The following is a 109,122-nucleotide window of genomic DNA, read 5'->3' as shown; positions in this document are numbered from 1 at the left end:
AGACATGACAGGCATGTACAAGAAGGCGTTTCGCGATGGGTAGATTTTTGCGTCAAAGTGACGTAAAACATAAAACAAAGATCAGTATATGAAGGTTTCTCATCCACCGTGGATTGTCATAAAGCCGAACGGGTTTAAAAAATAACTGCGTTATTTGAACATTAGTTTCCATGAGCATATCAATCAGGGGGAAGCAATGCAATTTTTTTCCGTCCAGGGGGGTGGGGACAAGTGCCCCTCCTGGCTACGTCCACGTTAGTTTCTGCGTTGAATTTAGTTTATGTTGTTTAGTGTGAATGGTGTTAGAATGATATAAAAATTGTAAAAGGGGGATACGTGTAGAACGTATGTGATTCCATCTATCCTCCTTGGGTCTCCATTCGCAGCAACCTCCACGGGGTGAGACCTGGGCAATCATTATTATTTGGGATATAACTGGCAACCATAATCACCTACAAGTTGACGGATTATATAGCAAATAATATGAGCTAATTGGCTGCGACCTTGCTCATTTTGATCAATTGATTCTTGTTGTTAGTTTCTGTACTGACTAGCTGCACCACCACAGACGAGGTATAACTGATAAAAAAATAGAATAAGAAAAATGATCAATTAACGGACTCCAATCACCCGCGCGCTTTTCCCAACGATCGTCCGTTCATTTAAGCGAACACCTTACTATCTCCGTTCTTTTTAGAGGTATGAAAAAAGTTTATTCGCAAACGTTATTGAGTATTGAAACATTTTATTAAAACAATATTATATTCACCGCGCACATTTTGTGCTGAAAAATATGCAAGTTAAGTGCAACACCATATGTATTCCGTTCCTTCCTCGCTGGGCGACAGAGTGGGGTTCGCGCACGTGTTCGAGGAACACGTGCAAGCGGGAGGCGCTCCTAATGATCAATTAACGGACCCGCTATTATTGGGCTTCTACTGTAATTCACGAATTTACCGTTTTCAAAACGTAGAGGGCAGCAGAAAGTCTCAGACTGTTTGGACGATCGTTATTTCAGACATACGACGCAAAGTCCTATAAGATTATAAGTCTATTCTATACCTCGTCTGTGCTAGGATCCTCTGCTAGGATGAAAAATCTAGTTTATAAACATATTCTAACATTTACTTATGTTAAGGATATAAAGCGTAAAATGTACACATGTTTCACGTTATGTCTCATATTATTGTGTATACAAATATAATACATCTATGAATTATAAACGCTAGCATTTGAAAACAGTCTCTTTTATGGTTTAGTAATTTTGAGAAATTTTCTTAAAGCAAGAAAAAATAAAGTATGCGCAAATGTTGAATAAAACATTGGATACAATTAGTACGAGTATTACACGCACATACAGATTTTTATTTATCATAGTAAAAAATTTCGAGCGTACTAATGTTTTCAAGTGAGTATCTGATCTAGTTTATTCGATGTTCAAAAATAGAAACTGTTAATACGGGCGCCGTGGCGCCCACAAGATTACAAAACGAAACGTTGCGAGCGAGAGGAAATTAAATGTATTTTATAAACGTAGGAAAAATAAAATCATATGACAACTTTGTAAGATTGAGTATTGCGTGATTATACTTAGAACTTTTATATGCGCAATACAAACTTTCAGATTTGTAAATTTCCGTAAAGAATTTCACTTTTAAAAAATTGTATTCATTTACATGGATTCGTGTTTGTATTAACGTATATAAGTATTAAAAAATGCGTCAGCTTTAATAGCACGAAATATATAGATGCTGTGTGGGTGTAAAGCGTATACGCCTATCGTTAAAGAGAATGACGTTGTGACAAATTTACCATATGTAAGTATTTTTCTTACCTGAGAAACTTTAACGGAACTTCGATGATAAAAAATTAAGTTTATGAAAAACAATTGAATTATTTAAGCGGCAATCGGTTAAATTGTGCCATAATATGTAATGGTTATGAACTGTTTGTCCTTATTGGCCTTATTTTTATATCTTATTCTTCTATTTTTCAGATGGAGCAGAATTTTTGAAACTATATGCATGTACACTTATATAAACACAATTGTTTTGTAATTGTATACAATGTGGTCATTTTATACATTTTGGAGTATATTTTTAAATATGTTAAATTTTTTATATATTTATACAGAGTAGAACAGTTAGTTACAATTTGTTATAAATTAATTGTATTGCAATATTACATAGATAATATATCTAAGTACCAAATGAACATATAGTATTGATACATTATTTTATAAAAATGCATTTTTCTATACCAGATACGCAAGAATTTCTTGATACAGCTGGTAATACGTATGTGGTAATTAATTTTTCTCTGTACTGTGTGTGTTCCAATGTGTTGCATATTTGTTTTATATATTTAAATTTTCAGGGTTATAACATTCATATAAATGGATTATTTCATTGTACAGTCAGATATAAACAATTACACAATCTTCATGAACAATTGACTAAAGATCTGGACACACTTTTACCATCATTTCCACCAAAAAAGTTTTTTCCTTTAACAACAAATCAACAAGAAGAACGTCGTTTATCATTAGAAAAGTATATTCAGTTAATTGGACAAAATGCAGTTATCAATAATTCAGGAATGCTTAACGCATTTTTATTGAATGCTCAACAAGAAACTATAGGTGGTTTATCCAATAATGAGTGTATGGATGTTTTCCTGATGAATGGATGTAAAATAATAGTAAATGTATCCTTGGGTGATCACTCTGGAGCTGTATTGAAGGTGATAAATATTTAATGAACATTGTATATGAAATTAATCAATCTCTAGTTTAAACTCTTTTGTTTAACAGAAAGTCTATAAGCATCTTAAACTACCAGAAGAATATTATTCATATTTTGCATTGTTTATTGTTGCTCAAGACGAAGGCAATATTGTTTATTGTAAGTATAACTTGGTAGCATCATTTTGTTGCAATAATATTGTATAAAATTTGTAATTATTCTCAATTGATTATTTTCTTCAGTGTTACGAAAATTGCAGAATTTTGAATCTCCTTTTATTACGACCAAACATATGAGTGCCATATGCAGCAAGGTTGTACTTGGAAAAAATTATTGGGATACAGTATATGAACTTGAATTAATGAATAATGCAGTCGCTACGAATTTATTGTATATTCAAGCTGTGGCAGAGGTTCAAAGAGGATGGATTACAGTCAAAGATGAATTAAAAGATTATTTGATCACTTTACAAAATCAGGGACATAAAAAGAAAGTAAGTTTTAATATGTATTATACTATGACAGTAAAAGTGCATTGGTTTAAGCATTTTTCATTTAACTGAAGACTAAGAGATATACTGTTTGTTACTTGCTATACCAAACTATATCTGATAAAAATTCTCATAATTCTAATAATTATATGAAGTGATTTATTTTTAAATATTTTTATTATAGTATTTGGATATAGTGCGTACTTTAAAGTACTATAACTATATTCAGTTTGCTCCATGCTATTGTGATTACCCTAAATCGGATTCAAAAGTATTAGTTGCTATAGGTAGAAATGAATTAAATTTGCGCGTACTATCTGATGGAGAAGAACTTGCAGAAGTCTTTAAGGTTTCTCGAATGCGCTGTTGGCGGATAACCACTGTACAAAATGTGAGTTACTATGAAAAAGACTGTTTTCAGAGTGCTGTGTTAACTTACCGATGCCTTCGGAATTTTAGGGTCTGGAGAGATGTGATGACAATGATGACTTTAGTTTGGAATTGTCTTTTGAATACTTAATCGCTAAGAATCAATTGCAATGGATTACAATCACTTCAGAACAAGCTATTTTAATGTCTGTATGCTTGCAAGCTATGATTGATGAATTACTATTAAAGAATGCTGGTGGTAGTAAGCCTGAGGTTAAAAAAATACTGTTATTCATATTATTATTATCAAAGAATAAAATTTGATTGCTAAAAATTTGTTTATAGGAAGTATCTGGAAAGTCTTGGACATACATTAGGAGAGATGGACAAAGTATCGTGATGGGATCAAGTTCTAATGAACAAGTAAAAGAAAGTAAAAAGGTATGTAATTGTAAATCAACTTATCCTTTCTTGCGTACTGTATATACATTTATTCCATTATATATTTCTTCAGGATCAGTGTATTAAAGAATCTTCCAAGTCAGAACCGATTATAAAGAAATTAGCTAGTGGATTGTTAGTAGTAAAAATGAAAAAGTCAAGTAGTCTAAATAATAAAATTCAAAGAAAATATATATCTGAGTGTGATATGGAAAACAATGCATTTCATATGATAGGTGATGATGATTTATAATTATAAAACATAGTGTGATGAAACAAAATATGTCTTACGAGTATCTAGTTTTCCAAGACTATTAAACTTTCCAGATGATATTATATTTTTGGTAAGTTATAACTATATATTTATAAAATTTTCATATAAAATGTAAAACAAGTAAATATTTCACTTATGTACTAATGCCATGATAATTATATTTACTACATACATATGTTGTAATTAATTTTGTGTAAAAAATAATATAAGAAATGACTACATAAACTTTATTTATTATAATTAAGTTTAACAATTATTTAATTTGCTATATCATTAATGTGAATATGAAATAATTTATGAAAGAAAGTATAATCATTTAGATAATGTGTTTATATCTTACTTGAAATGCTAATAAAACTATGCAATAAAAGAATTAAAAGGAAATGAATTAATCGCAGTATTCAATATTTTATTGTAAAGAAAAAAACAAGTAAAAGACAGCGTACTTTATTAATGAGTGAATATGAAGCTAACTAAAAAAGTCTGTATTTTTGTTACAATGGTTCACAATGTTGAAGATATATGTCAGCCTCTGGGAGGTTAAATATATTTGTGTTTTATCGAATGCTTAACTTTGCAGGAATAAAATTTATTCGTTCTGTTACATTATTAACGCATATATGTTGATGGAGTCGCATGTCGCAGTGAATAGTGCGCTCTATTCTTCATCAAACAGTAGAAATATTACTTTTTAGATTATAACTTAATTATCTGCTCTTCATATTAACAGTGGAACCCAACGCTATTATTATGATAATATTGTGTACCATGGTAGGATCATATAAAGACTGGATTTAATAATTAATATTCGAATCTCCTTCGATTGTAATGTGCATATTTTCTATATCAAAAATATGTTGTAATTCTGTATTGCTATTTTCTAAATAAACAAAAGTCAGTTCTGGCTATAGCATTTAAGTATTTTAAATCTATGTTCGCTACTTTTAAAATAGCCCAACGTCAGCAAAAAATTACTCCACTTATGTTGTAATATTCTCAACAGTACGTATGTACATGCGTTACTGTTCCCCTGACATAATATAGATCAAAATTGACGGAAACTTTTACAGAAAATATAATGATAACATACTTGAAAATTTCAAATATAAAATTGATTAAAAAATGCGATTTAATAAAATACAAATTTATATGAATCTAAAAAAAATTATAAATTTCGCCTTTGCTTTGTAATGATTCAACAATTTAAATACTTAACGAATTATTGAAATACATTCTAATACGGAAGACTAATTTTAGTAAGTTCATTCGTCATATAGATTTGACTTTGAGATACTATCACTTTTATTTGTGATCTCGCATGGTATAAAACAATACCAAACAATTCGTGATATTTTTCTTACAAAATCTTGAACCTAAGTCATCCGAAATAAGAACGAATATTTCGTAACCTAAATGTTAATATCCGTAGGTAAACGCACAATAATATCTATGGCAGTAAAAAAGGAGTAAAAACTTTAATACTTTCTAAAACTTGTTTACTTATCTGAGATTATTTCAGAGGTAAACGATGTGTTAGCGCAAAAATCTATAAATATATTTTCGGGATGATCTCCATTCTTGTATTCCATACGCGTGATGATATTTGTTAACGTTATATTATGGATAAAATAAATGGCATAATAGGTGACTAGCGTAAGAGAAAAACCAAATATCAATTTCATGTCGGCACCTCTCGGTTTCTTTCTCAATAAAAAAAAGAAAAAAAAATGCAAACATGGTATACTGATTCTTCTGCTCCCATTGCATTCGATTTTTTTCAGCTTTTGTTTGTAAAGAATGCTAATGGGATTCCATAATATTTCTGTAAGAATAGCGTTAATAGTACATAGATAAACATAAATGTAAAAAAAATTAAGTATAATGATTGTTCACCTAAATTATGTAAAATAATTTACATTGATGACGTGAGGCTATTGGCTAGTATTAGTTACTCGTATCTGATTCACAAAGAGGAAGACATTGACTCATTAAGAGAGGAAAATACTTTGAATTGCTATTACATTTTTTTTTAGGTAAACATTTAATCGGGCAATCATCTTCTCTTTGGTGAAATTCAGGTCGAGATGAATAAAATCTATTCATTTATACAACTGTACACCCTTTATCTATCGTCATCACACTTATTTGCATAAAAAAAGTAACCAAACTGTTAGAAGTTCTGCTGACGTTTTCGTTTGGTATCCATAGCGTCAAGAATTGGTTGTCTCTTGGTTTGATACCTTCTTCTTAGCTCGTCAATTTCCCGCTCCATCTCTGCGTCCAAATTAGCCATTCGTTGCTGTAGTTCCTCGTATGAGAGAAACTTCAGCTGCAGGAGATGGTTGTTTATCTATATTCAAGTTTCTTTTATATGATGCCTAAAGTGGCATTATGTCGATCGATTTTAAATTAAAAGAAAAAAAGCGTAATACTGGAAACCTGTCTAAACTATTCTTTAACTTTTTTTATTTAGGTATCTAAAATAGTTCGTTACTTACGAAATCGAAGTCGCGTTCCGTAAAGACATTCTGAAACTTCGATATGTTATTATGTGGTTGTTCTTGCACAGGATGAGAAATCTGGTTCAGCTGTAATTGTAGATGACTTTGAAACCTTTGAGATTCTGTGGGGCTTCGTAATTCTAATTTACTTTCATTATCTGGATTATGAGCTCCTCCAAGTATTTGTCCATTACCCTAGAGATTAACAAATCAATTACATACACTCTATATAAAGTAAGACATACGTAGATACATAAAACGTATTGATCTTACCTTTCCTATTTCAGGTGCTTCTTTTTTATCAAAGTGATCCAAAAATAATGGCCGGTACTTCTTGCCGGATTCAACTGACCCTGTATTATGACCTGCAAATAAATTATATTAACTATTATACCTTTTAGCTATTTATATTATTGAAAGAAATTAGTTTTACTAACGTTTCATAGTTGCTTCAGTATCTGTGTCACTGTTAATAACCATTGTCCCTAAGTCCAACATTGCGGAAACAAGTGTCCCTGTATCTGGAAGATCATGACTTGGTACTAAAGTTCCTGTATCCTCTGGCAAAGGTTTCATTGTTCCACTACAATCTTCTTCATCCTACCAGTGAATACGAAATATTTATTATGAATATTAATGCATATCCAATGTTATTTATTATTGATACCAGTTCAAACACACACCGAGTCTTCAGTCTGATTTTGGTTTTTTATTGCAACATTATTGATCACATGAGCACGATGTGCACTCTGCTTCTCTCGTATTTCATGAGCATCTGCAATCATCTGACTCAGAATACTGGGTTGTTTAGCATTACCTGCAATAAGACATTAAATAATATCATTTAATAATATTATGTACAAAATGCAATAATTTAAACATCTCACTGGATTTTACCAATAAATTCGTGATTCAAAAGCTCAGTGGCAGTAGCTCTTTCTTCTGGATTTTTAACAAGGCACCCACTAACAAAATCAATAAACTCAGGACTCCACTGGTCAGGTTCTCTAAAGCTAGGTGGTGGTTTAGTTGGAATCATAAATATTGCTCTCATTGGATGTATGTCACCATAAGGTGGCTTTCCTTCTGCCATTTCTAATGCTGTTATACCAAGAGACCATATGTCTGCAACACAATCATATCCAATTTCTTGAATAACTTCTGGAGCCATCCAGAATGGAGTTCCTATGACTGTGTTACGTTTTGCCATTGTATCCTGCAAAAAAATATTCACAATTGCTTTTTCGTTGATTTGGATGTTATAAAAATAACAAGGCTTACAGTTAGCTGTCCTGCTACTCCAAAATCTGCTAGTTTTGCATGCCCTTCATTGTTGAGCAAGATATTTCCTGCTTTAATATCTCTATGTATTTTTCTCCGCAAATGAAGATACTCTAAACCTTTCAAGGTATCACACAAGATTGTTGCTATTTCATCTTCTTGTAGAGTCTTCTTTCTTAACCTCATAATATCGCTAACAGATCCAGCTCCACAATATTCCATTACAATCTGTGAAATTGTATCATTATGATTGCAAGCAAACATTAGATCAACAGATAGTACTTGTTATTATAGCAATGTTTTAAATTACCCATAAATCAGTGTTTTTAAAGTAGCTTCCATAATATTTAACAACATATGGAGAATCACACTGTTGCATGATAGAAATTTCTTTTATTATTTCCTGCAAGTCTGTATCAACAGGAACTTGTTTAATAGCAAGTACCTGTCCACTTTCTTTGTGCAAAGCTTTATAAACTGATCCATAGGATCTGCATTAAAAAAAGATTGCATCATTTAATAGGTACTATCATATCTTATTTTTGTGAACAAGATCCTTTTGAGAATCCTTTAGAAGATTATGAATTTTTCTTTCCTATGTGATAACTTACCCCTCTCCTAACTTGCATATTATGTCAAAGACTTCTTCTGGTTGTCTTGTTAAACTTTCCTCTGACAACTTTTTTAATTCACTAGAAATAGATTACATGAAATATTTAATGTAACACAATGCAACATTTATAACTACACTGTATATGTAATAATATAAAAAGCAGTATTTACATAAAGTCTTTTTACTCTTACATGACAGAAATTATGTTATGAAAGGTATTTTTATGGTGAGTTTCATGAAGTAGTATATATGTATAAGTTACATATAGTAATGTTTTACTTTGCATTAATATATTACATCTAAGTATGCTTAGCAGATAGCTCTGGTTGGTGTAAAAGGAATTGAAAGGGTTTCCAAGATTCAATGCTTTTTAAATTTATTCGAAAAAGGGTAACTACATGTTTAATAAATAATGTGGCGAAATTGATGGTGCAGGTTAACAAAGAAACAAAGAATCGATACAGTGCAATTGTTTCGTCTAACAGAAGAAACGTGCTTCGAATCGTCGAGCCGATTCCTTCTAGCTACAAATAACTCTCCCGTCCGTGAGTCGGCGAGGTTTTGCCAGTTTAAAAAACACGAAGTAAAAACAATTAAATACCTCTTCGAAGACATTTTCGGTTTTCGCGTGAACGAATTCTTACTTGAATAAAACACCTTCAATATTTACACAAATAACTTAACTTGGATAAAACAGATATCATTCCGGTTGTAAAAACATAGTCAATTTAAAATAGAAGTGTTACATTTTTGTCAATAAATTAAAGTAACCACACAACCGAAATATCGAAAACCATCGACCGTTCAACATTGTAGATGGTCAAGTTGAAAACAGTATCGCTGCGTGTGGTTGTCATCGTTAGGCCTTCTGTGTTGGATAAATAAGGGATGTAGAAATAGACAGAAAATAGAAATGAATTTCTATTTCGATTCAACCAATCGCGTAAGTTTCGGTAAATCTGTCCATAGAAAATCATCGAATGTATATGTGCACTGCAAAAACATCAGTCGTATTTTCAATGATTATGCAGATGACCATTGACCAACCAAGGACAGTTTACTCGATATTGTAGACTACACTTTAAGTATGATATTACAGAATGGTTCAAATGGTTCAAATGGTACACAGCTGAAAATAAATCGCTTACAATCTGCCAATTTTGAAGACGTTCCCCGAACATATAAGTATAACTCTGTATTTTTGTTACCGTTAATGTAACGAACGTGTCGGAAAATTTTATATCGCCTCAATATCCGCGGTTGTTGGATTTTACAACGAACTGAAGCAGTCTTGTACTCTTCCATCAAAAGTCGATGAGTTGCGAATGAAAAACAGCAGTGATTGGCAAAGAAAACTTGGAAAATATTACTACATCGCAAAATCAGCTGTAGGAAAAATGTATGTATTGAAACTGGTACCTCAATGGTAGCGTTTGTTATAAATTTGCGGTTAGAGAGAGGAAGTCCCACAGAATTCTATATATAAGTTTTGTTATTGTTCTGTTACTTATGGTCTTACTTTTCGTTTTTTTGAAAGTTTATTCCAAGAAATGTACGTCTATCGAATAGGCTTCAAAATACCAAACACAGAATGTTATTACGTACGTAAAACCAGTAAAAATCCTTAGTTCAGAAATTCAGATTTCATGCGAGAAATTATTGCGACGTTTCGATCTTAAGACAGAACTCTCTATATTCAGTAATAAAGTATATTACTGCGTCTAGTTTATATTTTCGTTATTTTTTATGCCGAATAGTTTATTCCGGCAAGTATAAAAGCGGGAATGAGTAAAGAAAATATATACCGAGTGTTCATATGTACCGCCATCGTAGTTTAGTGTCAGGCATGACAAGCAGATGACGCTGAAGTTCGAGTAACATTGGGCACACAAGAGTTTCTAGGCCCTGTACGTAATCGCGTGTCCACGCACGGTGAACGCTAGCACTCGTTTGCTAGACGGCCGGCTAGCAAAACGAGTCGATTTCTCCTGGTGCGCGATATCGCGGTGAACGGTGGAGGAGACGTTGCTCGTCGAGGGACCGGAAGGCATCTTTGAGGGCGAGGGCACCGGTATAAAGGGAAGTCCGTAGTGGATCGGAGCGACGGCGGCAGCGGTGACGGCGGCATTGTCCTGCTTGTTTTGTTGTCTCACGCGAAACGCACAGGTGGAACAGAGAAGAAGCCATCTCGGTGTGAGGGCCCGAGGAGTGACGGAGGAGAGCAAGAGACGGTGTGTGTATACGATTGCTTCAGTAGAGAAGAGGACTGGTTGTTCACCGCGTAGAGGAAAGCGCTAACATAATAGGTGTGCATACCGTAAATAATAGAGAGAGACAGGGAGAGTGTGAGAGAAAGAAAGAGACGGAGAGAACGGTTGTTCAGGCAAGAACAGGCTCAGGCGAAAGAGAACGACAGGAACGGAACGGGACGGGACGGAAAGGGACAAGAGATAGATAGATAGAAGAGAGAAAGGTGGCAGAGAAAGAGAAAGAGACGGAAATAAAGAAGAAACGAAAGGTAGCCCAGTGGTAGAACAGGACACGAGAAGGGAAGGAAAGACAGGCACGCGAAGTAAGCGCGTTAGATCGAACTGCGTGATCCAAAATGGCGCTGAACCAGGACGTGGACCAGTTGTCGAAGAGCAATCTCGTAGTGAGGATGGATCAGAACTCTGAATCGGATCTACAGGCATTATTCGACAGCGTCCTGAAGCCAGACTCGAAGCGTCCGCTGCAAGTACCACTGCGCATGCGTAATCTACCAGATTCCTTCTTCAATCCACCGTCAACAGGCAGCAAGAGTCCCTCGATCTCGCATTCCCGGGAGAATTCGGCCGATTCGGCGTTTGGGACAGCACCAGGGGCCGGTGCAGGTGCTGGCGGAAATGCCCCCGGGACCGGTACTCAGGGTACCGGGCCGGCCTCTGGTCAACCGACCAGCGGAAACACCGCTGGTAGCGGAACGAACGCCGCAGGTGCGGCTGCGGCTGCAGTCGCTGCCGCGGCCGCGGCTGGCCTCACCGTCGCTCATCCTCGTGCCCACAGCAGCCCGGCCTCGCTTCAGCAGACGTACGCGTCTGCTCAGCAAGCACCTCAGCACGCGCCCCAGCCACACGCGCGTCACCACCATCACCAGAAGCAACGCAGCTACGACGTCATCAGCACGGTCGACGACCTGGGTCCCCTGCCGCATGGATGGGAACAGGCGCGCACCCCCGAGGGACAGATCTACTTTCTCAAGTGAGTTCCTTATTCTCTTCCTTGTTATATACCTTCGCCTCTATTCTGTATGTATCTCTTGCATTCGCTTCCTTGCGATTCTCGCGTTTCTCTCGCAGCATTATACAACATGTATACAAGGACACGAGGGATTGTTGTTGATTCATACCGATCTTTCTACTGGGAAACAACCATTCGAACTTTCATTCGCCACGGCATTACTCGTAGACGTTGCATAGAATATAGGAGACGTAAACTCATAACGTTTCTAAGTCGCTCCAAGACAGGTGTATGATTTCGAGCGTTCAATTAACGGTTAACCGATTATTTAACGCTTCGATCCAATACGTTCAACAAACGATCCGGATTCGAGCGAGCCATTTTATCGGAGAAGCCACGACACGCTCTTACGACGCGACGAACGTTTTCGTCGTCGTCGTCGTCGCATGAGACGCGTCCGTGTGTTGTTGGGGTCCCACATACCTCAAGGCCGTCACAGTCTTTATCGCCGGCACGGCTCACTGGACGACGTTTCTCCGTTCCTCTTCCATTTCTCGGTCGTGTCTCCCCCCCTCCCACTTGTTCTCAGTCGAGTATCGTTGGTCCCTCTCGACCATTATTCTCCTCTTTCTCCTACGTTGCCTCTCCTTGTCGATCTTCGGACTCCTACTCGATACCGCCTGTCCCTTCCCCGTTCGTCTTCCATCTCTCTGCTCGTCTAACCTGATCCACCTGCGCCGAGACTAGGATTCCCATGTGTCACCTGTCGTGGGAAACGCTCCCCGTGTGCTTTGTCGCCTCCCTCTCCGCGCTCTCCTCCTTCCACCCACCTGTCTTTGACCCGGCTGGGACCTTTCCCTCGACCATCTACTCACGGGGGTGATTACGTATGGGATACCAGGGATTTCACGTTTCTCAACGCTTTGATTATATTACACGAACAAAAGTTAAGAAAATATTTTTATCAACGCGTTCCCTATATGTATACATACTTTTCAAAGTGTTTTCGAGCTTGTCGAAGTGCCCTGAACTCGTATAAATTAGATTATCGTTAACGGCCTCGGAAAACCGTCAATGTTCCAAGTTCTTGTTTAGGGTTTACAGATTAGCTTTAGAGTTTTATTTACAAGAGAATCGGAGTCATTGTAATGACGGTACACACAGGTTTCTTTCTACTTGTTTGCACCGCGATAGCCTGATTACGTTTCCGTTCGGGCTGATGTCACGTAGTGATATATCACCGATAATTGATGTTTCCAACGATAACAAGTATTCCAGGGATACGTGGGTAGGGGGTTCTGGTGTTCATTCAGTTCTTTCGCGAATATTCATCGTCTTGTTGCTCGTTTATAAAAGCCGATTGAACGAGGACTTCCGTTCGTCCCGTGCGTCTCGTGCTCTATTGTTCTTCGCGTTTCCAAGTATTCCTGTCCTTCTCCTTCTCATTCTCTCTCTTTCTCTTTTATTTGTGAACGCCAGAAGAACAGCATATAGAGAAGACGATAAAAACTCGAGAAGCTTCCTCTCTTCGTCTATACACACGCGTCTTCTTTCATGAAGACTTACCTGAGCTTAGCCGCCGGACCATTCGAACCGTCCATTTCGGTTTCACCTGCAAATCCTGTGCTCGTGGCGTCGAGAACCTACCTGCCGTTAAAAATCGTGAGAACGAACACGGGGCCGGTTTGGTTTTCGGGAATACCAGGAACTGTGCGTTTCACCCTTCGTGAGAATCCGAGCTTCGATACATCCCGACAGTACTTGTTCGTATCTTTCCGTTCCCTGGACTTGCCTTCGCGTTAATCGATCGACGAACAACGCGAGACGAGCCAGGGGAAAATTCATTATCCAGCGAATCGTTCGTTTGAGAACAATTTCTCGAAGGGTTTGGGGAGGGGAAATCGACCGGTGACCGAGCTGTCGTGACGACTCAGTTTTCATTCATGCCTGGCTCCGTTGGATGTCCCACGCGACGCTTCGAAATCGTAGCGTGAAACCCGAATGGACGTTACCCGGGGACAAGATAGCATCGCGAAAGCCATAAAACTCGCAGATAGGTAGCGATGTCGTTTAAGTGTAATTTGACGATAATGCATCCTTGACCTTCTTCCAACCTGAACGAGAGGGGGTTCCCGTCAATGGGAATTTAATTAGGCGCGTAAGAATTGTCCGGGAACGTCTTCCGGTTTTACCACGTACTTGGGAAAAATGTTACGTAAAGACGTAATGGGAGCCTTGGGTATCTTTCGATCTCTCGGCGTAAATTACAGGATCGTACAACCTGCAGAGTTAATTTCCTAAATTAATTCACGCAAACATCGCACGAGATACCGTACAGAGCGTGCACCATCGAATTCCCTCGCGATCGCGGCGTACGATCCTCGAAATCGTCGACCACGCAGTTACGTTGCTCGGACTTTTCCACGTGAAACGTTGTTTTTGTATCCAGAGCATCGGGGTTCCGCACCCGTTCATTTGCAGTTGCAGGAAGTTGCGCGAAAAGGTAAACGAAAAGAAAGGAGCGAGCGCCGTCCGCCCGCACCTCCCCGTCTAATGATTGTGTACTCGTGGGCACGTATACATCGACGAGTTTATCGAGTTACATGTTCGCGGTTAAGATTAGTTTATGACTATCTTGCTCGCGGTGTGTGATCCAACGTAAATATTGTTCGATCGTTTTGCCGGCCGCTACGCGTTGAATTATCATCCGCTAGGAAGGAGAAAACGCATAGCGTTCCCGATTGACGGAAACAGAGTCGGGACACTGTGCGCTCTGGGCGATATACTCGATGGAAGAAATATAGCGTGGTCGTGAAATCGGCTGGGGGCTAAAGAACTTGGTTTTTCGGGGATTAGAACAAAAGGATCGACAGAGATATTTGCTACTGAAGGGAGGATCTTCGGCTCAACGCAGGGTCGTACGATCTACTAAACTCTGCTCCAGTTCAATGATCTTTGATAAAACGCGCGGCAATTGATAAGACCATTCTCGTTTAATACGTAAGATGTGTACAGATAAGACGTAACGAAGGACCAATTTTGTTGCTGGTGATGTTGTTGCCAAGTATATCTACATAGTTGGGTAACGGTTACTAAGCAGACGTTTTCATATAGGCCCGAAAAGTTTCCTACATGTCAGCCCCTGCCGCCAGTGTTTATTGCGTCTAATGAGTAATACGGGCGTGAGGCGGCCGAGAGAGTTTCTCGAGGCAGCGAGGCTCTCTCGTTGTAAAAGAAGTGCAGCCAACCGCGAGCGCACGGTTGTGTTGTATTATGCGGTAATGACTGCCCCCCCCCCTGTGTCTTCTCTCTCTTTCTTACTCCTGATTCCTCTTCTCTCGCCCGTTCGTCCAATTACCTCTGGCCGTCTCCCCGGAGCTTTTGGATCTTATCCAGAACCGGGACTTATTAGAATCTAATTTGCGTAATTGAAACGTGATTCGAGCCGCGAACAAACTGACTCTTTGAAATCCTTCTAGGAAGCGTCGCCGTCGCCTTTTGCCCCGTCGAGATTCTATATTCTGCCTGGGAACAAATGCAGAAAAAAAAGAAAAGAAAAGAAACGAAGCAAAACGGCTGAGCGAACATAACAGCGCTCTCGCGGTGCATACATAGGTGACCCGTTGCACGGTCTGTTCGGGTAATATCGTCTAGACTGGGCTATTCTTCGGACGGTGTTACCACCACGAATGTTCCAACTCTGAATTCCATTCGAATCGACCTGGACAGAAAATGTCCGAATCTTGTTACTTCCGAAATCATCTTCGTGCAGTAACGAAAGACATGCGTTTCATGGAAATTATTGTCCTTGATCCAGAACACCAGCCAACGATACTTATCGTTCGTCGACACCGATTTTCCCGCGCGCAGTAGACGGCTTTATCGCCTACGATTCGTGTTTCTTATTTTTTTTTCTTCGATCCCTGGGTTCGCCTGCGCTGGCGCGTTACCTCGCCGTATAATGTTATACGTTGGTCCCGTTATCTAGGTTCACGTATATTACACACCTCGAGGAGGAGAGCCGACTTGTGCTCCGACGAAAGCAAAGTGACTCCGCGCGAACGGGCGCAAACGCCGATTTTTTTCTTCTTTTCATTCACGTTTCATCGGCCGGGGCACGAGTAAACAGCGGTGGCGGCTCGCTGTCGGTCTCTGCTCTCCGCGAGAGAGCCACTTTTCTCGTCGGAAGAGGGACGACGACGCCTCGTCTATCGTAAAGCCGTGTTTACACGTGTGCTGTGATACGGAAAAGACTCGCGAAGAGACTTTAAGGCGTGAATCTCTTCGGGAAACTATCCTATCTATGGTTCTGCCTTTTGTTTCTTCCGTTTCGTCTCTCTAAGCTCGTTCGTAAAGATTAGGAGAATATTTCTATACGACCAAGTCGATGTTATTCGCAACGATATTGTATGTTCGTATCCTATCGTAGCCAGCGAAGAGGCGCACGATCGCGACGAAAGGTCTCTTGGCAGCTCTAGGGAACACGTTTCCCCGCCAGGTGAACACACGAGACGCGATCAGAGCCAGCATGCGTCCAAGGTTTTCCGTCAACTGTATCGTTTGACGAAACATTAGTCACGAGCGGAGAGTCACATTTTCTACGTGGTATTCACGATATATGTGTATATACGGCTGTCCTTTATCGGACCGTTGCGATCAACTTTTTTGGCAGCCACGGATCAGCTGACTTCCCTGACCACCACGAAATTCCTGGAAGCCTAGAAAAACGACGGCGATAGCCCTGGGCTAGCTTATAGATAACGAACCCGATATACAGGCTTGTGTTACGTTGGAACAGTTCGAGGAATACATATCGCACGCGGACAGGTTCGCGGCTAAAAGCTCGAGACCCGTCTTTGTAACTCGGCTACCGGATCGGCGCCGCTTTTTAACGAATATTTTTGTACGTGACTGCTGGATGTGTTTGCGCACCGTCAGTCAATAAGGTAGATGTCCCAATTTCTACTCATTTAAACGTTTACTCGTCATAAATAAGGTTTACAAAATTTGCAAAGTAAGTGATTCATGCCTTGATAATAAATCGACTAATTCAAAAGACGTTTAAAAAAAATATTTCCAGATGTTTAATTATTAGTTGTGACTAGAACACGATCAAAAAATTATATGTTCCTCGTGTAATCATCGTGGTGAACAGGAAGCAGATCCTTAAGATACACGAGTAACTGACCTTCGAAGATACTCCGATTGTTACCCAACGGTTTCCTGTTTCCTGTCGCGACCCACCGAATGATGCGCATTACGGGACGCACCGTAGATCCGATTCCCCGCGAGAAATTGGCGCGAAATGATCGCGGCTGGATTACGTACGGACGCACGTTAGTCATATTCCACCGATCGTTGGTTACTTGGCAAGGATCGGGACGAGGTAAAGAAGATGGATGAGTCGGTTCCGTGTTGAGTCGAGCGTCGTTCGGAAGCTCGAGATGTGGATACATACTTGCATTTGTTGAGATCCATTTTCCCTAGCGACAAGATCGCGAAAGGAGGATCGTTTGTATCGCGATTAATCGTGCCGGAAAAGTTTCGTGCCTCCGAACGGAAAGAAAAACGAACGTTTACCCGATAGCTGATAGAGCCGAGCATGTGGGGATGTATGAGGCGTTTTACTCGTAAATTCATCTCGAGGACGTTTAGTATGCGTTTTCGAATGCAGTGAAAGTCGCGGAGCGCGCGCGACATCGGCATCCTGTTACGTTCAGGGTCAGATCGGCGAACGCGAACACGCGTTTTCCTCTATTTTTCTCCCCCCCCCCCCCCCCGGTCTCGGTCCTATGATTCATTTTGTGCTCGAGAAATCGAAAAACGCGTCCCACGACGAACACGATGCGGATTCTCCGCCGACGATGGAAATCAGGACGTTCAATAGACGTTTTTATGCGGCCGTCGATAATACGCTCAAAGACAACGATCGTGAGAGTCGCTGGTCGTTTCGAAAGAAAGAGAGAGATAGACGTTCTTCTCGATAAACGAAAGGTGGATGCGATAAATAACAGCCGTGTGACGCATGGAGAACTAAAAACGCAAGAGATAAACGGCACACGGCAGACTTTATTTTACCGGTAGCTCACGTTCATCTACGGACGCGGTTAGAGAAGTACGTTCGTCGTCTGGTGACGTTGCTCGGAGTTTTCGCGATTCGGGTAGAGAGGTGAACAAATATATTCGACTGAACTGGATCACTTCCGATGGCTTGGGCAAAAAGTAACCGTGTTAACGACGGAATCAACTAGTTCCGAGTAGCCTAGGCGCTGATGGACGTTTTCTAGACGCGTCGATCGTGTCGGGTCGCTCGTACTCCTTCTTCCCTGTAAAGTATTACAATGCGTCTCTCTATCGGCCGAGGGATCGGCGGTTTTTACCACCGCCACTACCGGAGGCTAAAGACCCCGACACACCTGTACGCGGGACGAGTAGGCAGTCTTTGGCGACGAACGCGTCAGAATGCCAGATAGGAGGACAAATCTCCGGGAATACCACGAATGTATCGAAAGTTCAAGGCAGCCGTGTGTGTCCTCGACTCGCCTCGCCTTCGACTTTACGATTAGCGGATCAACGACGTTCAGATACTGACCGGAGAGTTCGTTCCACGATCTGACTCGATCGAAGGGTTTTCGAAGGGATGCAATCGTTTTCTTACCTACCGAACTGAATTTTCTCGATCGCCCAACGGATCCGTCGTTTTTCGCTTCGACCTTCGCCGACGTTACTCATAGATCTCGTACAGATATAAAAAAGAAACGGATTTCCGGGTAGGAATTGGCTCGGTGGCGCCAAGTCGCGTTTAACTTTGAATTTTGCCTGGCGTTTAGGCGGTTCCGAGGAGTTCCATAAATATCATCCATGTCGCATCTTTGATGTCGATATTCTCGTGGCGGGGGCGAACTTCATCTCGACTCCCGCGTATTTCCAAGTAAATATTTCCGATCGATATACCTGCTGGTTCGTGACTCCGTTTTGGATCGAGGACAATGGGAGACCAATTCTCATGGATTGTCAAGGATAAAAATTGGGAAATAGGGAAGAATTACATATCGAAAACCACGACGGGAATCGTAGCTAATCGGCCATATATCAGACGTTCTTTGGCCTTCGAACCGTAGAAATCTCGACGGAACAGAAGAAGGTTCCCGCTCACGGTGTCTAGGATCGAGCGTCCGGGGATCCGTGGCTCGTGGCGTTTAGCGGCGTTGATCGTAGGCCATTAAAAGATCGTGTTAACGGTACTCGTGCGTTTCGGCGATAGAAGTCGGAGGGCGACGCGCCCGCTTGTCGTCTCGGTCTCTCGAAGTAGATAGGTTTTCGAGGGAGAGAAGGGTGCCAGAGGGAGGCGAATCGACGACCACGACAACCACGACGACGAAGACGACGACGAAGAAGACGAAGACGACCACGACGCCGGGAGAGAAGAGTAGGCAGGCGAAAGAGAGCGTCGGTGCGAGAGTGTCTATTTACGAGTTGTCCGGCGCCGTGATGTCCGGAGTAAAAATACATCGTAGTCCGTATGCCGTGCGCCACACAGAAACCCTCTTGTAATTCTCCAATGCTCTCGAGCTGCCTGCTTGGCTGCCTGGTTGCCTCTTCTGTTCGCCTGCTTGCCTGCTAGCCTGCCTGCCTGCCTGCCTGCCTGCTTGCTTACCTCTCCCTCTTTTCCTCGTTTCTTTTCCTTCTACCCTTGCCTCTCTCTGCCTACCGTCTCTCGTAGTAGTTCTCTCCGCCTCGACTCGACTCTCTTGGAACGCATCCAACCGCTCCCGGAGAGACTCGCGACATGTAGCTTTTGGAACACACCGCCCGTTCTGTATTCTGCTATGCCCACCGATCTCACGCATCCCCTTGGGATAGATTTTCAATTTCCTTCCACCCAGATATCCATGCCTCTCTCTCTCTCCACGCGCGAGGATTTCCCAGCAGCTCGTGTGTACACGCAGAAGTGGAGAAGCTGGGTTCGTAGCAACACACGAGCCATCTACTCGCTTGCGATTAATGTTACCAGGATCTTTGAACCACAGAAAAAAAGATTGTTTGTGATTGCCTCAGTTTCGTAGGCGAATATTTAGGTAATAAAGAATCGTTTGTTACGTAGGGAAAAGGAAGTAACGCTTTGATCGAAACTTTGAAAGGGATCTAGCACAAAGGGTTTCGTAAGCTAGGCTTGTGGTCAACAGGACGCGCACCGAAACCTGTTGGGACCAAGCTCGAAAATCATGCCGGTGATCGATAAGCGAACGTAAACACACCCGTTATCCTGGCGATCGACGAAAGGCAATACGTGCCCGTTGTTCGAATCGTCGCTCGCGGATCTTGGAAAACGCTCGCGGGGCTTAGCACAGTCCGATCGGATAATGCTCTTAATGTTAAAACTACGTCAAACGGTTCTGTTCCGTTGGTATTATTAACCAGGGGTAAGAAGATTTGTGTCACGTACGGGAACACACCGTGAACGGAGTCCGCGTCACGATACGCAGCGATTTAGAGAAGTTGTTTGCGTCCTCGTCGATGACTTAAATGAGACGCGTATTAAGTCATCCGTGCACGGAATACAAACGAGCGACAGAGTTTCGGCGAAACGCGTAACACCGTGGCAAATCATTTCGAGCTTCGTTGAAAACGATTTTCTTTCGGAATACTTTCCGTACGATTACAGTTTCCATTGCGTATCCCTGAACGTGTACAAAGGCTGTTTCGTTACGCTCGATACGGAAGAGATTGTAAATACGCCGTACATACACGGAAGAGATTCGTTCGATTCCCTTGTCTCGAGATGATCACCCGCGAAATCCGCTTCGTTAAGATCGTTGAATCACGATATGAAACCCCTGAAACTGGAAAGTCATTAAAAAAAAAATTAAAAGAAAGAAAAACTGGATGCAACGATTCGTCGTCAGTGGCATCTGGTCGATCTCGTCCAGTCGGAAAATTTGCGATCGTTGTCGCGTTATGCGCCGTATGTTTCACGGGGTGTCTAAAATTTCTTTGGAGTCAGGCAAGGTAGCCGGTTCGCAAAGGTATTCGTTTCAACGAAGGTAAATAAGAGGCGACGTGGAGAAAGAGAGAGAGAGAGAGCCGGTCGTTGCACGCTCGGTCGGGTGTAGTGTTTTCCACTTCCTCCCGACCTGAAAAATGACACGCGAGTAAGGTAAATACGTTATATAGGGACAGAGGGGAAGACACACGGGCGCACACGGGCACCGACGAACCCGCGACAACGAGAGAGAACGAACGAACGAAGTAAGACGACCGGGGGGATCGGCAATCACCAGCCATTAGCCGCTATTTTTGTCGAGACCGAGAAACGTAGTGTTTTCGTGCAACTAAAGCCGTTTCGGATTCGAAACGACTTCATCTTCGGGCCGCCGCCGCGCGCGGGACACGTTTGCTTTGGGGGATTTAATTAACGCCGGGGGATCTCCTCGCAGCCGCAACGACGATCGAAGCTAGCGATCGGCGATGAATCACGATGGTACCTCGAATACCTGAGAATTACCAAACTATATTTTCTACGTATTCTGCGGTGGAATTGAGTAAAGCTTCTAGTAATTATCGCTATTCCCCGCATATATCCCACACGTATGATATAACGTCGCCCGCAATTTGTTTCTTCGAAGAGCTTTTAAAATACAAGACGACCTCTTCGGGCCTCCCGCGTCCCGTGGATCTTTATTTCTCGCGACGTTTCGAAACAAATCCGACGAACAAATAAATAAGACCGAGAAATATCGTTTCCCCGAAGAAACGAGTAGGCGCGGATGGAATTATTCGCGGGAAAATTTCTCAATCGTGGAGTTGTCCCGACACGTCGTGGAACACATCCAGTTGCGGGGCCTAGAAAATTCTCTGTACTGATCCTCGGCCCACGGGAAATCGGTGAAATATACGCGTTTTATTCGGACGGTCTGGTGGCTCTGAAAACGTACGTGGCCGCCGTCGACGACGACGACGAAGACGACGAAGACGACGACGACGACGACGATTACACCGCTAGGCGCCCGCTGTTACTCCTTCGCATCGTCTTTTGAATGGAACTATTTTTAGAATGCGCCTACTATATGTGGATAACTGTACGCGCCCGTGGCGTATTCAGTTTCTGTACGGGGGCCGCACGTATATACGCACAAAATAGCGCGCGCACGCATGTACGCACACGTCTGAGCCGTGTTATAATTTTATTTTCCAGCCACCTGACGCGGACCACGACATGGGAGGATCCGCGAAAAACAGCGGCCGCCGCGAACGTGGCGGCCGTAGCCGCTGCCGTCGACAATGGAAAAACAACCAGCGCCGCCACCAATTCCCTGGGCCCGTTGCCGGACGGATGGGAACAGGCCCGTACCCCCGAAGGAGAGATCTACTTCATTAATCATCAGACGCGCACCACCTCGTGGTTCGACCCGAGAATACGTAAGTTTCACACGTTGCTTTGGAATCGTTGACTATGCCCGATTGGGAGTCTTCTGTTTTGGGTTTTATAAATCTGTATTCACGGGTGATATGATTCTTTCAGCTACACATCTTCAAAGGGCCCCAACATCAGGCGCCATGCTGCCGCAGAACTGGCTACAGCAACCCACAGGTGGTGGTATTCAGAGCAATCAAACGTTGCAGGCGTGTCAACAGAAGCTTCGTCTCCAATCGCTACAAATGGAACGGGAACGTCTCAAGCAACGGCAACAGGAAATCATGCGCCAGGTCTGTAGATTTGGTGTTTTGTCCCCTAATCTTTCGTGGTTTCGATGGTCACGATTAATGAGAGATCGTTTCGTTTCCGACAGCAAGAGTTGATGCTTCGACAGAGCACCACCGATGCTGCCATGGATCCGTTCTTATCGGGGATCAACGAGCAACACGCGCGCCAAGAAAGCGCGGACAGTGGACTGGGTCTTGGTTCTGCTTACTCCCTTCCTCACACGCCGGAAGACTTCCTCGCGAACATTGACGACAACATGGATGGTACAAGCGGTGAGATATCCTCGCAGGTGTAGAAATATATCGTAAAGAAAGCACTGATCGAAAGACAACGGTTGTTTTTCCATCAGTTTCAGACTCGTTTCGTAACGGTACTAATACTAAAAGACACACTTGTTTCTTTTTTCTCTTGTAGATGGAGGCGCACCCATGGAGACACCAGACCTTTCTACTCTGAGCGATAACATCGACTCGACCGATGATCTCGTCCCATCGTTACAGGTGCTTATTAACATCAAATAACTGTACACACAGAAAACACTCGCGGGACGGTCGCGAATGTAACGTTGTATGTCACACCTTCAATTCTCTTTGCAGTTGAGCGAAGACTTCAGTAGCGATATTCTGGACGACGTGCAATCGCTCATAAATCCCAATACGACGAAACCTGAAAACGTGCTGACGTGGCTGTAGTGTGCGGTGATGAGAATTGTCTATGACAGGCAAGCAACTTATGAAATCGACTCGAAACAAAAAATTGCAATTTCAATACGTCTAAACTGAATGGAAGGATTCTAGAGGATCACACCAGTAAAGTAACGACTATTCCATACAATAGAAACAAAAAAAAAAAAAAAAAAAAAAAAAAAAGAAACGGTTAAAAGAAAAACGCACGTGAACGGGGGAAAAAGTTTTAAATGTTTAAGTAGAAAGGAGCCTTAATTACAACGTGCTGTGCTCAACTTGTACATGTATACAGAGACGTGTATACAGAAACATTCACAGGGTGTCCCAGAAATATTGACGCTGACTCGTTGAATCGTGCTTCTTATTGGGTTCCAAACCTGGTATAAATGGTAAAGTTCGAAGCCTTGAAATCTAGTGTTCATGGCAAGCTTGTTGAGTCTTCCTGGAGGAGGTCGTTAAGAATTTTGAGCAGGCCGCAATTACCGCTGAGGCTTCGTTTGAAACTCTACAGTTTTGTTACCATTTCTACCTCTCGTTACGTAGAATAATGGATGCTCTTGGAATCGAATAAAGGGGTGTGATTTTCTTTTTTCTATAGAACTTCGAGGTTTTTGGGACATCGTGTATATGTAAAGAATCGTATTCGGGTCTTTCTCTTTCTCTCTTACTGTTAGAGTATGTTTGTATGTTTGTATGTTTGTATGTGTGTACGAGTGCATTTCTCCCCGAACATTTTGTATATAAGTTTGTATTTCTATATTGAAGCAATGTACGCGAGGGGGAGACAGAGAGAGGACTGAATATTTTGATAATAATATTTAAAATATGCGCGAGCGCTCGGTCATTGATAAAGGAGGGAAGCGCGGTGAGCGAGGAAAGCTCGATATACTTCCCGATAGTTACGAGTAGACAAGTAAATTGTTGGTTAATTATATTTATATCACGTTGGTTTACAAATGGAAATCTGATATCATGACATATCAGATTATAACGATCATAGATCTCGCGTGTGATTTAAATTTTAAAAAGGAAAAAGAGAAAACACCATACCTGATGTGTTCACGGGATTTCGATCGTGAAACGAAACGCAAAATAAGTGCAATTATTTACGAAGAAATGATCCGCGTTGAGAAAGAGAGTAGGAAGATGGTATGATGTTCGATAAACGATATTTTATTTGATATTCATCGATTCATATAGCAGTGATCTTTATATGATGTTTACGAAAACAACGGCGAGGAGCAATGTCTAAAAGTATCGAAGCATTTTTAACGCACGGACACTTGTCTATATTTTGAAGTTGGCATACGGAGCAAATCGTGTTACGTGTATGATTCAGATTCGAAACAGATTTCTTCGAATCGCGTGTCCAAAGTATATACATATATATGTATATATATGCATATACATATACATATACATATACACTGCAATCGAGTGTCAATAATGCTCAGACTATTTTACAAGCGATATATGCTTAAACGAAGTGCCTTTTCTTTGCAATCGATTTATAACGACGATATTTATTATATGTAATTATCGTCATTCTTTCAAAGCAATAACCGTCCATACGAGATGTTTATGTGAACATGTGGTAATTGTTAAAATAGGCAAACACGTTTTTTAGACCCTTTTAAATACTTCGAAGAGGGGAACACAAAATGAATATATATATTTTTTTTATATATAAAGTCTATACTTGTTACGAATTGCAGTTATATTGGTATTTTGAAAACACTGTTAGATTGTAAAATTCTCATAAGTTTTATACTACATACAGTTATATAATGGAGATTACAAAAGGAGAGTATATGATATTTATAGATTATCTTTAAATACCTTTAGCCTTAAGGGTTTTTTTTTCTCTCGCGTTGTTCGTTTGCTCCACCTTTTGGGGGACGGGAACGTACGAAAAGGAAAAAAGAGGCCGTTAATCTTGTACTTGTCTGTTTCGCGTGAAACAACGTATATAGTGTAATGGTTTAATTACCGAACAATCAAATCGACTCGGTAAAAACAGAGACAACGTGCGTACGCATATATATTTTTTAGTTACATGGCAGCTTAAGTGTATACATACGTCGTAAAATAACAAAAAAGAAACGGAGGTTGACGTAACTTCTTTCGTTGGTCTGAAAAAAAAAAGGCGGCGATAACGATTGATAAGTGGTACCAGTGATAACAATCGCGCAATCATGAATTTTATCCGACTGATCTGTTCCACGCTTTCAAATTTCATTTTTTATCCAGAGAAACGAAAAAGGGAGAAACGATTTTATTTTTCTGAACGATCAAAGCCATTATCTTGTTGAAGTTTATTTGTTGATCGTCAAATTTTGATTGTTATTGAATCGTCGTAGTTACGTCTGCCCACCGAGGCCGTTTATCGAGAATTATGTAATTTCGTTGATTAATACAAAGAAAAAAAGGGTATATAATCGTTGAACCGCTGAGAAAAGCTCTCCCGTTTTTTCCCGCAGCAAGGAAAAGCTCCGGAGACGCAAGTCAGACTCTCGTATAATAAGTTATTCGCACGCTTGGTTCGAGCCTTTTCTGTTGGAACGTTAGCCGTGCGGGTACCAAACATTCGACCTCTTTCTTTTTACTTTTTAATGAAATAATAACACGATCATGTAATATTCATTCGATATTTTGTGTTACTATCTGTATTATTCGACTGAGACTTGGAAAGCGATCGCTGTATAGTTACATGTGCCAACACGAAACACGGTAGACCTGACTTGTTATATATTTTACCAACGATGAACCGTAAGTTAACGTAAGCCGCGAGCGTTTTACAACATTGTCGTGATACGTCGCGTACAAGCAAAATGTTAATAACGTGAACATTGTTCCTCGTGCTACAAGCGTCGCTATTTTTCTTGAACAATTTACCGTGCACGAAACATTTCTATAGTATTAAATAGTATTGTAATGATATAAAACGCGAAGAGTTATCGGAATAATAAATAAGTGCAGACGACGAGACGCTCGTGGCACGTGAAATTGAAATGTTCGGCGTTAAATATTAAGCTGTTTTTTTAAGACGCGTACGAGTGTTCAAGTTCGAGCGAAAAAATTTTATGTGGTTAATTATGTCGAGGGGCACAAAATTTTTTATTTCTTTATCATATACACCAGTGTCTACAATGTTTTTTGTTCGTCGTGTTCGAGATCAGAGTATCAACTGTACAACAACAACAAAAAAACCGTGATGGATCTTCGAACGCGATCCACGAGAGTTACCGTCGTTTAACGAGGATCACGAGATCATCGGGTGCACTTGCGAATTAATTGTTCAGGTCGCGTACGATGCGATAGCTTCCAGGCATGTCAGGTCAAATACATTTAATGTATTATTTTAATTGCTAGTTAACGATAATATTAATATTACCATACACCGTATCTTGCTTTTAGTCTAAACTCAATTTAGTTTTTACGTTCAGGGACGGGGGGAGCATCGTGAGGTGGTAAGAGAACCTCTTGCAAAGTGCCTTCTAATTAACGCGGGGAACAATTCTTTTGCGAAGTGCGAAAGCGTTTGTTAAATAATCAGTCGATTACAGAAACAAAGTAATAAAGAAAATGTTGTCGGACTCCCCTTAGGTGACGCATCCATAATATCTGAGATTATAACTACGAGAAGCAATTAGTTGGTTAATATCAGTATTTAAATATGCTCATTGGCAATAATTTGTGACGTACATTTTTATATCGGTAACAAGTGCCTTAGTAATAACGATAATGATAAATATATTGTTTACTTACGTATTGACAAGCGATGTCATTCAGTTTTTATTTTCACTTCCTGAACGACATTTACACTCCGATCCATCCGTTTGCTTTGGCAAATCTTACATCTTGCGTCCTCTGACAACCTTTATTCCTTTCGTTTATTAAGTTTATTGCATTACTATCATCTCGATCTGTGAAATAATCTTTCTGTTTATTCTTTGTTTTTCGATCACTACTCAAAAAGTTTTACTGTATTTGTTTTTCTGTTAACGCCAACATTAGTGTCATTAACAATTGTACCAAACCTTTTCGTTTTCATGATTTAGGATTTTCGTAAATCGTAACATGCCTCAGCATCTCAATTATGTTTCCTCTGTATTTGTTCTCGCATTTGCTATCCGCCATTATTGTTGGGCATCCGTTTTTGTTGCGTTTCGTAGTCCGGAATGATCGATCGATACAGGAGGAAAAGCACATAATGTTGTCCGGTAGTGCGCGTTCCTTTTTCCACGATGGCTCGGATCGACCATCAGCCATCGCTGCCGGAACGAGATGGAAGCGGCAGATTTCTGATTTGGCAAGGGGTGGGATTGCTTCGTGGATGGGGAAGGAAAAAGGCAGCAGTTTGCGAGGGTGGCTACGATCCGTCTGGACCCCCGTCGGCTCCCGCACGCTTCACGGGTATTTTTATGGTTTCTTCCAAATGCGGTCGATCATTCCAACCGTTGCCTTCTATTTATGTATTTCTCCCTCGTACGAGCGGACAATTACTCTGAATACCGTTTCTCTAAGATATTTGTTTACCGTAAGGTCCGTTTTTTTTTCTTCAAACTGTTATCGATGATATTCAATTAATCAAATATTCCTATGTCCGTGGATACTTTTATACCAATCCATTGTAAAAGATTTTATTCTGTAAAGGTCCATTTACAGATTCAGATAATGAGCGCAAACTCACTTGTACATTACACGTTCAGTCTACCTTGCAGAGTTATTTTAATTTTTTGCATTGTCGTCACATTTTGTGGCTAGTGGTGTTTGATTCAGCAGTGTACTGTATATTTTCTTAAAATGAAAAACATTGCTGAAAATTAATAAATTAAATTTTTCCCACAATATTAATTTTCTCAACTTTTAGACTTAACGATTTGCTTGTGTACATGTGAATACACAAATCAATTGTGCTCAAAATGATTTGAATGTGTGAACGAACTTTACCCAGCATTGCGATCAGAAAAACCGTGTTCCTTTCTTTCAGACGAATAACGAAGCGGGCCTGTGGCTTAACGCGCGCGTGAATTTCGGCTCTGTGTTTTTTTTCTTCAGGGATGAAGCTGCTAGTCGCGTTAAATCCGTGTCCATCGGGCTCGTAAACAGGAAACGGTCCCCTGTCGAGTGTAACCGGGTAAAAAAGCGTCCGCGTGGGTCGGACAGAGATTAGCGACTGGATACCTGGGCTTTTTCAACCCTTTCTTCGCCCACCCTTTCAGCAAAAGAAAGTATTCAGGGTCTTGGATTGTCTGTGCCCGCAGTTTTTTAAGTGCCCTTAAAGGGTTGCTCGCGCGACGCAAGAAATACGGATAATCCGAGTGCCTTCCGTGCTAGTCGTAAGTAAAAACGCCGCACACTTTTTGCAACCGACGGCGATTGGGTTCGAACGTGAGAAAAAAATATTATTTTCGAATGTTTTTTAGTTGACGGAAAAACATTAAGCGGCGACGGCAGCAAAAACAACGTAAGCGTTGGGACGGACTTAGAGGAATCTGTTTATAAGGAAAACGAAAAACTTTATGCTTCCAGGATGACGGTAAATGTCCATTCCATTTATTATTACAACATAATGTTACACACGACCGTGATACATTTTTATGTTGAGTACCATGGAGCATCGAAACTGTTCACCGTGATACGATAAAAAGGATAAATCAATGATCTTCCCCCATTTCTCACGCTATGCAGGTAACCCCACTTGCAGCTCGGCGATCCGATACAGGGTGGTTTTTTGTTCGTCGTAAAAACTCGATGGAAAAAAAAATGACTCCACAAACACACACCCTTCCCCTATGGCGCACCGCGTCTAATACAGCCCAAAAAAAACTCCCCTTCTCTCAACAGGTTGATGCCTATTGTGTAAGCGGGTTGTAACACGAGATCGATCGTGCCGGTAAAAAAAAATTAAAACTTCCCTATCCGCAACAGGTGATCCATTCAGGAAAGAGGGCTTTACAATCGCCCCCCGTTCGAATCACTTTCACCCTTTTAAATTCCCCTCTGTATCAAAACACCCGTAGAGGAATTCTCTATCAACCTGTATCAGAAGTAATTGTTTACACTTATTTATTTTGCAGTACGAAAACCACACGCCATATGGTTGATTTAAATTGAACTTTTAATAGTCCGCGTGTTTACTTATCCAAACGAGGAAGGATCGTTCGAACGGTCGAATCATTAATAATGGCTGGAAGGAGGAGCAGGCTGTAAAATGCATTTTTAAGTGGAACGATGCGATCCTACGATTTTTTGGAAAAACGTGCCGCTCGTTAGGGGATCGTCCATATGTTGCCGGCGACGAGTGTTCTCGTCGGATCAGCGGATGACGTTGCGGATCGATCGATCGTTATGACCGATGCGGATTTGATTTGCGCCGGGAGGGTCTTTCCTCTTTTTTTACGTGACGTTTCTCCCGTCACCGTGTACAGGGGCGAGACACCCGGATGCAGTGCATTAAAACGTATTCTTAATAGGCCACGGTACAATTCCATTGTCGAGTTTTTCCATTTAAAGGACATCCCAGGATCGCGTTGCTGGCTCCCAGGCGGTGATCTGCGAAAAGCTGCGGTCTCTACGGAGAATGGAGAGGAAAAAAAATAGTGGAGGAGACAGTCTTTCGACCGGGTTCTCGTTCCCCCGCGTTTCTCCCAGGCACACATTCAGATCCTTGACATTTATAAACGATACATCGCCTACCAGCTCGCCTTCATTATATGATACTTTCGTCTCAGGTAAATCAACATTTCGGTCACAGTTCCTTGAAGTGAATATTAAATCGGAAGAATAGAAGGTTGAAAGAGTTCTCGAAGGATGCTGAATCGAGCAAGAGAAACCGCTAATCCTCGCTGACATCGAGGGAGCTTATGGTAGTCATTAACTATAATAACTCGTAAAAGGGTCGGGAGGATGGGTCGCGCGTGGTTTTCTCGAGGCGACGCGTGTCTCGTGTATCCAGGAATCCCGAGGAAATTTAGTGGCGCGGGGGCACCTTCGCGCGCCAAGTTCCGTATTCCTTTCAAGATCGTTGGATATATACGTAAAATGGCTCTATAAATAGGGTAAGAGAGACGCAGCTGAGGCGGAAAGCGGAAATCACGAGGAAAGCACGCGCTTGGGGTCGTATCGTGTGTCGACGCGGCCCAACAAAAAGAAGAGAGGAAAAAAAAGAAGGAAGAAAACCGGCGCGGAGGGAGGAGAACGCCTAAGAAATGGGGGTTGTAAGGACGGGCAGTCGGTTTTCTTTCGTGCGAGCTTTTCGAGGGGCTTGGTCGCGCAACGAATGTAAATTATTTCGAGTATCGATCAAATGTAAAAAATATGCAGAGTACCTTAGAAATTGAGGAACTTGTGAGTATTGAGTAGACTGAAAGAAAGGAGTATTGTATCATTTCTATTACTGTTTTAAATAAATCTTACTTTTTATGTTGCAATTAGGATGCTCGAGGATCTGAAGAGTTTCTAACTTCGTGCAATTTGAGACGATAAGAAACATTAGCCGCATCCATATGCTCCATAGCGGTCCACGTGGGTCGTCTTAGGGTCCATCGCTCGGGGAGGTAGGACGGAACAAAAAAAAAAAAAAAAACGCAGCCGGACTAGGACGTTTGAAAAGTGGCCAGAATTAACGCGTGCGCCTTGGCCACCCTCTGACCTCTCTTTTCTCCCCGTTGTCCACCCCTCCTGTATGGGGTGCCAGGAGGGTGCAGTAGCCCCATGCTCCGCCCTTTGAGGACCGACTCGCCCCTTCGGCCGGCCGACACAACAAAAAAAAAGCCTATAAATGAAAATGATCGCAGCTCGACGGACGACCGTGGTTTTCTCGTTTCTGCGAAACGAAATCCGATTATCGGTAACAAAAATGATGCTCGAGAACGCGACGATCCAACAGCGGTAAATCCGTTGTAACGACCCACGGATTACGCGATTAGCTGATGTACGCTTGTTAGGCGTACTGTCTACAAAAACCGGACGATTCTTCATGGGGGTTCGAAAAAGATCATCACCTTTCTCTAATTAATCTATACGTCATTCGTGTGGTATGTTCTGCAATGCAATTTTATGTCTGTAGTAGAAAGATATTCCGATCGACAATGTCGAATCTTTTTCCATTCGTTCAGTTCCCTATTCGCAGCCACTCTCCTCGGTCCATAAATACGTTTGAACGTTTCGTTTCGTTATTAGGGCCGGTCAGTCATTAAGGTCGACGCACGCAGCCGGGGGGTGTCCGGTTTTCCGGTAATGCGGGGTGAAAATGCGATTCCCCGAGCCTTTCTCACTCGACAATCGTCGGCGCGGATTCAGGGCGACGACGGCTGCATCGGCCGTTTTCGAAAATCCTCTCGGTTCGTCTCTTTCTCTCTCTCTCTCCCGAGGCCATTGGGGCCGGAATCTGGCTGGACAATGGTCACGTATGCTTCGATCTATAAATCTTGCATTGTCCGTCGCCGATGTTTAGTCGCCCGCATATTAACCCAGGGGTGAAAAGGCCGCGCACCCGGCATTGTTCAATAGTTGACCCCTCTCGTGGTACCGTGACCCCCGGGCTTTCTTATTTATCAGGTTACGAGTCGCACCGCTCGTAACCGATCCAGGGTTCCTTTCTCACTCTCTCTCTCTCTGTCTTTCCCTGTCCTGCCGATTTTGCGACCCGTCAACGAGAGAACTTTGTGTCCCTTCTATGGTGACGCGTTCGCACCGTGCCCATCGCGCGCGCCCCTTCGCGAGAACCGCCCTGCGATCTGAGAACGTTCGGTGTTACCATCCGTCACGCTCGCGTTTCTGCGACTTTCCGAACTGGACCACAAGCAACGAGAACTGTGTGAGAAACTTTAACACTATGCATCATGTGGGACGTTTTCTGTTTTTGGTACAGAACGTTAGAAAATATTTTGTATGGTCATTCTTTACCGAGAAATCAAAGCCTTTTTGGTGCATCGATGTTTGTTATTACTGTCTTATTATTCGTTCCCTTTTCAGCTTATCTACCGTCCGAATGGAAAGTCGACCTTCAAAGAACCTGAAGAAAGCAACGTCGGACACCGATAATCGTCCGTTACGAGGAAACGGTCGATTTCACCGATTTTCCCAAAGAAACCGAAGAAAGAAAACCAGTAAAAGAAGACCCATGATCAGGATCTAGAAAACGATCGTCGATCTTCAGACGAGCACGAGCCAGATGCTCGGAATAGATCGGTACACTCATAGTAAAACGTGTGTATACAAGAGTGTATCTCGTCGTTTGGAAAGTAATTCGAGCAAAAGAACCCCAACATTAGCCTCTCGGAAAAAAAAAACGATATCATACGCAATGTGATGCTCATACAGAGACACCTTGCACCCCTTGAAAAAAAGTCGGGAGAAAAAAATTTTTTTTTTCATCACCAGCATAGATTGATCCCCTTCGTCACCTTCCTAGGGGTGAGTGAAATTTTGTGTAAACCTGTTCCTTCCGTCTAGTGCGATCATTTCATCTTTTTTTTTTCTCTCCCCCCCGTGCTCTCGATTCACGTGGACCGCGAGGCTGTTTCGTTCCGATGGCTGACAGTCGACTAACGATCTCTTCCTCCCCTCGAATGTGTGTGTGTTTATTATAAGCGACGTGGAGTCGCGCCACGCGCACGGGAAAACCAGCCTCCCTGGGACCGGCGAGCCGAGAGAAAAAAAAAAGAAACGAGAACGGAAGGGAGATAGAGAGGGAGCGAGAGAAAGGTGGAGAGGGATGGCCGTTTTTCCCGATTTACGGGAAGCATAAAAAGCCGGGACGGAGGGAAGGGGGAGAAAGGAAGAAAGGAACCGAGGGCTGGGAAAGACGAGGGGGTCGAAAAAGAACGAACACGCGGAGTTGCGGGTAGGAACTGGCACGGAGTGGATTCGGCCACTGAATATCGAGAGCCCTTCAATCCGCAGAGGGTCCGCAGACCGTTCACCGAAGGGAGGACGTGTGGTGGTGGTGGTGCAGAGGGGGGATGCATCAGGGGAGAAAAAAAAAATCTATTTCGAAAAGCGACTGCCACCGGGCAACTGACCGCCAAGTCGTCACTTAGGAGCCTCTTTCAAACGCAACCATTTTTTTTTTTTCATCTTTTCCTTTCTTAACAAAACGCCTCGATGTCCGGCAAAGTGAGATTAATGTCCTCCCCGGGAGCTTCCGTTTAACGTGTTGTTCCTGTTCCGTGTACGCGTTGCTTTAGTTCCAGGAAGAAATTTCTGGTTTCTTTTGCTGCTGTTATTTTACTTTGTAGCTATCGAAATTGTAAACTGAAGGATGACGATCAGATCCCTGGGAACATTGTGCTCCCCTTTTGGATTCTTTGCAAATGAAATTTTAATGAGATCGACCCTTCGCGGAATGTACGCCAGGAGGGATCCAATCGAATGCAAACTTAGATTTGTAAAAAGGTACGATATCGCGTCTGGGAATCGCAAGTATACCGCGAGATGGATCGCAGGGCCGTAGGGGTGGTGTCAGCAGATGAACCATAAGTATAGGTCAAGCCAGCACGAGCGTGGGTCAGCTGTCAGTTGTTTGTCCTTATGGAAGGGCGCCATTTGTGCGTCGCAGGCTGCGTTGCAGCCGCGGAACGAGGACCGGCCACACCGATGGCTCCACGACGTCCACCGTTCTGGCTCTTTTCTATTCATTCCCGGTGAGATCCCGGACCCCTGGACCGTTGCCCGGAACAAGGATTCGGGGCACGAGTCTTCGTTTCATTCAGCGATTCGCTCGTTTTCTTGGAAACCCACCCCACTTGGAATAGTCTTAAAAAACCTCAAAGACGGGTAGCTTCCTGCGTTTCATCTGAAAAATGTCCGTACGTTACATCCCTCGTTTGTTCTTAACCCGTCGTGTCTTCACTGTTTTTTCCAGGATTTTTTCTTCTGTCGGAAGTGTTGCAACATGTCAGGGGTCACGGAACTTTGGGATTGAAAGTCGAGATATATATTCGAAGTATTCGTCATCGTCGAGTAGGCAGAGACGATTCCACGTCGGGCTTTTTCCAAAAAAAAAAAAGGAAAAAAAAACGACGATGACTCCACGCAATGTTTTCCCTCGGAAACGTCGGCGATGTAAACAGCAATGTCCAAACATGATAACAACGTGCCTATTGTCTCGTGGCTCGCTTCCCCGAGATTACCGTTTCACGGTTGCGGCTAATCCCAGCCGGAAAAATAATACCGCATTGGCCACCGGGGGTAAGGCCTGTTGGTCTGGGGAGAATAGAAAAAAAAAAGGACAGGTTGCATCCATAAAACCATCGAAACTGGTGAGTCAATTTGTTTTCTTCGGCGGACAAACAGTAAAGGAGTCGATTAAGCCATTGTGCACCCGGAAGAAGTTCGAGGAATCGGATCCAGCGGAATAAATCGTGCGTGAATCTTGGTGAAACGTCGAGAGAAAAAATATTTTCCGTTGGAATACTCTTTCTCCTGTTTCGAGATAAATAAACAGGCTTGTTGTCCGTCTGAAGGGTCGGCCGTACCGATACGAAAAATCTGTTTCACGATGGAAAATCAGGAGGGTCAGTGTGTCAGCGATAAAAAAGCAAACCGCATTAGTCGAAACGAATGACTCAAGAACCATGGAAAAATCACCGAAATCGCATTGTCTGATCGTGATAACGCCAACTGCGCTCACTCGTTATGTATTTTCGTGCTCGTTTGTCGACCAGAGTGCCCGTTAATACCCCACGTATTTACGTCTCTCGTATGCCGCAGGGTAAATGGAAAATTACCATCTTCTCCGTGAAACCCTTTCAATGAGAATCAAACGTAATTTTGTGGAAAATATTCGTATCGTTGATTTCTTCGAGAAAATATGTATATCGTTGTTCAGATCCCGATATCAACAACGTCATTTTCGTGAAATTCATCACAAACATATTTTCAATCCACAGAAGAAGAGTTTTCCGCCGTTAGGGCGAAAACTGCAACGTATTTGTCGTACGGCTGCTTCGGGGCGGAACGGAAAAATATTTTTCTGCCAAAATTTCGAGTGGTCCGACCGGGGGTGCTAAAGGGGTTAGAGAGCAGCTGTTTAAACGAGCTCCGACACACCCACACTCAGGTAAGGGGAGATGCATATTTTTCGGGGTTTCCGTGAGCGTTGATTGAGCTTCTTGCACGAGCTTCACGTCGCTGAAACGTGAACAATCTATTATGAAATCATTCAATTAACAGATAAACTTCAGTATTATTTACGTTTACGTTGTTACAGATTTTCAGCATCATCATACTTTCTCCATTTTAGTCAGTATACTGTTTTGTCAGTATCTATAGATACTTAACAATTGCAACGAACTATGGATCCCTTTAAATCTGACGCAGTGATTGTTCCATTCGAATCTATTTAGCAATTCGATGAATTTTTAAATAGCAATATGAAAGTTGATTCGGTACGTCCGCGAGGCAACGTTGATTCATTGTTGTCGTCATATGTAAGAACCGAAAATACAGAATGGCCGAATTCAAGGGAAAAGGAGTGAAAGAAGGGAGGGGCACGTGTCCCGTAACCTCCACCCCTGCCAGTCATCGCGGATAAACAACAATGTAGGAACTCCCAATAATGCACACGCGTCTGTTCCCCGCTTTTCCTCTTCATTCGGGAAAACCGGAATGCCCCGAGTATCGTATTTTCATTCGAATTTTCATCGACGAGCCGTGCCCCTGTATCGAAAACACTTTCGTCGTCTATTTAACCGTACCCGCAACATTCAAGGCTCAACGTGTCAATTCATAAACGACTGACACTGTTTCCTTTTTTTAAAAATTCATTCATATTTTTGCAGTTAAAAAGCCTAATAATACCTAAGGTCCTTACACTTAACGGTTACATAGAACTTGTTCTTGTAAAATGATCGGTTCGAAGAGGCCAGTTACGCATCGTCGAAGCAATTAAAAGTTCGTTAAGGGCTCGATAAAGACTGGCGTTTGGAAAAACGGACATCTTAACGAATCGAATTTTCGTGATCGCCATAGAAAGAAAATCTACTGTAAATCCGTTCGTTGTTTTCCTCGAAGGGATTAATTCGCAAGGGGAATCAAATTTTTCCTTGGAAAATCACCCGTAGCTCCAGGTAGAAGCCGTGCCGGTGTCATAAATCCACTTTGCAATTATACAATAACTCATTATCTGATACCAAGAATTCTCCGTCGAAGGGCTTCCGTGTGGAGGAAGTGAAAACGATGAAAAGGAAACGAAAGGGTCTGACGGGGAAGGGTGCTCACCCCTGGTCATTCCTTTGAGACAATGGGCTACTCGCTCGAATTATGGTCACCGTCAGGCGTAACGTCTTTTGCGAATCGACGGACGAGGACTCTGACCTCTCTTCCTTCTTGTGGGAAAAAGTTATTCGGTAAGGGATAATATGTAATTCTGTTAATTCTTTTTTTCATTGAACGAACTCCACGTTGCCAGGGATATTGCATTGATGTAACGTACAGCGATGACATTCCAGGTACCATTCCACGGTAGAGTTTTCTTGGTTATGTAAAAAGGACAAATGGAAGATAGATGGACTGTTAAAGGGTTCAGAGACACTTCAATGAAGATTATTAACAGAAGAAGGGACGGAGAGAAATGGAGGGAGGAGTGGGCGAGAAAGTTTCTCTCGGCTTAACCCCGTTACCGAAGTAACAGTACAACCCTCTGCGAGCGGCCAGAAGGTCGACAATAAAAACTAGACTTTCGGCTCGTAAATTTTCGGAAAACGGTGACCCGGAATCCTTGCAAACGTGCAAGCAAAATATGCCTCGTCTCCGGCGTAATTTCGGGCTGTGCCTTTATCCGGACATCCGAAAGTAACGGGGTTTCATAGATATTCCCCCGAATGGTATTTTTTCGAGTAATCGAGGTCAGTTAACAAGCTTTCTGGACAAATTTTTCCATCGTTGCGTCGTTACACGTAACTCGAACGTTAATTACATTCATCTTCGGTTCCCAAAGACGATTGTTACGTTAACGATTGCTTCTGCTAATCGTTCGAAAACATTTCGGCCACGTTAATGGAGACCGGTAAAAAAATGTGTCAAAATTTTTCCAACTCAATCATGCACAAGAATGCACAAGCCTTCTACAGGAATGCACAATCGCTCTAATTGGATTTCGTGAATGCGACAGAACACACGGTTCGAATTTACCTTTCTCCGTCCGTTTATTATTGGCGTCTCGTAAATTGTTGCGGTTTTTGTTTTCATTGTCCGAACAGCGAAATCCAATTACGCTCACCATCGAACGCGTGGAAGGTGGTACAATAAAAATAATCGTACCTTCCCAGAACGGTTGCAGTTCGACCTGCGGATCTTTTGTCTTTTCACACGTATTGGGCCCCGAGCGTTTCGCCCTTGTCGCGGGTCCGTTCTATTCTCATCCAATTAGCCGTTTGTATCCCAATGGCGATCGGCCATTTAAACTTTTCAATGTCAATTGCTCTCATATTTTGATACGTGGTCCCCTTTCGAATCTATCGATCTAGTTTTCGGTAAGGAGACCACACAGACTGTTCCATTTTTTTCTTCGTTAGAACTTTAGTAATAATTTTTATTATATTTCCAGAGTTCTTCGTTCAATTGAAAATCCACAGAAGAATGCCTATTACATGTGAGATGTCAACGTCGTCGAGAAATCATGGAATATCAATGAACTGTTTCGTAATCGAAGCGACAGAGCCAGTACGATCCGGAGAGAAAAAGAGAAAGGATTACAGGAAACAATGGCGGAGGAGTGTCAGGGTTCGGTCAATGTAGAGCGTATCCGTGGCTTTCCGCGTAGGTTCGGGGCGGTGGGTGGTTAAGCTCGAGGGATCGCGCCGGCCCCGGTTAGAAATCTATATAGAACGTGGTTAAGGCTAATCGCATTATTTATTGCCGCGACGGATTGTCAAGACTGGTTCATCCGACGACTGTTCCCGTGTATTCGCTTCTCGTCGTATTTATGACGCGAGCAGAGAAAACGGTACTCGCGCAAACCGGACGAAGAACAATTGAGAGGTCTCCGGGGGCCAGTTTGCAAAGGGGTACGGTTGATGTAAAAGCGTCCGAATTCTTGGACGTTTCGTCGAAACGGCAAAAACGTCCACGGAATAATTATTTATTGCGTTTTATGTTTAATTCCGGTGCCCTTGTAAACGGTTCGGGCAAAGGGGCCAAGCTACGATGTTTCGAAAGTGCCGAAACTGGGCTGCCTGGACAATGAAAGGGCAACGATCTTGAGGAAAGGGGAGGTCGGATGCACCGAATTTGCGAATTTTTCTCGTTTAATTTATTGCGACGCATTTCCTCGAACACGCGTTCCGTTTCGAAACGGCGAAAACAGGAGGAAACGATCAGATGTTTTTTTTTCTTCTGTCCAAGGGAAAAAAGAAGGTTGTGGAAGGGTTAGGTGGGACGCGTTGTCCCGTGTGACAAGAAACGGGGAAAACAGTTAGAAATTCATATATCCTCGTCACCTCTTTCCTGCGCCCAGTTTTTTTTCTCTTTCTCTCCCTCTCCCTCTCTTGGCACCGGTAACAGTTTAACTGTAAAAGCATCGTAAATGCAAGGAGACAGAGGAATCCGTTCCGTTCGTTCGAAAAGAAGATTAGAAGGAAAGGGTTGAACGGGAGGGGTTTTTTGATGAAGCCTTTACGACTTCCAGATTTTTTCCTCCCCCCGCCCCTAGTAGCGAAAGGGTTGAAGGACTATTTACAGTGTCCTTCGTGTACCTGTTTCTCTCTCTGTCGAGGCGATTGGCCTCGTCCTACATCCCTCGCCACTTCTTCTTCTTTCTTTCTCATGGGAAAAAATACTAGGGAAATAAAAGTCTAGGGTAGAAACCATGAAAAGTTTCTTCTCGATTCTCTGTAATTTTAGGGCTTGACTAATGGTCCTCGGTTGTTGGATGTTTTCCGAAGCCAGGGAAAGGGTGCGATCCGTCTGTCGCTGGAGAGAAAGCAGACCGCGTTCGACGGAAAAAGAAAAGAGCTCGCGCACGCGTATCGACGCGCCCTCGGTTTCTCTTCCCGTACCGAAATCGCCGACGCTAATTAGAGAGGATCCTCCATATTTTTAACTTTCCTTGTCGAACCCGAGCGAAACCACAGAACCGATCCGTATGTAGCAACAGGGTGGGAAGACGAAGATTCGGGGTTTCCGTCGTGGCTACTTAACCCTTTAACTGTGAAGGGTGCGTATCCACCGTCACTAAGTGGCTGGTAATTGTAAAAAGACGTTTCATCCGTTCTTCTCGATTTACAGCAACGTATGTAGATCAATTGAAAAAATCGTATGTGTAAAAGAAGTATAAAAAATGCAAAAATTCGAGCATCGAGGTATTGAAAATCGTCTCGAAAGACTAGTACTTATGTATTTGTATATAGAAGTGTTCGAACGAGCATCGAATGGTTCAGCAAAGTATCCAAATTTTGCGTTTCCAAGGTGACCGCGATGGAAAGAATCCGAGCGAGAGGAAACAATTCGAAACATCGTCGCGTCGTTGATGTCTAAATAGGAGAAAGTGGGGAGGAATAAAAAGGGAAACCGTGGACGGAAAGGGTTGGAGGAGCAACGGTAACCTCGAAGACGAACTCGAAAACGCGATGACGCGTGGTGGTGGTTTAGGTTGGGGGGGATCGTCGAGGGTTTCGCAAAAAGTCCGGAAAGCGTAGTAGAATTCGCCAGGAGCCATCTAAGCGCGAACAGGAGGGGTATTCAAAAACGTCTATGAGTCCGGGTACAATGCCCGTCTCCGATTGGACGAGCGGTCGAGGCCGAATGGAGAGGGTAGCTGCCCCCTCGACACGATCCACAAATAAGCCGGTATTCCACTTTGGGACTTAGGACGTAGTCAGTCGACCTCGGGCATTCACACGGTACTCGAGTCCGGGTCGTGGAATCCGCGTGTCTAAACGTTTTTCTTAATCAACGTGCAAGTCCTTGTTATCAGTTGTATTCGGACATATCGGAGGTTGTTCTAGTGATATTTGAAACATTTCGGAAAACAGTGTATAGTGTACAGAAAAGGGATCAACTCTAAGGACCGTCGATCACGGACCTGGAGGAAGCTGGAGACTCCGAGTTCGAGGTTCGTCTCTTGACATGGTATCGCTTATCATTTATCGTAATAGTCCGACGTGAATTTTCTGTGACGAACGGTTTACGTGATTACTGTGACTGTTGCGATCTTGATTTGGAGAGATAAAAGTTACCCGCCGATTGCTGAGAGGATTTCGATTTCGACGAGGTAATTCGAATGCTTCGCGAGGCGGTCTCGTCGACGGTGATATGTTGTTTTTTTTTTTCTTTTATCGGACCGTTCGATCGTTCTCATTTTCGTCGCGTATTTTTTTACCGCGTTCATTTGTCAGTAACGTTAAAATAACGCGATCGAAGGTGTCGGCGGGGACGGTGTGCACGGAGAAAAACGAGAACCGCGATTCGTAACGACGTCGGTTTTGAGTTTCTTTTCCGTGGTCTTTTCCGAGAATTGTACCGAAGTTTCGAAGGCTAGAGTACACGCATACACGTGTGAGCGCGCGCGCGATCGTCGAAATTGGCCGTTGTTTAGTTCCGCCGTGTTTCGAAAAGTGTCGACACGGTAATGACATTATGTACGTGTGTCGAGGGGAAACAAACACCAAGAAAATTCAACATGTCCGCAACGACGGGAACGTTGGAAAAGCAAATGTGCCATGGATCACACGTGAATTTGCCTGTGAATATCTTTTGTCATCGTGTGCGTCAGATTTTTCCTCTTTTAATTCGACAGGGCTTGAGCGGCGGCCGTCGGATCGGGCGGCAATGGTCGCCGGATTATTTTCGCGTTCGCTATAACGTCGCATCGCGGCTCGCGGGCCTGGCGATCGACGGGAATCACTTTCAGACCTTTTCGTACATTCCTAATCGAGAATTCCTAATCGTGGCAGGATAGCTTCTGTTAATTATTTACTTGAAATCGAGCCTGAAAATTATTGTTGTATAAGATTATGTAGGAATCACACGTGGATAAGCTCGAAAGGGTTCTAGCTTACAAAAGATATTAATGATACTAATATTATGCAACAACGAAAGATAATTAAGTAATTAATAATATTACAACGGAGCGTAGTGACAAAAGCAATATTTGAGGTTCTTTATGTTCCTCTTAATATACCCCTTGCTCTTCACGTTTTGATAGGATTTCGATATTTATCCATCGCTTTTGCTTAACATTATCAATCATCACGTATTATTACAGTCGCTCCATCGAGGATTGCATAGTTTTCGATTTTTCACATTCGTTTTCCCACGGATACGCCGCTTTTTCCCCAACAGAACCACGGAATCGATGTTCTCGTTACTATCTTTCCCCTCGTCTCCTCGTCCCGCGGCTTTTCTATTTACTGTTGTGATTGTGCTTGGAATTTCGAAAGACTGGCTCCCGTCGACCTTTGCCAAAGTCTTTTTTCTCCTTGTTCGACAGAAGACGCGAGAAGGAGGGTTCGCTTTAATCGACTCGTAAACGTCCTTACTATGGAATGCGAGCGTTTCTGCGTCGCCGGCGAGGAATTTTGTGGGCAACCAGGCGCGAATTGTGTTTCTCGAAAGCTTTTCCACCGCGTGACATGACTCGAATTTTGCGCAAATATTCGCCCAGTCTTCTAACGATTAAGCTAGTTTACGGGACCAACGAGCAGATTTTTCGAAATACACGCACGGTCTTCGGTCGGCCGCGAAGAAAGGTTTCCCACTTTCGAAAAACATGGCAAGCAGATTTGCTCTCTCGCGGTAGCGAGATAATTGCGTCTCGGCCGGATCCGCCTTCATGCTTTCAGCGGGAAGTCTCCGTTTTCTTACAAGGGTTGTTTGTTTTCGGCCGATTCCTCCGCCTGGTTCCGTAGAGCAGACAGAAAGAGACCGAGAGAGAGACAGAGAGGCTGCTTTGAATATTATTTACGACCGCCGTCTCACGGGGTAAACGGACAATGAGATTTTCGCCAGAAGTCAAAAGCGGAATCTCCCAACCCGGTCGCCTCTGTCGACGGGGTTTAAAAGCGTGCTCTAGTTGAATAAATGAGCGGACCGGACCTCAACCCTGGTGTACCGTTTTTACCTTCGACTAGGAAATCGCGAAACAATTACCGGGTTGTCCGACGGAATCGAAAACCATAAATCACGTGTGCTCGTTGTTGGTTCGTGGTCGGAAATTGCACCACAAAATTTCCATCGTTTAAGCAGTTTACCAATTAATTAATTATATTCTGAAGATATTGTTGTGACGCTTAAAGTCACGACGCTGGCTTTGCGTTATAACTGAAGATGCCTCCGACTCCGAGGATCGATTTGTGAATCGGTCAGTCGTTTCGCTGACAACCGCCAGTATTTAAAAAGAGAGTATCTGATATGACATAAGAGAGAACAGACGTACCATAATTAAGTTGTACACATTTATATATAATTAATGTTGTACAGTTGTACAGTTGTAAATAAATGTTGTGTTGTGATCTATAATAAAACTGTTATGTCGTGTGGCAGAACGCCACAGCGTAACAATATTTAACGAATTACAGAATCGTTCGACGTAATATTTATTTCCGTTCGATCTGTGAGAATCAACTTGTAACGAATAGTCGAGTAAAAATTGAGATATTCGAATCGATATCGAAATGGCGACCACGCGTCGTTTCCTTGAATGGTCTCGTGCTGTCGGTCGTAGACCAAAACAATTCCCACTATTTGTTGCCCTGCTTGAATAAATTAGCCCGGCCATTCGCACACTGGAATGATTTGTTCTTGTAGGGCGTTCAAGGCGAAAGGAAGCCCGAGGGTAACAGGCAAACATTGTCGGACGATTTTACCAAGAATTTGCTTTAGAATGTGGCGCGTTACCTACGACTAGGCAGAGAGGCTCATTTGTCGCAGTCCCGTACCCTTCTTCGCGGAAATTCGCACAATCGCCACCGAATGCCAACCCTTTTCGTTCTCTTGTTGTGCCCCGCAGCTTTTCACCTGTTTCTTTATGCTATTCAAATTTTCTGACACTCCACCGTTGAATTTTTCCCATCTGTCCCCGATCGTTTATTGAAATTTACGATTTGTGCGAATATCTTTTGCCATTTGTTCTAGTTTTGTTTTCGATCTCGGACGTTTTTCGTTCGAAATAAGTTATAGTATAACGGTATGAAATTAATCGCAAACAAAATTAAATTACAAATGGAAAAAGGAATTAATTATTTTACTTGGAATCATTATAACATCATCGGTTACTAATCTAAAGGTTTCTTTTCCAGAATCTTGGTCGGTAATTAAACAATAATTTCTCATTTACTTTCTGTAAACAGAGTGACAAGATGCGAGGGAACTGGGACACGGCGGAGCCTCTGGTACACGCGCCGAATCAGCAACTTCAACAACAGCAACAAACCATTGTCGAGGAGCAACGCCATCCCCTCCATTCGGCAACCACGCCCGCTTGGGGTATCACCGATAGAATCGTGGTGAGTAATCGTTTCAACCCCTCTCCGATCGAATCTCCGTTCTTTCTCTCTCTTACTTTTAACTTATTCACCCTCTCGCTCTGTTTGCATCTCACCCTCGGGCCACCCTCGCGTTCCCGTTGTCTCTTTTTCTTTTTCATCCCTACCGTCATTGAGTCTCGCTGCTGCCCTTCCCCCTTTTCCGTCATCGACAAAATGTCGCCTTTCGCTTTCGGTTCAATGGACCCGGCGACTTCTTCTGGCGGATTCTTTGCTCGCCAGAGAATCGCTTTTGCGTGTCTCTTCAACTGCTTAGACTATTTTACCGAAGATGAAGCGTAACATGATCCTGCGATGTGTCTTGTTTTGCAGAAGGTGGAGCCGATAGAGGACAAGAACAACGACTCGGGCGTGTCGCCTGACCATTACACGAGCAACTCCGTCTCGCCTAGGAGCAGACGATCGTCGTCCACGGCGAACTGCAGCCTGTCGCCGGGAAGCGCGACTTCACAGGACTCGAACAACATGCAGTGCAGCACATTCGACTACAGTCCGCAGAGGATGTTCAAGACCTGCGGCTCGCCGCTCGAGTTCACGCGACATCATTCGATGGACGAGCATCAGTCGGAACAAACGATGGACGTTGTTTCGAGCACGGTGAAACCATCCAACGAAGATGTCGAGCTCGGTCAGGACATCTTGCAATGTCCTATCTGCGCCTTTAGCACTGTGAACAGGTAAATCTATGCTCGAAATAAAACCAGTACCCCTAAATCATTGTTGTTCGATGAATCATTGCTGACACGAATCGTTTGTTCTTTCACAGGCTACATTTCACCGAGCATCTGGCCACGCACTGCACGACGAAATGCGAGATGCCAGAATTCGTAAAGAGCGTTCTCGGTCAGCTGACCGCTTCCGGATCGATCCAGGACGACAACCGATCGTCACCGACCCAAGGCGAACGTTCCGAGCACGAGTCTGAAGAGGCCGACGAGCCAGGTCTTCGTGTGCCACGGGTCAATTCTCAGGGCAAGGTGAAGACGTTCAGGTGCAAACAGTGCAACTTCGTGGCGATCACGAAGCTGGAATTCTGGGAGCACAGCCGTGGCCACATCAGGGCCGAGAAACTGTTGACCTGTCCCAAGTGTCCGTTCGTGACCGAGTACAAGCATCACCTGGAGTATCATTTAAGAAATCACTTCGGTTCGAAGCCGTTCAAATGCGACAAGTGTGCGTACTCGTGCGTGAACAAGTCGATGCTGAATAGCCACTTGAAGTCCCACTCGAACATCTATCAGTACAGATGCGCGAATTGTTCGTACGCCACCAAGTATTGTCACTCGTTGAAGCTTCATCTTAGGAAGTACTCGCACCAACCGGCGATGGTGTTGAACGCGGACGGTTCACCGAATCCTTTGCCTATCATCGACGTCTACGGGACACGACGTGGCCCGAAGCAGAAGCCGATGAAATCCGATGTCGAGGCCAGCCCGAACGGTAACGTCGCGATCAACAACAACTCGCAGACGCCCACCTCGTATCCACCGATGGTGGTCACCCCTCAGATATCGCCGGTCAGCCATCATCTACCCATGAATCTCATGAACGGTCTGAACGAGATGAACGGGGTCAGTCAACCTGTGAATGGTTTAAACGGAGTAGCCCAGAATCAGTCCATGATGACGTTCCCTTTCAACCAGCTATTCGGAGGTTTCCCTATGGGCAATTTCCCCGCCTTTGAAGACACCACCGCTGAAAAACAGTTGGATCGACTGAAGTCCACCGCGTTGATAGACTACATGAAGACGATCGACGGTGAAAGGATCAAAGAGGAGTTCCCTCAGGACCTAGCAGTTCGGTATCTCGGTACGACCAGGACACCCAATGACACCGTAAACGGACTATCGAACAACGATGTTCCGAAAATAACCGAAATTCTCTCGACACCCACTTTGCCGACGAGTCAGGAGTCACGTCCGGAGACAAAGGTGATTCCATTGGACCTGAGTAAACCTAACGCGACCAGTAACGTTCCGAACCGACCGATCACGAATTCCCCAAAAGCGACGGGGACCAGCAGACGCAAGGGTAGAGCGGTGAAGCTTGATCGCAGGGTGGTTGAAGAGGACACCGACGAGGAACAACAGCAACAACAACAGCAACAACAAGAGCAACAACAACAGCAACAGCAAAAATACGAAGAACAAGAAGACATGTTCGAGCCCCCGGCTGCCAGTAGTCCAGGCTCTCGAGATTGCAACGGAGACCGCGCGTTCGGCGTGAGCAACGAGTTCACCTGCCAGTACTGCGAGATCGCGTTCGGTAACGTGGTGATGTACACCGTTCACATGGGTTACCATGGATACAAGGACCCTTACAGGTGCAACATGTGCGGCCACCAGTGCACCGACAAGGTGTCCTTCTTCTTGCACATCGCCAGGTCGAAGCACGCGTAGCTCAAGGAACAAGGGACTCGGTCCTTCTGGAAATTGGTAGCCGTGGGCTCTCGGGGCACAATACTGCACCGACATATCTGCGTGTTCAGGATACGATGCTCGTTCGAGTCGGACTCAAAACTGGAGGATTTCTTCGATTGGTCCGCGGCTCGACGGAGGATTTCGAGCGATTGTTCTCAGGTTTTAGGACACTTTAGCCGAAGAAACGTGGATGCGTTAAGATAGCCAAAGTCGAAGTAGATTACTTCGAGCACGATCCCAGAACCTCTCTGTGGATCCGCTCTCGAAGAAGACTTTATTAGGATGATGGAACAAATGTTGGCGGAAACGTTCCTTTTTAATTCCGTCGTTCAAGCGATAGGAATACCACAACTACCTCGAGCACATGTACAAATTAGTACACACACAGGCGTACATATAAATTGGTACTATATATATATATTATATTATATTTTCATATAGAATGAAGATTGTTTATTCTACGCGAAACTCGATCGAACGTCCGAGTTTGGGACGGTCTTGCTGGAACGAGAATCGACAACTGAGAAGCTTTTTAACTGGCCTGAGAGCTGAGTAAAATATCTTTACGGAACTCGGTATTTTTCCATTGTCTTTATAGAATATTCTATATACACGGTAGAAAAACCAAAAGAATGGTAGGCGAGCGAAGCGCTATTTTACTCAGCTCCGAGCGTTCACAGGACAAACAGAGGGCAACAAAGTTTTCTTTTTTTTTCTTTTCTTTTTATCGAGGATGATCCTCGTTCCAGGAAGTTTCTGACGCCAGTGTTCGCAGGGAGGGTGAATGAGAGTGTAACGATTGATTGCTGGTAGGTTGTATGTCGCGCAGGTCAATTGGAAGCCAAGATGTAAGATATATTTTGTGACAGAGACGAACGAGATGAATAGAGGACGCGAAGTTAGATTAGAAGAACGTCGAAGAAGAAATCGACGGTGGAGCTCGAGAGAGAGAAACAAAATGTCTCGATTCTAGTCAAAAGCACCGAGTGGAGATACTGTGAGTGTCGGTGGTCTCGGTGTGCAATCGAAGAAAGAACGTGTGTAACGAGGGTTGGCTGTCGCGTCCGATTACATATATACGAAAATTTGTTCCGACGTTATCGACGATCCGTTTCCCACACCAACCAGTACAAATGGAATCGCGAACGGAAACCAACACACGCGCGGGATATTATTATCCGGAAGTCGATTTTCAACGTGACACTTCAACAAGTTCTTAGCGTTTTTTTTTTCTTTTCAATATTGACGATCTTACTGATTTCTTTTCTTTTTTTTTTCTCCTTTAGAAATGGATTTTAAGTATATTCACTACGAATTCCGTTTTTACAGGACGTTTCGCCAGTCCTTTTAGCTGGTTCGTTTTAAGTTTTTCTTTTTCAATTTTTGTTTTCTAACGCGTTGTTTGGAACATGCTGACGAGAAGTGTATAGTGTTTAAGATCGACTGCAAGTTTTTCTATGGTTTATCGTCCCGTCGCGGAGCTTGTTTTTCAGTTTTCATGTTTCGTTTTAACAACGATTTAACTTTGTTTCTTCTTATCGACGACGAACAACGTCTCAGCTTTATTCAACGACCCGTTTAACGTTGACCGTGAATCTTATTCGGTTTATCGTTTCGAGTTTTCTAATGTTTTCATCTTTATTTTTTTTAATAAGATCCACTTGACGCCGTGATAGCCCGGCTCGATTTTTACGGAGGATTTTAATACCAGAGATATTATCCTACCAAAAAATTCAACGGAGGGATCGATAAAGGGGACCACACACACATATATATATATATTTTTTCGTTCACTTCTTTTCATTCGCGACGAATAGTTTCTATGCGATTTTTCCTGCACAGGTGTATCGAGAGTGCTGTACTTAAGACTGAGAAGAAAAAAGTCTGAGAGAGTTTTGTTCGTGTAATATTAGTCGTTTCGGTCGTACTCGTGGCGCAATACGAAGAGGTTTTTCTCCGTTGATTTTCCGTTTCCTTTATCCAGAGAGCGCGCGCATTCTTTTCGCAGCTCGTTGTGTAATTGTATTATTGGCTTTCCGTTTCCTTTACCCTATTTTTGCGTTTTTTTTTTTTTCACAAGAGGAGAGATATTGCGAGCGAGGAGCGTGCAGCTTGTGTAGATTCGTTCTTACGTTTGCTTCCGACTGCCGCGTGCGAATTCGGCCGAGAAACCTGGTTCCTAATGTAGCATAGTTTAATTTAAGTAACATAATGTTTCCACATTCCTCCTTATATACATATGTATGTAACCACAAAATACATAAGTTATTTATCTAACAGGAGCGTGTCGATCAATCTTCCTTTTGTTATTCCATCGGGTCGAGGCCTAGAAATACGTCGCGAATATTTTCCACGGTTCATTATCAGTTTACAACTGTAAATTGTACGAAGTACAATAAAATAATCATTCGCTAGTTTCTGAATACCTATTGTAAAACGAATCAGCGAAATAATTTAAACAATCGGTTATCGCCCATGGTTGAAGTCATCCCTACTCCTCGACCGCATTCATCGTACAAACTCTGTACAGGTCTGCTCGGTTTCCACAATCTTTTGTCAAAAACGGTCAACCGAAGCTGTGAATTTTCACGAAAAATTAATGCACAAGAAGATGGACTTTCTTAAGGGAATATCGGAAGCGATTCAGAGCATCGAAGAGGGCCAAAGCGTATGGACGCCGGACGTGATTGGTCCTATTTTCCAGAGGGAGAACATCGGCTTGAGGGAGGTTAATTTCATTGTCCTTCTTCGTTTCTTAGTTTCAATCTGACGTGTTTTTGATTAACGTTCACGATCGTTCAGGTGCTGATGACCCATCGGAACGACAAGTGCATCCGTACGTTGGCGACCTTCGTGCCCGACGAGTTGATCTACGAGACAGACATCTCCCGGAAGAATTTCCGTAAATACAACGCGGTGACAGCGTTGATCAACGTCTCGCGGATCTTCAATCTTCACGAGAAATTCATGAACGCTGAGAACGGCGGTAGCTGCGCTCTATTCGAAATGTTGAACACCTATATGGGCATTATAATCGAGGGAGTGTACTACACCGAGGGGGATGTGATAAAGATCTCACGTGAGTCCTGAATAGTGAGAATATTCTCGAAATCGATCGAATGGAAAGAAGTTCGTTTTCATATCGAACAGGGGACGGACTCTTGGTATCGTGGAAGATAAGCAGAGACGAGTTCTTCTCCCGTACGATATACAACGTGATCCTGTACGCGCAGAGCATTCAGGAAGTTATTTCATCGGTGAAGAATAAACTCCAGACTCCAAAGGGTATTTATATGTTATTTTCTCTAACCTTAATCATTGCCTTGTTCTCAATTAACCGTCGACAGTGGACGTGGTAATTTCCGCGGGCGAAATAATATTTTCCGTGATCGGCGACCACGAGACGAGACATTTCGTGATCGGCGGCATGCCGATCGAGGATCTGAAACGCGCCAAGAGAATCTGTCTACCTGGGGACGTGGTGCTGGCGTCGAGCGCTTGGGAGCATTGCGCGCCCAGTCAATACGAATACGTGATCAAAGACTCGAGTAACGTGAAGGTGTGAACAGTTTGGTATACCATCCTGCTAGCCTTTGACATTCTTTAGAAATTGGAATTCTTATAGATCATCAGGATTCTCGGACCGTTGATGGATTCTACTAGTATAGATAAACAGAGTACCCAGCATGAGTTACCCGAAACGGATCCTAGGGCAAGTTTAACGGTCACTGTTGTCATCGAACCGACCGAACTCGGTCCTCCTTCCGTGGAAATCTTTCCAGTCGCCGGTGAAGTAGAGGAAGTGTGGGAGCGCGGTTCGTTGACAGTGTCCGAGGTGTCTTTGCTTCGCGGTTGTCCTCTTCAAGGTAACTGTTTGCTGATACGGTCTTAATACTGTCACACTTTTTGGGTAGAGGTCTTTTGTTCTCCCTTGCACCCAAAAACTTTAACAGCAATATGTACCGACTTATAAAACGGGATTAACTGCTTTCAGCGGCGAGAGTCTCCGTGATCGAGACGTTGAAGCGACGACTCGGTTCGCACCTGCGGACGTACATATTGAAGCCGGTGCTGAACCAGGTACGCAAGCCACGATTTGTCATAAGTAGTAAGTTGTCATAAAATTTGATAAAGTCATTCTTTAAAACAAGAACAAAAGTAGGAATTTCCATTTTCGCTTAAGTATGTTATTGATTTAAGAATAAAATAGAAAAGTCGTTGCATTCGATGAAAGTTTCGTCTTTTATTGTATTTCACAGAGGTCTAGAGTTTATAAATGCATAAAATCCGCAGTCTAGTCGTAAGGAACTGACTTCATGTCCTCTCGTTTTGCAGATCAACGCGGAATCATCGTTGGAGTATTTGACGGAAGTGAGGAAAGTCACCGTCACGTGTGTGAACGTGATCCCAAGCAAGTGTTCCGTTTACGAACTGATTTCGTTGATCGACGAGTTGTTTAACGTTTTGAACAGGTATCCCCATGGAAATATATATCTGAAGGTTTCTCACGAAATTTTTCAAGATTCTGCAAGTAATGGTTCACCTGTCGTAGCATAGTTAGACAACACGCGGGATGTATCAGCACGATGACCGTGTACAACAGGGATATTTTGTTTCACATACTGTACGGGATCGACGGATACAGTCAAGACGCGGAAGAGACGAATCCCGCGAAAAACGGTGTTGCGTCCGCGCCTGAGATCCTGAACGAGCTGAAGCGGGTCAATGGCGTGAAAACCGTCTATGTCGGCATGTCAACCGGTAATTGTGACATTGTGTTCGTTGAATTGAAAATTCAGTTTTTCTGAATTCCTTCCGCCAGGAATGGCCTTCTGCGGAGTAGTGGGTCACGCTGTCAGGAGACAATACATGGTTGTTGGTACACCCGTAGACAAGGCCAAGTCATTGATGATGGTGTCCTTCGGCAAGGTTAGTGTCTGCAAAATCTTCTTTCACTTGTTTCACTTTATCTAACGTTAGACGGCTTTGTTACAGATGTCCTGCGACTATGACACTGTCTTGTACAGTACCGTCGGCAAGGAAAAGTTCCGTTCACGAGGTGTCAAGACGCTCAAGGGATATGGAAAGGCTCACGTCTATCAAATCTTGGATACATATCTGTACGGTTGCTTTATCGAAACATGCCTATCGTTTTTCAAGTTACTGGGATGTCGTCTTTTCTCTGTAGAAAATCCGAGGAATTCCCAACGAACATCGATTACGTGTATCCTATTATTGGTCGTTCGAAAGAACTGGAATTCTTCAAGGATATCTTGGACGATATTGGAGTGGCGGAGAAAACTTATTCAGGGATGCTTATCGAGGTCATTCCTATCTTTCTTTGGAATCATCCTGTTTCTTTCTCATTATATATTAAAATCAGTTATTTTTAGGGCAGTGAGAGATCCGGCAAATCACGTCTTCTCGACGCTTTCGCTGCAATCGTTCTGGACAGGCAAATAACGTTGCTCAGGCTTCCTGTGCACGAGTCCTGCGCGGAGAAGGAGTTCTCGGTGCTGTACAACTTACTGCTACAAGTAAATAGAACGGGGTCGAAGATTCTGTTTCGTTGATAAGCTTGAAAAATGTCTACTTTTACATCTAGCTTTTCGGCGCAAAGAATACCACCACGATAGAAGAACGGGAGAGGGTTATGTTGAATGAATTCTCCGATATCCTACCCGCCAAAGATTTCTGCTATCTGAACGGCATGATGAAGGTTCAGTTTCCACTCTCGCATGAGTACTGCAACGACACCGACTGGGAACGACACATGAAGACTATCCAACTGTTTGGAATAATATTGGAAAGGGTAGATTCATCGATAACGTGTAGAGAGATTTTAGGTTTAAAACAATCTCGATCTCGATTCAGTGCGTGGAACATGTCTGCATTCTTCTCGACGACGTGCAGAACATGGACGTACTATCCTGGAAGTTTCTTTCCGTCGCTATGGACAAGGCCAACGTGATCGTCGCGATGACGTTACTGGAACCAGTCTCTTGGGACAATTTGACCCAAGTGGAGTCAGGAATTTGTCAGGACAAAAGGCTGATGAACAGATCGTTGACCGGATTGGACACCGCGCACGTTACGGCATTTGCCTGCCAGTTCTTGAACGTTCGAGCGATTCCAATCAATCTCGACAGGTAAATCGTTATAAATTTCACAAACGCTGCTACAATCCACACAATTATTCGGCTACGCTTTTTAGGATTCTGCAGCACCGCGGCAAGAACGCGATCGCCTGGTGCGAAGCGTTCCTGATGTCTACTCTACAAGTCCGAGCTTTGGAGTTCATCAATGTTTCGCCTTTGGACACAAGACTCTACGACCTCGTTTTTCCCGATGGTGCACTCGTGACTAAAATACCCGTGGATATGACACCGGACGAACTCGCGCCGCCGTTGCATTGGTCGCAAATGAGCACCGTGACCGTCTGTATACCGTCTGGGACGCAAAGGGGGTCCGTGGAGACCAATCGTGACGTTATAGGTGGTCTACAATATCATTGAAAATTTAGGTGACCAGAACACTTTACTAGTGTTTGAACGTTTCTTGTATGCTAGGTCTGAGGATCGATATGTATAACAGAATGAACTCGTACGAACAAGATTTCATTAAGTGTGCGGCGACATTGGGTAGCATTTTTATACGTAATATGATCGGAAATCTGATGATTAACGCTGCGCCGCTGTACACCTCTAAAGGAAAGTTTATTATATTTATTATATTGTCTTATGAATTTAAAAATAATAATAACCGGTGTGCGATCATTGTACCATTTTCTGTTCTTTCAGCCGTGGCAGAGATGATACGACTAAGGGTTTTAGAATGTGCGATGATCCAACGAGGACAATTTCACATGGACGAGTCGATGTTCGTTTTGTTCAAGGAACGCAGAACCTTCAGCAACATGTATCATCTGGTGACCTGTAAATGCCAACCTACCCGTTAGTAGAACAGAAATGAATTTGCCCGCGCTGATCATTCGTCGACCCGCGGTAACTTTTAATGACAGACGAAAGTTTCCCGTAAAATTATATCGCAGGTGTGTTCGCTCCAAGGAGCCTGCCTTTGCACGCGCACTGCCAGTACCTGGAATTCACTATACCCGCGTATCGCAAGCTCTTGTACAACATACTGCCAATGCACGAGAGAAAGGAGTTTCACACAAAAGCGGCGGCCATCTTCGAGCGTGACGCACGGAAATGCAGCACATGCGGCGGCGGCAGTTTCCTTGCGATTTTCTCGAACGAGCACATACAACCAGAAAAAACAGTCTGGTTTTTATTTTCTGAAATGTTCCCATTGTCCGTGTATTTTCATTTCATTGGAAAATATTCGAAATTTCCGTTTTTGTTTGTACATGCAAGGTCGAAGAGGCACCGTCGATATCGAGTATAGCGTTGCCTAGAAGAAACAGGACGTACAGTCGAATAATGAACAGGTTGGAATCGAAGAGTCGATCGAAAATGTTCTTAACGGTTAATAATGGAACAAACGATACGGAGAGAAGGCGAGAAAGCATGAGTGCCCGTAGAATCTCGATTTTGCCATCTTACGACGACGAGGGGGACATCGGTGAGGATCAGGGATCGATCGAGGAAGTTAATTATTTAACGCAGCAAAATTACCTGTTGTGTAGATGCGTTCATAAGCAATATGTTGGAGGGGCAAGATGTCGACGTTACCAAGAAAAACGACATTTCCTGGCAGAGCCGATTGAAACACATGAAGTACCTGGATTATCGTAACTGTCGATGCATCGACGTGATTGACTACCTTTACTGGAAGCTACATTATCATATCAAGAACACCAGTAACGTTTCAGTTTCGCGTTACAACATTGATTTTACGGTTATTTTCACGTTTTCGTTTTTTTCGAACTGTTTTCCAGTGGATGTCGAGAAGTTGAAGAAGTTTATGCTGGACTACAGTGCCGGCTTGCTCGAAACCGGTCAGCCGATCTACGCGATGAAATTTCTCGCGGATACGAACACGACGGTCGAAATCGCGAAGGTCAAGACGCAGCTGAACGTGGACACCACGAGCGAGGATAACTGTAAAGGATCAATATTGATTTTGACAGGTAAGTTGCTTCCCTTACAAACACAGGGCGAATTTTAGAAATATTTTTTTCAAGTAGGGAATCGTTTTCTTTCACAGGCGACGCGTTTTTTACCTGCGGAAATTACGTGCAAGCGAAGAAATACTACAAGGAGGCGGTAACACTGAAAAACGGTCCGTACTTTGGCAAGAAACAGATCTGCTACAACATAGTCATGGAGAAACTGAGACACATGTTCCAAGGTTTACCCAATTATCTTCTGCATCGGGTCCACGGTTCGGTAGCGACGAAGAAATTAGAACTTGCGATCTGTTTGCAAAGATTAGCCTCGGTCTTGATGGTTCGGAACTCTAATTAACCGACTGTATATCGATCGTCAAGTTACATTCTGACGTCAATGAAATTTTGCAGGTCACCAATGAACAGAAGATAGCAAAAGTGATGATTGTTCGAAGTTTTCGCACCGCTTTTCAGACGGTCGGCGGTTTCATTGAAAAAGCATTGGTCTATTTGACCGCTGTAGAAATCATTCGGGATGACTGTTCCTACATACGGTCTCTGGAGAAACTGATGATCCATGTCACGGAGGAGAAAACTGCTTGGAACTCCCCGGAGGAGGTGGTCATGCTGGCGAAGGTTTATCGCGTGTTGTACGAGAACAGGTGATAGTCTCATTTGCCTTACTGGATAGTGTAAATTCTTTGGAAATGAGGATTATTTTAAATGACCTGTTCGTTAAAAAAAAAAAAAAGATTGCTGGGAGGTTCGTTGCTTGAAAGCATCGATATCGGGATGAGTCTGTTGAAAATTTGCGATTGCCTCCACTATACCAGAATGAAGCTTGCTGTGTTGCCGTCTTTAATCGAAGTCATGGTAAAGAATGCGTCCCTTTCATCTCACGTTCTTGTGTTTCATCTGACAGAATCTCGATTTCAGGTTTGGACGAAGTACCTGAGCGGTGCAGTCGATTTACTCAAGCAACTGTACTTTCTTTCCCACGAAGACGTCGATAAATCCGCGATCACTTGGTATTACGCCCTCTGTTTGGAGTTGCTTCTGGATGCTGGGATGGTCTTGGAATCCTTCGAAACTTGTCGAGGATATCATTCGCAAATTACTTGTAAGATATTTCTTCTCGATTTTTAGCTCGCGTTCGAATAAATGTGTTCTTGATCAGCTTGCAAATGGATGGCTTGCGTGTCACGGGATCCGGAGAGCTTGACGCGCCTAACAACTTGCGTGATTATTTGGAAACTAAGAATGTGAGTTACATATTCGGAAAACACGGTCATTATGTAATTCGGTTAATTGACATTCATTTGCAGGAAGATACCGGTCGCGGACTACTGTATACCGACGGCCGGAGATTACATCAAAAACATCAGAAAGGTCAAATTTTCGCAGCTTCTAAATTGCGTTAAGGTACCGGGTGCATTTTAGTAGTTCAACGTTCGGTGAGCCGATGAAGTCATCGATATGCAAAACTTCGCTGTCTTTTTGCAGGGTCTCGAGTGCTACCTGTTGATACTGATTCAACAGATTAACATTAAGAAATCGAACGATGTGATGGACCGACTGCACAGCATTTATCTACTGATGCGCGCACTCCGTAAAACGCAGTCTCAAGCGAAGTTCCTGAAACCGTTTGTGTATCTGTTAGAATCGTACGTGTCGCTGATACGCGGTCGGAAGTCTGCATCAGAGGGGTATTTACAGAAATCTAAGAAATCGGCAAAGACACAGGAGAACGAAATGATTAAGTGTTGGGTCGAGCAGAACAAAAGGGTGAGTAAAACAGAATCGATCGTTTCCGTGTGTACACTGGTGAACGATTTGTTACTAGACTTGGAAATCGAATTACAACAACATGGCGCAGTACTGGATGGAACACGTGGCTCCAGATTTTACTATTTAAGCCAGGTGAATGATCAATCTTTACTTCTTAGACATTACAAACGGTAGCGTTAGGTGGAAGTAATACCAACGAATATAGTTGGGCAAACAGTAGACTAGGAATTGTAGCGAAATGTTTATTGATTAAAGGCGTATTACAGTTTTAGGTTCTAAAAGGTAAACACGACGATCCCCTCGTGTGCACGATAGTTCGTTGAAGCGAACATGTTCGTTCCCTCGGTCCATAAAGCGACCATCCAGGAGCGAGTGCGCGTTCAACCTCCAGATCGATTCTCTTAGGAAACCTCTCGCGACCGACGATTTCTAGTTACTTTTTCACGCGTCCACGATACAATTATACGTTGCGATTAATTAATTGATCTATCGGATGTGGCCGAGTACGCCAAGGACACTTACAGAAGAATTAGCAAATAGGGGAAGAAGACGAAAGACGGGGAAAAGGGGGGAGTAAGGGGAAAAAATTGCGGGAAGAAGACACTTTCTGTCGGTCGATTCTTCGGCTACGCGTGAGAATCGCGAAAGTGTCTCCTTGTTCCGCTCGTTCTGGGGACAAATTGGGACATATGCTTCTACCGCAACCCTACATCTCGCACCGCGTTCGCAATGACTCGAACGGTAAACGATGCTCGTCGTCTGTCGTTTGATTCGTTGAATTTCGTACGTGTTTGAATTTTTTCGCGAACGAGATTCTCGTTCGAGGCTAGACCGGTTAACCGGACGAAGACAAATCCATATAGGCGCGTCATGTTAATCGTTCATTTTTAATTCAAGAAAAAACGCTTGTTCGGTTAACGCAACGAATAAACCGTGTGGCGATCGTATATCACGCGTCAAATATAATTTTTCCTTTCACCGGGTGTGATGTTACACGCGTGCGGATAATTAACTCAATTCCCATCGATGATCCTCCCGATGGATACATCGTTACGATAAGCTCCTCTCCCGACCGTACATTAATATAATATACGTCCAGATAACAGTGTTCAACATCGAATTTCCCGTTTCGTTCGCCAAATAAACGACATAGAGCTTCGAAAATACGTCTCTGATTTCGTAAAACGAAGAAATAAACCGCTACGTCGCGGTGAGCCGAAGCTCGTCTCCTCGGCTTAAACTCGACGGCCCAACCCGTGTTCCGTTCCTTCGCGACTCGTTCGATTTCTTATGGGGGAAAAAAAGAGAAAGGGTGGCCTGGCGATTCGAGCGTCGAGTCGAGTCGATTTCATTGGCGTACTCGGCCATTGATGGGATGATGGCTCTCGTTTGGACATGTTGGGCTGCTGGAGATAAATGGTAAATGGGAGGGGTGGTTTTTCTTTTGTTTTGTTTGATCGAATCGTTGTGAGAAACATTTTCGTCTCCTCCGGTGGCGCTTCGTCTTCTCGGCTGGCTGGGTCTCGATCGCACGGAACAATCGACGATTTCCCGTTCATTCGTGCGAGTCGACGTCGTTGTCGATGCGACTGCTTCGTATACCGGTCTTGCCCGTCCACGGATAGATGTCCGGACACGCCTGGCAGGTCTTCATGTACCTAACGCCGCTCTTGTGCCATAGATTGCAGACTTTCGGGTTGTTGCATTTCTTCGGTCGGTCCTGATTCATCGGGCAAAACGATCAGAATGTATATCGCGATTGGTACACGACATAGATTGAGAACACGACTCGAGTGGTCGAGACTGGACCAACTTGGTCGTTAAGATTCACGATACACGTACCGGATAGTTACACCCGAACGGTTCGAAGTTGTGCAGCAACGGTAACGGGGTAGGGTTCCGGACCCATTGAATCGCTTGCCAGTTCGTCACGATCCATACATCGTCCATCGCGACTATAGTGTCGAGGAACGAGATAAAACCTTCCTTGTGATGGGGCTGGGTGAACCAGGCGGCGTGATAGAACAGTCCGAACGGCGATCTGTAAAAAATAAGTCTCTACCGTGACCAAGTTTCGACCAACGGACTATTGTCGGTGCGATCAAAGATATCAACGTACCTGTTGGTGGTGTAGTGTCTCTCGAAGTTCTTGATCAGCATCTTGTAAACACCGTCGGCGGTCGGTGGGTTGCTGCACGCGTCTCCCATCGAGCATCTACCTCCGTTCAGATCTTGCCACATCACCATAGGAACCTCCCAGAGACCTGGGTAAGACCTGGTGGGACACGGGGGTATCATGCAGTCGTGGAATAGTTTGTAGTCGAGGGTGTACGGCCAGCTGGGCGGTCGGTTCTCGTAGATCGGCATCGACGAGTCGTAGGTGAAGTTCGTGTCCCAGAGCATCTTGAACATGTTGTTTCCTCCGACCTTGTTGTTGACAGAAAGAAAGAGAAAAGAAACGTGTTACGTTCATATAATTTCGTGGTTAATTGTTTCGTTGTTGTTCGCAGAGCGAGGTTTACCGATAGGAAAGGAGCTCTCATTCCCCTGACGTCCTCCAGCTTGACGCCTCCATAGGCCGAGAGGATTTCACGTTGTCCGGCAACTTCTCGCGCCCACTTTCGCTGGGAGAACTGCTCGCCGAAACTGTGCCTGTTACCAGCATTTATTATACCGTCGGTTGTTCGAGTGAGGAGAAGATAAGCGATCCGCGGGGCCAGAATCCAGGAAATTCGATCATCTAGTTAAAACGATACGCTCGATCGACGACTCGGTTTCATCGAACAAACGCATCCGCAACTTTGGGCACACGATCGTTACGAAATCCCTTATTTTTAGGGTCGAACCGTTAATCCTCGAGTCCAGGAAACCGACGATTTTCCATACCGTGCCCCCTCATCCGTCTTCAACCGGTTGCATGAGTGATCGTGCCGAAGAAAATTGCGGTAAATCGTGGTTTCCAGTACCCGTATCGTGCCCGTGAACGATTCTTGGGTATTACAGTTCGCGAACGGTTGCTTCTCGATTAATAACACACTGTTTTTCCGTTTGTTCGTAACCGGTTCTCGACTCGCCCCGCTGTTCTGATCCTTTCCTACATTCTGGCCCGCGGCGTGCTGCTAAAGCGGCGATTTCTGACCGATCAAGCGGATGATGGTGCGGCGTTCAATCGAGCCGACTGTATCAAGCCTGGGCATTAGAGTTGCTAATTGATCGGCGTAGCGACAGAGCGTGAACGGCTATGATCGAACGCTAATTAAGCGTTTCGCGATTGCTCAATGGTAAATGGAATCGTGATTAATGATCGAGAATATGGTGGGCCTAGGGTAACGCGATGCTTCGTTGACCCTAACGAATCCGCGCGTACACGTTCCCGGTGCGGATCAAGTTTCTTTCTGTTTCGATCGCAACGGATTGAACTGCGAATCGAAACGCGATTTTTCGATTCCCCGTGAATGGAATTGTCGTGGCTGCAAGTTGTTTTGTCAGTCGGGTATGTACTTACGAGACCGTGTGGGAGGCAATCTCATGGCCGGCGGCATAGAGATTTTGAACCTGGCTGTAGTCGGTCCACTCGTGAGAGACGTAGAATGTCGACGAGATGGGACAGCCGTTCGGGTTTTTTCGTCCCTTCTCGAATAGGTCCGTGTAGAGACCCTTGTTCAGGTCGTTCACCGAATCGTCGAACGTCAGCAGAACGATTTGCGGTATCTCCTCCGGCAGGTAGTCGCCTGTTTCGGGATCGTTTCCGGGATCGAGCAGGAGGAAGAGGGACGGAGGGGGTTGTGGAATAAATGGGTCATCGTGGGACGGTGTGTTTTCAGTGTCGTTCGAGTGTCCGTATCGCATCAATGTGTTTTCATTTTCCGGTGCGTGTTAACGAATTACGTGTATACGGTAAAAGAGTTTTTTTTTTGTGTTCCAGTGAACGATGATCGAGTGTAGCATGTACGAATGTTCGTTAACAGTGTTCCAGCGAATTAGTGTGTGGTGCGTGATGGGAATGCGAGGGATGACCAAGTGATTGCGAACAGAGAGAGAGAGAGAGAGAGAGAGAGAGAGAATAGCAGAGAGAAAGAGAGAGAGAGAAAAGAGAAAAGTTGCGGTTAGTACGCGTCATTAGTATACGGCACAGGTGCGTCACGCAGCTGGTGAAACCGCCTTCTCGCGACCCGTGTCATCGTTCATCTCCGATCGCGCGCCTCGTTTCACCAGCCGCGCGGCGCAACGCAATTTCAATTTTATCACGATCCTTTCGACGTTTCCTCTAATTGCGTGGCTCTGCCCCTCCCTCGAGTAAATACCATCGGAACGGAAGCGGCCGGGCAATTTGCTCCGGAACAAGACGTTGCCCCTGCGAACGCCTCCGATATGCGATTCAACGGGAGACTCTGGCGACGATATCATCGAATCCTTTCTTCGACGGCCGTTCTCAGGCCTTCGTGAACAATACACCAGGGAGATAAATTTTACTTTTAGATTAGTTCGATCTTCCTTACTTCCGTGGTTTTTACTCCAATCATTATTGTCTACTTTCGATGGAAATCGTTCGTTCCACTTTAGCCTAGCGAAATCAGAGGAATCGTCGAGGCAAACGCGAAGTCTTCTCCGTTCTCGAGGCTACACCTCGAGAACGGGGATTTGATCGGCCATAGGCGACCGAGCGGAAGTCGTGCGTCCAGAGGGAGACAGAGACCAAAACGTTAGTCGAAAGTGATGCACAGGCGATGACGTTCGATGAGCAAATACGTTTTTTTTTCTTTGCTCGCGCATAGAACGAACATTAGCGGCGGGATGCGAGTTGCGACAGTTTTTTCTCCCCTTTTCCACCCCCCACCGTTCTCCGAAACCGTTTATTGTGAACTTACGAGACCGTGTGCGATGCCAGCTCGTGGCCGTCCGCGTACAGGTTTTGCACCTGGCTATAATCGGTCCATTCGTGCGACACATAGAACGTGGCCGTGATCGGGCAACCGTTCGGATTCTTACGGCCGTTCTCGAACAGATCGGCGTACAATGGTTTGTTTAGATCGTTCACGGCATCGTCGAACGTCAATAGAACGATCTGCGGCGTCTGCTCCGCCGGGATACCACCTGGATACACGAGATCGTTTTTTGCGAATCAACCGACGCTTTCGCCGCGTTTCGAGACAGTCCCTGTTGATCTCTGGAGCTGACTTTTCTCGAAATTCGGAATTTTTACAAAATTCGATTCCCGGTGCGCAAATTATCGCGAGACACGCGAGTCCCTGATAACACGAGGATGTATTGAATTGCACGCGAACGCCGACTATCTTGAAACGCGGCATCTTGGTGCGTCGCGGAGGACAGAATCGCGGGTTGTTTATCCATTGCTCAATTAGAAACGAAACGTAGGCAGAGAGTCACCCGACGCCGCGTGATCCTTCCGGATGATTTATTGCGCGGTGTGCGGTTGCACAATCCATTCTAGACGCAGGAACAACCGGCTAAGGCCGTATTAATGGCTTACGGAACACATGCTCGCCCGCGGGAAATATTATTATCGTGACTCGACGTACGAGCGCTGATCCGTTCATACCGACGAATTCAATGCTAACTTGGTGTTGCGTTTAGTACCGGATGTAATCAATACGGTTAACGTTAATCAAACTGATAAAATCGATTCCTAGAAAAGGAAAATGACAAACGAGTAGTGGGTGGGTTGATGGCGATACGATTTAATTCTATCGGTATTATCCGATGTTAAGTATCGATAGTGGAAGATATCGTCGCATTAAATATCGATACTGTATCGCCCATCACTAGTGAAACCGAATTCTCGGCTGGAAGACCGTTGGTACCGGTTGAACGGAAGCCGGGTACGATTCCTTCCGATTCTCGTCACGCGAAAGACCTTTCGATTTCGAGGAGTCTAGAGGAGGCGCACGTGCCGCAAGTCCCCGGGCCGGCAAAGCGGATCTGTTTCACTTTCGAGGGGACTGTACGATGGTTACGCGTAACGTTTTAGAATCGGAGAAAGTCACAGTTGGTGGCTGCTAAACCGATCGACCGAACTTAACATTCGCGTCGCGGTGGCTCGCTTGCGTCACTCGCTGCCCACGTCCCGTCCTTTTCGACGACACCTATGCACATGGGTACCGTTTTTTCCTGTACCCCCCGCCCCTTTCTCTCAGATCGAATCTTCGATATTTGTCACCTCTCCTGGGACGTCTTTGGATAAATCGAACGATGTAATGATCGCGCAACGACCGAACTTACCTGGAATGTCAGCGCCTCCGCAGCTGCAATCCGGAATCAGGCAAACGTCCTTGCGACATTTTGCCGCCGGTTTGTCGACCTGCGGGGTCGGGTAGATCGGTAACGGCCTCAACGGCGGGTACCTGTAGATGTCGACGAACTCCTGCGCCTTCGACACGATCTCCGTGGACGGTTTCAAGGTCGGTCGCGATCGCCTGAAGCCCCCAAACACACCGATTGGTAAATATACAGAGAGTTGTTCGCCAAGAAGAAATGTGGACGTTCGCGGAAATACACGATATCGTTTCGCGACAGTACGATTTCACCTTTCTTTCGTCGCGAACGATCGGGCGATTATCCGCAATTGATTGAATTTCCGAGATATCATATAGCCATACCTGATCGTATTTTATATTTTTTTTTTTTTGCGATGTTTTTCCTACCGATCGACGGATAATTGTTCGGGTAAATGTAACAGCGCGCGGATCGTGCGGCTTGCGCGCGCAATTAACTTTCTAGCTGCATTAATTTCGATGGCCACGTTCGTTCACCTCGAGACGCGACACTCGGGGAGGATGGTCTTCAAGATAGTGACGCTTTTCTTGGGCAGGGATTTAACCGACCAAAGCACCGAACCGCGAAAAGGAATTCCATGGAGGAAGCTGCAACGTTGGTCTAGTATATATACTTAAGTAGTTCACCGATTAATTGTTAAAACAAGAAAATCCAAAGAAACCAGCAGAAACGTGGTTCTACTTTCTAGCGGCTACATTCAAATAAGATAAACACGCGCGACAAACTGTTCTCAGTTGAGAACGTCTCTCGATCGAGAGAGAATCGTAGTTTCCCCGGAATATCGCGTGTCCTTGTCACGCGGGATGGAAAGGATCGAGACGGTGATTTTCTACTCACGGTGGTGCCGTTCCACGATGAATCTGTTGCGGGCGTCCTCGGCTGGAAAGAAAAAACAGGAAAGGATTGAAGATAACGCGAGGCGTCGAGAGATCGCGATCGTAGCGGGCTTTAGCGAGGGGGGTGAAGGGGAAAAAGAGGAACGAAAAATCGACGGAGTTTCCGGCGGGTGTTCGAGCAAAAGGAAAATGTGCCCGCGTCTGCCGCGAGAGAAAGCGGGCGCTTCGTTTTACGGAATACACACAGGTATACATATGATAGCAGCGAAATCGGGTCTTGGTCGACTGGGACGCGGCAAGGCCGTTCCTTTGCTCTCGGTACCGGAAGTCGAATAACACCAACGACATCGATAATTAACGTCTCTGTGTACAGGTCTAATAATTAGTCACCTTGATGTTTTTCGAATAGTAGGTACCCTGTACAACAAACCGATCACGTGAAATTTATTTCCAAAGTACAAAAACTGGTGCGAACTGAATATTCATCTCCTGGCGAATTTATTCGAACGGTGCAGGAAAGTGATCGGACGAATGGGTTAACGAGTCGGGTTAGACGCGAGAGATCGTTACCTTTTATTCATCTTTTTTTTTGTGTTTCTTCAACCAAGCGTTTCGTAACAGTTTAGAAGTGAGAATTCCTTTTTATGCGAGGAACCGACACGGTAGAATAATAACGATCGAACGGGTGTCTTTTTGATTCTTGCGGGTCTACGCGCCAGCTACCCGGGTTGCGTAACCGAAACGGAAAAACTGTGTAAGGTGGACGACGACGTACCTGGGTGCGTTGACCGTGTAAGGCCTGCTGGTGGTGGTCGGCGGCTGCGTTGTGGTCGTCAACGGAATGAACGTGTCCACGATCGCGTTCGGTGTGGTCACGTGGACGACGGGGTGGCTGAGCACGTTAGGCCTGCGGACACCGCGACTCTTAATTAATAAATTGTCGAGTAACTGGCTACGATTCCGCGAACAGTGGACTTTCATCGGCGAAAGACCGTGGTCTCGCGGGACAAATAGGGTGGACACACCACTAAATGAAACGAGTAAATTTAATTATTTAAATAAGCAAATGATTAGATATTAATTTGTTCTTCAATTCCTTATTTTATATGCAAACAACAAAATCTCTTTAGTGTTCGTTCATTGGTGCGTTTAGTTTTTAATGTTGATTAGATCGATAACCTCGCGCGACGGTTTACGTAAGCGCGTGTTTGCACGCTCCTCGATTTCGATCGAATGTCGGGGTGAAACGACCGCAGTCATCGCGAAGATGTCTCGGGATTGTTCACGAGAAACGTAATTCACGAGAATAACCACGCTGAGAGTCATCGATGAAAGCTCAAGGCGATAACGCAATTAACACGGTAATATTCTCATCTCGAGGAGCAAACGCGAAGGTTACTTCTGTTTCTCGATCACTCCCAACATCTTTGACGGTGATCGTCATCTTGAGGTCGAGATCATTCTTAGATCAATGGGAAATTTCTCACCTGAATGCCTGGCCGTCGTTAATCCGGAACTTGTTTTTGTTGAGCTGAGCCTAGAGATCGGGCGCGTGGAAACAGAAAAAGGAAATTGTAATTCATGACATTTTCGTTCGATCGGACTGAAAAATCCATTCGTATTTACCTGATTCTCGTAGATGTCGTAGTCTTGCACGGTGACGTCCTGATTCAGATTATACTTGTCCGCCTCGTTCACCGCGACTTTCTTCGGCTTTTGGTACTGCTTCGTGTTCACCTCGCTGATCTTGACGCTCGGTTGAACCGGGACCGATTGGTTCACGGTGTACTGATTGTAATCTAGCCGAGAAAGGATGAATCACTCGTACACGTCTCGGTATCCCTGAACTTGAATCCTCCGGAGGATAGGATTTCACGCGAGAACGACACGAACACGCGATTGGACGCGTGTTTTAATTAACGATTAAAATTATAATTCTTCTCGAGAAGCAGGAAACGTGGGGGAAACATCGTTAGGTTACTCACCATCGTCTTTGTAAATGGACACGTCGTCGTCGTAGATCGTGTAATATGGGTAACTCTGGTCCGGGTCGTTGTAATACGACTTGGAGATTACTGGGGAGGCTGTGGACGCCAAGATCTTTGCGACTCTCGGCGACTCCGAGGATGGCACTTGAGTCCTGCGACGTTAAACACACTTTTAAAGACATTATCTTTCGATGTGTTTTCTATCGGGCGGGAAAAGATCAACGTCAGAAACACAAAATAACACTTCGATGGCGGGAGGGATTTTGTGCTTGCAAATATACAAAAATATGTAGAAACTATTACTTAACTTTTATTTGTCAAACTTTACATGTAGAAAAAGCGATTTTTCCCTATTTTTTTTTTATTGTTCTAATTCTTATTTAAGAAAAACGTACTACTACATCAACCACTCTTAGATTTTGCTTTTGGGGAAGACGTACTATTACAACATCCGACATCAAAGTGTTAAGAAAGGTAGCAAACCAGGTGTTATCACCAGTGATCTTCGCAATGCTATCCGATGGATCTGCGTTACGCAAGCGCGAGACAGCCGTGTCGGACGAATTACAGGGGCCCATGACGGACGAAAGGGAAATCGAACAGAAAAAAAAGTTGAGGCGTGTGTGGTGCTAGTAGATCGGTCAGTTTTTTTTATCAAGTCGACTTTACGCACCTGTAGTGAGCCTCCGTTTGGGCGCGCGTGCTCTCCTTCTCACGTTCCTGCTTGACATTAATTGAGAGATTAATCCCTGACAGGCTCTCGTTTAAATCGGGGCTCGAAAACTATACCCTACCGGCCAAAAGTGTCGGGCCAGGTTCGATAATTAAAAACAGATAAAAACATTATTCTACAAAGATATAATAATACTTTCGACGATACAATTTGCGCAGGCGTTGAGGCCAAGGCTATGACGATAGAACTTAGTATGGAGGGGGCTTTGAACTCATTGCCATTTTACTCCCCTACAGCCCCGACCATGGCAATATAGTTAGAATCCACTGTACCATTGGCCGGTAGTGTACCCGAATTGGTATCCCTCGAAATGACAGAGCACTTACCGCGATCACGTTCCTTCGAAAACCATCTCTATCTCGCTGCACCTGACCGATCGTCGACGGTTGACCTCTGTAGACACGTTGCTGTCTGTCGCTCTCGACCTCTGACGCGGGCTCGTACTCATCTTCGTGGTAATTCCTGGCCTGTTGTCTCTGACGGATCTGTTTCTCGGTTATCTGCAGGATGGGCGTCGGGGTGGTCGTGATCGGTTGCCTTTGAATGGGACGTTGTTGGTGTTGTTGGACCGTTGGCTCGCGTCGTTGGTGCTCCCGGATATGTTGTTGGGACCGTTGCGAAGGCGGCGGTTGTTGCTGTTGTTGTTGCTGCTCCTGCAGGCTCTCGATCTTCGCCGATCTGGCGCGGTTTCGAGGGGAACGATTGCGTCAGGATTAATTATCGAGGGGGCCGTGGCGGGACGGTTGTTTCGCGGGCTGTGCCAGACCTCGGAAACCTCTGGGATTTCGCAAATCACCGTGTCGATCCGTGGTCGAATCAATTGCGACGGGGAAAATCTTATTTATTGTAATATCTGTTATTCGAGTGTACATTAGGCGAAGTTACGACCGTTATAATAAATTATTAGAGTGGGAATACGGTTAATTTTCTCGAACAAAGTAACTGAGCTTTGATTTCGCAACCAGGAACCGAACGAAATCGGACCAGATTGGTCTCGAGTGTTCACCGATCGGACCCACAGTCCCGTCGAACTAGTTTCGCGAAAACATGTCGCTCGGAATGGCAAGGACGTCGTCGGACCGGGCCAAGCCGGTGGACGCGTCTAGACGGAACAGAACCGAGTCGCGGCTAGGTTGGGTAACCGACTTCTTTCCCCGATTACACTCGCGCACAATACATTAATGAGCGAACGGCGACCGCTGCTCCGTTGCTTAACTTTGTCTTGCACAAGGAGACTCGCGTTCCCGGTTCCGAGCTGTCGTGTGCTCTCTTCGAGAAACGGTGGAGAGAAAGAGAGAGGGAGAAAGAGAGCGAGAGAGTGGGAGAGTTGATTGTAGACACGGGCGCAGAGTTATACAACAAATTCGCCGCGTTTCCGCTCGATACTTTCAGCCAGAAACGAGACCGTTTCAATGGGTCTTTCGAGGATTAATGATCGTTCGCTTATCCAATCGGAGAAACGGAGGGTTTGTTGTCTCCCGTACGAAAGATACGAGTGAACCGATTCGATTTGTTGCCCTGGAAACAGTGTCGATAAATAGTCCGTGGGTTGTTTCAAGGCTTCGATGGTAAATAATAGTAGTAATTGCGATAATGTCTCTATTAGATTGTACGAATCAAAGGACGAGATGAACAGTTTAGTGGACAGTAATTTAATAGAAGCAGGCAATAACCATGGGACATATTATGGAAATCGTTCCACCGTTATTTATTGTTCGATTTATGACGTCATCGTTTCTATTTTCTTGAGTGGTGGCCTCGCGTGCAGTTGATCAATCTGTGCCTCCGTCAACGTTCTCCACTCGTGAACGAAAGAAAAAAAAATAATGCTGGTCGATCGTTCCGATCGGTGATACACCTCGATCTCGATCGCTCCGCCCTTCCCGCCGCACGTTTTCTTTTTTTCTTCTTCTGTCTCTCTCTTCGACTCTCACTGCCACCTTTTTCTTTCGCCACACGGCGTGACGCGGGGGTGAAGCTCGAGCACGCTCGGCATCGTTTTGCAATCAGACCCGAAATCTTTCGCAATCGACGGACGTCCGGCGATCTGGATCGATCGGTGGAGCATTTCGCCGCTCGGCGATCGTCTCGGTCGGACGATTTAAAAGTCGAATTACCCGCGGTTTTGTCGATCGATGCTGACGATCAGTTTTCCGAGGTCTGTTGTTTGCGGTTTGAAGACTGGGACAAGCGTTACCATGGTGACGTGCACCACCGGTCAAAAGTGTGGGACCAGGTTTGATAAATAATTAAAGAAAGAGAAAAATATTATGTAATGTCCTAGAACTGTTTGGAACTCATTTGTATATGTACCGATTCTGTAACTTTGATTATATCGTAACAGATTAATAAGTTTTTCCATCAATCATGAACTTTGGTGCTTTACTTTTGACTGGTGGTGTAGTAGTCGGTCTATCGTTGAAAACTCACCTTTCCAGCAGAGGATCTTCCTCGCTTTCCTTGTTGGTAGATCCGCCGTCGGGACAGCCCACGTTACGTGGCCAATCGCACGTCTGCAATTCGTGACTGCGGAAAGAAAGACAATGGCAACTTTTCAATGAATCATTTAAAAAAGAACGTTCGAGGAGAAGCTGTCTCTGGGATCGCGTAGGAGAGTTCCATAAGGGGACTGCTTTTTTCGATTAATGAAATGTCGGGTGTACTGGTTGATAGATGTTCGAGGATTTTCGAAGACCAACTGAATTTAGAGTCGCGTTTCAAGTAAGTATACGAGGATCCTTAATTGGACACTGCGTTACCATCAGATATCTTAGGGCACGCGGGCCGGTTTTATAGCGAACTCGTTTGCACGCACTGTCGTATCGGGAGAGGTGTGGCAGGCTGATTTTTTCCAGGGTTATGCGTACGGCTACGACCCCCTTTTACCTCGCGGATCCAGATCGAAAGTGCGCCAGGATCGTAATAATACCCTTCGACGCCCTCGCTCTAATCCGAGCGTAATATTTTATCGTAACGATTCCTCCAACGTTCTTCAAGGTGACAACCGTTACGTCCGGATCATTGTACCATAGAAATGTGAAATGCTTCGCGAAGTATCGATTTGACGTAACTGAACGACGAAAAATTTTACTACAAACATGATTAATCGACAAGAGCTTGCGTTAATTACCGACGACAGTTATGTGCCATTTCTGAATCTATCTGCAGCTTCCGAGGCCAGCGTAATTTATGACAAAAGTTCCACCGTGAAAAGATGTAGATTTTATCGATTAGTCGTTAATCACATAACCGTGTTCACGATCGAGTCGTAAATTCATTATTCCAACTTTTCACGATCCTTTTTCCCCGGTTCGGATACCTACGGACTATTCGGCCAGCAAACTGGTTTCTTCGTTCATTGATTCCAAATCACGCTTTTAAACCGACCGTTTCGATTGGCCGCGCGGAATTCCATAAAATAAAAAACTATGCCCACGCGCGCGACAGGCCACGGAGAATTTAAACTGTAATGTCACCGCGACCAAGAGATTTCTATCGAAACGGTCGTTGAATCCCCGAGAGCGATGTATGTATTCAGGAGGTATTTGTTTCGGGGGCCCTGGAAGCGCGCTAGAAGCAGTAGAAATCTTCGAGCGGAATCTCGCAACGCAAGCCCCATGGGAATAGTGTAGAGCACACACATCCATTAAAGTTGTCTATATCTGGACGACAATGCCGTCTGCGTGTTTCGCTTTCGATTCGAGCACCGCGTATTATTCGTTACAATCCGCCACGCTACTAATTTCTGCCCATATTAGCCGATCGTTTCTGGATCGTTTCCACGTTTCAAACTGTGAACGAACAGTTCCTTCGCCTCTACGACTGCGTGTTTTCTCGATCAATTGTTTTATTTATTATTAAACGTCGGTATTTGCAATACCGCGACAGTTTGGACCACCGTTGATTTTTTCTTCTGATTGGTAGATTTTCTTTTTTATCTCTTTAACCTTTAGAGGACGGGCAGGTTTCTTTTATGACTTCTTAAACTTTCAAGGTAAAACTTTTATATGTATATTTGTCATACTATTATACTACGGAAAATAAGTGACCCTTCTGGACTTAGACTTTCCGTCTTCTAGATAGATAGATGAGGGTGATTCGAGCATGGTGGTAGCTAAGCTATCAGTCGGGAGTTAATATAATATAATACAACATTTTTTTCCTCTAGTAGGAGAGTAAAATCCAATTTTTCCCCCTCTAGGATAGGGCAAAGGCTACATTTTTCTCTCCATGGGGGGACAAATGTCCCTCCCTGCGCTCCTCTGGCTATGTCCATCGATTCGAAGTATTTCGAGGATCGTATGCCTACCTGTACATCAATCCTCCCGTGCAGGACTCGAGTAGCGCACCGCCGAAAACGCAGACATAGTACTGCGTGCAGTCACGGGGATGGGGGTAGTATCCAAACTCCTCGGGGCACTCGAATTCCAAAGCGGCCTCGTTTCTGCTCGCCCTGGCGCTTCTCGGGATGGTTCGTTGACATCCTGCGAACACATAAATCCCCAATGGTTAAGGCTTGGTACTCCTGATTCCAGACTTATCGATCTCTACTCTGCCTTCGGAGACAAGTTGAATCGACACCAACTGCGAGTTATTAACATTATTAACGGCAACCTTCCAGAGCGGTCCGTACGAACGTATGGAACGGTCGCCGCAATGAAATGTGAGCGGTATACATACAAAGCGACGGATTGCGCAACGGGGGAATAAGTAACCGGATTTTTGGTCGACCTTGCGTGGCGGTGCGTGGTCAAGAAACTCGAACACACCGGAGAACGAATGATCGCGGATCCGCGGAGTAGATCGCTGTAGGGATGGGCGATACAGTATTGATATTTCGAATATCTGGAATATATGGATACTTTTCAATTGAAATATCGAGATTGAATGTGACGATCTATTCCAGTGTCGATACTCAAACCAGAAATCCGAAATTTTTGTACAAACGTAACAAGTCCTAAGGAAAATGGACCAATCGCGATCATCTCATAAAGTTTGCGATTGGTCGTTTTCTTTTCCCTACTGTTACCTGAGAATCTGCCTTGATCTGCTTAGATAAATGATATATTATCATTTTTGGATTTTGTTACTTCTAATTGAATTTCAAGTAATATTGATATTTTATTCTCGATGTAGATCTGTATCGATAATCTCCAGTATCAATACGTATTGATGCAAAATATTTATAATACAAAATTCAAATGTATTGTTATCATTAGATCGCGATGTCATCTCCTGTCGATCCCTACAAAAACGGAACGATTGGCGCCAAATTTTCGTAATACCCGAGAATTCCGTCTGCTTTCGATTATTCTCGGACGACATTTCATTTGGCGATCAGGGGAACGAAGCAGGGAAAACTGACGACGCGTTACGTTGTGTTTCCAAGACGGTTGCGGTAAAATAACACGGCGTGCCTACCTTTGAAAATGGTTTTCGCGTTCCGGCATTGTTTCGCCCAACGGCGGATTCGATTATCCCAGCTGAAGCTTTCTGGCACAAGTCGGGGGGTATCGTGGGACCGCGGCACCGGGCGAACGAACGACGAATTGATTTGTTGGAAACGTGACTTGCGCCATTCCTGGCCGCACTTTCGACGTGAGAATATGTGTCTATACAATAACGCTGTTTCTTTCGTCCCGGCACCGGCTTGGCCCCGTTTATATGTAAATCTTTTTCCGTGTTGATACCGTGTTTGTGTAACCGTTGTACACGTTTCCGACTGGGGCGGGACATTCGAAATTTTTCAGGTGCCATCGCGCTGCTTCCTCGTGCCGTCCCACCTGTTGCGTGGCGGCGGCGCGTTACACCGTAGGGTGGATCCACCAATAAATGAATACGTACCAGTGAACGAATATTATACGTAAAAACGAGTGGATTAAGTTATTAAAATAAGCAAATGATTGAATATTGATTTTTTGAAATGTTCATTTACTGGTCGATATTGTTCATTCACCGGTGAAATCTGTACTTTTTTCTTTTTAATTTCATCAATTACATTTTTCCAATTTTTCAAATTGAAATCTATACGTTATATTAGAATGCTCTAGATATTAAAATATCTAATTTTCATGTGCCGAATAGCTGTTAATATTATTATCATTTAAAATTCGACTTGTATAGTTACAAAATCTCTCAAATATTCATTCATTGGAGTGTGGCACCATATTTAGAATGTCCCGCGCGGGAGAAAACGAGCGAACCGAGATAATTGGAACAATCGTCGATCTATCGTTCCTACACGTTCGCGAGCGATCTTATTTATTTACTTTATCGTTCTGTATCTTTTTGTCGATCGATGTTACTCCATGCGACAGAAAGCACGTGCGCACCGAAAGCATTTCTGGGTCAGTGTTTTTGCGACCGGAGGGAGCTAAAAGGCGCGGTGAAATCCATGGAAGCCGGACTGCTTGCTTGCCGGTTTCTTCGCCTTCCCATGAGCCAGCGGTGGAATAACAAAGCGGTTGCATAATTGTCATTAGTCGGCGTGCATCCGACGCGACCGCTAATGAAATTTTGCATGCCGATATATGCGCAAACGGGGGGAGAGGGAAAGAGAGGGCAGGCAAACGGGCATCGCCACCGCGGGAATTGGGCAATCAGTGAGTAATTGAAAACGTGAATTGTGTGTCGGCGTCGCTGAGAAGGAAAAGGCTCGCGTAACAACGTGTGGACGCCATTGATCACCGGGAATGCGAGTAATTAGATCAAGACTGGTCAATCGATAGCGCATGGGTTGCTTGTCGCGGCTCTTTCGTAATATCGACACACGCCCTTAATCTTCGGGACGCGGGAAAACAAGAGATTTTCTTAATTATTTAACAATAACGAATCCTTGATTGGATGGAAGCAAACTTTCGAGAAGACTAAAAAGTTTGATAAAGTTGAATTACTCGAGGGACATTTGGAAGGGACCACAGAAAACGAGTTGGATCCCGGTATCCACAACCTTCGCCTCTTAATTCCAAAGCGTTTCGCGTTAGCGGTCGTGCGGAGTTCTCGCGAGGCGGAATATGAAGTCATGCGGCAAGGGTTCGACGTACGTCGGTGATTTTCTTTGGCCGGGAACGCAAAAACCGGTGGCCTGGTTTATTACCGCGACGGTACTTTCTATTGCCGATCTAACGTGCTGGTAACGAACGGAACAGGGCCGCCCGTAGGTGCATCGTGCAGCCGTGGAAACGGGTCGCGTTAATTGAAATTACGGGGAATCGTGGAAACTGGCGTGCCTTGTGGCCAGGACAATTAACATGTAACCCTTGGCAACCGATCGACAAAGTAAATGCTTGTTTATCCTTACGCAAATTTACACGGGATTCGTGGGCGTGGTCTTCTGTGTCTCTGATTGAATAGTTTTTCTGTCGCTGAAATTTCATCGTTGAACTTCTGTCACTGAAATTGCATCGAAAAATGTGAAAAGACCTAAGAAATGGTAAACTCGTGGCGCCATCGACGAGGCTAATGCTTTCGTTGCGCCACGGTATCGTAACTTGGCCGCAGAAATTCCATCGGATCGTTCTGTCGCCCCGATCATTATCATCGTCGTGCGCGGTCGCGTCGGTTACCAGGCGAACACGCATCGATACGGATGTCGTCGAGCGAGGATACGCCGCTCTTTCCGGTGACATTGGGTGCATCCATTCTCCACGTGTCCCCAAGGCCGTCAGGAAAACGCGAAACGAAGAAAAACGAGGCCTCGAGCGGGACAAGTCCGACCTTCGGGCGAATATGGGCCAGAAAACGAGCATTTAGACCGAACATCCTGGTACCGTTCGCCGGATCGACCTTCCGAGAGATCGTACAAGACCTTGGGACCGCGGCAAGGTCGACGTCCTCGTCCATAAGACGAGCCTAAAATTCTTTTCGCTGATTCGGGACGGAACTCCCTCAACGGCTGGCCACTTCGAGTCGGTAAATGTTTCGAATAATCGATCGTACATCGCCACGAAGAAACGCCCATTGGTAGACTGACTCGATCAGAATTGCACGTGTAATGTATCGAATTCCTACGGCTGCAACGCGTAATCGAACTCTCGTCGTGAATCCTCGCCCCTTCTTGGACGTTAATGGATCCCCGTGGCGGATCTTTCGCGCCGCTGACATTTGCTCCGCTATCGCGTAAAGTGTACCTGTGGATGGAGCGTCACGGCCGATGACGAGAGAGAAGTCTCATGAGGCGTTCTAGAAAGGTGCATAACGCGCGCGTCCCCCCTCAGTAGGTAAATGTCAAACGAAACGCCAACCCACCTTCGCTTCGGGTATTTTTTCGATAACGATTCGATCGTATTCTCCTTGAACGCGACTGAATTTCACTAGTGGATATCATTTGTTTCACCTTCTCGTTAAATGTATCGTGGAGACGTTATTACTGAACAGGTGAACTGTTTTCAAAATAAACGCGATCGAAGGGCTGAAAATATCACCAAAATTAGGGATATTTCAATATGTGACACGATACCTTGTTTAAGCCAAATTTTTATCAAATTTTGACACGCCGAGCTCAAAAGGTTGGCGATCACTGATCTAGGATCACGTGTGCCCGCGAAGGCATGCACCCTCGATAGAATCTTGATAATGGTGAACGAGAGAGGAGTGGCGCTGCTGCGTTCATTGTTATGAAAAATTACAAAACTTCGCTGAACGGCCGAAGGAAGGGGGCAGCCGTGGTTTTCGTAAGAGCTCTGCGGTTTTCGGCAGTCTTTTTGTGAGAGAGATACTCGTTGAATTTTCACATGATGCTGGAAGGGGTGGCCGCGACGCGACGTTCGGGGGATCGTGGATGCAAAGTTACACCATTCTCTGGCTTTATTGAACGTTGCAGAAATGTGAGAACCGTCTCATTATCGCTTACAATAAAGCCATCCAGAGGGAAGACTTCGTTCGACGCGTTACCGTGGAACGATCACGCCTATTGTAACGATCGTAACTAGTGCGTCGAGTAACGTGTTTTTTCTTTCGGATCTCGACGGTGTACAATGGGACTCGAAGCTATTCTCCGGTTTTATAGTTCCGTTAGCGTATCGAGCGTTGAATAATACACGGGAATACTGTCTGCGATTAATTCACAACAAATCTTGACGCGTCAAAATTAATCCACGCCAGTAATAACTAGACTGCGGATGTTTATGCATTTATAGCATCTGTTAACGTGGGAAATGCAATGAAGTAAACGTTTTAATAAAGTCCACTACCATTTCTGTGTTATTACTAACATAGTAAAAGTCTCTAGTACAATGTTCCCCAACATGGGACGTACGCCCCACCGAGAGATAAATTGAATATTCAATCATCTCATCGGCAACAGTTTTACCTCTGCAAAATTCAACTCTCTCTACAAAATTCAAAATTCTATCCCTTTTCAATCTTTAGACATTCGTATCTGAAATTCTGGATTTGTATATACTTCCGCAATCTAGTAATAACCGTCGAACGTCTCGAAATTATTCCTCTTGAGAAGAATCGCCGCTACATATCACATCATCGAAAGTTCATACCATAATGTCGGTCCTCCTTAGACAGCTCAGCCTACACATTTCTCCGGGACTAAAAACGGCAATTGCGCGTTCGGTCCGTACACGTAACCAGGGGGGAATAATCGTGTAACAAGGCTACCCGTGGTTTAAACTGGTCGCTCGCCTCAATCGATCAACGTCCATTGTTTCCGCTTGTTCGAACGATCGAGATTCCTCGATCGAAGCGTGCACGCGCGGCGGTCGATCCGTGGTGGCGCGAATCGCGTTCACGATATGCCGATTTACCCGCAACAGGACGGAGGAAAAGGGTAAATCGGTCGACGGTTGAATTCAGTGTTACCATCGGATTAAACGATCACTCGGCAATAGCGTAACGATTCGCTCGCGGTCTCTCACAGCACGGGGCATGAAACACGCAGGAACGCTGCAGGAAGTCTATCGCTAACGTGGGAAAACGTTCGCGCAACCGATAATCGAAGATCATCAGGGGCAGACAATTTAACAAGCGGACAATTACCCGCTCTAACGAGCCGACCGCGGGACGCGCGTGTCCGCGCGCAATTAACGCCCCCTGGAGCTTGATAATTTGTACAGGGAACCTCGTTGGTTCCAGCATAATTCGGTACCGATAAAATTGTCGCCGCGACACGGAAAACCAACACCGAACGCGTTGGATCTAAACGACCCTAATCGCGGCTCGTAAAACGCGCAATTTTCAGCGCTGTCCGTTGCTTGTTCGCGGAATTCGTTTAGGCGAGGAGTTAATTTGCAAAGTTGGTTGGATGGCTTCTCGGTACAGATTTTAACGCGAGTTCGTTGCTTTAACGGTCGCAAAAAGTGTGTGTACCGATTGGCTCGTAAATCATCGAGTCGTTGGATATCTGAAGGGCTGATTAGTATAATTAGTGAATGACTACAAAATCATCAAACGCCCAGTGGTGGGGATGACGTCTGAACACTCAATGCCGAGGGGCCTTCGACCACTCATCGATGATTTACTGTATAAAGGCCGAGCAGAAAACGTTCCACCGTTCCGTCTCGTAAATAATAAGGTCCTTTACGACGAGTCAGCCTCAGATGACCACGGTTCAAAAGGGCACACGACTGTGTGCCGGAAGGGAACACGATATACACAGTGGTTGACGGTTTGTTTGTAGCATATCAACGCAAGAGACGACGAGCAATAAAACGTAGCAACGGGGAAATTCGCGGTCGCGGTGAAACCACCGTCTCGACGGATGCAGGAAACCGACGGTTCTCGTTAGCGAGATGGAGGGACCGTGTTCGTTTCGCGGCCGAGCGATCCTCGCTTCCGAAGCGAACGAACGAGGCTGGGTATACTCTATAAATCATGCGACCGCGGTTTTCTAAGGCGTTCCAGGTGGAAGTTTGCAACGAAAGACAAGAAGTGGAGGGGGGCGAGGAAGGAACGACTCGCAAAGCTAAGAGAAGTGAAAGTCATGCGAATGGCAAAGAGGGAACCCAGAAACGGAGAAAGAGAGGGAGAGACTTTAGAGAGAAAGAGAGGGGCTATGATAAAAGAGCTGCCGAGTGAATGAGTGAAAGTGAGTTGGAATACCGAAGCGGGGCTTTAAAACTGGAACACCGCTTGCATAATATCGGGCAGTTTGAGCAGTTTAAGGCGCGTGTCCACCCTGTCGGTCCGGCGAACATATTGCCTAGAAATTTGCTTAGAACCATTGCGGTCGGGAGATTAGTTGGAATAGCTTGCTTTTTGTTCCCTGGAATAGATAGAGGTGCCTACTTCCGGTCGGGAATATTGGTCAGCTGGGAACCAAAATGTTGCAACTGTCTTTTCGTTGTAGGCGATACAGATGGAATTATTCCAAGTGGAATTGATCAGTAGACTCGACGCTTCGAAAGCTTTCCTCATAGTTAATAGACAGCCGTGTATACAGGTCGGGTAAATTAAATACCATTCGCTCGCAATTCCCCGCTATGCGGCGTTCTCCAGGCGCTCCACGATCCCGAATCACGTCCGCCCGAACCCGAGAATGCGGTAATGCAACACGACGGCGGTACGACCGAGGGGAGTCAAGCCGCAAAATAAACTCGGAACCACGAGATTACGAGATGATATTTCAAGCTAGTATTCCCAACAAGCCGGCTGTTTTTTGCGGTTCCTGGAACCGAAAAGTTGCCAAAACAACGACCGCAGCGACATTCCAGCCGGCCTCGAGGCCTGTCTCCGTCGCCACGCGAGAGCAATCAGGGACGTAATCGTGGAATAATTTGTTATTGCTTCTTACCCAGATCGGGAGGACTAGACGGTCGAATTAGCCGGGGCGAGCGCACGCGCGCGATTACGAGTGAGCCGGTTTCATTTCGGACCGGTCACGCGTCCAATTACGCAAAGGAAATGTGTGTAATTATTATAGATCCAGGGACGGTAACCTCACGGCTGCGGGTTTTGCGGCCACGTTACCGGACGATAAATCGTTGCCGTGCCGTGCACAACGGAGATTCTTTTGTCTCGTCCGACACGAACCGAGGGACCTTGAAACTAAACTCGTGGCAAACGGCTGGAGAAGCTTACGTGGGCTGTTTCGTACTTTGGTGAAAGCGAACAGTTCGCTATCGTTCTGAAAAATAAGGATACCTGCCGGACGCAAAAAACCGGCGGGAAACGCAATCGATCGAACGGCCGATTTACAAATCGTGTGCAACAGACGCAAGAAATATCGACTATCATCGGGAGTGTTTGCCCATAAATCAGCCCAGAAACGTATTGCCCCCCCCCCCCGTTAATAAACGGGAACGGTATTGAGAATCGTGCATAATTAACAAAATGGAGCGCGCGCCCAGACATCGATTTCTACGCGGAAGCTAGAGCACCGTTCGCATCAATTTTGATCCCGTTTCGCCCATCGTGGCTGACCGACGCGGATTTCTCTCCCGTTGATACAGTTTTCTCGGATTAATCGTGCAACAAGGCGGGATTTTGCAATCGCCAGCGTACTTACAGAGGAAAAAATTGGTGGTTCGAACCGCAACGTGGAAAACTGGGACCGATCGAGGCTCGTCGACGAACTGCTTGAAAATAGAGAACGGTGCGGCGATCGATTCGCGCAGCGATTTGGTACAAGTTTTGAAATGTTATACCCCGATGATCGATTAATTTTTATACGTTTTTAAACAAGCATTTTCGTCGCCGTTTTGTTACATCTTTAGTTTTACGTCTACATCTAGGTAATTGGCAACGCCAAAGTTTGGTAAGCCTAGTGTTGGGCAATCAGATTTTGTACTACAGTTTACTATCTTTCAGATAATTCAACCATCTTTGTTCAACAATAACTACATTAAATTTCTGGCATACCTATCCGTTCAGGTGATAAAAATTGTCCAGGCGCTAATAGGAAATCTCAACTTTGAGAACCGTGTGCCCGCGGGCATTGCGAAACAGATTTCGGACTTTGCTCTCCACTCGATCCCGTAAATCGCAGGAAATTTATACGGCTCATTTGATCTGTTTCCGACTGCAAACAAAGTACCGCGCTGCGCGTGAAAAAAATGCATCGAACGAGGGCTGAAGAATCGAGGTGTCTCGATCGAAGTTACGTGTTGGGCTCGAGCAATAAAATCAACAGTTCCGTTTCTCTGGCCGATAAATTAAGAGGAAAATAATTCCCGTGTCGAGTCTGTGGATACTAGAGCAACGACCATTAGGCTGGCAGGGTCGACGAATGTCTGTTCCCGGTAACGGTTTTTAACTTTCTTCGCGTGACTTCAGGAATCGATTTCGAGTTTAAGTGGAGCATCGAGACGTAACCGGCATCGGTTATCGTAACCCGTTACACCCTACGTTTTGTCGGGAACGGTTGAAGCAGCGATGGTCACGACATCGATGACAGAGGAAAATTGAGCCGTTGGATAGAATAATGGTGCAAGTTGACTTTTTAATCAATTTTATAGCTATAACTTTGTTCTATAGTGTGCATACATTACCGCTCGTAATTATTAGGAATGTTAGAATTACTGGCCTGTACGAAGAAATAGTGATGTTTCGTAAGAAATTATACATTTTAGACTATTTACGTTTATTACCTTATAGTATGCATAATCATTGCTAGTTAAGCTGTACTATCACCTAAACAATATTTATTCCAGACATTCACCAATTTCGTAATACCTAGTAATATTAATAATTTAAGTGCCCTAATACTTGAGAGCAGGAGTGTAAATGTTGTATGCCTAGTCTTACTAATGACTCAACGGGAGGTGTTGGTTATATCATCTCAATACGAGTGGATATTGATCTGTATCGATATAATCATCAGGATACGCTCTATTCAGTATAAGCATCATACTTAATTATTCTGTCAAGATATAGTTAACGATCATACTTAGTACATTGGGATATACTCATATATCAATTCAGAAGGGGTTTTACAAGATATTTTCTAAACATTTAAATACCTCAGAAGCATATTTACAGACTTACACCATTACTGCACCCAACGGTTGAATTATACAGGGTGCTCGAACGATAAACGATAACTCTATTGCACACCGAAGTAACCCACAAAGGGAGAACATCCAGTCACCTCGTGCTACATGACCATTATTCGTCTAAACGGGGGTTTTTCGCGCAAATTACACGGACATCCTTCGAGAATCTTGAGATTCGTTTATCTAGGAAGGATGGGAGATTAGGATCGACCAACCGATTGGGCAACGGTAACGCAAGCAGAGAAAACAGCGATGGACCTTTCTCGTTATTAAAACGACGAAGAAGAGGCGACCTCGCGACGGGGCCAGGGATAGGAGCACACAGCTGGAGGAAAACGAGCTACCCGCGAAGATGCGTATCGTGCTGTATCTCCGCGTGTCTGTTTGTAATAATCGGAGGATGCGTAATAGTTTACGCAACACGTCGTGTTCCGTCTAGCAGGGTGCTCGGTGTGTCTCTCGGTTTAGGCGCGAGAAACAACGTTCCCGTCGTGGCAAGTTGGACGAGTGAAAGGTGGAAACGTTCTAGCGATTAACACCGATAATCGAACAGTGGCGGGCAGGCACAATCAACAGGCGCAGAGAGGACGACACTATAGACGTACGTACAGTAATTCCTCGATGAATGCGACACGAGCAACGGCGTTATTCCCACCACTGGGTGAGTCCCCCTGTGGAACCGATCAAAACAGGGTAAAAAAAATCTAAGCAGAGGCTCAGCTTGGCTACGGAACTCTCGTGATCTCGCGAGTCGTCCTATATCTTCTTGGACCAAGGCAATTAAATCCTGTGTAATCCACGTTCCACACAGGGCGAGATGGTACGTGACCGTCGCGAGGAGAGCAAAGCGACCCAGATCGCCCGGACTCGCCGTGGACCAATTACGCTCAGCTGGAGGGAAAACTTTCTTGGGGGGATTTCTCTCGAAAGCGATACAGTTATCGCGGGTTATTGCGCGCGCCCGCGAATTCCGTGCGCGAATCGCTCGCTTTCGTAACGGCTTACGTTTTCATTTACGGACCGTGAATATTCGTTACGACGACATTCATTTCACCCGGGCGAAAGGGGTAACCTACGGATTGGATCTCAGCGGATAGAAATCAATCGTGGGAGTCGAGCACCGCCGATTCACCATTGACTTTCTTTCGAGGTCCTTGTACCGCGCTGTGAAGTCACGGCTCGACGATCCCGAATTAGAAACCGATTGGACCGATCCTTTGGCGAGATGAGAGGACAGTCATTCGATCCACCTGAGGATCCAGTAAGCGTTATTATGTTAACTGGTATGGTGGTCACAGATGAGCGACATCATTCTCAGTTATTCTTCACGTTCGTATCCCTTCGAAGAAAATTATTTATACTTTGAAATGATTTGTCCTTAAAAAATGGGATATACACGAAATGGAGACGTTAAATTTAAGTAGATTGGATACTTTAAACAAATATTTTAAAATATAGTACCTATTGGAATACAGTTATTCACACATTATAATTTTATATATTCTCATTATCTACACTTTTATCATTCTTTTGTGATCAATTTTTCCTAATTTGGAAATAAAATTCGTACTTCTACGTATTCGTACTCCTAATTTGGACATATAGACTCGAGGGGAACAGTAGGGTAAAATTACACGAAGAAACTGAATTTCTAAATAGGGCCATTTAAGGTTCCATGAATATAATTAGTAATTATTGTAATAATGACAGTAATGCTTGTTCAAGTCAACATGTAAATAGTTATAGACTTAAAAAAAATGTATACCTTATCAGAATACTGTCCCAAGAGTAAAAACTGCGGCGTTGAACGTGTTAACGGATTCCGATACACGCGAGCGAGAAGTCGTGCGAAGAAGGCGCAAGGCGACCTCGAACGGTTGAGCCATCGCGTTTATGGAAACGGTTTTCTAGCCGTGTCGAGGGGATTCCCTCGAATCGGCCGCAAACCGAGAATCCTCCTCCGGTGAAAGAGAGTACACCAAGGCCGCGCGAGCAGTCTTCTTGGTCAAGCGAGCCGGTGTTCGGTATCGTGGTGTGTCGATGCAATCGTGTAACGGTGCCGCGCTCATCGGTGCACGGCCTTAAAAGTGAGAAGACGCATCCGCCGAAAGGGATCGACGAGATATGAAGAAAAAAATATTTCAAGTTTGAAGGGTAGAAAACTGATGTCAGACGTGTGGTAAAAGAAAGTAAATGGTACCAAATAAGTACAATCCGCAAGAAGTAGAATAGGATACATCTAGAAACGGTCGTGGAACACCGTAATGTAAATCTGTCGGGACGAAGACAGGCGTGGTTTCGTAACAGGCGGGCGACGCGATAAAAGTATATACACCTGGGGCTCGATCATAACCCAGAAGCGAGCCAGAAGTGGAGTGTACTTTCGCCGTGTTCGTCGACTCGACGAAAGAGTTTCCACATTGGGTGATCGCGTAATCGGCTGTCTTTCAACGGGCGCGCATTAATAGTCGCTCAACCTGATAATTAGGATTCAGGGATGTTCCGACAAGCCTAACAATGGAACGAACACATCGATTCGAGCGTTGCTGCTCGAGGCCTAATAGTCTCGGTACGTTTTGATCGAGACAAACGGGTGCACAGAGGCTACGTGAAAGCTCCGATCAAACAACTACCGGCTTGGTCGTTTCGTCGAGCGTCCATTAACAACGGTCAGCCGTCGATCCGCGGCGTGATCCTTTGAGTCGGCCAGCCACAGACAGATCCGCGCTGGTTCCCACGTGCGAAGCAAGCAATTACCAGGCGTCGCGTTATCGAACGCAACCGACTGGGATTAAAAGTTATTAACGGGACGACGTAACGGAACGGGCGTGTGACTCGGTACACGGGAAAATACGTGCAAGTACAGGCGATCTATGGTGTTACAGAGAAATTTACCAGATACGAGGGACGACGTGGGATTGGTCGTTCCGTTTACCCTTTTAACCGTGATTAATCGCCGTTTTACGAGAAAGACGGATCTCCTAGATCGCAACGGTTTTGCTCGCGAGGCTACCACGCAGGCCTCCTTCACAGACACAACGATCTCCGGTGAACGCCCCTCGGTGTTCGATCTGCACCCCGCGAGATCACCTGGGAACACCCACTCACGATTCACCGGGTCCCTGGAAGATTACTAAAGCCGCCTCTCGCGACCTCCCCGGCATTTCCAGCTCGATCCCACGATCCACTCTATCTCTTTCTCTTTTCGCTCTAGTACCGCGGAGATCTGTCCTAGAAGATTCCACGAAGATGTGTCCATGGATCGAACGAAGGTTGAACTCGTCGCGAAATACTCTCCGGCGGGTCCTTCACCTTCGGATCCACGAATCGGCCGAGATTCCGTCGTGAAAGTAGGCAGCTGGATCGTTGGCACGAGGAAGAGAAATGTACACCGAGATACGTATGTAAATGCGTGACTAAGCTTTTCGAGACCATTAACGAGGAAGCTGGCGGTAGGCGGGACCGAAAGATTAAGACCATAGACCGAATTTGATTCGATTAAGAGGAACGGAGAGATACGGATGGAATTCTCTAGGAAGGATCGAATCGTGATCCATGTTCCACGAACGATGAGGTAATTTATGCAGAATAACATGCGGATATTTATGCAGAATAACATTTTATAAAATGTTTTATAAATACAAAGGCAAAAATACGAATTTCCTTTTTTTCTAAAGCATCTCGTTGGGTTAAGAATAAAAAAGGTAGGTTGTATGGCACCACGCGTTTAATTCTAAACGATCTAAATTTATAATTTTAACATTAAAAAATTGTATATAATTCTATCAAATAATTAATTTTACCACCACATGGGAGAAGAACGAGTAGGCCAGTCTTTATCGCGATGATGGGCGTTCCGAACGCAGAAAGAAAGCAGTTCGTACACGGTCGGTGGTACCGATCGCGATCTTTTAACCGAGCAATTCGGCCCGTAAATAGACACAGTGGCAGGAGAGGAGAGGAACACGGCGGAAGGCCCAGTTTGCTTCGTTAGGCATGATTATTCCGTTCGAAACGAGCACACGATTAATTACTGTGCCCCCTGGAGATCGGTATCGGTTTTCGTTGCGTCAGCCGAAACAATTCGGCGAGAAGCGCGCCACAGAGAGAGCCCAAAAGAAAGCACGAAAACAAAGAGGACTGTGCGCGCGTGGGTTCGCGCAGACTTCCGTTAACCGTTCAACAGAGTCGCTGAAAGACAGAAACAAAATGTGTGAATTAATTCCTTTGGACTTTAGACAAAGGCACGACTCTTGTCTATTGTTTCGTCGAGACTGGAACGTCTTCGTTGGATTACGATTCAGAGATCGACTGGGTGGACTTTCTGCGAGCATTCAGTTTGAAATCGATTCGACGAAAAGCTAACAAGCGTGGAAATGTACCGATCGGCCGTGAAGGTTACGCAGTCGCCGATGGGGTGTGCGCGAGAGCAACGTGTCTGACCTTTGCTATTTCGTTCCGCGTGCAGTTAGAAAGGTGCAACATGCTGAAACAGACACACGTACGCGGGACACGTAGACTCGTTTCAAAATTTCCCGAACGCCTGTTTCCCACCGTCGCGTCCACGTTCTCGATTTTCATTCGGTCGCGGAGACAAAGCGTGTCACGCAAGAGGCCCGTTGCTGGGTTTCACGCGAGGCAGAATTTGCATAAATTCGCCGTTAGCCTGTATCCTCGGTGTTAGGTGTTTTCAATTACTCGCGGCGGCAACTGTGGATCGTTCTGTGCGAATATCGATCCGAGATCCCGATACCGTCGGCGTACACGTTCCTGCGGGCAAAAATCCCAGACAATGAGAGGCTATCTCGTAAATCTTCCGGGATATCGCTCGTAAATTCGCGAGGCTTGTTTGCATTCGGGACGCACAGAACGGCGGTGGTGGGTGTCAAATCGCGTGCAACCTTTTGTCAGCGTTTCCACGCGAACGGCTGGTCGGATCGTGATCGGTTTTGCTAAATTTTTTATTCGATTCTTGCAAACACAGTTGTCTAAAACACAGTCGACACACGACCGCCCAAAGTCGCAATAGTACCGATGAAAAAATCTTGAAAAGTTAAACGTTAACGTGAGATATTTAAATTGAAATACTTTTACAAAGGAGTCCGTTTATCTGGACCATCGATAAATCAAGGTGGGCGTTTATTTGGGACAAAGTTGAAAGAATAAAACCTAATCAAATGTATTGTGTTTACCTATCTAGGGATAGCTGCTTAATCGGGCTAAAGGACGGTAGTCCCGATTGTTCCGACATATCCCAAATAACCAGGATCTCTTGTATACATATATACAAATACAGGTACATAAATTCGAAATATAATTCCTTTAAAAAATCCATCGCAATTCTACCAACAAAAATCGCCCGAATTGCGACAAATCGTAAGAATCTGGCAACTCTGATCATGATTGGAACCGTGCACGGTTTCAGTGGAACGAGACCGTGCGGCAACGACGCGCGATCGACATGGAACAAGTGGAATAGGACGGTAGAGATCGGACGCGTGGCCCCGTCGAGGTCTTTCGGATACTACTCCGATCGGGTCGACAAGTTGCGACATCCTTTTGATTTTTCTTTCTATCGATTACAGGTGACACGTTCACGTGGAAGTTTCTCCTCCTCCCACAAGGCCTGATAGGTGTAACCCAAATCGAACCACGAACCGCTCGTGAACCGGGTTTTACGAGACGTGAGCCTGACGCTTCTTCAAATTCCTCGGGCCACAGAGTGGACGTAAGAAAACACGGTCGATTATAAATTCCCCTTGCATCGCGTTAGCGGTGTCTCGAACCGTTCGAGAGCATTTTCCATGGGAATATTCCCGTGTCCGAGACGTGTTTCGAAAGCGCGCGGTCTCACTCTCGCTATCGCGATCCGGGCATAACGTTATCTTTTTCGCGCTCGTTGCCCGACACGGTACGCTGCGCACCCACGTAAACGTTCGACGGGACTGAGACACGCGCGCTGGAACGGACCGCGTAACGAGGTGAACGGTTTCAGGGGACGTATCGGGGACTTCGAGCAAGCATTTTCACGATGATAATAATAATATTTTATTTATAAACGGGTTGTGAACCCTTTGGAACAACATACAAGTATATAGAACTCTAGAGGACAAACGAAGAGTAGAAAGAAATTCGTAGTTATCGAAGAAAATAAAAAATGACGGAATATAGAGCAAGAACAGAGTAAAAACTATGATGATCGAAAGGAAAAGTATCATGAAGTGGATACAATGTTAAAGTAGGCGAACACGTTGAGAAGATGATACTTCCTGATTGAATAAGATAGGAATACGAAGTACGAGTTGTTAACCCGGACATGACGGAACTGGAGCGATAATCGTTACGCGACGTCGCCACGTTTCGTCACCATGTAATACCAGGATGATCTCGAATTCTTTCGGCGTCGCCGACGGGGGACAGCCGCGTGGAAAACAAAAGGGGACTTTCTATGGAAAGCGGTTCTACCCGAGAAGTCGCGAGGTTGTTACCGTTTCGTTCGTACAAAATGGAAATTAACCGTTGCGCCGCCGGCTTGGTTATTACCCAGTCCTTGGATTCTAAGCATTACACACGCGGGGGTTCTCGCAATTAATAACGGTCGTGGACTAACAACGAGACCGTATCACGTGCGGCTACCCGGGAATTCGTGCGGTTCAGGGCTGGGAGTCGGTAGAAATCAGCGAACGGGGATCGTTATCGCTACTGTCGATCGTTCGGACTTTGTGTGTCTCTCCCACTTCTATTATATTTTCCAGGTAACGGCCATTCGGATATTCCAATCGATTCTATCGATCTATCGTTCTCTCTTTCTCGCGTCCCAATTAATTTTCGGCACGCGCAACAACGCTCATTGTGTTCAAAAACTGTGAAGGCTAGGAAAGCGTTCGTTGGCCAACCGTCGGTCGGCCATCCTCGATTTAAGGTGAGGCAATCGATGCCTCGTAGATCGCGCTGGAACAGACGCAGCGACGCGTCCAGAGGAGAGATATATCGTGTTGGGTATAGTATACCCTATACTCGACGAACCGCTGCTGTCTCGCGAATGTCCGCTCGCGTGTCAACGTGGAAGTCGCTGCGCCCACGTAATCGACACACACACGCGTCGACGTGGCTGTATATCAGGCTGGTGAGAGTGTGCTGCGACCGCCTTCAATCTCGGTTTCAATTGTATCAGCTGACCGCCGAGAATGGCGCGCGAACTGGTTCGCGTTTTCGCTTTCATGATCGAAACGTTGCTGCGCACCGAGCATAGAGTACACACTTACGGAACCTGATATTATAAACAAAATGGAACGAAGGGTTTCTCTCTCTCTCACAGAGGCTTTAATTGAGACTTTACACCGGTGATCGGGTCACCCTTTGGCTGTCACGTCACTTAAATATGGATGACACATATATTGCAAAGAGGCTGGATTATTTAAGTACAGTTAAAGAGTTTTTGCGTAGAATTAAGCTCTATTAGTAAACTGAATTAACCTCTATTATGCAAAAAGGTTCCAGCTTTAATACAAATTATTTCTCAAAATACAAAGCCGAGAACGAGTTCGTATACCTGCGACAAGCCGCGTCGAGGGGTGCGTGGCCAGGAGGGGTTTCCAAGGGTTGATTCGTGGGAATTACCCATTGTATTACTCCCACCACCTTCAAACGTATTTTTAGACAGCAGAAACAATAAATGCGTGTAGGTAGTTTACTCTTGCTTGTCGAGCAGTGCACATCAATTATGGAAAGTCTTCTAAATTCAAAGGTGTTTTGTAGTTTATATTTAGAACTTTTATATTCAATTGAACTGTCCATCAAGATTAAGTGATAAAGAGTGAATAAAAAGGATTACGAATAATAAGTGGACGAATAAGCAGACGGAGAAGAAGAGTACAACCCCTGGACCCGCGTGAAATTGAAACCGAAACAGCTTCTACGAGTGCTTCTGCGGGAAAAGCGAAGAACACCGATATAGACAAGTCAAAGGTGTTAGTAGTAACCTATTATTTTTGCGTAACACGAGGGCCTCCGTGTCTCGACCGGTTGGAAAAAAGCGGTCTCGACGATCCTATCTGTGTATCGTTTACGCGTAATCCGAGATCAACCGGGGAACAGAAAGTCTCTGGATAATCGTATTATCTCGGGTGCGCAGACGCGAATGCAAAATGACATTTTTCTCCTCGCGACTCTGCCGTACCTCCGGGAAAGGTTGCGGGACAGAATCGATGCGTGGATTACGCAAGTCGAACGCTTGCTTGCGTTCCGCTGAAACAATTGCCTCTGTTCCCAGCTGGAATTGGACGAGTTGCCGACAGCCGATCGTCGACTTTCAGAGACAATTTACGTGTTGTCGCGATCGGTACCATTCTAACAGGCTTTGTTCATCGACTTCTTCGATCACTAATGCCTGTCCTTCGAATTTTCCTCGATCTTTCCATTGGTTTCGCGATCGAATCGTCGACGGTAACGTCACCGTTTTCTCCATCTTCCCGAGACGCGATTTCTTTTCTCCCGTTACGCGGCTTTCTCCGCGCGAGCACCTCGAAAACGTGTAAATCAGAAACAACCCAGGGTTATCGACGTAAATAAAATTTCGCCCGCGACTCCTCGGTGCCCGTGGCTGCGATTTAAGGACACCGTTCACCGAGAAAGGAAAGCGTGCACATCTCGACGATTACCGAATGTGCCGCGTCTCGCGGAATGAAAATTGCGCAAACGTTATGTAAATTTCCAATGACGTTCCGGTTAACTCGAGGATGTGCATCTGCAACATTTCGAATTCCCCTTCCCTTGAGAGTGAATTACCGTTCCCCGAAAACACCAAAACGAATTCGTAATTCGCCTTTTTATCCACGTTTACGTCATAGAACGCAATAAAACCGTCTTATTATTATTACTACGGAATCCTGGTAGAAGGATGGTATTAATGTACTTTTTTTCTTCTGTTCACATGTTACAAACAGCGTGTAACAACTGCCTGCTAGTTTTTCTTATCGTTGATAACTGTTCAATTCACCGTGACGCAGAACTCTCGGAATTTTATCTTTCCTCTCTTCGTACTATGTATTTCACACGATAGAACCTGGGTAAATAATGAAAAGCCTCCGGTTCGTCGTTGCACAATCGAAACCTGGAATCATTTCCAGGAGCCCCGTCGAGCGATTAAGCAGAGCGTGCAGGCGACGACGACACAAAAGGCCCGAACCGATGATGCAATTGGGCCTCGCATTCGTTCGCGATCGTGCGCCGTTGAAAAATAGATCAAAGTCATGCGAGCTGCGATCGCCGTACGCTCCGACCATTTCCAAATCGGCGGGGACGACCTTCGAGGGCCGTATCGTTAGCGGGGAGACAAAAGCGGACACTGTGACGGCGTGTGTAACCGGTCGATCGCGCGTCCACTTTCGTTCAACGGCGACGAGAACTTTCGACCAACGTGAGAGAGTTCATTATCGTATTCGTTATTGACACGCGTCACCGACGTTACCGGTTCCTTAATTGGATCGACGAGCTGTTGTTACGCGACGTTACGACACCTAGACAATGGGTTGGGAATAAAAAAAGTTTCTTCCATGGTGCCCCGGTGTGAAATTTATAATAAATCTTTACGAATTTCTCGATCACCTTTCTTCATACGGGTGTGAGAAAGTGTCCGTGAACCGCGCAGAGTAATGAGGAGTCCCGAAATAATTACGATGGAATTTAAATTGCGTCCATACGGAGCAGACGTGTGGGTCGAGGGTATAAAAGGAAAAATATACCTTGTATTTTCGGCATCGTATAATTTCAGTCTCCAAAGTGTAGTACATTGAAAATCGGGCTACTGGTTCGCGCGACAAGTCGGCCGATACGTTATTAGTATCGAAGGTCCGGCGTGGCGATTTCACTTTCACGAGAGCATGGCGGCGACGGCGTGGCGTTGCGTCCGGGGTCAGAGGAGGTAGAATTCGGCGACGATCGCCAATTGGAATCGTTCTCGGGGATCCAGGGAAAGGCTGGAAACGCGTGTCTCAAGGCTGCCGAGATACCTGCGCAGGCGTTAACCGACTTCTTATCTGACTTTTAATGCGTCCTGTGTACATTCACTCGCGGAACTGAAGAGACATTGCCTTTGGTCTGGTCGATCGGTTGTATTCGCGGTCGATCGTTGAGAAATCAATCCGTCCAGCCGTCGTAGAACGTCGTTTCGAGCTTCTTTTGACGTCAGAAAACACACACGTCTTTATTGCTTCGCGAGATTGCACGGATATCCTGGCGATTTGAAAAACGTTTTCGTTCGACGTTATCCTTGCGCTGGTTTCACGCAACCGGTATGGTAACGATGTTTCGCATCCGACAGGATCGTAATTCTGTCTACTTTAACACGGTAATTACGGTAACGACGCGATTGTTTCGAATTTTAATAACCTGGACGTCTGTAGAATTTCTCAAGCAGAACCGTGGATGAAATTTTCGCGCGATATCCTCGACGTTCCCAGAAGTGTAGAGGCGAACCACTGACCTTTTCGTTCTCCGATATTCTTTCCGCGAATGATGACGGGTTAACCACACGAAAAGTCATTCCGAATCGGGCCGCGGTAGACGTCGAGATACACGGCTCGTTTTCGAGATAATTCGAATAATTAGATGACAGTTAACGGAGCCCGATATCGTGCGGTACGGTTAAATCTTGGGCTTCGTCGGTCGACAGCCAGCGTGGTGCAACACGCGGCCATGGTTATTACCGGGTCTTAATAGAACCATGGCCTCTCTAGCGCAATTTGCGTCTTACTACGTACGGCCACGTATGTCTCTTTGTAATGTGTGCCGAGTAAGAAACCAGAGAGTTTCGATCGAATGAAAAGGATTCGCTAATACGATTCGCGGTGAAACGACCGCAAAACTCATACGGAATCGTTCAGAGATCCGTGTGCCTGTCTCTCTCTAGTCGCTTGTTCTTCTAACGTTCGCTAATAGCCGACGAAATTTGATTTATCCGATCGATATTCAGCTCTGGAAATACGCCTATTCGGAATAACAAACGGGGAGTATATTAGATACCGGTTGGAAATGGTTGCACCGGCTTGGAAACGTGTCTCAAGGCTGTACTTGGATGCAAGAGGCGTTACCAGGCTTGAACTCCGAGCCGATACGTTCTATAGACACGCATACACGTATGTTCACCTATCTTGGGGAGAGATAGACCGCCGTAGACACACGAACTGCCAGGATATATCGGCTTCGATCTCGAGCCGGGCCTTTGCTTATAAGCGATAGCGTATCCGTGTATGCCCTCGGTGAATTATCACACGGAAACCTGTTACTCGTTCTCGCAGGATGGTCCGACCCCTCGGGACACACTGATAAACCGTCACCGCGAGCGCGAGATTATTATTACCGTTGTTGTCTTCATTACTCAACGGTATTATCTTGCAGAGAACGTTCGTTCTGATTCGCGATCGTAAAAAAAGGTAAACTTCCCGCGCCGACGTCCATACCGAAACGTGATTTCTCACGTGTTAACGGCGACAGCCGTGGATCAGGAAAGAAACACGATATCCTCCCGCTGTTTCCATCGATCTAACGCGAGAACAAAAAGGAACACGATATAATTGCGGTCTCTGCGAGTTCGACGCGAACGGACCGGACGATGTGGCTGGGAGTTGAACGAGCTGAAAAGCTACGGAAACTTTCGCATACACTGGGCAGCCTTAGTTGTGTTTTCGATCGCCTTAAGATATCGCGTTACAAATGATTTTATATCGCGGTCCCGATAGTAATTTATAGCTATAGAACACATGTTCCTGGGAAGTCTGTAAAAAAGACAAATGTTCTGTTCATGTCTTCCTATTGAATCTTGACCATCACTTTCGACTGGTTTGTTGGCCCATAAAAGGATCGCTATTGATGATCTATGCCGACCACTGGTTGACCACCAGTGACCGCTACACTCGACTATCTTTTTATTCTACACTCCGAACAAAGCGCAATATTCCGCGTGCACTGCCCCAGGTCTAAGGATGTTTTCTCGCAGCGATAAGTTACGAAGACAGCGCATAAGTAACGCCCGTACCCCTAAGTTTTCACGATCGTATATCTGCCCCGGGAGAGCCGCGACTTCGCGGGGTGGCGACCACAGGAAACGAGTTATACGGCGATCTCCGTGCGGTGTACTCGATCCGTAGTCGCAGCTATCGCGCCGAGGAGAGGCGGCATATGCATCAACAGCACGAAGGCGGTACGTTCCATATTTCGCCTCGATATACAGGGTGTCTCGAAACAGCTTCGACTCCCGAAAACGAGGGATTCCTGGGAAGATTTGAAACAACTTTTTCCTTAGCAAAAATGTTAATATCTCGTTAACGAAGCCTCGGATAACATTTTTGTGAAGGAAAAAGTTTTTCCAACTCATCCCAGGAACCCCTCATTCCTGACAGTCGAAGCTATTTTGGAACACCCTGTATAATTCGCCCGTGGACACACGGAGAGAGAGATACGTCCCTTCGATAGCGTGACGAGAGAAACACAAGAGGGTCAAACCGTGGAGGCTTTTTGCCAGACGCGAGAAATCCACTCCGGAGATATATCGTCGACTTGCACGGTCTCCCTTATACGTTACAGCCTCGGTCGCGATCTGCACGATTTTTGCCGGGAGTTACGACACATTTTCTCGCGAAAGTCGTCCTTCCAAGCGTTGGCTGCTGCTGGCTTCTGCCGCTGATATGCAAAGACAGAATCGTGACCTGTCACGTCGACGTCTTCTGTAACGCGAATACCTACCACACGGGGACACAGAGATCTTACGTTCGTACGTTCATTAACATTGACGGTGGCGCGCACTGCGCGCGTGCCGTGTGTTCACCGCGTGGAAGATTCATCGCGGGGGCACGAAAATTGCGGCAATTTGCTTTAAGTACCGTTCTACCTGCCGGGTAACCGTCGATTTTACCGTGAGAGAAGCATCGCCGTTTTAGGTGACGGATCACCGAGGAATTACAAGAACGTGAATAAGAACGGTCTGTGATCGATGCACACTATCGGCCAAAAGAGTAGGACCAGAGTTCATGATCTGATGGAACAGTAACTTATTACTTTGTTTCTTTAACCGTTTGCTTTGTAACATCGGGTGACGATTTTAAAATGATATTAATAAACCTGAATATTGTTCGTTTTCTGTACGTCGAAATGAAATACTATTCCACTGATGATCGACTTTTCGAGTAAATACACACTTGCGAATAAGTATCGACATCCTTTTGTACCCGAGAAATTATTGACGGTAAAGTAATTCTTGAGATTGAAGTTCTCAAAAAAAAAAAAAAATGCAAAGGGGTTAATTATCAGATCTGACCGTTAGTGTATGTGTGTTCGCTAAACACCTATCATCGACGAACAGGCAATTTTCTGACAGCGGTGTTTCGCGTGCAACCGTTCCAGCCTCGTTAGCTTCACAAATTAATCGACACATTCGTTTCTGTGCCGTCGACAAGTTAAGAATACAGTCGTCGAAACAGTTCGACGCACGGTTACGTGAGCATAGGGAATTGAAAAATGCCACGCTCTTGGCGTAAACGGGCGAGATAATTCTAACGAATGTGTCTGCTGTATAACTTTCTCCGCGCAGCTATGTTCTGGCCAATTCGGTGAACCGATTACACGCCGCCGGTATGCCGTTTCAAGGCTCCCGCGCCGCTCGAGAGCCATTTTCCTTCGGACACTTCGTTTCGCCTACGAAGGTTACACATCGAGCGACGTGTACCGAACAGGACACAAGGAAAACGGTGAGATCTGCCCGCCTGGAACGACCAGGAGATATACGGTACCACAGATATACACGTTCGATAACGCTCATACCTACACGCATAATCGTAATTACTTTCTCCGTGAATCGTACACACGCAACCGCCCGCCTCGAAACCGGAAGGAACTCGAGCGCGTTTCAAAGTCCACGTGATAGTTCGTCGTACAGTGGAAATTGCTCGTTACACACTGTCTTCGGCTACGATTTCCTCGTTTCGATCGAACCGCGACTCCCTGTGCGCAACGATCGAGCTACGCGATTCGTAATCGAAATTACAGTCCACGTTAAAAATGTAACAGTGGAAACTGCATTTTAACCCCGACGATGTCGTCGTTTCGTTCGTTCCGTTCCGATAATCATGTTACACAATAGGTCCGTGATCCTCGATCGATCCACACAGGTGGAGAACATTTTTCGATCGTGGGCAGAAAGGAAATGAAACTTCCATCGAAGGTGGAGAGAATCGATTGGAGACGTGACGTCGGAAAACTCGAAGTTAATTCCCCTTTCTACGCCCCAGTGGAAGGCCCGGGCGTGCGTGTTAACACGTTGTGTGTTACGTGCCACGCGTGTTTCTTAATACTGTATACGGTTACCGTCAGATTTCCGTGGGAGTGCGCGGGATCGGTCCCACGGATCGATCAAGGTTTTACGTTACCGATCGCGGCCATTCGAGAAAGGAACAGCCCTCTCCTTCCCTCTCTCTCTACACCTCGTTTCGCGCCTTTTTTCCGTCTCTTTTATCTTGGCTATTGTCGAGAGATCGCGCGGCCGATAAAATCTCCCCTGGGTCGCCACGTCTTTGAACGTCGCTGCTTTGTTTTTCGTAATTGGCTTGCGCAAGCTTGGTGGGTAGCTAATCGAAGGACTTTCCTATGGGGCAACAGGGTGTTTTCTCGAACACGGTTCGCGACGCTCGAAACTCGTCCTCGTGTTCCTTCTTCTACTCGAACGAAACGGTGATCGTCGATCGCAACGTGTCTTTCGAAGTACTGTAACCAAGGTAGTTATATGTGGTAACGACCAAACGGATGAATTAGGGAATAGAGACCACCCAAATTTACGACAGGACAAATTACCAAGCTGACAGCTCGTAACCATGCCTCGATTACGCCTGACTTCCGTGACGAAATCCCCTTCGGTGGTGACCCTCGAACGCGGATCCGAATGGCGGAACAGTTCGCGGACAGAAAAAAATAAATGTGCAGGTCTCGGCTATTAAATTCGGCCTGTCACTTACTGGACTACGCCTACCGGATAATCGAGGTCAGGAGATCAAGACGGGGAGCGTAAAGCAATTGTAAAAAGATCAGAAGAGGGGCCAGGATCTCGTTTCTGGGCTCGTTGCTCAATCTAAATCAATCAATCTAAAAAATTGTTGCCCGAGGGTGCCCGGAAATAAGACCAGTCCCCTCGGTTTCGTAAACGAAGGTCAAATTCTTGGGCAACTTTTTGCTCTCTCGTCGTTCATTCAGCTGGACGACGTGTCCATACGTCGCCAACGTCATCGATACTTTGCATCCGTGACTAGAGACGGAATCTTCCAAGATCCTGCGTTTATTTCCTATTTGGCTCCTCGAAGATCCTACATTACCGAACGATACAGCCGTGAATTCTTCGGACTGGAAGCCATCGAAGTATCCGAACAATGTATATAAATTCTTCTTAACACAAAACGACCGACTTCGATTTTATATAAATATTGCCACTGAAGAAAAACGCTACTAAATCAGCTCAAAGCGTCACAATAGCGCTCGCAAGAAGCTTTTTGTGCGTCCGTCCCCGTGGATTCGCTTGATAAATAACAGATTATTCAAATAACATTCTGCACACGAAAAAAACAATACACCGAACCAATGCATTTATACGCAAGATCCAAGATCGAGTTGGAGGGGGACAATAATTTATTAAACTTTGATCGGTTCGCGTATCAAGACCGAGACAACGTTACCTACCGGACAGGACACATTCGTTCGCGTTATCAGGTCGGAACATTCGCACGAACGACAAAGGAAACCGGCAAGGACGAACCGATCTCCGGGTTCAAGATATTTTTAGGCGGCTCGGAAATCCTCGGGAGCGGTGAGCCACGTATCAGCGAGTCTCCACCCTTTCTCTCTTTCCCAGCTGTTTACGAGGACTTCGAGGGAACGGGGCAAGACGTCGACCTTGAGACAGACTTCGAGTTCGTGGTTTCTTTTTTACTCTCTCGAACGCGTCAGAAAATAGCGCGAAAAAAACGAAAAGGTGTTCGTTGACGCTAGGTGAACCGCGTGAAATCCCCGTATATATACCCACGCCTTCGAGAAGTGGTACCAGGCGCATCGACGTCGCTCTTTATGGAGTGCTGCCCGAGAAGAACCGGATCTTTTAATAGTGGAACACCGGGGGTTTTGAGCGTGTTTTCCAAAATCGTAGGAATGCAAGAAAGACGGGATCAGGAATACTCGCGAGCAAGCGCTGACGAAGCGTTCGGGGAATATTTATAACGGCGCCAAACGAACAGTTGGAATGCCTCGGAACGAGTCTCGCGACCCGGTGTGTGGGTCGAGGCCCGAGAGGAAACTCGGTCGCGCGTGAAACACCGGATCGGCCCTTGTTTTTTCGTTGACGAGAGAACACATGTTGCCTCGCGGTATCGGGAGGATCTTTGACACTGGAACTGCCAGCGGTGAATGCAGTCATAAATCGTTGAAAGTACAGGCGTTTAGTAGTTTGAAATTATAGTGAAATATTAATTTTACGCAAAATTGTGGAATAGTACAATAATTAAAAATACTACTATAATCTCAGTCATCGTAATATATGCAGCCTGTGATCCGTCATTTTGACGGGTTTGATAGTTCCACTGTTAATTTCCACGGAGAAGAAAGACACGGGCAGACGGGAATGAAATCAGAGAGAGAAAAAAATCACGGTTGTGTGTTGTACCGCATGGCTAAAGCGCAATCACGGGCTCCCTCCGGCTATCTCGGCTGGGAATCTCGCGTTGAATTCTTTTTCACGGATTCTTTAATTAATTGGACCGTGCAACGCGAGCACGACGACTCGTCGTTGATCACACGCTGTCTACGCCGCGATGAGACTTTTGTCCGCGACAAAGAAAGAGACGAGAGCGATCTCACAACCGAACAGCCAGAACGATTGCGTTTGGCCGGATGAACACAGGGTGGTTAGCTTGTATACGTTCTTGGATACGAAATTCTAACAGAGAATTGGGTTGGTCAAAGTTTATGGCCAAGCTGTTTTACACAGCTTTTTTTCTCCTAATTTTTCATTTCGAACGACCTTTTTTACCCATCCGTAACAGACGGATTATCGCGAGTTCGCTTCCGCGGTGAAATGCTATTAACGCGGGGTGTGGACTCGGACGGTGTTTCGATAACATTGCTCGCCGTCTCGCCGTTTACCCGAAGATTACCGATTGTTTACGTAATAGGGCATCCAATGACAGTCTGTGATTATCCGTTCTTTACGTATAGTAACGCGGATCGGCACTGCGGCGTGCCAGTAATTACGGTTCCCGGGCCGAGGAAGAGTTTAAACCGCAGGATCGCGACTGCATTTCCTACGTGTTCGATCCATCGTCTCCCCTTTCCCCTCCCGCGAACGATCTACGATCGAGCCTAGGACGATTATCCGGTTGCACAATTTTTATTAATACGCGGTGCCGCGGAGTAAAACGGGCTATTACTACCCGAACTGAAACGCTCAGTTTGCCGTGGGGAACAATAATTTACGGCGCAAAAGAAGCTGGGTGATCTACCGAAAATCAATATCTTCGTGGTTAATTAACGGTGATTAAAGTAATATCAATGGTAGATTCTTCATCTTCGTATACTCTTTTCACCTTTTGCACTCTGCCAGAGATTGCAACATCCTCCAAGAAGTTTCGTAACTTCCAGGGAAGATCGATTTTTTTAAGTCACGAATCAGGTGGAATGAATGAAATTCATAGAGAACCGCGATTGCGGGTGAAGATTCTCATAACGAAGTTGCCGGCTGCGTAATCAAGCATCCAACACGGTTTTCGCTATCGTCTGCGAATTAAAGCGCGCGGGTGGGGGGGAGGACTCGCACGTGCGCGTGCGAAAGTGCCGCGAGTCGGATTTCGCTCGGCTCTCCCAGTCTTCAGGATCGTTCCTCGGCTTGGACAACGGCAACACACCGCAGTGAAACTCCGTTTCCTTGGTTATTTCGAGAACCCGCGACGACTACGACGAAACGGTTTGTTTGCATCAATTCGTTCTAGGAATTTCGTTGAAAACGAGTTGAAATCCAGTTCGTGTCTCCCCCGCTTTGCTCCCGGCGACGTTCTCCGACATCCCACGTTATCGCAACGAATTACGCGGCCAGCCGTGTGACCCATTGTTCTCGTTCCGCTATCGGGTTTATCCTGTTCCTCGGGGTCGACTAGTTACCTCGTCACTGGTGAACGCCTCGACGACAGAGCACGAATTCCGGCGATACGTTCCACTTTCGTTGTAAATATAAAGTGCCGAATGTCATGTAGTTAGTTAACCTTTCACCACAGACAATTCATTTTTTCGATTAACAATCCGTCAACGACTACCTTGTACAGAGTCCTCTCGATTATTGTCTGGCTTGGTCTACACGATTATTGCCGAGGCTCGGGTTTTGGACAAGAATCGAATTTACGAGGGTCTGAAGCATTTCTCCCTATACGATTATTGTCCCGGAGCGGACTCGAGTTGGGGACGATAATCGAGAGGATTCTGTAACACGTTTAATGACCCAGTGAATTTTATTTTTTGTTATCGTTCTGGAATTAATGTGCTATTTTACTGTCAATTGAAGGTACATTCCATTACATTGCTCTAGTAAAAGAAAAACTCAAGTTCGTCTCTAACGCCGAATGGTCTGTAGTTAAGGGTTAAACGGACACACGGCCTCAGTAGTCTGTTCGCACCTGAATAAGGTTCGAAACTACTCAAATTCCCGGTCAATTTTACGACCACTCGATACGTTTCTTCCTCCAAGTGTAACCGGCTCGGCGATTAGCATCGACGGGACGACAGAGGCGTAGAACGCTCGCGGAACCGTGCTCACTAGGTATTAATTTTCATGAGCAGGTTGGCCAGGATAATTGCGTTAATGCCGCGGCCTCGGTAATTGCATAAGGACGGCGAAACGCGGAATGCATGATTCTTGCGCGCCGACGCACAAAAACTACACCAGCCGAAATTTCTCTAGAGTCATCTTCATAGATGTTTTCAAAACCACCAATTTTATTACTCCGACGTATCTGTTTTTGTATGTTCATTAAAAAAATATCGAGATTCCCGTAAGTATTAATATAGAAATAGTGAAAGGCAATTGTTAATTTCAACTAATACATTATATATTCGTTTCTTTTTCAAACAAATGTTACATTTATTTTTTGAAACCGGTGTGTACACTGTCGTTAATTAATCCCAAAGTGCTGCTAAAGATAAATTGTTCATTGGTATGGAATAATTACAAGAATCATAAAAAAAAAACATGGTGACTTTATAGAAATTTCGGCCAGTGTAAACGGGGATGCCGTTCGAGTCGGCGAAAGGGAAGGTGAAACCTCGTTTCACGAGGTGCCGTGGAATGTTTCGAGGGGCAACGGGACGACGCAAACCACGCGAACACGCGCCTGTCCTTAACGCTCCCTCTAACGCCTAGATGAGATCTACGGATGTATGTACGTGGGCGGGTCAACGTGAAATTGGACGACCGTGAAAGCGGCGACGGGATCGATTATGTATGCGGCATTTAATTGCGCTCGATCGTGGCGCGATTGGGCCGATGCCCGGATTTTGTAACGCATCGACGATCCATCGAGTGTTTCGTGGACTCGATGGACATTGGTAAATGAATCCGTGGGTGTTGCGACAGACGAAATCGAGACGGTAGCTTGCGTTCTCTTTCGACTTAGAGAGTCGTTGATAACGTCGTACGATCACTGCATGATTCTGATCAAGAATAACAATAATTTTAAGATGATGCTTAAAATTGAACGTTTAAAATATTGCTTGGACACCTTATTGTTTTGTTCTCTGCACTGAGCAACGGGTCTGGTTAAAATATCCGTACATTTCGTAATATTTCAGAAGTTGTTACCTGGTTATTAATATTTTTAATGATCAATCCATACACCGGGCTGTCGATAAATCCGAGACTCGGAATTATTTTCATTGAATAAACACCACCTTAATACTTCTGCTCGCCATTCACGGCGGAAAGGTTGAAGGAACACGACGAGAAAACAATGGCAAATGTGACGGTGTATAAAATCGCGCGTCGATATCTCGCGGACTAATGGAGCAGGCGCATTACGCCACTCTGGTCGATTTCGAGATAACACGGGGAGTGTTTTGTCTCGTTCCAACGGAGCAGGATCTCGTTTAGCATCGTGGGCAGACAATCGTCCGGTATTATAAATCATATCGAACGCGCTTTGACATCCTGACCAGGGCACGTGTACTTACGCGCGCGTGGGAGTCAGTTACGCCGCGAAAAATGCTTGACCGAACGATACCGTCCACCCCGGGAACTCTCTCGCGTGCGTTGAACGAATAAAACGGCCTGAGATTTAACGAGCGAGTTACGCACACGGGCTCTAACTCATCGTTTCTATTCCACGTTTATTTACGGCGGTTGCCAGCTCGTCGAAATCGAACGCGTTTGCAAACCGATGAGAGCGAAAGTTTCGTCGATCTGGGTCTCGAAAAAATTCAGATTTCAGATGAAACCGTTTCATCGTAGAGAATTGCGTGGAGTACATGGTAAACGGACAATGTTACCTTGTTTGGTGAGAGTACGAAAAAGGGAATGGTACAATGACGCGATGACAAAGTATCCTCGAGGCGTCTGACATTTGATAATGACGGCGGCGATAGGTATCCCCGATCTCACGGATAGGTACGTGTGTCTTTGAACAATGAAGGACCTGCCACAGCTCGACCAAACATTGCTTTCTGCGTATGAAGTAGGGAAAACGTGGGTAGCCCCGGACATTTCAGTATCTTCAATACCAATCCATGTAGAAAAATAAATGATGAAGAATGAAACTGGCATTACCGAGGCCACTGAATTACATCGATGTTTCTTGTCTATTGAATGTATTGTTACATGTTCAATGAATGTAATACATGCAAAGACTGGGCACACGATGAATTGCAATTACTGATTTATCAAATTTAGGTGTAACAAAAATGTTGGAGGACCCGGAAATGGGAGACTCGTGTTATCCGAGGGCCTTCCCGCCAGTTTTGAATTGCATAAAAACAAACTAAATCCGTTCTATTTCTTTATTGATAACGAACCATAAAGTTCTTACGTTTATTTTCTGAAAAACTAACTTGAGTAGAATTTATCGATTATATATTGTTTTTCTGTTTCATTTAAGTGTCGGAGGCTACCCACTCATCCCCTATCCGTTAAAGTTTCTCGAGTGTGTCCCTTACGACTTGCCTTATCCGTCGAAATTGTTTCTCGCCCAGGCGTTGCGCCTCGACCAACGCGAGCCCGGTTCCTTGTATCCTAAGCGAACACACGCTCGAGCATTTTTCACGGTATTACGCGACAGGGGGGAGAGGCTAAAATTTCTACTAGGATGGCTGTGCAGAAAGCGCCGTCGCTCGAGAGAATATCGAGTGTCGTGGTATCGTGCACGCTTGTAATTCCGTTTCGTTAGCGCCGGTGGAACGGCATCGTCTCTGTCCGGGTCCGAGTAGGTACACAACCACCACCGGCGGTCTTCTCGCGGCTTTGTGTCGCGGCGAAACGTTTCCCCCGTGGCCATTATCCTTCCCTCGGGATTCCATCAGCACCCACACTCTCCTTGCCGCCACAGCCGCTTGTTTGCAATTACCAGGAGAATTTACCGCGGCCGTACACAGGTTATGCCACGGAGGCAGCGGCGTGTTGCCTATTACGTTCCATGCGCCGCGTTATCCATCGATGTCAGCGCCGCGAGCCGTGGGCTTCTCCGGTGCTCGCCAATTACCAGGAGAATTTACCGTGGCCAATGTACCGATATCAGTTCCTCGACTCCGGCGTCCATTATCCTTGGACCGCCAACTGGTTGCACGGTCGTCCCCCGCAACAACGGCCAACTATTTCGAGCCTCGAACGAGAAAATAAAATTGTCACCGGGATTTGTGAAAATCGTAACGACCAACAGCTCCGTTCAGCCTCTTATGGTCTTTCTGAATGCGAAATAACACTTGATTATCTCTCTGGTTCGAACGAAAGGTCGATCCTTTGGTATATGGCTATTAAGAGGTACCCTCGTGAGCAAACTCGGCTTCCGCTAGGAGAAATAGTGGCGTAAAAGAAAAGTCTCCTAGCACTTGCTAAATTTATTTCAAGTACCGAAGAAAATGTTAAACCGAATATTAATTTGGCATAAATTTCAGTAACTCGCAAAACTAAATGGTAGGAAGCCCTTCGTCTGTGGACTGTAACTATATTGCCATGGGCTGTAGGGGAGTAAAATGGCAATAAGTTCAGAGCTCCCTCCATGCTAAATTCTATCGTCGTAACCTCTGCTTCAGCGTCTGCGCAACAGCTGAAGAGCTGAGTGAATTTGTGTTCTGGAAAGTACGTATGAAGGGGAAGTGCCTCGCGTGGCAATATGCCTAGTGGCAATATAGTTAGTATTCGGAATGGAATTGGAGATTCGATGGTTGAGTCTAAGACGTCTTGTTTGTTTATGGGAACGAAGCATAGAATTTGTCCGAGGTAGTTTTGCTGCTGACCAAAAGGATGTGGATTAACGCAGCGTGTTATATACCTGTTACGACTGTGCCTTGATAATGTGCGTCTGCGCTCGCCTCGTAAAACGGTCGGAACAATACGCGAACAGAAACGGTTAATCTCGCCACGAGAGGCGGTCGCATTACGCGTCTCGGAGCCCGACTATCATTTTTAAGTGCCTCGAACGATCGATCGACGAACACCCCGAGCCATATTTGGTTTCGCAAATAACAGAGCTTGTTGCACTTAGGCGGTACGGAACGGCCGCTTCTGATACGAGTTTGTGTGCACAGGCACGGACGTTAACGCGATCTGAATTTGAACTTTTATCAGACATATTTGGATAACTATACCGATCTTATGGTATGTACTAGTCATTGAGGTACTCTGTTCGTAATCACCATATTCGACTCGAAAATACTCTGTCAGATTTAACAGTAGAACTACCAACGATAAACATATATCAATTTCTATCGGATCGATGAACCTGACAAATCTTTGAAAATATACAAATATATAAATTAACTATATATGTCCTTTAACGGCGTAATATTATTATTGTCTTAGGATAATTACGAAGTGTGTGAGTGCAACGCGGGTGCGCTTTGGAATCCCGAGGAAAGGATAATAGCCGGGAAACGATGTTCCAGCGAGTAGTATCGTGTTCCTTGCGTTATACCAGCCGCGTACCGGTCAAGGTATCGATTTTAGTGCGCCTCCCGGGTATAATTTAAGCATCTGGCAGTCGACGGATAAAATATCTGCCAGGTGTATTACAGGAACTCTTGTAATCCAGCCGGTTAAATGAACAGTAACCTAGGGGGGAATTAAAGTCACAGAAGATGCCTACGCGATCTCTGTGAAAACGAGAATCCTGATCCGCGAAATAGTCGCGTCTCCCACGATCGAGAATGCGCACGTTTGATGATGATTCGCGTCGAACGATCTGTCCAGTGAAAATGATCCGGGACGGCACTCCGGTCTGTCGTGTGGGAACGCGAAGGAAACAACTTTTATTCCCCGATAATTGGAACGATTAACGAGCTGATTTCTCTTTTACTCGGAACCCACGTCAGCCGAAAGTGATACGAATTTTCACGAAATAGGCACTTCCACGGACGGGTTGCTCGTCCGCGAAACAGACTGGAATCTTGCGAATTGTCTTGTTAATTAGCGAAGACGTTATCTCGCGATCTGTCTTTATTGCTCGACGGGCGAAAAATGTATACGGGGAATAACACATATTTTACAATCGTGTTTGTACCATTTCGCGATGGAAGAAGAATTCGTATAAATTCTTGTGTTCCTGAGCATCGAGCTCGGAAAATTATTACGAGATTCTCATGCGTTGCGATAGAATATCGTGTACAGGGTTACGTGGATAATAAAACGGTACTGGAATACGCGTGCTTTTCGAGACTTTGTAGGTTGTCGAAAGGAGGGAGAGAGAGAGAGCGGTGATCGTGTAGACTATTAAAGGGCCTTGTCCCGTTGCTCGTGGAGGCAAGTAAGTAATACTGAATCGTGGTTCCCCCGTGGTGGAGAGCGTTCACCATTTCAATGTTATCCGGTACGATAATAGAAAAGCGGAGGGGGCCCTCCCCGGTAATTCATACTGTTTCCACAGAAGAAAAAAAAAGAATACGTCCGACCGGTTTAAAGAGATTTCATCGAGCCGCGCCCAGACGCCACCTAAACGTAATCTCGGTAATATTTCTAGCCCGAGTCCTTGACGCCGTGGTTGCGGATCGGGGGCGGATAAATTACGGGGCGTAAACGTGCCTCCTGACAGTAAATTACTCGATAGACGACGGACGATACCGTGAAACAGCGACGCGCCTACGCGTGAAACCGAATCTACTTCCATGACTCCTAGGATTTCGCAGGATCTACCTGGAGAGGGACAAGTTGAGCCACGAGCGGCCACCGATTAGGATCTACAGTAATGTCTCGATGAGTGCGACGTACTTGGGTCCAATTCTGAGCATTCGTGGCAGGGCGGAAATGTTTCAGTACCTCGTGAATTTGTTTCTTGCCCGAAGTCGAGCTTCTGCTTAGCTTCTGTTTACTCTGTTTTAATTGATTCCACAAGGACATCCCCCAGTGGTGGAAAAACCCCCATTAATTACCCGGAATAATGATCGCTCGATTTTGTTACTTCATCGTCCATCGAGTACCGCTTTGTTTTCCGCGAAAGAGAATCGTATTCTAATTCCTCCAGGATTTATTGTCGGATAAGAGAAGGAGGGGGAATCGATCGAATAAATTTGAATACCCGTTGCGCAGGCACGTGGCCAGGCTCTCAGCTGTTTTCACGGATAACGTCTTCGGTACGCGCCCGTAGAGGTGTACTTCTGCCAGGTGAGAGAAGAAGAAGAAAAAAAAATCACAGCAGAATGTCAAAACCACCGTCGAAGGTCGGATTCCACGCACCCGCGCAGCATTCTATTATCGAGTTGCCGTCGTCACAGTAGTGCCGCCCCGAAGGCGAAGAGAATGTCTCACGACAGATCCTACTATTGGATCGTGCACGTAATCCATCGTCTTGTTACAATAACAAGCATTCGTTTGAACGGAGTGCATAAACGCCGTCTGATCGAAGCTTCGTGAGTTCTCTAGGCTAGTCGTAGGAGGTCTGTCGAGTAAATCTGAAAGAAACCGCGTTATCTGCATTGCCCTTGTAGCGATTCGTACAACTCCCTTTGTAATTTCTATATAAGCATCGATTGCCTAACCGTCGTATACTTTAATATCGTTCCGCCTATCGGAACGTTTATAGGCGGATGTACATACGTTACGGGATACAGGTACCTTTGTAACCGATGAAAACAGATATCCAATTGTATCCAGAGTCGCGAGAGCACCGGCCAACGGTGGCGAGTGATTTCGCAAAAGGATCGTTTCGATCGGCGAGGTTTCAGGACCGCGTCAGCCTTGTTACCGAAATGTACTACAATGCTGTTAACATTCCCCTTTGTCTCGATCTCCGACACACTCGTACATCGAATGCAATCGGTTTCGCATCTTTGAAACCGGTTGCATCTCCGACTGCAATACCTACTGCCTTCGCTCTAGAATCTGCCTACGATCGACCGAGGCTTTATGTTCTCTAGAATCTGCCTACGATCGACCGAGGCTTTATGTTCTCTAGAAAGAAACTCGAGTCCCACCCCCCCCCCCCCCCTGGGTTGTTTTATTGTTACAGCGTAATTTTTGGAAATTTCAAGTCAATTTGCTGCCGGTCGTTGCGGGCGGTGTCCGTTGATTGTTTGTTTCAACGATCGACGGCAAGCAACTGTTGCAATCGAGCAACACGGGTAGGTGGTTCTCGCATGCGAAACGATCGTTTTGCGAAATCCTGGGCTGCACGACGGTGGCCGCAGACTCGAACGGAGGCGCCTCGGTGAATCGACGAAGGATTAACAGCCGCGAAATTGGATTGTTTGAATTCGTTGGTCCCGGAGTCGACTCACCGCGAAACGCTTTGTGAACACGCCAGTAAACCGAAATTCCCTACAGTGACCTGGATAGGCCGCGAACCGATGTAACCGGTCAAGTGAATTCCCTTAAAGAGAACCGGGGACGGATATTCAAAGCGATATCAAGTATTCTCGACGCCTACCGATAAGAGGCCGCTCTAACGAGTAGCGGATTTTTCCGAAAGCGGATCCAAGCGAATTAAGCCGATCATGGCTATATTCGAGGAAGCATTTTAGAGCGCGCGTCACCGTATTTGGGGCGAGCCGAGGGAACCGCCGCAAGAGGGGAAAAAGAGGTTCACCGTGCACCCTTGGGGCACACCCTCGGGGATCGCAACGCGCGCAATCCCTGATTTCCGCGTGTACCAGTTATCCAACGACCCGACGCGTTACGTAAACTGACATTTTCGTGGCTAATGCGAACCAGCAAAACTGGCGAGTCAATCGGCGAGTCACCGAGTTTACCGGGTTAATCATCGTTTTAAATATTCATTCCGAATAATTGTCCCCGCATAAAGGGCATTTGTTAACAGGTGAAGTGTAAAATGCGTGAGCAAATGATTACGATGATCATCGAGCCATTGTTCGTTTACTAAACCACCTGTTATTGCAACTGTAAATGAATAATTTCGTGAAACCTGTTTTGGAATCTGTCTATAATTAGTTTGCGATGCTAAACAACCCCTTTTTATCGTTTTTTTTTTTTACGATTCACGTTAAAATCAGCAAAATATCACTTTCGCGTTATGTGACGTAAACCGTTCCGAGATATTTAAATACAAGTCTTGTTTCGCGCCGCCGTTCACCGCCACGATCGGTTTTCCTCTTCGACCTTCGAGCGTGCTTTAAAGACAACCGCGCGAAATCGACTTCTGCGCTACAACGATCGCATAATGTTTGCTTACGGTTGCGGGGACAGAGTATCCTGGACTATGCGATTCGTAAAATGGGCGTCGAAGTCGCGAAGAGAAAAAAAATAATATGCATATATATGTGGCAGGAATGGGATGGTTATGCATTCAGTGACGCAACGAAGCCAAAACATTTTAGCAACTCGAAAACTTGTTTCGTCGATCTATATAAAAAAACCAAGCGCAGAAACTGAAAAAAAATTCGGCACTCACCCACTCTGGATATGACCACCAGCAGGAGCAACGCACTGCTCACGATGATCATTTTCGTTCCTGTATCGTTGATCCTGGCCGTTGCTTCTTCGATGGATCACGTAACGACGCGAAGATGCAAAATTTGTCCAAAGTATTCTGGGGCTCTACTCTCAGGCCGAAGGGTGCGCGGCGCACATACGTGTAAAATACCGCTCGCGGAAAAAAACTGAATGATAAAACCGGTGGAAAACCGTGCGCGATCGCGGCTGTCTCCGGACGTGTCCCGATGATTCGGTGGATATTTCCTCTAGTTCCCTTCCGTTTTAATCGTGGATTACGTTTTTACCGAGCTCGATCTCGGCCGAGCGAACACTGGACGATTTGTGGCTGGCTCTTCGCGCGCTCGAGAATTCGGTAAAAATCCACCGTGGGGGAGAAAAAAAAAAAATACAGGGTAGGAAGGAGCAACAGCTTCAATGTAGCGCCGTTCAAAGCCGCGAGAGCTCCATCGACGTCGCAAAACATATGCTACGGTCACGAAGAGAGAAAGGTGACTGGGTATACGCAAGGCGTGCTCAATACCTCCTGTCTTCTTGGCATAGTCACCTTTCTAGCAAAGCAGCAACAAAGAGGAAGGGAGTGTTGGTTGCTATACACCGCGTGGCCACCACCATTCCCGCGTCCGCGATCACCCAACGCGACGATGGTGGTGGCTGCCAACCGTTGCTGGTGGTGGTGGTGCCCCACTGCCTAATGGTGGTGGTTACGGATGGTGGTGGTAGCCACGACGGTACACCGATCCCGGGTCGCCTTCCACGGACGAAATCCGCCTTCCTTCGATCAAATTTTTTTCCCCATCTGCTTCTCGTATCGGTAACCCTGAAACCGTTCTCGACTTACGTGAGTAGCAAACGCGAGAAAAGTTGTTGGCATGGTCTGCAACGGAAACACGCCAAGGGTTAGTTCCCATCGTCTATGAAGGCACACGACCGTAAAGTTGGCTAAATTATTCGTAGCTTCCCGAGACGACCGAAGAGTAAGCTTTCAACGGAGTATTGCGTTTCGTAAAGTAGACGTCTTACGGTCCGGGCGGTTTACGCGCGAAGTGGAAAATTATGGTTCAGTATCTTCGTTACACGATGGGATTACGGTACCCCCAGATTTGTATAAAAACTTTATTTCTGTTTTTTTTTTTCGGCCATATAAAATCATCAATATTTGTTCAAATACACGTTACTCTGGCGCAACAAGATTACATCGACGTTCAGCTTCGAATTAAATTGAAAACCATCGATACGCTAAGGTAATATTCAACTGTCTATGTATAATGTTAAAATACCCTTCTTGTTAGAATTAAAAGTAATGTTTGGTACACCGTAACACCACATCGCCATAATATCTTCTGTTCGGAACAAAAGCGATCATTTTTTTTTTTGCACAGTCCCGTACCTAATTAAATTCATGGGGGGGGGGGGGGGGCGAAGAATTTGCAGGAAAAAAGAAACAAGTATCATGCATTCCCGCCAATCATCGCTAATCGTACAAAGTATCGATAATACAGTATCATAAGGTGAAAAAATAATTATGTACATAATCTCATAATTTACGTTCACCCTCGTTTCGTATCGAGGGAATAGCGTTCGATAAAGAAAAAATGGGAAAAAGCGATTCTTCGTTCCTGCTAACTCTTCGAACATCGAAATCAGGGATACAATAAAAAATATAACATTTCACGTAATACACATTATGATGCGCAACGTTCTGGCGACAGAAAAAAATGCCACTGATGGAATTACGAAATCCTTTTGAATCCTGCCTCCAACGATTACGAATATATCACATGATAATTATGAACGTATCACATATACATATATATGTACATCATTCTCTCTGCATATGTCCGTGGAAACACAAATATACGGCCATCGAGTTTACTTATGCGAATCATTTACTTTTCCTTCGGGCGTTCCAATGTAAATGAACGTAAACGACTAGACGTACTTGCGATATTGTCACAAGTAATTTCTTACTTCCTCTTAAAGGTCTCCTGAGAGCTCGTTAGAATGCAAACGGAACCGACGAAATGTATAAGATCGATCGTGCTCTACATCTATCGCGAACGAACAAAAATCAACG

General features: G+C 45.1%; 6 protein-coding genes across 9 annotated transcripts; 4 read left to right on the top strand and 2 right to left on the bottom strand.

The window, feature by feature from the left end:
• The first annotated feature begins 2,244 nt into the window (after nt 1–2,244).
• LOC107194473 (sorting nexin-17) lies at nt 2,245–4,297 on the top strand. Its single transcript, XM_015584103.1, has 8 exons — nt 2,245–2,304; nt 2,377–2,742; nt 2,813–2,903; nt 2,987–3,237; nt 3,419–3,625; nt 3,694–3,876; nt 3,949–4,044; nt 4,118–4,297. Exons 1-8 carry the CDS (start codon nt 2,245–2,247, stop codon nt 4,295–4,297), a joined length of 1,434 nt encoding a protein of 477 aa, XP_015439589.1.
• A 1,954-nt stretch (nt 4,298–6,251) lies between these two features.
• On the bottom strand, nt 6,252–9,479 carry LOC107194468 (serine/threonine-protein kinase 3). Its single transcript, XM_015584094.1, has 10 exons — nt 9,315–9,479; nt 8,712–8,792; nt 8,411–8,591; nt 8,101–8,328; nt 7,717–8,035; nt 7,503–7,636; nt 7,257–7,419; nt 7,093–7,184; nt 6,817–7,014; nt 6,252–6,647 (listed from the first exon to the last, which is right to left on the bottom strand). The coding sequence occupies exons 1-10, from the start codon at nt 9,326–9,328 to the stop codon at nt 6,489–6,491; spliced, it is 1,569 nt and encodes a 522-aa protein (XP_015439580.1). The 5' UTR covers nt 9,329–9,479; the 3' UTR covers nt 6,252–6,488.
• A 1,558-nt stretch (nt 9,480–11,037) lies between these two features.
• On the top strand, nt 11,038–23,465 carry LOC107194462 (transcriptional coactivator YAP1). 2 transcript variants are annotated; one of them, XM_015584088.1, is made up of 6 exons: nt 11,038–11,953; nt 22,128–22,351; nt 22,455–22,639; nt 22,723–22,909; nt 23,052–23,137; nt 23,234–23,465. In XM_015584088.1, the coding sequence occupies exons 1-6, from the start codon at nt 11,319–11,321 to the stop codon at nt 23,327–23,329; spliced, it is 1,413 nt and encodes a 470-aa protein (XP_015439574.1). In that variant the 5' UTR covers nt 11,038–11,318; the 3' UTR covers nt 23,330–23,465. The 2 variants fall into 2 exon arrangements, with proteins under 2 accessions (XP_015439574.1, XP_015439575.1); XM_015584089.1 differs by having other exon boundaries at nt 22,723–22,926; nt 23,234–23,303.
• Nucleotides 23,466–40,204: 16,739 nt separating this feature from the next.
• On the top strand, nt 40,205–46,322 carry LOC107194461 (protein hunchback). 3 transcript variants are annotated; one of them, XM_015584087.1, is made up of 4 exons: nt 40,205–40,385; nt 43,621–43,776; nt 44,128–44,492; nt 44,582–46,322. In XM_015584087.1, exons 2-4 carry the CDS (start codon nt 43,630–43,632, stop codon nt 46,212–46,214), a joined length of 2,145 nt encoding a protein of 714 aa, XP_015439573.1. In that variant the 5' UTR covers nt 40,205–40,385; nt 43,621–43,629; the 3' UTR covers nt 46,215–46,322. The 3 variants fall into 3 exon arrangements, with proteins under 3 accessions (XP_015439573.1, XP_015439572.1, XP_015439571.1); XM_015584086.1 differs by having other exon boundaries at nt 40,372–40,402; XM_015584085.1 differs by lacking the exon at nt 40,205–40,385 and adding an exon at nt 40,933–41,015.
• A 2,524-nt stretch (nt 46,323–48,846) lies between these two features.
• LOC107194460 (adenylate cyclase type 10-like) lies at nt 48,847–56,221 on the top strand. The gene is made up of 29 exons (XM_015584083.1): nt 48,847–48,963; nt 49,038–49,314; nt 49,386–49,520; nt 49,583–49,794; nt 49,861–50,101; nt 50,230–50,315; nt 50,571–50,707; nt 50,788–50,996; nt 51,058–51,164; nt 51,231–51,355; nt 51,424–51,559; nt 51,629–51,772; nt 51,841–52,047; nt 52,110–52,384; nt 52,450–52,676; nt 52,805–52,920; nt 53,047–53,188; nt 53,287–53,516; nt 53,612–53,819; nt 53,884–54,057; nt 54,136–54,327; nt 54,405–54,646; nt 54,718–54,968; nt 55,059–55,179; nt 55,243–55,426; nt 55,484–55,568; nt 55,632–55,728; nt 55,810–56,091; nt 56,150–56,221. The coding sequence occupies exons 1-29, from the start codon at nt 48,847–48,849 to the stop codon at nt 56,219–56,221; spliced, it is 5,031 nt and encodes a 1,676-aa protein (XP_015439569.1).
• Nucleotides 56,222–57,392: 1,171 nt separating this feature from the next.
• On the bottom strand, nt 57,393–107,056 carry LOC107194459. The gene is made up of 17 exons (XM_015584082.1): nt 107,005–107,056; nt 70,255–70,429; nt 68,376–68,471; nt 66,558–66,623; nt 66,272–66,482; nt 65,886–65,932; nt 65,210–65,364; nt 64,851–65,023; nt 64,712–64,761; nt 64,000–64,131; nt 63,226–63,267; nt 62,335–62,528; nt 60,963–61,188; nt 58,617–58,746; nt 58,214–58,521; nt 57,937–58,135; nt 57,393–57,814 (listed from the first exon to the last, which is right to left on the bottom strand). Exons 1-17 carry the CDS (start codon nt 107,054–107,056, stop codon nt 57,650–57,652), a joined length of 2,421 nt encoding a protein of 806 aa, XP_015439568.1. The 3' UTR covers nt 57,393–57,649.
• Nucleotides 107,057–109,122: the final 2,066 nt, after the last annotated feature.

Source organism: Dufourea novaeangliae, unplaced genomic scaffold (assembly GCF_001272555.1).
Source record: "Dufourea novaeangliae isolate 0120121106 unplaced genomic scaffold, ASM127255v1 scaffold47, whole genome shotgun sequence".
NCBI lineage: Eukaryota > Metazoa > Arthropoda > Insecta > Hymenoptera > Halictidae > Dufourea > Dufourea novaeangliae.
The sequence above is the reverse complement of the archived record's forward strand: the minus strand, read 5'-3'. Positions and strand labels throughout refer to the sequence as shown.

What these genes read in the sequence shown, in the direction of transcription:
- LOC107194473 (XM_015584103.1), top strand. Translation starts at nt 2,245, where the DNA reads ATGCATTTTTCTATACCAGATACGCAAGAATTTCTTGATACAGCTGGT. An exon ending in GGATAACCACTGTACAAAAT is followed by an intron (nt 3,626 to 3,693) that starts GTGAGTTACTAT and finishes TCGGAATTTTAG; the next exon opens with GGTCTGGAGAGATGTGATGA. An exon ending in CTGGTGGTAGTAAGCCTGAG is followed by an intron (nt 3,877 to 3,948) that starts GTTAAAAAAATA and finishes ATTTGTTTATAG; the next exon opens with GAAGTATCTGGAAAGTCTTG.
- LOC107194468 (XM_015584094.1), bottom strand. An exon ending in TTAAAAACACTGATTTATGG is followed by an intron (nt 8,329 to 8,410) that starts GTAATTTAAAAC and finishes ACAATTTCACAG; the next exon opens with ATTGTAATGGAATATTGTGG. An exon ending in TTTGAATCACGAATTTATTG is followed by an intron (nt 7,637 to 7,716) that starts GTAAAATCCAGT and finishes GTCTTATTGCAG; the next exon opens with GTAATGCTAAACAACCCAGT.
- LOC107194462 (XM_015584088.1), top strand. Translation starts at nt 11,319, where the DNA reads ATGGCGCTGAACCAGGACGTGGACCAGTTGTCGAAGAGCAATCTCGTA. An exon ending in AACAGGAAATCATGCGCCAG is followed by an intron (nt 22,640 to 22,722) that starts GTCTGTAGATTT and finishes CGTTTCCGACAG; the next exon opens with CAAGAGTTGATGCTTCGACA. An exon ending in ATCTCGTCCCATCGTTACAG is followed by an intron (nt 23,138 to 23,233) that starts GTGCTTATTAAC and finishes TTCTCTTTGCAG; the next exon opens with TTGAGCGAAGACTTCAGTAG.
- LOC107194461 (XM_015584085.1), top strand. Translation starts at nt 40,953, where the DNA reads ATGTCCGCAACGACGGGAACGTTGGAAAAGCAAATGTGCCATGGATCA. An exon ending in GATCACACGTGAATTTGCCT is followed by an intron (nt 41,016 to 43,620) that starts GTGAATATCTTT and finishes TTCTGTAAACAG; the next exon opens with AGTGACAAGATGCGAGGGAA. An exon ending in GTATCACCGATAGAATCGTG is followed by an intron (nt 43,777 to 44,127) that starts GTGAGTAATCGT and finishes CTTGTTTTGCAG; the next exon opens with AAGGTGGAGCCGATAGAGGA.
- LOC107194460 (XM_015584083.1), top strand. Translation starts at nt 48,847, where the DNA reads ATGGACTTTCTTAAGGGAATATCGGAAGCGATTCAGAGCATCGAAGAG. An exon ending in AGAACATCGGCTTGAGGGAG is followed by an intron (nt 48,964 to 49,037) that starts GTTAATTTCATT and finishes ACGATCGTTCAG; the next exon opens with GTGCTGATGACCCATCGGAA. An exon ending in TCGGAAATCTGATGATTAAC is followed by an intron (nt 52,921 to 53,046) that starts GCTGCGCCGCTG and finishes GCCGTGGCAGAG; the next exon opens with ATGATACGACTAAGGGTTTT.
- LOC107194459 (XM_015584082.1), bottom strand. Translation starts at nt 107,056, where the DNA reads ATGATCATCGTGAGCAGTGCGTTGCTCCTGCTGGTGGTCATATCCAGA. An exon ending in ACGGGAGGATTGATGTACAG is followed by an intron (nt 68,472 to 70,254) that starts GTAGGCATACGA and finishes TTCTTTCCGCAG; the next exon opens with TCACGAATTGCAGACGTGCG. An exon ending in CAAACGGAGGCTCACTACAG is followed by an intron (nt 65,365 to 65,885) that starts GTGCGTAAAGTC and finishes TTAACGTCGCAG; the next exon opens with GACTCAAGTGCCATCCTCGG.